The sequence below is a fragment of the Sebastes fasciatus genome, chromosome 3, assembly GCF_043250625.1.
Source record: "Sebastes fasciatus isolate fSebFas1 chromosome 3, fSebFas1.pri, whole genome shotgun sequence".
Classification (NCBI taxonomy): domain Eukaryota; kingdom Metazoa; phylum Chordata; class Actinopteri; order Perciformes; family Sebastidae; genus Sebastes; species Sebastes fasciatus.
Window position 1 is genome coordinate 8,320,456 of NC_133797.1, and position 144,179 is coordinate 8,464,634.

The window sequence follows — 144,179 nt, forward strand, 5'->3', positions numbered from 1 at the left end:
AGCAATAAAACAATATAAAGATACTGTATTACTCTATTATTAAATTAAAGTCCTGCATTCATAGTCTTACTTAAGTAGAAGTAAAACAAAAAGTATTAATATCTAAATGTATGAATGCATTAATAATTTTGATCCTCAAAGTAACTACCGCTTTTAAATGCATAGAGTGGAGTAAAAAGCACAGTATTTATTTCCTGAAATGTAATAGAGAAGATGTATGAAGTAGTACAAAAGGAAAAAAGAATTTACTTAAGTACAGTCCTCAAGTAAATGTAGTTAGTTACTTTCCATCACTTGAACATGTTCACAATAACAATGCAAACATGCTGATACTTAACAGGTAAAATCTATGCTTTCTTCCTCATCCTAGTTTAGCATGTTAGCATGCTAATGTTTGCCATTTGCCTTTGTTTTCCAGATCATAAAACAAATTGGACAAATTTGACCTGATGATGGCGCTTTATGAAAAGGTAAGGCATCACAATTTATTCTAAATATTTTATTTCAAGACAATCCATCTAACAGTTGTCGAGACATTTCACCAAAAAACAAAAGTGTCAACGTCATGTTTGGGATAGGAAAAGTCTGGGAATCATCATTAGAATTCATCCTCTGGGGACCATGAATGTCTGTACAACATTTTCTGGCAATTCATCCAATGGTTGTTGAGATATTTTAGTATGGACCAAAATGGTGAATCAACTGACCGACATTGCCTTCCACTGAGTCGTGTCATGATATTCCTTAAAACATGGAAGAACGTAGACTGCAGTAAGTAAGTAAGTAAGTAAAAGCCAATCAATGAAGCATAATCATACTTAATCTCTTCAGACACCCGCTGTGTATGATTTTGAGGAGCATGAGATGTAGTCGCATGCAAACCATGCACCGACCATAAATATAATTTCCCCCTGATTTTACCCAAACTGGACTAGACCAATAGGGAATTCTGCAGCAACGCTTGAGGCAGTCACCATCAACTCCATCATTAATGTAACACCATGATGGAATTTATAATGCGAGAAATGGTATTTAAATAGACTCGCTGAAAAGAGTTTTGGTGGTTAGTGTGGTGACTGTAGATACAGTACGTTATAATGCCTGTGATTTGGTCTGGAAATGACAGACATTTGCCTCCATGTTTCTTGCTTCTAGCTGTTCCTCAGCATGAACTTACTTTGCTGCTCACAGCTTGTCATTCTACTTAAACACAGGGTCAAGCACATGCACAGGGATGAATTAAGTCAAGTGCTTTCTTGATGGATAACAGTTAATAGCTATTTGGTAGCCTATAATAATGGCGGCTCACAGTCTCTTTTACACAGTGAAACATGATGTGACAGGAGGCTGAAATGGCCACTGCATAAAACCTCCATTACTTTACCACCGAGCTCTTTCAGTCTATTCAATCAGGGCTGGTTTAAGGCATAAGTCATATAGGCTAGAGCCGGTCCTGATGAAGTCCATTCGTTGATTGATGCAGTACACTGCATTTTATACCGTTAAATCAACCCTGTCCAAAAATGATGTTCCCATACGACAAAAGTGCATTGTGAATTACGTTTTGAGGAAACATATTTTGTCGCGGATCACGTATGTTTTTGCACCACAGTCTCATGGTAGTTCATGAAATAGTCACAAAATGTTAGCTATTTGATAGACACAAATTTCCCTTTTTTTGTGATGCTCAGCAAGACTTATCAACAACATATTTTTCTTGTGCTTTTTCCTACGAATGTCCAGCAATACGTGACACACATGTCAATTTCCGCTCCAGTCTTGTCAAAATAAAACTACTTAGTTAGGTTTAGGAAAAGATTGCGGTTTGGGTTAAAATAACACCGGAAGTTCCGTAACTTAAGTACAGAAGTTACGTGACAAAAACTACTTAGATAGTTTTAGAAAACAAATGTGGCTTGGCTTAACTGTAGCTTAAAGCTTCAGTGGGCAAAACTTTTTGGCATCATTGGGCAAAAATTACATAATAACCTTTCAGCATATTGTATTTCAAGGGTTCTGAGAGATTGTATGGGAACGTCATTTTGTAGGAGACAGGGTTGCATTTAATACAATTATGAAATACATTTTCGCATATGCTTTTAGCCATCTGTCAATCTTTGTAGCCGACAGAAGTTCCATGTTTTGTGTGTATGTGTGTGCTTGTGTCGATGTGCAGAATGAAAGTGAAAATGTCTTCACCCTGGCCCAAGTACATACATACATTAAGTATTAGCCTCCTACTCAAACATGTGGGTGGAAGCTTTTTTTCAATGTGTGTGTGTGACAAAATGAAAATACGGTAGCAGAGAGTCAAAGGTGGTAGACTGGTCTTAAAAGACTTTTTTTTTCTTTAGCAACATGTACTGTTACTATTAATGTCTACAGTGTGCCTTAGAGAAAAGGTACTTATGTTAAAGCATCTTCAGACTTCTTAGACCCAGAGACTTCTGTGACTGCATATGAATTGTGAGTCTTCAGTCAAAGTTGTTGAGTTCAATATTTTTTTTCAAAAAAGTGTTCAGTTCAATTTCCTCATAACTCTTTACAGACGAAATGTAATAAAAAATAATAAAAACAAGAATAATATTCCTCTTCTCTGTCCTCTTTTTCTTCTGTACCTGACACGCTGCAAGATCCAAGAGAGTTGTGGAACGATTACAAATCTGGACTATTACTCATGAAACAAAAATGACACACATCATTCACATTGGGGTGATATAGCACCTAACATTTTAGCCAAATATCTCCTGAAATATGGGGTCTACACCCACTTTCCTTCCTTTTTTTTTGATAGGTATGACTTTTGCTTTCTTTCTTTTTTTTCACAATTTCTCCCACATGGTTCATCCAACAATTGCAACCAAGTGAGCAGCTAGCTATTATTTGTGGGAGCCATCTCTGATGCTAACAAAAGAGGGAAGGTTTTTAGTCAAGGTGGGACAAAAGGCCCTTTCTGGGTAAAGCTTAGGTCTTCCAAGAATGTAATTTTTGTTTAAATCAAGTTCTAAAGTTACATTTCGGGCTAACACTGCCTTATTCCTTTGAACTGAGTGTAATCAACATCACCCCTCTCGGTAACACTTTATAATAACCATCATTTATAAAAGCTAAATTGATAGTTGATTAAACTCAGTTAATAGTTATTTTACTGTTAACAAACTAATAATAATTAATTAATAATATTTACAAATTATTACCAATGCTATAATTTGTTATTTTAACAGTTTATTGTTGCACACATTATAACATTTTATATATTATATAACAGGTATTTGTTAATTATGCACGCCAAGGGTAGAGTACGAGCAGGAAGGCATCTGATTGGTTCTTTCCAAGCAGACCGCGAGGTTGTGATTGGTAGACGATTTTACAGGATTACAGCAGCTACTGATGGCGGCTTTTTTCCAGTCCTTTTTCAGAGCTCATAAGTAATGGATCGCTGTCGGGGTGTAAAGACCATTTCAACCAATATAACAAATAGTGTATACTGGTTAACATGACGTGAACCCATCCTTTAACTATCAATTTATCATTTATAAATGCTGGTTATTATAAAGTGTTACCAAACTCTCAAATTAACAATGAAAAACAGGAGCCAGACAAACTTAGCTAAAGTGAATGGTTTCATCAGGACAAATTTCAAAACATACAGGCTTGCCAGCATTTTCAAAGTGTGACTTATCATTAACACATGCATGTAATTGTATTATTAACGTAAACCTAACTGCGGACGTTTGCATGGCAAACAAATGACACACGAAAATGCTAAAATGCGTACTCATGACATGCAGAATGTCTGTGTTATGTTATTTATACGCCTTTCCCATGAGATCGGGTCGATATTGTAGAAATAACTACATATCGGTAGTTAACACTGTTCAGATGTACCATACACTTTGTCTGATACACTGATAAGGCCTATATGATAGTATTACATATTTCTACTTAAATGTGTTGTGCCAATATAAAATTGTTGCTTAATGTAATTTATAAAGCCACCACACATAGCTTTGTATGTGTGCTAGTTTGGAACAGGATTGGGGGAGCTGATGCTTGTCCCGGTATTAAAGCACATCTGGCACGATGCCAGCTGATGCAGATTGGAACTGTATCTGTGAGATCAACTCTAGTATCCAGAGAGAAACACTGTCTGTGGTACATATTGCTTTTGTAATAGCCTATCGTCAGTTATCTGGGAACTGATTATGATCTCACAGAAATAGGATATATTCACTACAACTGCAGATTTTTTTGTAGTCCAAGCACACTACATGGAAAAATGAAAATCATGATAAAGTAAATTTTTCTTTTCAATTGAGCCTTAAGTGACCCCATTGCCATCTCTCTCTCTCTCTCTCTCCCTCTCTCACACACTTTCTCTTACACACACACACACACACACACACACACAGCTATTCTTTTTTGATTTATATTACATGAGATCAAAAAGACATAAATATAGGAGAACCAAGAGTCTTAAAAGTTCTCTAGACAGCCAAATGATAAATGTGTGTTACTGTGACTTTCTTTCTGCTGTATCTCAGGTAAAGAAAGGCACCTTAACTCAGGGGCTAGAGTCATTACTCTCAAACTGTACTGTGGTATGTCAAACTGCGTTGTATTACACTTCTGTTCATTTACTCGCTGTCAGTAACGTAATCAATTGGATTATCCAGCTCTGACAGAAATAGATCGCATGGGTTTCTTGGATTTTGTTTCTCAAAAGTCAGCGTGATAACCACTACCAGAACATTACCTCACGCAGTTTAGCGAGCTGTAGGTTATACAGTAAGACTGTGACTTCTAAAAACTTTCATTTAACAATACAATGATTTAACATAACATGTGATAAAAAACAAATCCAAATCTAGGCATATCATATTATGCCTTCAATGTTGGAACTGCAAGACTCCTCAAAGTTCCTAAATTTATACTTCGTTTGACAAAAAAAAAACTAATTCTACACAGGTTGAGGCTTGTTTACCAATTGTCACCATTGCACAGGGTTTGTGAAGTAAGGCAAAGCGAATTGACAGCATTGGCATTACATTATGGAGAAGACTTACATTTTCTTGACGACAAACACCTGATGATGTACCCAAATACAAAAAAACAAAAACAAACAGTTGAAACAATACATGTAAGGCCAGTAGTAAGGCAAATATCTAGATTGCGTCAGTGCCACAAGGAGAAAGGAAAACAAAGTTCGAGACATTATCTAATGAGTCTTAAGCCATCTAAACTTTCAGGTAGCAAATGACCATTCCTGTGCCTTCCGCCCAAAATGTCCTATTAGCCTGTTGTTACATGGTCTGCACAAAGAAACCTCATACTCAGTGAATATCTCCATTTGTCCTGCTATCTGAAGTTTGGTTCCCACTTCTAACCAGGCTTGTGAGACAATAGTATAACAGCATTTGTATCATTGTGTATCTCTGTGTCATCAGCGATCAAGTTGCCAATTAGTGTGGAAAAAAAAATTCTGTGTTTGATGGTAAGTACCTGGCAACCACTTGTTGTGAAGTGAATGCAATGGAGCGGGGGAGAGAGAATGCAACATTTAGTGGCTGAATGGTATCAATGTTATCAATAGCACTTTTAAGTCAATAGAGACATGAAAAAAATACTAAATCAGGGCTGTCAAAGTTAACACGATAATAACACGTTAACGCAAATCCGTTTTAACGCCACTAATTTCTTTAACGCATTAACAACTTGAGATTCTTTGGTTGTAGTGGGCTCAGTTTTAAAGCTAGAGTGAAGATACTGGCATCATATGAACCTAGAAAACCTGAGAAATCCATTGGTTCCAACCATGTCATACTAGCTTGTCGCAAAGGAGGCTAAGTAACGCTCCAAACTTGCGCTAAATTTTAGCGATGAAGAACTGGCAGGGGTCCCATGACCTCTGACCTGAAGATATGTGAATGTAAATGGGTTCTATGGGTACCCACGAGTCTCCCCTTTACAGACATGCCCACTTTATGATAATCACATGCAGTTTGGGGCAAGTCATAGTCAAGTCAGCACACTGACACACAGACAGCTGTTGTTGCCTGTTGGGCTGCAGTTTGCCATGTTATGATTTGAGCATATTTTTTATGCTAAATGCAGTACCTGTGAGGGTTTCTGGGCAATATTTGTTATTGTTTTGTGTTGTTAATTGATTGATTGAATTGACATAGATTTACATAAAGCAATTATATGTGTTTTGATAGAGTATGAAACACTTGACAAATCTCCCTTTAAGGTACATTTTGAACAGATAAAAAATGTGTAATTGATCGCGATTACCTATGGACAATCATGCCATTAATCAAATATTAAATATTTTAATTGATTGACAGCCCTATACAAAATTACTACTGGCATGATTATTGTATTGGGCTTTATATTGAAATGATGTTTCTAATATTTTGTCAAACTCATTCAAACACATGGAAGGACAAAAAAAATGGAAGATCACACTTATAATTTAATGCACCATAAAGTACAAGCTCAAAGTTTCACAGATATAGTATTAGTACATGGCTGTTTTGGATTACATAAGACCATATTTCTGGCCATTTAGTGTAAAAATCATCATTATTCAGTAGGAACTGCAGCCATGGCCGCTGTCCATGGTGCTGTTTACTGCTGCTGTTTACGCCTGCTCTGTTACTCAGTGGGTGGTTGAGTTGCTGTCGATGGTGCTGATTTTGACTGAGTCCACCATCATTGTTGGGTGTAACAATGTGGTTCACATGAGAAAAGAACCTGCTAATTATTCAATCACAGTCTGCACGCTGAGCAGTATCTGAATATTGATACAACTCTCTGCATGACACTTTGTGATTGGTATTCGTGGTGCGTTTTCACCCTTCACTGGAGCTTATATCTATAGTATAGTATGAATATTTCACAGTTTTCTCTGCTTGTTAGTAGCCAACTGTTGAGTCTTGTAAGTCAGTCACTCAGCCTACTGTCTTTTGCGGTAACACTTGTTTTGTTGTCTGCTCTATCTGCTATATGATAAATAATAATAAACCCTGGAAAAATCCTTATCTGCTTCATTGAGTCTCTGCACCTGGGACCAATTCTATTTTCTCTGACAAATACAATAAGTGCATGGAAGGTAAAACATTGTTATGTACAATTTTGAGCCATGCTAGAAACAATTTTGTACAGACACTCATGATTCCCAGAGGACTTTGGTGATTTCTTAACTTTTCCTCTAACGCCATCAGCAGGTTACATTTTTATTTATGTTTTGTGTATGGTGCTAATCAGCAAATATTAGAATGCCAACACATTAAACTAAGATAGTCAACATTATACCTGCTAAACATAACGCATTCTCACTTCCAACTTGTCAAATACCGCCGCTTGGTCAGTGGCCCTACGCTTCAAACTACAACGCTCTATGTTCCCCTCTAGTGTCAGTTTTGGATATGTCAGGGACGGCATGTCAGTTTTCGATCGTCACATGCATAAACTGTCTTTTCAAAATAAACTTCCAACATAGGTTTACTTAGTTTGTAGGTTTACTAAACTAAATCAAACTACTACGCTTCATAAAAGATCATGGTTTGGTGTAAAATAAATGTTTGTTACTTAAAAAAAATACGTTTGTTTTTGTCCCATGTGAAACCAAAAGTCAGAGTTGATGTGTCACGTAACTTCCGTACTTAAGTTGCTGCACTTTCCGAGTTATTTAAACTCAGACCACAATCTTTTCCTAAACCTAACTAGTTTTGTTACCTGAGCCTAACCAAGTTGATCTATTCCCAAGCCTTATAGAGTAGTTTTAGTTTGAAAAGAATGGCGTGGAAAATGACACGTGCGTTACGTGTTGCTGCACATTCTTAGAAAAACACACTAAAAATGCGTTGTTGAAGGTCGTGCTGAGCAACATGAAAAAAAAGGAAATTAGTGTCTATGTTCACAAATCAAAATAGATTAAATTCCCTCACTCACGAACTGCCATGAGACTCTGTTGAACAAGCGTACTTATTTTAATACTTATAAACGTCAGGTAAAATAAGTGCACGTTTACTTGAGTTCACATGGGACACAAAAGTTTGAGTTTGTTTGACCAAACCAACCACCCCGACCTCCCCCTGAACAGACTTTCTTGACTTTATACTACATCAGTTGCTCTAACCGTCTCATAATGATGCAGATGAGTTCACATTTGAGTTAGTTGAAAGCCTGGTGACATGGTAATATTGTGATATGGACCTAAATATTTGTTGATGGCTTCCGAATTCAAAATATTAAAGTTTGAAAATGTGAGAGCAAAACTATTCAGTACTTAGTTTGACTTAGTTTATGTACTATTCAGTACGTAAAGGGAGGCAGCAGGGACATTATATTCCATTAAAAAATTAAATTGATCCAACCTTATATATTTCAACTTTCATTTTAATTCATGTGTGATTTATTCTGCTCTGTCCCTAAAGTCTGGAGGTCCTAATCATATTCCAGAGGTAAAACGGAGTTTGATACAGTATGACGAATTTTCTTAATGTTCATTTGCTCTCCAGCCCACTTTTATGACATTGCTTTCCGTCTCTTATGCTGATAAACCAGATGCAGGGGCATACATACTGGCATGAATCCGTGCTCACAGTCACTCTAACACTAAAGAATGGACATACAGAAACACACACTCCCACACACTGATCAGATTCTCTTTTTTTAATTAGAGGCAGAGCTGCCTCTCTCCCACTCCCTCTCTTTGTTTTGTCTCACGCGGCCTCCACTTGCGACTCATGGCAATCTGTTCATTGTGCCATGATATTAGGTGATTAAAAATCACCATATTGGAAGATGAGGAGAGGAGAATGAAAAGGCAAAAAAAAAAAGAGAAATAAATGATGTGGTTGCTTCACCGGCAGAATACAGAATTTGCCAGATGCATCTGGCCTGCTATTGATATTCTAAACATCTTCCATGTGGTGAAAAACCCTCCATAAAATAAAGAAAAACAAATAGATCAACAAAAATCATAATAGCAACCCCCAGGACAAACAAACCCCATGCTACTTGTTCTAATTTACATCGGCGGTAGCTACTTAGAAGGCTGGTGAATGAGCGTTTCTCCGGTGTGAAGTAGCGATAACAAAACCCTTTCCCATTCACAATGCCCAGATAACAATGGCGATTCAAAGGATATCAAGAGTTTGATTTTCACGCTAAAAGTAAGGGAGGTGATGTGTGTAAATTGATAGACTGCAGCAGGTGTTACTTCAAAATTGTCAAAGGATGAAATAATGTATTTCATGTAGTCGAAGGATAATGAATTCGCTACCATTCATGGCAGCAACACGTGGGCAAATGGACAGAATGGAAGCAAGTCACAGCAATGGGCCTGCATCTGTGCAAGACATCAGATTCACCAGGCAGCCTAATGCTTCCTGATTTCCAACCCCGCCAGATACCATACATACCATTTCCCAATGCTTTCAAAACAACAGACGCTATTCATCACAGATTATCAGATTGAGAAATTCTTGATTCATCACATACCAACAGAGCCATTATGTTTAGATGGTAGAGGAAAACAGTGAAAGCAGGTGACTGAAACACAAATAATACACCAGGTTCCAATTTGTCACAACCAGTCACACTCAATACCTCTATTGTGAATTAAATATAAATTGTATATTTAATAATTTCAGAAATCAGCACCTACAGGATGTGTCAAGTCAATTTTATGTATGTAAGATAAGATTTCCAGACACTGAGCAACAGTAGCATTTATTCAGAGTGTCTGGCTACCTGGATTTTTTATAAAGTTGGAGTGTTGCTCAAGTGTCTGGTACCGCTAACACCATGATTTCGAAGCATGCCCGAGGGAGCCCGACCCAGAATGTATCTGTGTATTGCGCACAGTGGGTTCGTAGGATTGTTTAAGACTCGTATGATCCAAACATTTCCAATGACTCCAGAGCTTTGTAAAGTCCAAAAGTCAACAGTTATTTAAAAAAACATAGATGTAACAATTTCCAGAATTCACAACATGTTTTTATCGAACGAGTTAGTTCGGAGTTAGTTCGGATTCACCAAAGTCACACAATAACACAAACAAACTAACTGATTGAGGCCGTAGTAGACCAGTAACCACCGTGTTCTGAGAGGTACAATTTTCAATGGAGTCTGGTGGCTTTGACGAGAGCATAGATGAATACAACGGCTTCAGTTCCCCATCGGATAGGGCTGTCTGAAGGCAAGGTAAAGCAGTGAAAATATTCTAATTATAGCGTACTCTTAAACTGATATTGATTTTTAGCCTTTATTTTAGGTAGTTGCCGGCCCAGTACACAGCAGTACATTGCTTTGGTTCTGTATGGTAATTCCTGTCTGCTTCTCCAAGCTGGGGGCATGCCGACCGTCACAATACAATAGATTGTAGTTAATACACTGACTATGGATAAGTACCTCACAAAACCCAACTTCAAAACAACCAAACTATATATAAAGTTGATTGAATTAAAAAAAAAAATACTGGCTCATTTTATCCAATGAATAACTTTATTCAAATCGATGATGTTTTTTTCACAGGTTGATGTTGTCATAAAATATGACAGACATTCAAAGCTTCATCCGAAAGCTTCGAATGTAAATTTTTTTTTTATTCGGTACAGCCCTAATTAATATACAGTGAGTGAGCGATGAGTAATTTCATCACGTTCTCATCCCAACACGTTACTTTGTCAGCACCCTTTGGCATCACTTTCGAACGCACTGGGTAGCCCAGCATGTCAAACTATGACGCTCTACTACGGTCACAGTTTTAAACACCTGGTTTATGCTGTGAGTTCAAACAAAAAAACTTAGTTAGCTTTAGGAAAAAACATCATGGTACGTTTGTGAAGTGAAAATTAAATTTAACATTGTGAACACAAAGACAAAAAACACAGGACACGAACAGCGGCCTCCCGGATGAAAGCCCTGTGTTTGTTGGACCCGTCCACCAGCCCTCCCGCCCGCCCTATGTGTTTTTTTTCACTCTTAAAACTATGTCACCATACTCCCCGACCACTTTCTGAAGGCTTTTCTCGATGGGAAATCACTCTTCTTCAGACTGGCTTTGGTAAGATTTTGATTGACAGATGGTTCATCCAATCGCCTGCCAAGTATTTTTTTGATAGTGCCTGCCCTTTTCCGAACAGCTTCTAATGAAAGCTTATCAGATGGTTCTCTGTAACAAACCACAAGGAAGTGCTTGACATTTTACACATTAAAAGAAGAGAAGAAGAAGAAGAAGAAGAAGAAAAAAAAGAAGAAGAAGAAGAAGAAGAGGCGAAACAAGAGAGGACAACAGAAAAAAACAACTATCAAAATAGAAACAAAAGTAAACTTGTTTGTTCATGTAGTGGGGGGTGGTATTGTATTACATTAACAAAAAGAACAAAGACTGTGTGATGGAAATATGCCTGTTCCTCTGACAGCCATGTTCCCATGACAACTGTTGTTCTGGGTGACATAGGCGGAGACTTACTCTCAATCCTGGAGTCGCAGGGATACTTATAAACACACGCACATGCACACACGTACAATCCCTCCTCCTCAGCTTGATTCTCCACTTTTCACACCAAAAAGTATTTCAGTCCTCCCCTGCAGCCCGTCTCACCCCCTCCTCCCGTGTTTGTTCCTTCTCTTTCAACTTGGGGGGTTGTCATTTCTAAAATTCCCGCAAGTCAAATGACAACTAACATCTAGGCCTTTGTGTTGTTTCAAAAAGCTTTTGTCTCATAGGCGGCCTCCTTCTGTCTCCCAGTTCGCTCTTTCATGCCCTTTTTTTTGTGAGTTGTTCACTTTCTTTCTTTCCCTCTTTCTTTTGTCTTCTCTTTCTTGCTTTTCAGCACAGCAAACATTGAAAGGGATTTAATCGACAAGCGGTGCTCAATCAGCCAACAAATCAGCTCATTTGTCTGTTTGTGACTTTGCCCCGAGTCCTTTTCCGCGGCTGCTTCGAGCTCAACGTGGTGCTTTTCTGAAGCCCATCTCTGAGACCTCCTCGCACACAAACACACACACACCTTCCATAAACACCTCGCAGGCAGATGACAGAGACAGTTTATAAAGTCAGTGATCTGCTACTTTTTTTCAAAAGGATTATGATAGCTTTCAAATCTGTGCCCATTAGCACTGTAAGCATATGAACTACCACCGTGGGATTCACAAAAGACTGGAGAAGGTTTTCTTTTCAAAGAAGTCATCAGGTAGAAAAGAGGGCTGTCGGCACATCTGATACTGGCTTATTGCGGGTGCAAAAGTGAGTAATATGTATCTTGGGGAAAAAAATAATATATATCTCCAAACTGCTTAGTAAATAAATCACAGTGTATTCTCTGGCATCTTTGCCTCAGAATCTCATCAAAGTACAGTACTTTTTCCTATTAAGTTTTTGCAATGAGCATCGCTGCGGTGAGACTCTCCCTTTAGGTACTGTAAAAAATTTGAAAGACTTGTTTGTCTGGCATTGGTGGCTGCGAGGATTATTGCTGTATTAACTGCAACATAATACAGTAGTCGTGCAAAAGGAAATGTCAGAAATGTAGCAGTTTTCGTAATGTTTACTCATCAGTTTAGTGTGTTACCATGCTAACATTTGCTGAAATCCAAATTAGCTCTAATCCAGGTGGCAACCTCCAGGTCTGAACAGTGAAGCCAATGCAGAAGTGCCTTAAATTTGTAGTAAACAACACATTGTGGAAAATAAATCGGAGGACTAGCCACTTAGTCGCTTAAAAACTACTTGAGTCTAAGTGGGTCCTTTCAAAATAAAATTCTGTTTTCACAGGAAGTTAGGTTTAGGCAACACAACCACTTACGTAGGGTTAGGAAACGGTCGTGATTGACGTTAACTTCACTGACTAGCAACTCACGGGACTGAAGTGACAAAATTCGACATTAACCCTTTCACGATGTGTTTTCATGGAAATGTGAAAGTTAATTATAACATTTTGGTTGCCCAAAAATGTCTTGTTCAGCGTTCGGTTGTACTTCGTGTCCCTTCTGGTTGCAAATAACCAGGAAGGCGATGGCGTAAATGACGAACTTGAGGCTTCAAAACCGTAGTCCACAAACCAATGGGTGAATTCACTGTAGATCTTACACACTGGACCTTTAACGGCATTCGATAGAAAAATTTTCTGGGCTCTAAGCGAGCCTTGGGAGGTGAGTACTGTATAAAATGCATATTGTTTTTGAGTGAACTATTCCTTTAAGGTGAATGTGAGCATCTGTTACCTTTCCTCTTGTGACTGTGCTCTCTGTGCTGACACTGAGACAAACAAATGTGGTTGAAGATCCACTTTGTTTTGGAGAGCTGTGTGCAAACCCTACCCAGGACCAGGAAGTCATTCTAACAGATAATCCAATAAGCCGGTGCCATCCTGTTCCTGGCAGGGCTGCGTGGCAGTGCAGCCTGGTGAGTGAGAATAGTAGCTGGGAGGTGACAGGAAGAGTGTCTCCTCACCTCTCCGAGCCCTACTGGCACCCCCACCGCCACAGCTACCGTCTCCTGCCAAGTCATTCATTAACCCCAGCGGAGGGACTGCGGGAGGAGAGAGGAAGAAGGGGAGCGGAAGATGAGGAGAGCGGGGTCTCTGTGGGAGAGAATGAATAAACAGATAGAAGAGATAAAGAGAGAGGGAGAGAGAGAGAGAGAGGTAGCTTGTGAAGATGTGTAAGCAATTCTGTCCGAGCACAGTAATCCAAATACTATTCTTATTCATACATCTTGTTGCCACTGTCATCAATCACCTTTCCGGTGTTCTTTCTTAAACCGGCTAAAATTTGAATCACGTCCACATCCAACAGACTGGTGTGCAACGTTATGCCTGGAAAGCACTGACAGCCCTGCAGTGTATAGAATTAAAATGATTGGTGAAGAACTTTCTCCATGGTAGAACTGTATTTATGTTGGCGAGTCTGGGAGGAAACTGCATCTTATAATTCAAGCGAACAGTGCAGATAAGATAAGAGCTGGAGCAAAGTGAGAGCACGATTCTGAGAGAGAGAGAGAGTGGAGAGGAGTGGAGAGGAGAGGAGGAGTGTCATTCTTAAGTAGAAAAGCTGAGAATGATGTTAAAGTATGAGAGGAGAACAAAACTTCCGGACCGGCGGTGAGTTTGGAAGCAAAAGTAGTAGAGAAGGGAGGAGGAGAAGGGGGGAAAAAAAGGCTCGAAGGGAAAAGAAAAAGGCCATATCTGTGAGACTGGAGTTGTGTGGTATTTCAGTTGTCAGCCAGAGAAGTGAAAAGCCACACGAACACACATACACGGCCAAACACAAGGCTATTTCCTCCCCCTGCATCCTCTCACCTTTATGCTTTGTCCCTTGTGCTCGCTGCAGCACCTGCATACACACACTGATACACACACACACACACACACACCGCTCAGAGGAAACACTCTCTGATCCCATGGTGAGAGCGAATGGAAGGCCACTGCTCGCGTTTGGCCACCGGCTCTGTGCTTCCCGAGCCAGAGCCGGCTGTAGATGGCACTGTAGCACTGCAGAAAAACACGGCGCTCTCATAACACACACACACACACATACAGTATATATTGTGCATGCATGTGCACACATGATGATGCATACATGTGAAATCAGCAGCTTCAGATACAGATATTCCAGTATACTCAAGAGACGGCACATATGCGATGAAAATTAGCATCTCTTTGTATGTTTCATGTAACATGTCTGCACTATTCCAAGAAACACTACTTGCTCCTTGACAGTTCTGTAATGTCACTGGATAACAACGTGGGGATGATTTGCTTTGTTTCTCTCTGTGTGTCCTGGCGGCAGCGGATGGTAGACTCTGAGATGTATGTATGCACACACACACACACACACACACACACACACACACACACACACACACACACACACAACACGAGCACGATAAGCACATGCTAGAATTACAAGATTAAGTTTCAGTTTGTTATCGCAACTCTTGTGTCAAATGACACCTTATCTGTCTACAGTGTTATCGTCGGCGAAATGTCACTGGATGCAGACACCACAGTCAGCGTCTCTCTCTTTCTCTCTCGCCTTATGTCTCGTGAAAAAGGCACGCTCGACACTCGCATTGATACAATATTGAGATTAACAAAAAAAAAAAAACAGAAGGAAAAACAGACAGATTGCGAGAATGAGTTAAAGAGAGTGTGAAATGCAGATAATGAGAGAGAGAGAAACCGAGAAATGCTGAACTACAGGGCCTGTCCCTCTCAAGGCTGGAGAGTTGTGTTCAGAGGCGCCGAGTGTTCCGTTGCGTTGACTAGAGGAGAGAGGAAGGTTGCTGAAATAGATGACTCGCTCAGGGCTGTACACACACTCAGAACAGATGCAAACACAGCACTTCCTTAATAGTGTTCCTCGCACAGTAATAGTGGGAATACATCTGCAGGGTGAGTGTGTGTGTGTGTGTGTGTGTGTGTGTGTGTGTGTGTGTGTGTGTGTTTGGGTGTGTGACTGCATATGTGGATTTCAATCTCTTTGAACTCTTAACTTCTAAGCACAAAATGAAGTTCTCTGATGTGTGGGTTAAAGGAGTGAGGAAATTTGGGCAAAATGAACGCACTGTGTGCATGACTGTGTATGTGTGTGCGCACACCAGTCATATTAAAAGAACGTCTGGCATTCTGGAGGGATAATTGAAAATCTCTTCTGTGTGATGACGGATAAAGTACCGCAAAGCCTGTTGGGTAGTCCCTCTGTACCTCTGATACTTTAATACCTGCTTGAGCATAGAACATTTATACTTCTATAGGAATATGCACACACACGTTTTTGAGAAAAATTAGGGTTTCATTGACTTTCATAGACTGCGGTCTGAAAACCATTATTTCCAATGGTTAGCGCCACACCTTGACAGCTTTGCTGTGATGCTGTGATGTACAGCGAGCGCTGCTCAAACCGTGCAACGGTGTCGCGAGCAGTTCTTCTCCGCCGGGAAAAGACATTTGGTGTAGCTGTGTTGCCGTCCGGGTGGTAACAGTAGGGCTTATATACGCTGTACAGTCAGCAGCGGAACATAATCATGATTGGCCCCGGTGAACATTTTTTTCTCTGGCCCTCGCCCCAAATGTAAGTGCGCACGCTCATGCGCACACACGCACACACACACACACGCACATACACAAAACCACTCCAGACAATTGCAAAGCAGACAATTGCTATGCCACCATGGAGAAGCTCACCATGCAACTCTTATCCTGCAAACCAGCCTTAGATCAGCACCACGGACAGCAGCCAGATCGCAAATTTATCAACACTAACTTAACATCATGCCCTGGACTCAGCAGCCAAATGTTATCACAGACACAGATTTCAGTAGGCGCACATTTTCCAACATATGAATCAACAATTAAATCTCTGATCCCACTCCATAATGACAAAAAGAAACCAGGACTCACCCATTACAAATTTATCCAACACAGTCTCAAAAAGTCACAAATTAACATGTTTTACCTCTTCTGTTTAATCTCGTACCTAAAGAATAAAGTATAAAAAAGACAATTTGTGATCTTGGCAGGAGTTATGTCGTGGAATTGTGGCAAAGTAATTGTGCACAGCTACCCGAAGTTATCACAGTGAGGTTGCCAGGTGTCATACTTTCATGCCTGTACAGAGACCAAAACCAGCCTCTCACAGAAATACGTAAAATGACCACGATCTCTTAACAGCGCATTATGTGGGGGTGGCATGTAATGTGTTAAAATTACGAGTCGGCAACCACGGAAACAATGCCAATGGAAAGTCAATCAGGATCCTTTGTCATGGTGGACACACAAATTCCCATTTCCAACAGAAATAGGTTTGGATCAAACTCTGCATAGGGAAGAGGTCAGGGTAGACGGATTGGTCAAACACAGGACTTTCACCCAGGAGACTGTTTTTCTGTCCAGTGGAAAACCAAAAGTCAACGTTAAGTTGTTTTAAAATGACATAGGCTATACAAGTTACGTAATAAATATAGTTCTTTTAACTCAAACCATGATTTTTTTCTTTCGTAAACCTAAGCACGTTTAATTGTTTCTGCAGTGGTGGCACATGATTTTTGAATTTTTCAATAAATACTTGCAATACACAACCCTAAAATGACAAACTGTAATTTTTTACATCACTGTTCATAAACAAACAAACCAGCGCCACACCACTAGCTAGCTAAAAAGACTACAGCCACTCTAGCAACTCAACTCTGTACATAGTAGGCATAGCAGTTCTCTGAGATTACAGGTTAATGCCCTCCACCACCATCTTGGTTTAGAGATGATGATTCATTTTGCAGTATATCCCAAAGTCAAAGTATTAGACAAACGTGATGCTGGTGATGGCGCTAGATGAAAAGTACAAAATGTCATGACAATCCATCCAATAAATGTTGAGATATTTTATTTTGGACCAGAGTGGAGGACCAACTGACTATCCTGCTGCCAATGTGATTAAAAAGACACAGGAAAAACCTACATTCCCTGACTACAGCTTGACGCATATGTTTTACATAATATGTGTGAGAAAGAAAGCAAATAAGCACATTTCCCAAAATGTTGAACTATTCCTTTAAGTGCAGCACGTTTAAATTCCATAAAATGCATAGATTACCTGTAGAGGTTGGCCCTTTTAGAATTCTGTTTTCCTGTGTTAAGGCCACCACATGCTTTTGAAATAATCATAATCTATAGCGCAGTGCCAAATGAGGGTCCTTTCTTCACAATGACCCATTAGTTAAAGTCTGTGACTTGAAAAAGGATGCATGATTCATGAGCACACTGGAGAGCCAATCCTATTTTTAAGTCCACACTGGACCAGTCATTTCCATAAATTTCCCTGGTTTGCATATGAGTGCAGACTGTTGTGAGCCTCAGCCAGAGGGCCAGGGGTGGAAGTGGTGCACTTGTGGTGAAAGACCCTTAATGCGAAATGGCTCTTCTTTTCTTTTTTTTACCCCCCATTTTTCCATCACTTCCATTCCAAACGTTGGCCCCGGCTTACCCTTTCACCTACACATTCTCTACTCGGCCCTCTTACCCACCTCATGCTGTTACACCTCTATCAAACACCACTCTCCGATTTAACCTCCCTTCACCCTTCAGTCTGTCCATCCTCATTCCGCTGCATTTTTCTCTCACTGTCCGCACCATCTCCCTCTCTATCCTAATAATTCTCTGTCTTCCTCCATCTCTCTCTTCCTCTTCCTCACTCGATCCTTCCATCTATCCCTCATTCCCCTCCATCCCATTTTTCTCTCTAATCCATATTCATGTAATTTCTATATGGCAGCCTGGGGCTGCTGTTAGGGACTGTTACTTTGTGTTAAAGGTCTTGAAAGCCCGCCTGATTTACAGTAATAACTTGGGATATATCCAGAAATACCATTATCGAAGCATGCACGCTCTCACACGCAGACACAAACACACACACGCAGCGAGCTATTTCCTACCTCCTATAGCTACCTTCTGTCCTCTATCTTGCTTGCAATTTTCGGTGTACTTCTTAGGCTGAGCTGCTGTAACAATCAGGCATACAATCCAACACAAATATGACTTTTAATGGAATCCCAAGGGAGCGTGTGTGGTCTGTCTGCTTGTGGCTTTGTGTATTTTCCTGTGTGCATCTGTTTTCCTTTACTTGCATGTTTGAAGCTGTGAGGTAAATGGGAAATGTGGATATTAAAGAGCCATCAATTCACGCAGCAACGAGGGAGAATTGATTGAATTTGCTTGGAGTTACAATAACTACACAGGTACTGAGAAAAATCAAAGCTCGCTTGATGCACGAGGTGTCATTGCCTAAGTCGTGTAGTAAGCCAGTGGGATTTGATACAAATGATTTGTTCTGAACAGCACAATTAGCTGTTTTCATCGGGGATCTGATGATTTAAGCTGTCATCAACTGTGGCAATCTTGGTGTGATAATGCCGGCGGGGTCACACAGCTGTCACACAAGAACAAGTGACCTATAATGTAAGTATGCACACATACTTCACATGCAGTGCAGCATGCCTAAGACTGAAATAGATAGAATCTGACAGAGAGAAAGACAGAAATAAGCTTTTCACATATAATATAACCTGTGAATGTTCTGGCAATTTGACAATTCATAACCTATTAATAAATAATAGCCAATCAGTAATTAATTATCATCCAAAGGCAAACAGTATTGCCTCTACAACATTTGTGTTCTGTGTGAACCTGCTTCCGATTCAGCCCTCTACTTCATGGCACCATCAGTGATGTTCTGTCTTTGATGAATAATGAACATCCAGCACCAACCAGGAACACAGAGAAGACCGGGATCATCAGCCAACTGAAAAGACCATTGTGTATCTGCCCCTAAACTAGTCACTATTTTACTTTCTGCATGTGTTAAATAAAGATGTAATGTTTAAATAATACCCCATTTACACTAAGCCACTTCTTGTGTCATGGGCAAATGTGATAGCTATGTGATAGCTATGGGATGTAAGCAAAAATGTGTAACAGCGTCCAAGAATTATTAGAGACTTATTAGAGAATTAGAGAATTGCTCAAGCCTTTGTTTGGCTTGTGGACTATCCATGTGAGTTCTCCACAAGTTTGTGTATGTTTATGCATAAGCATTATTTTCAACCTAGTTAAACTGAACTGTTTTAAATAAACTGCTACAATGCAAAAGTTATTATTCGTTTGACGTTTGTCATGAGTTGCCTGTGTTAACGTATCCTCATAAGAGTTTGTATTACGAAAAATAATTTAATAATTTTTATGTGCGTTTTCCTGCAAATGTCCAACAACACGAGCGATCAGTGCACCTGTGCAAGCCCCTGTGGTGTTTAGGCAACAAAACTACTTGGTTGGGTTGAGGAAAAGATTGTGGTAGATCGAGGTTTGGGTTAAAATAACTACGGAAGTGGCGTTACTGAAGTACGGAAATTACGTAACAAAAAAGTCAACGTTTGGGTTAAAATAACTACGGAAGGGGCGTTGCTTAAGCACGGAAGTTATGTAAAAAATAAGTCAACTTTTAGGTTCAAATAACTAAAAAAGGGGCGTTACTTAAGCACGGAAGTTATGTAACAAATAAGTCAATGTTTGGGTAAAATAACTACGGAAAGGGTGTTATCTAAGTACGGAGGTTACGTAACAAATAAGTTAACGTTTGGGTAAAACAACTATGGAAGTGGCGTTACCTAAGTACGGAGGTTACGTAACAAATAAGTCAACGTTTGGGTTAAAATAACTAAGAAAGGGGCGTTACTTAAGCACGGAAGTTATGTAACAAATAAGTCAATGTTTAGGTAAAATAACTACGGAAAGGGCGTTACCTAAGTACGGAGGTTACGTAACAAATAAGTCAACGTTTGGGTGAAATAACTATGGAAGTGGCATTACTTGAGTATGGAAGTTATGTGACATATAAATCGACGTTGACTACGTGGACTTTGTTCCTGGCTCATGATTACGTGGATTACGTACAAATTGATTAACCGGGTTAATATAAAAATTTATTAAGTGGGTTGTATACAAATCATAGTGTAATACTTTTACATTGTATGAGAATAGTCTGCCTGAGTAACTTCAGGTGCATTACCACCAACCACTGGACTGGAGTCAGGCCCTGATTTGCACGTAGCCCGGGAAAACAAAGATTGATTTTAATTAAGGTGTATACAATTGTACCTAGATTTTAGACTCTTGAAATGTGTGAAGTGTATTACAATGGAAAATGACAGCTTTGTAATTGTTGGAAGGCATATTTTTTTTAACTTTTGATGGAGCTATACTAACAATGTCCTGCTGTTTTAGTCTTCATGCTAAGCTAGGCTTAGACACATTCTATACTTATCCCATGTCACTGTGCTTTTGAGGGAAAACAACAGCCCTCAAGCCCCCAAATTTCCCAAAATGTTTGATTGTTCATTTACGTTTTCAGGGTGGTGGGAAAGAATCACGCTGTGCCTGATCACTCAAACTGATATCCCAGCAGGATCTCACCAATGGCAGGTGTTGTGCTTTGCCTCCTCATCGGCCACCAGGGACCAAGTCCAAAAAACGTCCTCCATGCTCCAGCAAATATCTGAGGACCTGACGAAGCTTTTTGCTGACATGGACAGAGACTTTTACTGCAGAGAGGGCCTTCAAAATCCGCCAGCAGAGAAAGGCAACGAACGCAATGGTAAAGTGAAGTACACGCTGGAGTCTCAAAATGACTGTCTACATCTACAGTATAACACTACAATCATTAGTATCAAAGACCAAATGTTACTTGCAGCAGTGTGGCAGGCCACAGATGGAGGCAGCAGGTTACCATCTTCCTCTTTCATGGACATCTGTGAGGTGAGAGATTATCCCAGTGTTTAGTGGCATTTTTCTCAGAAGAAAACAAGTGAAACCTTTGAATACACCTCCTGTGCTCTGAGCCACCTCAATTTTCATTGCTTTTTCTCTTCCCTTTTACCTGCTCGCTTTTAGTATCATGCAGCACTTTGTGCCTACTTATCAAATCTTTCAAACCTGTTATGAGTTTTTATATAGCAGAAGGTGCATCAGCGGAGATCCATAATGTATGTTGTTTTCATTCCTCATATGTTTTCTTTCACTTCAGTATTTGTGTTTATACACTAACATCATCGGCTGCTCGGTTTGTTTTGGATACATCACATAAACAGCAGCTACATAATTGGTCTTTTGGTTATTATACTTTTAATGGACCAAATGAAAATTATAACAATACATGTCACAATACAACAAAATAATGACATGCATTTTATGAGACTGTGAGTGAAAAGTTATCTTGCACGGCAGCAAGTAATGAGTTTGTGTCCGGCAAGCCAGATCACGCACCAATCAGCGTCCTGTGAGGAGCTACTGGCAGCTACAGGCGTGGCTTACATGTGTGTCTGAGGTGACACGGAGAGGCGACTGTTAGTTCTAAACAACAATGGTGGTTCCTGAAGAGAACAGCGTAGATGCTGCAATAGAATCAGTTACATCAGAACTTGTTTCTTCACTGAAAGAAGGGCAAAGAACGGCACTGAAGGCTTTTCTCGATGGCAAAGATGATTTTGCTCTTTTCCCGAGCGAGAGAGTTTGATTGACAGATTGACTTTCCATGTATTTTGTGAAAGTGCCTGCCCTTTTCCAAACAGTTTCCAATGATGGCTTCTCAGATGGTTCTGTGTAACAAACCATCTGGCAGGTCAAGTTACGTGAAACAACCCAGTCTCACAGGAAGGCGTAGAAATAACAGTACATATTTCAGCCTTTTTGTTTGTACGCCACGCAAAAGTCCGTAGTTAGGTTTAGGTAAGAAAACCATTTAGTTAGGGTAAGGAAAAACGTCATGGTGGGGCTTAAAATATGTACGGAAACTAAATAAAATATGTACGGAAACAACATAACCCAATTACGGAAAAACATCACAAACGTCAATAAAAAAACACAAGGATTATATATATATATATATATATATATAATAGCGTATATATAATAACGTAACTTACAAAACAAAACACCGATCCACAATGGTCTCGAACACAGGTCTGCTTTTTAAAAGTCCGGGGTTTGTTGGAACCCATCCGCCTTCCAAACAACCCACTCCCCCGCCCACCATAAGTGGTCTTTCTCACTTTTTATAGTACATCACTAACTCTTACCGTAGCATTTATACGCGGATGCGTTTACATTGCAGTCAGTACAGGATGCATGGCGTACAAATGACATGCAGAAATCAAGAAAGGCGTACTTATTGCACGCTAAACACTTTGCACATTATCGTGGCATTTATACGTCCTTTTGTGCGACCGGGCTGCGTTAAAAGGCCCTCTTTCACAAAACTGGTCGTGTCTAGAAGGTAACCCCCACATTGCGAAAGCTTGCAAAAACTCTTTGCGAGACTTGCTGCCAGACGAACTATCCTAACCTTAAACATTTAAGGTCAATGCCTAGCGTTAACCATTCCAGATCAATGCCTAACCGTAAGTAATGGAGTTCAATGTCTATAACCTTTACCATCTTGCGAGAGTTTCACAATTTGCACTTTATCTTCTAGACACGACCCACAAAATCGTCTACAGGGCATTTCCCCATAATGCTTTAGGACTACACTACAACATAACACCAAACACACATCAACACACAACCAGGATGGCAAGATGACAAACTAACAAAGTTAATTATGATCTAAATTTTAGGTTAACTAGATGTATGTTACAAAGGCCTAGTTCTGCCTATAGCACCCTCGGCCAACTGGCACTTAAAACAGAAACATGATCAATTGCAGCTGCTTTCATTGATGTATCAGGTGGGCTCATGTTTAAGACTTACTTATGTCCAGACCAAACAAAGGGAAACTTAAAAGGAAATGTCAAATTAGAGGCTAATTTCAGCTCTTGTTTTTAGCCGTTAACTAGTACTTAATAATTTCTTACAGAGCATAATAAGTGAGCACGATAAATGATTCATGTTCTTTCACATATATGTGACATTTCCATGCAAACATTGCCTTTTTCCCACATTTCCCACTAGGTATACTTCTAGCTGCTGCTCATGATTGCGACTGACAATAAATTACTTCCGCTCAGCTGGCTTTAAACAGTAAATGTTTTATGCCATTCTCAACCCACACTCAACCCCCCGGAGCAGCCACCACACCATGTGCATTTTTAATGACTGTTGCTTAATTAAAATTTTGTTGAATATACATAAATGCGGTGCACTGACCTTTTTGTGAATCTCTGCAATTCACCTTGAGATCTGGCTTTAATGGTGAAATTAATTGGAGAGGTCAAAACAGGACAAGCAGCCGGAGATTCTCAACTCTGAAAACAAGTGTGCACGCATGGATTCACATTTGGGCATAACGAACACACACACACACACGCACGCACGCACGTGCACAACCACGGAGGGATAATCAAATATGAAGAAAAACAAAGGTTATTCTTTTATACCAAAACAAAAGCAAAGCAAACAAAAACACACCAAATGAGATGAGGAAGGAGTTGTCATCTGCTCCCAAACAGTTGAGACTCAATTAAAAGTTTCTTCGTCCCGCTAATGACAAATTACATTAGTGATGGAGGGAGTGATTGAGAGACAGGGAGGAAGCCACAGTGTCCCTGATTGCTTCTGGAATGAGGGGAGCTATCAGGGCCAGTTTGGGAAGATGGCTCCCCCTGCACACGTGTGATATTGTAAGATCGCGCACATTTTTGTTCTCTTTGCCTAACGTGCATACACCCGCGCGCATATGCGTCGACTTGTCACTGGAATACAAAGCCTGTCCTGCTAACAAGAAGGGGGGAGGCTGGACGAGGGCAAACGCGAGGGATTTAAAAATCAAGGGATAGAGAGAGACAGATAGAAAGACAGCAATCCCCTAAACTGTAATGAGCCCCCCCATCCATTTTTTTCCCTTTGCTTTCCTCGTCTCCCTTGGTTCCTTCCTTCTGATGAAAAGGGGAAAGGTAGACAATGGAAGCTATCAAGGAAACACAATGGGAACTCGTTATTGTGGTGTCGTATAACTCCTGTTGGCTGAGTTGACGTTTGAGTGGCAGCGGAGAAAAGGTACAACTTTAATCGTTGACTGCTTAAAGGAAAATTACACTTTACAACACTTAGACTTCTCAGAAGAGAGGGAGGGAAATGGCTGTTGGCAATGATTGCACAAAGAAAGAGGAACATTTAGTATTATTTCTCAACTACCGTAACTATTACAGGCGTTGACAAGAAATAGATACTGAGCTGACATGATTATTTGCTACATCTGCATTTCTATCTCCTAGCCTCAACCATCACATCATTTTGCATTAATGTAAAGCATTATAATAGCTCTCCAATAACAATAGCCTTTGTACACCAGAAAACAATGGTAAGGATTAGGCAACAAAACTACTTTGTTAGGTTTAGGAAAAAATCAACTTGGTTAGGATTAGGCAACAAAACTACTTGGGTAGGTTTATGAAAAGATCAACTTGGTTCAGATTACGCAACAAAACTTCTTAGTTAGGTTTAGGCAAGAAAACTACTCAGGTAGGCATAGGAAAATATCGTGGTTTGACCTAAAACAACTCTGGAATTGGTGTTTCTTAAGTACGTGACAAATAAATCAACGTTGACATCTGGTTTCACATGGGACACGAACACCGGTCTCCTGGGCAAAATTTGGTGATTTTTGATTACACACAAATTGATTTTGTGGGATATACAGAAATTACAGTGCATTACTTGTCGTAGGTATAGTTACGAATAGCGTATGAGACCTGCTTGGACACGTATAAGTATGTGCAACTCTCACATATTGACTTTGTTCTTATTACTGTATATTATTCATGTTAGATAAAGTGGGGAGGAGTGGGTCTTACAAAAACATCATAAAGACAGTCGACAAAATCAGAAAATATTTTTTGAAACTTCTCATGTGCAGAAATCAGAAAAGCGCACAAAGCAAAAGACGATCTAAAGTGGCTGTAAAATTACAACAAATTTTCAGCTCAGTGCTCGCTACTTTTTTTGTAATACTTAGTCTTGTCATTGTTGCCTCTACCCACTGTACTAGTATTAAATGCCACAATCTCAGGCATGTTCTAATATGGTCGTTGCAAGGTATTTGGGAAAGTGTGATTAGCAACTGTAGCTTTATCTGTTTGAGGGAAAGAGTAAATCATAAAACTCATGGAATGTGCTGAACGACGAAGCTTGCGAATCACAATTTACACAATTTCAAGACTGGAACTTCTCCATTTAAGTGACCTGTATGTGCTTTTGCTCATATATTTATGTCTGTGTATGCCTTCTGTAAAGGAGAGTTCCATAGGTATTCACACAACTGTACAGACAGACACACACACACATACAGTTACAAATACACAAGGATGACCCTCTCAGTGTCAATCCGCCTGATTTCAGCATGAAATGACGGTGGGAGGGCTGGAGTTATCCTGGCTTCCAATCAGAACCTCAGCATGCTGCAAAGAGAAAACCCTCAGGTCAAACTCCAACCACGAGGGAGAGAGATATATACAGAGGGAGGGAGAGAGAGGGAGAGACAGATAGAGAGGATGAAGAAGCATTACTGTGTATCAGCAGTTATACAACCTCCAGAGTAAAAGGAACAAATACTTTTGTTCTCAGCACCTAAAGTTCAGACTCTCACCGAGCAGGAAGCAGTACTACAGCGAAAGCAACAAGATAAGAAAGCAGGCCTCTGCGCTTATATTGGCTTTAACCAGGGTTCACTCCTGTGTCAGATTTTAAGGATATTTATATCATCTGAATATTGCAAGGTTGTTGTTCTCTGCGGCTAACACAGAAATATAGATAATGCCAGTAGACCTTGCCTAAAAGACAGTAAGGCCTAACAGCTTACAAAACGCTTAGGATACAGTTTTAAATAGAGCCGAGGGTAACAAAATCTAACTCGCCAGATGGTTTGTTACATAGAACAATCTGTGAAGCCGTCATTGGAAACTGTTTGGAAAAGGGCAGGCACCTTCTTTATTTTTCTGTATTATTTTTATTGACAAATTTTAATGAGAACATATAAACCAAACAAAAATCAAAACCCGTAACCCAACCTGAAAATTCACACACCTACACTCACACACCCACACACATTTACACCCGGTGAGGAGTGGTACAAATAACTGAGAGACAATTATCTAAACCGCATGTCAAGGACAAAAGAAAAGCTACATTTCATTGCATACAGTATCATCCACATGTGATTGTTTAATGCAAGCTGTCCATAATGGGAGTATTCACAAAACAGAACAGAGAAAAGGAAACACATAACAATCAATATATGAATACAAATGCAGTCAAACTGAGTTCAAATGTTGTAGAAAGAGGCCCCGAGATTCTTCCCATTTATGTTGACATTTTAAAATGTTAGCTCGCAATTTCTCCAAGTGGATAACTGAGACCAATTCATGCAACCGGTTTCTGAAACACGGTGGAGTTGGTGACTTCCAGTCTTTGAGAATACGTTTTTTTTTGCTAATACCATGCCCATCAATAGAGCTGTTTGAATATGTGAAGGGAGAGTTGAGGAGTCCTCTGAGGATTCAAAAAGAGCCAAGTCTCTGTCAGGAGAGAGTCCTTTGAAAAACCCCAGGAAAAAAGAAAAAAAAGTTCTTCACCAAAACTGATAAATTAATGGACAGTCCCCAAATAAATGCAGCAATGTACCATCATTTGATTTATATTTATCAAAAATTGGAGACACAGAGGGTTACAATTTATGAACATGACTTTAGAATAATGAAAACGGTGAGTCACTTTGAACTGAATTAACCTATGTCTGCTGTTTATTGAAAAACTATGAATACGTGCAGTCTTCCATAGTTGATCAGGCAACACAGCATTGATTTCCCTTTCCAAAGCCTTCTTAATACAGATACAGAATCTTTAGAGAAATAATTCACAAATTTGGAGATAAACTTCTTACTCTCTGGTGAAAGAGAAAGCAATTCTAAAAAAGTGTGCCTCTCACAAGTGGACTCAACATCGGGAATGTTTTCCCTCATGAAGTGCCTAAATTGCATATAACGAAAAAAAATTGGAGTGTGGTAGATTATACTTTGAGCTTAATTGACAGAAAGATACAAAGTTGTTGTCTAAATAGAAGTCCATTATGCATTTCAGGCCTTTTACACACCATACAGCAAATGTATGGTCCAGCAATGCTGGCGTAAAGGCATGGTTGTGGCAAAATGGTGTATATATCAAAATACTAGGGACTTTATAGATGTTTAATTTGACTAAGAATTTTCAGTGAATTTCTGACAACAAAACTATGACTTGCTGATTTAATAGCAGATGCAAGATTAGTGTAGAGTAAGGAGGATTATGAGGCATATGGTTTTATTAAAGACATAAGCTCCATTAATAGCCAGAGGGAGGGCAGAATTGAGCGATTCATGGTCTGGAGAACCCCATTGCCAGTATGCCAATGCCCTAGCATTAGCTGCCCAGTAGTAATCTTTAAATACTGGAAGACCCAGACCACCATCCAAATTGGGCCTGAATAAATGTCTTTTAGATAGTTTGTGTTTTTTATAACCCCAAATAAATCAAAAAAATTGTCTCTATCTTCTTAAAAAAATAAGCTGAGGCAAATTTTGAAATAGAAATACAGATTTTGGAGAGAGAGATACCATCTTAATGGCATTTTCTCTGCCAATCATATATAGGGGAAGAGTCCTCCAGTATTCTATGCTGCATTTTAATTGTTGTTCATGGTTGGACTTAAAATAAGTATGTAAACAAGGTAAAACACGTACAGAAACAACGTGACACAACTACAGAAAACGTCAATAAAAAACATGTAACAATCGTCACATGACAAACGCCGCTATCGTAACTTACAAAAAAAAACATTGGTCAACAATGCGGATGGGTTCCCATAGCAGTCAGTACTGGATAAACCTTATACAAAAGACACGCAGATATCAAGACATAGTTATTGCACGCTAAATGCTTTGTGCATTGTTGTGGCATTTGTACACCTTTTTCGTGAAAACAGATTGTATCTGCAGGTCAACCCAGAACAGGTTGTCTAAAGACTTACTTTTGTCCTACTTTTTATTTCTTATATAAATACATCTTAATCTCTCTCAACAGTACCTGCTGTGCCTTCATTTCTACTGAGGAGAAAAGAACAGTGAATTGTCTGAGACACCTCAGGGACACCTACCTTTATGACAGACCAAACACTAGCCTCCATTCGAAATAAGAGCAGGTAACCGAAGAGGCCAATGTATTCTAGAGAGGTGAAGAGACCAAAATGATACCTGAAGAATTCAAAGGGAGCTTTTCAGAGACGTCCAGGTGGTTGATCAATTTCCTCTTTCTCCTTTTGCCTGTCTGTCACTTGGAAGTGTTCTCTCTATGTAGAGATGGCCAGTGTATCTGAGGTCCCAAGATACAATTTCGACTGACTATAGCTAAAGTTTGGACAGAAATGACCAAAGAAGAAAGCTGCGGTGATCTCTAACCCCTGAGTGTGTAAAAAACAGCAGCAAGCTTTGAAACTCATGGAAAGCTAGTCCTTTTCGCTGAGTTCAAAGAAGTGGTTACTGTCATGAAAAAAGGACGTGGGAGTATTGACCCCCTCAAAAAGTGCTATTTTTAATTATTGAACATTTCAGCAATTTTACAGCACTCTTTCCTAAATATAAATTTCTACATCAATGCTGCAAAACTCAAAAGTGTAATTAAACACAATCTGGGAAGTAGATAAATATTAGGGCTGTCAAAGTTAACGCAATAACACGTTAATGCAACTTGCGATTTTAAGGTTGTAGCGGGCTCAGCTTTAACGCTAGAATGAATCCTCATTGCATCATATCAAAATAAAAAAACGAAGGAATCTATTGGTACCAACCATGTCATACTAGCTTGTCATGAAGGAGGCTAAATAACACTGCAAACTTTTGCTAAAAAACTGGCCATTTTCAAAGGGGTACCTTGACCTGAAAATGGGTTCTATGGGTACCCACGAGTCTCCCCTTTACAAACATGCCCACTTTATGCTAGTCCCATGCACTTTGGGTCAAGTCAGCACACTGACAACTGTTGTTGCTGTTGGGCTTGAGTTTGCCATGTTGTGTTTTGAGCATATTTTTATGTTAAATGCAATATCCGTGACGGTTTCTGGTAATTCTTTTGTGTTGTTAATTGATTTCCAATAATAAATCAAGCATATTTGCCCACTGCCATGTTGATACGAGTATTAATTACTTGACAAATCTCCCTCTAAGGTACACTTTGAACAGATAAAAAATTTGCAATTAATCAGGATTAACTATGGATAATCATGTGATTAGATATTTGAATCGATTGACAACCCTAATAGATATATGCAATGTAGAGCTCCAATAATCCACCAGCACAAGCTTTAGTTTATTGCACCATAAAAACTACAGATGTCATCTCAGCTTAAAAAGCACACAAACATTTTTATCTAGGTTTACTCTCTGTCAGTACTGTGGAAATAGTTTGCCAAACAGTTCTTTTTAGCCACTTTAGAGGTGCTTATGGAGGCAGTTTGCAGCTTCAAAGGTTGACTTCTATCTCAAGGGCAACCATAATTCCAAGCACACAAGCTTGCCCACATGCAGAGACCCACAAACACACACATTTTTCAGATGAAGACATGTGCAAACACACACACACACACACACACACACAGTCCAGAGTACTGTAATGGAACTCTGATAGGGCTCCCTTTGCCGGATTCATCCTGGTGCTGTTGTTTCTCTGCACCTCACTTGCTCATCTCACTTTTTCCAAAGCCTGGGTTGCGGGGCATCAAACCAAGGACATTACAAGTGAGAAAAAAGAGTAAAAAGGAAAAAGTTGTAGCAAAGAGAAAAAGGGAAAAGAAAATATCAAAACCCTGTCGGGTGTGAAGGTAAGGCTGTGATAGAGCCGAGACGAAAAAAGAGCAGAGAGGTGAGAAGTGGAATAAAGGACCAATGACAGGAAACGCGGGGAGGAAGAGAGGAGTTGAAAAGTGTAAAGTATCATGAGTGAAGGCGAAGTTTCATACCGCAGGTGACAGATTATAGACACAGGGACAGGAAGTTGTGAGAGGAAGGAAAGAGGTTCCTCTGAGGGCAGCGTATTTGGAACAGAAGAATGTGTGGGAATTGGAAAACAGCAGGGGCGAGTAATCAAAATAAGCTGGGAGATGGGTATTTGACTGTACGCTATGCCCCGTTCCCCTTAGTTACAGCTGCTGACAACCTTTGTATTGTAGGACGGCTCACATGCACACGTTTATAAAAATAGTGGTAATTTTACTTATCCCATTTCTTAATATTTTTTTTTTAAATAATGGGATGCAGCATGCTTACATGAGGCAGCAGATGAAGCTGGAGAAACACATCTCAGACTCCCGGACCATGAGCACCAGGCTCCCCACAAGTCAACACATTCTCACTCCCAACGCATCGGATACCAGCACGTTCTAATTCCCAGGGCATTAAATACCCAGGCTTTGTCACGTGCTTCGGCATTCGGTACCGCCACACAAAGCACCCTTTTGTGCCGGTATGAAACGCACCAGGCGTTCCATTAACTACAATGTAAACCCATCAGGGGCAATAGTAAATGCTCCGATAAAGTGCGCCGGGAGTGTGGTGACGTAGTTTAAAGAGTGAAAAGACACGCACAGGGTGGGTGGGAAGTGAGGTGGATAGGTCCGACAAACACAAGGCTTTCATCCAGGAGACCGCTGTTCGTGTCCCGTGTGTCACATTACAATCAGCTGTTCGTTCGTGTCTCGTGTTCACAATGTTCAGTGTCATTTTCACTGTAAAAATGTAGCAGTTTTAAGCTCAACCATGTAGTTCTTTCCGAAACCTAACTATAGTGGTTTGGTTGCCTAATCCTAAAGTGACGCCAAAGGGCGTGACAAAGTTGACGAGTTGTGATAAGAACGTTTTGCAAACACCGACGCTTGGTCAGTGGCTCTACGCTTCAAACTCTCTACCGTTGCGTAGAGGTACCCCTCTAGCATCAGTTTTGGATGTGTCCGGGGATGGCGTGTCAGTTTCCTCTCCGTACATGCCTTTTCAAAATAAACTTCCAACGTACGTTTACTTAGTTTTTAGGCTTACTTGGGTAACAAAAGTACTTTATTAGGTGTAGGCAACAACAGTACTTGGTTAGGTTTAGGAAAAGATCGTGGTATGGGTTATGTAAAATGAGTAGGCTACGTTTATTACGTAACTGGCATTAAACAGGCTACGTCAAATTTGAAATGGGAATTGGAAATTGGCATCATAGATGGTGAGGTGGTGAATTAAACCCAGATTGCATCATTACATGTATAATGATGCCTCTCACACATTTAATTTCACTTCATATCACACGTTACTCATAGATCCACTTTATCATAAACATTAAACTAGCAGTGTTGTTTGTGCTTGTGCTAATGAGCCATAACTATTCCATGACCGCCTGTAAAAGATATAAGCAATTGGAAAAGATACAAGCCAAAGATACAAGAGGACAGGGCCAGACTATTGACACTTGTGGTCAGCTGAGGAGCGCAATGCAGCTGTTAAAATGATCATCATCTGTTGTAGAAATCGAAGATCACATAAAATAGCATTAAAGAATTGCAGAACAGAGGGGCAATAGTTTACAATAATATATGTTAATACCGAGCATATATCACCATGTACGATTTTTGTTTTAATTTGTTGTGTTTAAAATCTCTGCAGTGAACACAACTTTGTTTATGATTTATTTGATAGGGACAGAAAGTATACATAGACAAAGTGAAAACAACTACCCGATGCAACAATCACACTGTCTCCAGTGTGCTCTGTGCGCCACACAAACTCAGCCTTCATGGCGCAAATCTTCCCCACCTGTACATACGGATTATGTTGATTAACAAAGTGTGGAAATAAAGCCAGTGACAGCTCTGCACAATTGTTACACTCCATATCGTCACTATGAGTCCAAATGCAGACCAAGGTCACCATGACAACACTTAATGGTCCAGTGTGTAACAATAAGCGGGACGTACTGGCAGAAATGGAATATAATATTAATAACTATGTTTATAATCACCTGATAATAGCAATCGTTATGTTTTCTTTTCCGTATAATGAGCCGCTTATATCTACATAGGGAGGGCGTCCCCTCTCAACGGAGTCTGCCATGTTGCACCATGTTTCTACAGTAGCCCGGAACGGACAAACCAAACACTGTTAACTTTTCCTATTGGGCCGGAGTCGATAACGTTACTCGCTCCCATCACCACCACTCTCTCTCTCGCTTCACAAGTCACTTCCCACATACACTCTATGCACTGGCTCTGCTTCAAACATTTTAAACACTCCAACTCGCTTGGCATACAGGAGAGGCTTCATTTGGTTGCAATTTCCTCACCTCTCCAGATACCACCAGATCCTACACTAGACCTTTAAATAGATACATTTTGTTTACCTATCAAACTTCCATTTTCAAATGATATCCAGGTTGGGGGTTAATACGATCATTTTGGCAAGGTGTGAAGCAATCAGTCTGATTGCTGTAAACATATAAATAACGCGGGGAAACTTGCTGCATGATGGATGAACTGGAACTGCCAGAGGACTATGTGAACGTGGAGGATTAGGAAGAAATAAGTGTTTAGGGACCATGAAGATTTCCTGGCCCATGATGATGACTGACTTAATAAGCCGATTTAGATTCCCTAGAGCCATGCTCTTGGATCTATGTGCTGAACTCGGTCCAGCTTTTTGACAGACCAACCAGATGGAACTGGGCCATCCCGGTACACATACAGGTACTGACCACTCTGGGGTTTCTGGCAACTGGCTTCTACCAGCGGGAATTAGTCGACAGGTTGATATGATTTTGATTACCCTTCTGCCTAAAATCCCCTTTGGGAATAATACAATTATGTTAAATATCCTTAGGTCTGGGATATCGCATCCATACCTGAGTGCAATAATGCTTGCCATCTTGGATGGCATTATTAATATGACTAGTCAGGTTTCCTTACACTGTGGGAGAACAGGCCAACATTAAAAGGCAGTTTGCAGCAATGTTCCGGTTTCCCAAATGTAACTGGCGCAATTGATTGCACTCATATTGCTATAAGGACTCCAAATGAAAATCATATGTCAATCAAAAGCATGTGCATTCAAATAATGTCCAAGTCATATGTGACTCAAACATGGTCCGGACAAATGTGGGTGCACAATGGCCTGGCTCAACACATGACTCATAGCAGTTTAGGGAAAAGAATACAGGCAGGCGCTGTACTTGATGGCTTGCTTCTTGGTAAGTTAATAAACAACGTATTGTAGAAGTTCTAACCATTCAACCCTGACGTATAATTACTCTTGGTTATAACCTGCAGGTGACGGTGGCTACTGTGGCAAACCAGGGGAAAGCAGCCAATCCAACACAAGGGGCAGATCCCCAGACTTAGGATGTGGGAGGTGATAGAGGGAGTGTTCTATCCAGTTGATGTGTTGCAGCCACTTGGCTCATGGCACCTGGAGCCCATCAGGTATTCAGGGGAGGCATTTGTTCACCCAGCTTCCCAGCAGCAGCAGCAGTAGCAGACAGTTTGAGCAGAGGACCAAGCAGGTAACACCTCTCTGGCTTCCACCAAAAGGCTGGCAAGAAGTTCACTGGTGCAGGCAAACTAAACGGATCTCCCTCACCATTGGAGAAAAGAGTGTTGGTCCCACAGAGGTGACCACAAACTCATCCTTCTCTCTGCTCTACTCCACAAGACATGTTTTTTGTTTTGTTTGTTTTGATTGTGAATCTCGCCTCCAAGTACCCTGGGTTGTCACTCTACGTACACCCTCGCTGGCTCCTCATCCTGTTTCCAAACCTGCAGAACGCAGAGGAAATGCGCTACAATGATGGCCACGCTCGTTCGCGGGCAGTTGTAGATTGTGCCATCGTCCATTAGATGCCTCAGGTGGCAAATCTTTATACCAACCAAAATAAGGTCTGCAAAATAATCAGGGTGTGTGGCGTTCTGCATAATATGGCACAGATGATTGGCCTTCCTCTCCCTCCTGCGCATGCCATGCGCATGGAACGCACTGGTGCTGGGGATGGCTGATTGCTCTGCGGCTACAACCCCTCGCCGGGAACCTCCTCATTTGCCAGGAATCTCCTTGCTACCTACCTCTTCAGACTCTGAAAGACAAACTAAAAGGCACAACACATTAGCCCACTCTGCCTTTTCACATGTCGAAATTGTTTACAAATCCATGTAATAAAAGATAAAACAGTGCTTTACCGGTTTTGTCTGTGGTCTCAGCCATGTTGGTATTTCCCTCCTTCTCTGACTCTACGCCACACACACTTGTTTCCCCAAGTAAAGAGGCATTTGAGGTTCCAGCGGTGTGAGCTTGGGTGTGCCCCTTACCCCCATTGGTAGCATTGGTTTGCCTCCAACTTCAGATCTGACAATTTTTGTCTTTATTTCAGGCACTGTCCTGTCTGTTGCACTCCCTGCATTAACAGCAGCAGCAACATGTTCCCACTCAATGCATTTTCTTTTATTTGTGACCCCGCTGCAGTGGCCACCAAACAATATGTCCCTTCTGGCCTCCATCTTACTCACAAGCAACTCAATTTCTGCATCAGAGAAGTTCCTTTTCTTCGTCTTCCTCTCGGTAGTTGCCATTATTCACCGTAAAGAAAGAACCATTGATCAGCAGGCTCATATATATGCATTAATATGTATGAGGTGCTTTGCATTGACTATTTATGGCTCAATGTGGGCATGTAGAGGTCAGGTAGGCTGTTCCATGTGCACACATTTTCAGGTGGACTGTACGTTTTTTTTAAGACCATTTTTTTTTGGCACGTCCTGTTTTGCCTTTTGTGCACACATACACTTTTAGTAAGGATCCTACGCACTGTTTTATAAATGAGACCCATGGTGGGTCAACAACTTGGAGCTCTAAAGACAGTGGAGATGGTTGTGGATTTCAGAAAAATCCCAGCCCCGCACACCCCCATCAACCTGTGTGACTTCCCCAGTCAACACTGTGGAGTCCTTCCGCTTCTTGGGTTGAGCTTGAAGCTATTAGCTCCCTCACCAAGAAAGCACAGCAGAGGATGTACTTCCTGCGGCAGCCGAAGAAGTTCAACCTGCCAAAGCCTGTGATGGTGCACTTTTACACCTCCATCGTTGAGTCCATCCTCACCTTCTGGTACGCTGCTGCCACTGCCAAGGACAAGGGCAGACTGCAGCGTATAATGCGCTCTGCTGAGAAGGTGATTGGCTGCAATCTGCCATCCCTCCAGGACCTGAACACCTCCAGCACCTTGAGATGAGCAGGGGAAGATTATGACTGACCCCTCCCTCCCCAGACAGAAACTCTTTAAAATACTCCACTCAGGCAAGAGGCCTCACGCCACAAGAACAGTTTCTTCCCAACTGCTGCTGGCCTCATCAACAAGCCGGGACCACCACCGACACTAACTGGTATCTTACTTGACCCGTGGACACTATACATTACATTAACGCTTAACTTGATGCATTACATTAATGCAAATCTTTGGATTATAATTTTTCACCCTCCACTATCTCGTTTTTAAACACTATACAACTGTTTTCATTTTAAAAAGAAATATATTTACTATTACAAATTTCTATTTTATGTTCAAGATTCTTGACTTTTGTACGTAGTTTTTGTTATGCACCAAAATACCAATGGAAATTCCTTGTAGCCTATGTGAAAACCCACTTGGCAATAAACCTGTTTCTTATTCTGTTTGGCTGAAATTTTCACTTTTAACGTTACGAGAGCAAGGCTTTTCAGGATGAGGACCAACTGGTGTGTTGCTAGCTTGGGTAACGTTGGTTGGGGTTGCCTAAGTGTAACCTTCTCCAAATCCAATAAAGAGCAGAACAGAGCTGCTGTTACCTTAAACTCTGATATTACCCAGGATCGGCATCCTCACATTGGAGAAATACTATACAGTGGGTGTGGTAGTCATTTTGGCTGGGTCTTTTAATTACAAAAGTTAATACAGTTTTGCCTTCCTTTGACGGTTCCCAACTGGTAGTCTCGCTAAAACAGAAATAACTGATATCATTCTGTGGAAGGCGACTAGCGTGTTTGGTTGAATTTTACGCTCTCTAAATCTTTTCTTAAACATTTAAATGCCTAAATAAGACATTATTGACCTACAGCAGTTTGTATTTACAGTATTACAAGGTGTAATGCGAAACAAATGAAACAAAGTATCCTATGTTTATTTTTTGCTGTAGATTGTGTAGAACAATACATTCATCCATTTAAAACACTGACATTTTTATTTTATTTAATTCTATTCTGGGCGAAAAAAATCATGTCAATGTCAACCTGTTGTGGTCCAGACTTCACACATGATATTAACATAAAAAAATGTTTTCTTTGACTTTTTTTAGAAAGGGAACCTTTTTTTTAGTCTGTATTGTGTATGTAAATGTTAATTTTAATAATTCAAAATAAAAGTTAAGAAAAATACATGTTCTCCCAGTCATTTAGGATGGGCTAGTTGTACGAGTGGATGGGACAAGGCCCGTTAGGCCCACCCACAATGCCGCACCTGTATGGAAGTAATGATGGTTACTACTGTACTGAAAGCTAGTTAGCCGGACACGCTAACGATTGCAATTTATGTTAGACCAAACACCCAATCTTAAACTTGGCAGACGTAACGTGCCACATTACGGTTATGGCTAAGCTATGAATGGATAACTGCTGGAGGTTGAGGTGCTTGCAAGTTGTCTTTATACAAAAAACATGGACTGAAAGTTCAATGCCGTCCAGTCAAAGCTAAAATGCAATTACAGCTTCAACCTAAGACATTATGGTACCCGACCTGAGCAGCATTGTGTGTAATTGTCGAAAAAAAAATTGCTCTTGAAATGTAATCTTTCATTTCACAGGACGGGGTGCAGATCATCAGAACATAATCTCTATCACCTCTGTTTTCCCCAGGCAGTGCACCCTACATTATTCAGCCATGTCAAGCTGTGGATGGAATAAATCTCAGATGGCTGCTTCATGGGGATATGTTGTACCTGACCTTTGAATCTGGAGGGCAAGTTTGCTCCGGTTGGCCCTCCGTGTGGTGCATGAAAGGGTGGGGTCAGAGGTCGCAGCCGAGCTCTCAGGCTGGCAGAGTGAATGAGGCTGTGATTGATGTGGGAATGCGGAGGGGTCGAGCCCTACCCTCTCCATCATGAGGTTCGACTGTGATGCAGTATAATGTACGTCCGCACAATGCATCCACACATGCAACACCTCCGCGCACATTTTCTTCCCTCCGAGGTGAGTACATGTGTGCTAACGGAGAGGCCTTTCCACCACCTTTCAACTCACACACCTTCTCCTCAAAGTGTCCATCAATCTTCCCCGTGTGCCGCTGACGCTAATCAACCCTGACAGCCAAAACTCACCGCTCTCTCTTCCCTTTCTGTCTCTTCATCCTTCCATCTTACTTAACCTCCACACTCACTTTCTCTCTATTTATCTGCCTCTCTTCCTCCTGTCCTTGTTGCTCCTCGACAGTCATGCCACGTCAACGGGTGACATTGAGGAGATTATTGTACTTCTGTCTCACTGTTTCTAGACGGCGGGGAGCGGCTTTCTCAACGACTCAATTAAAACGGAATTACGAGCTGGCTAACAATCACAGATCTGACACAATAGCTCTCGTGTGGAGATTTTATGTAAACTAGCGCGTTAGCTCCTCTCTCCATTTCCCTCTCCTCATCCTCTCGCCTCGTTCTTTGCTGTGGGTGAGGGAGCCAGTGGGAAGCGACGATTCAAAACGAAGTAAAATTGCTGCAAACTGCCAGGGAAATGAATGCACGCAGTCGTGGGCTGCCATTTCAGTGTGATAAGCTACAGTGCTGCTTAATGCAAATAGTTCAGAGCAGCAGCTGAAGAGCAAATTACTGTAAATGCTTTAATATAATAACGTATTAGTGTATTTGATTCAATATTCAAGGCCTTGTCAAGTCTTTTGAAGTCTCTAGTGGCTCTATTTTTTGCACTGCTTAACCTATTTTTCTCTTTTATGTCTCTTTCATCCACTTTTCCTCCTTTCTTTACCTCTTTGAAGCTCAATGCTTTTTTTTTGTTCGATTGCATTCGATAACTGCTCATTAGGAATTACAGCGCCGGTGGCATTGCCGTAAGGGGTTAATAGCCACATAGACCTTGACCACAGAGGCCTTAATGGAATCAGGATCAGGTTGAGCGGAGGTGATGGGACTCTGAAGAAGCCATGACACCACTTATGGAAGCTCACACAGCAGGAGAAGTGCATGTACAATTAAAGCCCATTTTCATTTGCGACCCCCTACGTTCACTCAGCCAGTAATACTTGATTGAAAAAACGAATTTGTATGAAGCCTCCTGCAAATGAAGACCAGGAAAGAAATTAATGAATTTAAATCTTTTTTTTCTTCTTATTTATCTTTTCCCTTCCTTCCATTGCTCTTCCCGTTTCTCACCTCGCTCCATCGAGCTTCAGAACTCTCCGCTAACTCAATCCGTAATGACAAATTTATTTTTCTCATGCCAGTCAATGTAAATGTGTGCAAAAGCTAATTTGCATATATGTGTGTGTGTGCGTGTGCCACACATGCAAAAAACAACAAGATGGGACTTCGATCCCCTTTTTCTCCTCCTTCACTTCCGTCTGTGTAATAAAAATGTTAATTGAAACAAAGTCTGCCAAGAGATATGTGATTATGTGTGCGTATGAGTGTGAATGAGAGTTGTGCATTAACTGTGTGGATTTAAGAGCATTTCTCCCACACATACTTGCGTCTTCTATCTACAGATGATTCAGGTTGTCTGTGTATATGTGTGTGTGTGTGTGTGAGACTGTCACAGCTCATGGCGATTCACTGTGATGCTGAGGTAAAGAGCTCGGGCTCAGCAAGGAAAGTCATTAATTTTTATCTGCTCTGACGATTCAACTGTAACAGAGCCCACGCCAAACTACACACACACACATATCAATATATATATATAAACACACACACAGAGAGATACCACACACACACACATGCACAGACGTCCTTCCAAAGAAAAGGTCACGATTCAGCACCATCTCATGAGAGTAAGTGACATTTGGTACAGTAGGTTTGATTGTGACTCCTATACTGTACATTTCAACTAGCTCAGCATTGCGATTATATATATAATAGTAATGATTCATAATCAGGGCTCATTCTGTTTTTATTTTTCAAAAATAAATGTTATTCTTTTTATTGTGAAAGTAGAAAAAAATGGATAAAAACCTGATTTAAAAAAAAAAAATGTGTATGAAAAGCAAATGACAAAATTACCATTTTGCCGTGCAATTAGGGTTAGGTTCTGGCTCCATTTTGGATCCGTTTCCCGGTCGGCAAAATACACGATTGTTAAGCTCTATTGCTAACAAATCTTTTCTCGAAGCTTTTATCTCTCCCTTAAAGAGCAATGGAATACATACAGGCAGCAGGCTTCTCATTAAGCAGACAGTCGCTGTCTGAAATGACAGACGTCAACGGCAGCAGATTAGATCAGCTGTAGTAGCTGAATAACATTAATTCTATGATAACGTCTAAAATAAAAAGTGTCTTTTTCTCTGGTTAATGTGCTCCCTGCAGCTGGTACTCTGAAAAAGGCATGTCACTCAGTGCAACACAGTCTCACGGCAAATAGTGAAAAAGCGACAAAATTTAATCTATGTGTTACGTGTACTGTACATAGACACAAATTTCCCTTTTTCTTCATGACGCTCAGCACGACTTTCAACAGCTGGACATTCACTGGAAAACTTTACAGGAAACATATCTTCTCTCGGATTACGTTTGTTTTGACATATCGCAAATATGTTTCTAATCAAAGTCAACTGGAGGTTGGGGTGGATGGATGGGTCATGTTCACTTTTCAAAACACAGGACTTGAACACAGGAGACCACTGTCTGTGGCCCATGTGATACGAAGTCAATATTGACTTATTTCAACGTTAGTGATTCACGTAACAAACATACTTATTTTAAACATCCGATTCAACTGTTATCAGATCATTAAATATGCATTATTAGTCGCTATGAGCACCATAGATGTGGGTCAGTAAGAGCATACTATGCCTACTACGTTGTAAAAGTTAAAAGCAAAATGTTGTAAAACTGAATTAAACAAAAAGGCTTCTTTAGATTTAGGCAACAAAACGTCATCTTCTTTGGGTTTAGGCAAAAAAAAAAACGGGTTAAGTTTAGGGAAAATCATTGTGTTTTGGCTTAAAATAACTATGAACAAAAGACAACTACACGTTGTTGGTTTCACACGATATGTGAGCTCCAGTCTCCTGGGTGAAAACCCTATGTTTTGTGTCCCATCCATCATTCCCGACCTACACCCCTTATGGAGTTTCACACTGTTAATACTACAGCACCTGACTGCCGCTTCTGCTCCTTTCATAATTACTGCGGTCGCTAGAAGTCGCTGTCATGTTCTTTTATACCTTCTTTTGGTGATCTACCATAAGGATAGATTATTAAACCTACTACTGGATGTAGTAGGCCCGTATTGACCCACATCTGAGGCTCATAGCGACTGATATAGCAGCTTATTTAATAGCCTGACAACATTCTAATCGGCTGTTTGAAGTCAAACCATGATCTTTTACTAAACGTAACCAAGTAATTTTGTTGCCTAAACAAGTTTTGTTGTGTTTTTGTTGTGGTTTGTTTCAATTTACAATGTTAACTATGTGTTTAAAACTGATAAAATATGTTTCCCTCAAAACATAATTGAGAATACAGCTTAGTTGTATGGGAACGTAAGTTTTAGGAGACATGGTTGTATAAAGATATTCATGTTACACATATCTAATGTACATACAGGAAAGGAAAGAAAAGGGCCTGGCAGAAACTTTGGTGAATGAGAGTCAGAGTTGTGGGTAAGTTCTAAAGACACGTGATTATTATTGATCAAAGTCTGAACTGTAAACACGCACATAGACAGGCACATGAGCCACACCAGCACATGATGGTCAGCACAAGATCAATTTGTATATAGGGAGGAGGTCTGGGTGGGTGGATGGATGGATGGATGGGTAAAAATCAAGACTTTCGCCCAGGAGACAGGTGTTCATGTCCCGTGTGAAACCACAAGTCAAAGTTTTTTATTTGTCATGTAACTTCTGTACTTAAATTATGGCACTTCTGGTGTTATTTAAACCCAAACAACGACCTTTTCCTAAACCTAACTAAGTAGTTTTGTCGCCTAAGCCTAACAAAGTTAATCTTTTCCAAAGCTTAACTAAGTAGTATTATTCTGAATAGACTGGAGCAGAAATTGACATGTGCGTCTCGAGTTGCTGGACATTCGTCGGAAAAAGCATAAAAAATACTTTTTTAAAAGTCGTGCTGTGGGTCACGAAAAAAAAGTAAATCTGTGTCTATGTACACGAATCAAATAGATTAAATTTCATTACTATTTCACTAACTGCTGTGAGACTGTGTTGCCCATACAAATGGAGCGTGTGCATGTCGATACACAGTGCGTCTGCATTGTGAGTGGGACACCACGTCCTGTCGGCAGCTGATAATCACAGCTGGCAAAATCACTCCAGCAGTCAAATGTGAGCGAATAAAGAGACTGTTTTGTAACTGAAGACATCATTACATTTTTCTGTTTCTTTAGGGATCCTTGTTACAGCAGCTGAAAACACAGTAATCACTTACTTCGTCTTCCTGGGGTCTGCATTCGGCATAACGACAGCAAGACAGAAACAACATGAGGGAAAACATGTCCCTCCAAAAAAAAAAAAACTAAACATGACAGATTTTATTCCCTGGATGATTGACAAGTCTTGCAATCGTAGGCAGATACAATAATGATATACTCTGAGATATAGCAACTATTTTCCACTTTCAGGAAATAAGCCCAAACATTGGTTGTGGATGGATGGATGGACAACATTTTGAAGAATAAAATAGGCTGACTTTGCTTAGCTTTACCTTCTACCTTCTAACGGCAGGCGAGGTTACTGCCTCACATCTCTCCATCCTAAATAACCAGGAAGAAAAATCTGTCCACCTTTTTAGATGGAGATTTTTTAAAGTTCAGATTCAGGGAAATCTCAGACTTTCTCTTTTATTTTTCAGATGCAGAGTCGGGACATGTTTTACGTGTTCAGTGCTGATAAAAATGAGTGATGGGATGATTTCAAAGGCAAAGGGAGGCTCGCAGCCCTTTAAAACTCGTTTTAAAAATCCCACCCCCCATCCCTCTGATCTAAGGGGAGATGAAAGCGGTAGCCTAATGCTTGCTAAGTGACATTTCTCCATCTCTGATCTCTGTCGCTCATGCAGACAGACAAGGGAATGAAAAACACGGAGTTAGCATCAAGGCTTCTCGCTCCCTCCCTCCCTCCTTCTCCCTTGTATGTGTTTTCGTCTCCTCTTCTCGCTCTGTCTATCGCCCCGGCGCTCTATCTCCTCACTTTTTGACATTTGACTGCATTGCACAGGGTCCTATTTCAAATCTGTTACTTCCCCCAAATCAGTTTTTTTTTTTTTTTTTTTGGGATGGTAAACATTAGAAAAGTGCTTGGTAATTAGTAAAGCTTTTGTTTTCACTGCCTGCTGATCTCCTTTGGTTCATCACTCTGTAACCTTGAGATAAAGATGTGAATGACACTGGATGCTGTTGCTGTGCAATTAATCACATGAGTGCACACGCATACAAAGACGCAACGGCGTACAAGCATTAATGTGTGTGTCCGTGCGCGTCTACACACACACACACACACACTATCCTGACACAAAATCTCAAAGGGACGTTTTGTTTGGCGTCAACAGATTATGACACGCCATCGGCGCATATCTCACAATCTCGTGATGAATGTTTATTCATGAATTTGACCATATAGCACATTCACACACACACACACACCCTACACACTTTGTACCCCTCATCACCATCTGCATCACATATCACAGCGCTGCCACCTAATCACCAGGAGTCAGCTCCCACAGGGGAAATAATTATATTGTCAGCTCTCTGTCACTGTTACAGATCTACCAACAACAAAACACTGGAATACTAACCAGGACACATCAGATTCCCTCCTCAGCCCCATAACAAGACTGCTGTAACATCTCCAATGTCACAGCTCCCGCCATTTATATGAGCCAGGGAGTGACGGATCCAGGAAGGAGGTGTCTATTTGTGTGTGTCGCTCGTGCGTGTCCATTAATTTATTTCAGGGGGAAGGCGCGGATCCAGTTTTAAGGATGCAACTTGTGATGAGCATCAGTGTAATTTAATGATGTATTTTAATGACAGCTGGTGTAATTTGTATTCATGTTAACAGTGCTCTGCACCGACGCTCCGGCTGATTTAATGATGTTGCATAGGTTCCAGTGATAGTTTTTTTTTCGAGGGAAATAGTTGGCTGTAGCGGTGAAGTAAATGCGTTTTGGGTAATTGCTAGGAGAGAGCAGAGTCAGTATGTGTTGATTGAGCTAGCCATGGCATGCAGCCTCTCTGCCTCTCCACTTCCGCCCACTGCCCCATTAAAACAGCACTCAATCACTTTCGCTCAACAACTGAACTCAACCTGAAGCTAATTTGGCATCTCGTGCCTCTTTCTTATTACGCAGTAGGATTTCCTCTCTCCTTTTACCCCCATCTACTTTTTTCCCCGTATTCTGTAGCCTGCTTTTTTAATCGGTGCCAATTACAGTGTGTGCATGTATGTATATGTGTGTGTGTGTGTGTGTTTGCATGTGGGAGGTGACACCGACTAGGAGATGTACAAATTTAAACCATAGACAATTTAGTTTGTGAGTGATTTGGATAGATAGTGTTGCGGTGCTCCCACACAGGTGAACCTGGCCCCATTTTTTAACACGGTTTGTTAAAAAAAAATTGTTCATTGACATATTTGGCATCTGGCTGACGCTGCTGGCTAGATCTGGTACACAGCAAAGATGTCAGTATTTAAAGGTATCCTGCTGCGTTTAAATATTCCCAAAACCTGTTTTTAATGGTTTAAAATCTGTATTGTTAGCTGGAGGTCAGCTGAAGATCTTCATTTTCTCTTCTTCTATTGATGCATTACGGTGCATTATCCCCGTTTAGAGTGAGGAGAACTGTGTACCATGACATCACTGTGCGAGTGGCATGTATGCGTGTTATCATACGCTGACAAAACACGACTAATAAGGCTCATCAAAACCCCTGAAGCATGATAACAGCTTTATGTGGTTATGTTTAGGCTAGGGCCGTCAAAGTTAACGCGATAATGTGTTAACGCAAATTCGTTTTACTGCCACTAATTTCTTTAATGCATTAAAGCAATCAATCTTTCAGAGGTTGTAGTGGGCTCAGTTTTAAAGCTAGGTGAAGATACTGGCATCATATGAAACTAGAAAAACCTAATGAATTCATTGGTACCAACCATGCCATACTAGTCTGTCGTGAAGGAGGCTAAATAACGCTCCAAACTTACGTACCATTTTTGCGAGCAAAAACTGGCATGGCCATTTTCAAAAGGATCCCTTGACCTCTGACCTCAATATATGTGAATGAAAATGGGTTCTATGGGTACCAACGAGTCTCCCCTTTACAGACATGCCCACTTTATGATAATCACATGCAGTTTGAGGTAAGTCATAGTCAAGTCAGCACGCTGACACACTGACAGCTGTTGTTGCCTGTTGGGCTTGAGAATCATCCCTGCTACTTGCTTCTTATGTGTTGAACTCCTTAATATTTACTTTGCATTAATCATTGTGTAGATGACAATCTTAATTTTCCACATGTTGTTCTGCACTTGTGTCAAACAAGAAAGTGAACTGAGTCGTTTTAAAGTTTTTCAGAGCGCTGTCAAAGCCTTTTTGCTTTGTACCTGAAGGCATATTGGACAAATGTCTGTGCCCTCTGAAAAATTGGGATTTTTATTGTGTGAAATAAGTGTAGATGTGTTTTATAGAGGTCAACGTGCTAGCAAGCACAATCATAGTCATCTAAACATGAGTGTACCAATATTATGAGGACATTTCATTGATTTAAGTATATGGAAGCATCCTCTATTTCTTTCCTTGGACTTTATTAAAAAGTAACCATTCACATATTTTTTTTTATCAAATACAACCACTTTAGATGACACAATAGCGTTTTTATAATGTTTGTAAATTTATATAAAACGTTTATTGAATTATTTAGCAGTTTTTGCAGTCCCTCTCATATTTTCTTTCCCCTTTTTACTCCGTCTTTTTTATATTCTCCTTTCCTTTATTATCCCTCTGTCTTTCTTTCTCTGCCCCCACCTCCTCTGAAATAGTTAATCAGGGGTCTCATAACCGAGAATATTACTACCATGTTCAATATGCTTCGGCTCACATAACTTTATGTCCAACAAGGACCAAATGAGCGAACAAAATGAATCTAGCGAACAATTTGTCCTTTTGGCGCAGCACGTATAATCTTTATTAGATAGAGCCGTAACATGGTACTGGCAGCAATTAGACCCTGGAAGGAGGCTCTACTGCAGAGGTTAATAACTGCAGTGTGTCTGCGTGAAGCTCTGTTATGATAGAAAGGTTAGCTGTATTAGTGACGGTGGCAGTGGGCCAAGCTACAGAGAGAGTCAGGGCTGCAAGGCCAAGCTGAGAGCTGGGACAAAAGTATTCACACTGGAGACTCCTGGTGTGAAAATGTTCTCTTTCCACTGAGACAAATCACTCTAGATGTCTGACCTATGTACTGTCCATAACAGGTTGGTCTGCAACACCCATAGAGCAGGTTAAGTGGCGGGAGGTTTAGAGAGAAACTTTAAGTGGAGGTAATAGAACAAAAGTTGTTTTTAAAAACCTGTTTTTTCATGTTGAATGACATACCTCTAAAGATGGAGAGCTACATTTTGTGTTAACTGTTCTCTGGAAGGACGTTGGAGCGTGGCTGCTTTGAGTGACAGGTGGGTGCTGTACCAGGTCACTAGCTGCTAGCTGTCTGCTCTGCTTCGTCAGTGCCACTGACGATCCATCTCTTTGTCCATTTTTGGATTGGCCAGGAGTTAGGTTGTGTCGACACTGCCAAGGTGGTGACGGCCGGAGCCGCCCACTTTGAGCTTCAAACTTCAAAGTGTTGCAGTAGTCAAACTATAAGAAGTAAAAGCAGAAATAATAAAAATTGGGAATTTTAAAAGCTCCAAGTAATATAAAAAAAACAAAAAAAAAACATTATAACAAATGTATCTACACCAAGGCAATCATACATGAAAATCACACATACTTCTGAAATCTGTCAATAGAGAAAAAATCATAGACTTGAAGTTATGGAAAAAAATGCAATTTGGTTAATATTATGATAAACAATAGTTATTAAGGTGTGTAATCTGTTTGTGACAGTTAGAATGGATAGTGAGTTTAAAAACAATAAATCTGGGGTTAGCAAATAAATTTGAAATAAAATTGTCCCTAACCCTGATATACGCCACACAGGACTTTTTTTTTTTTTTTGCCAAAAAGGACCTTGATGTACTGACCACAACACTTACAGACCTGTCTCACATTTGCGATTAAAATCAGTTAAAACACATGTGGTAATGTAGCACAAAGTAATTAACCAAATGCTGAGACTATTGCACAGCAGGCCATTCTCATACGCTGTTCATAGGTATACAAAAAGTAATGCATCGTAATTTGTACATATCCCACTGTGATGATTCTATTAGGTTTTGTTTTTTGGTTGTTGTATTTTTGTATTTTTTTGCTTGCTTCTCTTCCCCTTTGCATTTTCCTCCTGGCAGGGCATGTGTGTGGCAGGGGGCGTGGCTTGCTCCGCCTTCGGCAGCAGACACGGTACACCAGGTTCCACTCAAATCATCAACCTCCCCATAAAAGCCTGGTCATCTCTCCACTGCGTTGCCAGAATATTCCGTCTCGTTCGGTAGTGCATCACGTTCCTTGCTCTGAGTGTTTTTCCAAGATTGAGATTTTTCTAGTGTTCGCTCGTGACTTTTTGACCTACCTGTTTTTTGTCCTCTCGTCCGATCTCCCGGTTTGCCTCGCTGCTGCTGCTTTCGCGACTCCAGTGACTGAGATTTCCGAAGTGCTCATACCTTGTGTTCCATTCTCTACTAGCCACAAGCCGGCCAGCTCCCTGCCCTCCTGCTTGCGTTCTTTCCTCATTGAATAAACAATGAGAGAAATTTTATAAAAAAATAAACTCTGTAAGGGAAAAAATCATGGTTGGGCTTAAAATAAGTAAGTAAACTAAGTAAAACACGTTTGTAAACATGTCACAAACATCAATAGAAAGCATGGGACAAACGTCACTAACGTAACTTGCAAAACAAAACACCGGTCAACAACAGTCTCGAACATGTCTCCTGGTTAAAAGTCCGATGTTTGTTGGACCCGCCCACCATAAGTGGTCTCTCTCGCTTTTTATACTATGTCATTAACTCTTACCTTAGCATTTATACGCCGATACGTTTACATCGCAGTCAGTACAGGATACATGGCATACAAATGACATGCGGAATTCAAGAAAGGCGTACATATTGCATGCTAAATACCTTGCACATTTATACCTTTTCATGCAATTGTATTGATCAGTTGTTTTAGAAAATGCCTTAATATATTAGTGCAGGTATTCCGGCAGACAAAATTAAATTGTATGTGTGACATGATCTCAATATTTCTGCTAACCCTACAGTTCTAGGATTGAACTCTAGAATAGAATATGAATTGGTAGTCCCGAGTCTAATGTGTTCTCTGAACTGTTTGACTTTTTGAAATCAATATCATATTTATTAGAAAATTCTCTCAGATAAATCATGATATTGATTAGAATTTATCATTAGGTCATTTCTAGTTTATGCATCATTATGGACATTAATTACATCTTTTTTGTGAATGTGTATATGTATGTATGTGTTTATGTGTATACTTGTGTTCGTGCGACTGTGATGTAGTCCTTTTAACGCATAACGCTAGCTTTTTACTTCTGCATGTGATTATCATAAAGTGGTCATGTCTGTAAAGGGGAAACTCGTGGGTACCCATAGAACCCATTTTCATTCACATATCTTGAGGTCAGAGATCAAGGGACCCCTTTGAAAATGAAAATGGCCATGCCATTTTTTCCTCGCCAAAATGTAGCGTAAGTTTGGAGCATTATTTAGCTTCCTTCACGACAAGCTAGTATGACATGGTTGGTACCAATGGATTCCTTAGGTATTTTCTCTCTAGCTTTAAAACTGATTTGTGAATTTGTATTAATACATAATTATTGAGTTAACCAATTACTGTGTTTTTTAATATTCTCATCTCCCCCAACGTCCTCTGCCTCTATGGACCAGCCTCCTCTGATTTATACAGATATCAATAATGAAGACCTTGGATGGAGTCGAACACACTTTCACTAAGTCAATTAACAGTCGGTGTGTTACATCCCCTCCAGATGTTTTAGCTCGCATTGGTGTGTAAATCAACAGAGCTTGTGAGTGCAAGAAACAAACATGACGCAAACTCAATAAACATCTCTATCAACGCTAATGCTGCGACAAAAAGCAGACAGGCAGCCCCATACAGTGAACACACACACACACACACACACACACACATGAGCAAGCACACACTCTGCTTTAGTTCATAAACCCCTTTGCCAGAGTCACGGTGAGACGAGACTTAAGTTCTGAGAGATACGGAGACATGCGCTGTGACTGTCAGTCTCGGATGCAAATAGACACTTGGTAACAGTGCCAGAGACATCTACCTGCCACTGCTGAGGCCATTTGAAGTTGGAGCATTATTGCCAAAGATGAGATCAAAGGCAAGCTGCCAGGATGGCTCTATCTCTCTGTCTGTCTCTCAAAGTCTGTCTCTCTCTCTCTCTCTCTCTCTCTCACTCTCTCTCTCTTTCTCTCTCTCTCTCACACACACACAGACCACAGATGCATCGACTGAAAAAGAATTTAAAAAAGGGAAGAGTGGCGATAGAGTGAGAGACAGAGCGATAGAAAGAGAGAAGCTGATGCCTCTAGTAATTCTGTTGACATTGTCTTTCTTCGTCTGCGCTTGGCTGTTTGCATATTCACTTAGTCTGACTTGAATAAACATCTTCTTTAGCCTGCCACAAAAAGTGAAAGGAAGTGGGTGATGGGATCTTTAATCCCTCCCCCCCCCCCCATCTACTCTGTCTATCATTTCTCTCTTTCACCTCTAACTCTCTTTTAATTAGGAGTCTGTTGTAAATAAAACCCCATTTAAATCTACCCATTTCTTTTTAATTCCCTCACCCTCTCTCCTTGCCACCCATGCGTCATTCAAACCATAGACTGTATGTAAGATGTGGACGTAGTCAACGTGACGTCACCCATTGGTTTGTGGACTGCCGTTTTGAAGCCTTGAGTTCAGCCTTTTGGCCGTTGCCATCTTTGTTTTAGCCAAGTACAACCAAACACTGAGTGAGACATTTTTAGGTGACCAAAGGCTTTCATTAACTGAAAACAGACTGTGCATTCGTCTTAGAACTTTAACCCTTTCACAGACAACTCCCAGACCGGACAACGCCATGGCAGCAACCTGTCAAACATAAGATAGCCACGCTCTAAAGCATCCCCTGCTTTATGGTCTATTTGACTCTAAATGGGACCATAATTTACTAAATTAACATCATGCTGTATTGAAGAAGACTTGCAACTAGCAATTGAGACCATAAACTCATGTTTACAATGTTTACTGAGCTAATAAATAATAAATCATACTACTATACTATACTTATATACAATCATACTTATATACATGTTTTTGCAACCAGAGGAGTCGCCCCCGGCTGGCTGTTAGAAATAATGCAGGTTTAGGGCACTTCCGCATTGGCTTCATTTTTCAGACCCCAGAGTTGCCCACTGATTTCAACCAATTCTTGTTCCCAACTCATCGCATACAGATGCTTGGTCAGGACCTCTTGGCATCAACGAAACTACTGGGTGAAAGTCCTGTGTTTGTTTGACTCATCCATCCAAACCAACCTCCTTGTTAATTAGCTTACAGCTATCGTCATTAGTTGTTTAGGGCAAATAAACACCATCTAGCAGTCAAATTTGCGCGAATGACGTGAGGCAAAAATTATATTTTAGTTTAGAAATACACTTTTAAAAATGCATAATAACTGCACTAATGTAGACCACCCAATTTGATTGTTATCGGGCCATTAATTAGGCATTATCGCTTGCTATAAGCACTATAGATGTGGGTCAATAGGTGCCTACTATGCCTAATACATTGTAAAAGTTAAACTTAAAAGCAACATGTTCTAACATGTAAAACTGAATGATACATTTTGAACACAAACAAAAAGGCTTCTTTAGGTTTAGGCAAAAAAAAAGAAGTTAGATTCAGGCAACAAAACTACAACTTATTTAGGATTAGGCAACAAACGTTGTCTTTTTTACCTTCTACTGGTGATCTACCATTTGAATAGATGATAAAACCTACTATTGGGTGTAGTAGGCTCCAAATGACCTACATCCATGGTGCTTATTGTGACTGATAATGCCTATTTAATAGCTTGACAACGGTCTAATCGGCTGTGTAGATTGTGAAATGAGGTTGAAAGCTACTGAAAATGATGGTAATTGGACCTTAAGTTAAAATTATGTTGTCAAACTAAAAGTAAGCAACACTAATTTCTTCTTATAAATATTTCAGCGCTCCTCCACCTCTGGGATTGTTCGTGTCTTGTGACGCATTTTTAAGAAGACACATCTGCCTTGTTGAGTTACTGCGCCACCCCTGTTGCCGCCAGTAAAACCCCCCCTCTCCTCCTATACACTTTGTCTCTGGGGTACTCTTGTCCGTTCTGATCGGCCTGATGAGAGACTAGGTCGGTGTCTCAGGTATCTGAAACACACACACACAAACACACACACACACACTGGCCAGGAGGTCAAGTGATGTGAAAAGTGTTATGTTCAACGGATGTAAGGAGGTCAGAAGTTACACAGCTTTTTTTTGAAGGAGAAATATAGGAAGATGCTCAGTGATAGGAAATGGATGAGAGATATTGTAGAATGAAAAGAGTGGAGATGCGAGCGTGGTTCAGTGTTTATGCTGCACCCATCCATCTCTCACCCCCTGTCTCTCTCTCACCTCTCTGCCTTCCAACTCCAGACTGTCCCCAATGTGGACGTCGACCATAATGAAAAAGGATGTCTTGTGTATGTGTGTGCATGCGCGCGTGCGTATGTGTGTTTGCTTGTCTGCGCGCGCACACGCATGTGTGTGACGTGTGTGGTAATGAATAAGGATGCGCTGTGTGTGGAGCTGGTCGTTAATCACTGGCAGTGCTGGCAGCTAACAGATAAGCAGATTGATCCAAGGCCACCGAGGGAACGCAGCCTGGCACTGGCCCATTCATCACACATGCGCACACACACACACACACACACACACACACACACACACACACACACACACACACATATCTATGCATATACTGTACACATACACACACAAAGACCATGAGAAGGCTGGCCAAAGTGTTTGAGCTCAGAATCATCTCTGACCATTCATGTTAACATCTGTGAGAGTTACTCAAGTACACAGTGAGCTAAGAAGAAAGAACAGAGAGGAGAAAGAGAGAGACAGACTGTGGGGGCTTCACACTCCTGACAACATCTGCAACTGCTCCGTGACTGCTCACCTGTAAATCCCAAACTGGCATTTGTTATTCTCTCAAAACACGCACACACAAATACATACAAACACACACTGACAGACACACATGGAGAGAGATAAGGGTCTATGCTTTGGCCATCCGGAAATCCCACGGGGGGACTTGGAGACTTGGGAGCTAAGGGGGGAGAGCGGATGGATGGATGGATGGATGGTGGAAGAGAAGACAGGATGACAGGATGACAAAACAGAGTTAAGGACACGCTCCAGTACTATGTGACAGCTCGGCGGGCCCACCGGGGAGCGAGGGAGCCAAGAGGAAGATAGCAAGGAAAACAGGGAGAGGAAAGCCGGAGAGGAAGCGAGAGGTCAAACATCTTTGTGGTTTCTCTTTTTCTATGTGGCAACCATCACATGCTCAGTGGCGGGAGGAGAGACAGAGCAGAACTCACCCTACACGTCATTTTATGTACAAGATAAAGGGTCTGGTTGAAATCGCATACTAACATACTATTCATAATAAGTATGAATTGAGTATGTAGTGCGTTCACACTGCATAATATGTTTATGTTTATTTCTTTGCACTCACTTAAAACTTCATAAAATGAAATGTGACTGGAGAGATCAAGAAGCCACAGGCTTTTATAACGGACCTCCCCTCAACGTAAGGAGAAAAACAAAATAAACACACAAAAAGAAAACAAAAGCACACAAATTAAGCAGAAAAACGTATCAATACCAATCAAGAGACAACAATTCAATAAACAATAAATGACTACATGAAAAATTAAACAGAACTAAAATCAAATAAAAAAAATTCTAAGGATACACAATCTTGATTATGTGTATTTTAGCGTTCCATTTCTGTACACCACGATATCTAAGGGAGTATAGCGTACACTTAAACGGATATCGATTTCTTTTAGGTGCGCCTTTCTTTTAGGAGGCTAAAATACGTTTTTCTGCCGTCCCCGTCCACAGCACTGTATTGCCTTGCTCCGGTGTCGGTACTCCTGTTTCTCCAAGCTGGGGGCATGCAGACCGTCATCTACTGTAAGTAATACACCTACTATAGATAAGTACCTCATATACTGTAACCCCACTTCAGAACACCAAAACTATCCCTTTAACTAACAAGCTAACAAATGGTAAGCCTATACACATTTCTGAGCCTCAGCCTTCATTTTGAGCTGGGCCCAACAAACGGGCTGACAACAGAAAGAGGTTGTGGGTCAAGCTTGTGATTGCTTGCTTGCTAAATATGGAAAATATAGCGTCATTGGGCAACAACGTATAGAGAAATCATTGGCAGTTAGTATATGATCCGAGGTCTAGTGGTAAGACACGGCTGATGTGAGACTGGTTGTAGTGGGAGTGCTTTCAGATGTTTTTTCAGAATGTCACAGGGTGAACAATGCAAAGCTGCACACCAGTTGTTAAAGACATTCATGTCTGGAACATTAACTGTTGAACTTCAGTTGGGTTTCTCCACAGTATGAAAATAAAGCCGATGTCCTCTTCACCTCTTAGGGGCTTGAGGTAAGCAGCCACTGCTGTGTGCTGTAAATACACATCAAGCTTGGACTATTTGATGTGAGCACTGGAATATGCTGTAGAGAAATACTTTCTGTCTCACAACATTTGGATTCATTCTTTGTCCTTTCAAAGATATATATTTGACTGACTGGTAACAATAAGATACACAAAAATGTGAGTAGTTACTGGGGAACAAATGAGGAACTAACTGCAAGTGAACCTTGTACATCTGGACTTGCATATCAGGCCCTGGTGTCCATCATATACCAATTATGACTGCTCCACGCAGCAGGAAATTGAAGACTTGAAGATATTACCACTAGGGTAATAAGGTGTCCCGCTTCATGAGGGACTGCACGGCATTTTTATCCTTTGTCCAACATATTGAGACGATGTCCCACATTTTGATTGGCTCTAGTTTTCAAAAGTCAACCCACTGCAGGACAGATGCTACAATCTGGCTTTTATCCAATGACTGTGAAGACAGCCGAGAAGCCCCGCAGGCGTGCTCACTGATGCTCGGAAACCCGTCTATAGTCCTCTTTGTTTGAGGTGCAATGTGTCTGATTTGGAATTTTAGGGTTTTGTTCAACGCAACCAACAAGAAGAGCTTTTAATAATAAGAGTAAAAGTAATAATAATCGGTGATGGGATGAAAATTAAACATAATTGAGACAATATTGCCTTTTCGGTCTCAGTACAATTGTTTGGCAACAAACCACTTGGATTATGCTACAGTTTAGAGAAATGTAATGCTCATTTTATGGTCTGTCTACTATAAACAGAGTCCCTGTACACTTAAATTGTTTTTGGAAAGGGCAGAGATGGACTTACATGGTGGAATACTTACTGTCTGCTTGTTGGTCTTATGAGTTAACTTAAAAACTGTGTAGATCGAGACTTTTTTTAAAAAGCCTCTTCACATTGCTAAATTGTCCAACAAAGTTTTGATAAAATATGGTCGTAAAATACTTTTCACTGACTCGTGGGAAATGCTAAACTTTAAGACCCACTTCTCTCAAATCCACAGTATAACATATTTACTGTTTTTCTATTTACTTTTGCTCCCTGAGGGTTTGCACTCCTGCTTTAGAGACAGAGGCGGTATGGTGGTGAGGTGGCATAAGAGCAACATGCTAATGTAACCTATTGGTATAGTCTGCTTGGCTTCTTTGTGTATAGTTTTACATTCTTTCCCAATGGATGTCTATGTTTGCTAAATGTCAGTGTTAAGATTCTAGTGGATAAGACGGTTTAATATCTACATCATGTATCAGTGCTGCTTATTTGACCAAGGAGAGATAATAATATAGTATATTATGATGGGTTTTAGCTTATACATTTCAACAAAGAGGCTGTTCTATTGATGCGGCCTGATCCACTGTCAGTGTAGTTTAGCGATGTTATTTTATACTGTATTTTGTATGTTAATCTTATTTCTCAGTTTCTCAGGTGGATGGGCGCAACAAACATAAGGGTTTCATCCAGGAGACCGCTGTTCGTGTTCCGTGCGTCAAGCCATGTCTTTTTCCATTGTAATTTGTCGTATTTTGTATTAACAAGTATTTTTTCATCTGAAAATGGCATGAAAAATATAAGTTGAAGTTGCTCAACTCTACTGAAAAGCCCTAATGCTGTACCTTTAGGTTGCAAGACAACAACAAAGACAAACTGTTTGAATATTGAATAAGTGCCACACGCTCTACAAATAGACTCTGGTCTTCCAAACATATGATAATGGGCTCAAGGTAGATAAACTCTCTAAAGCCTTACATATACAAAGCCTGCATCGATCTCCCCTCAGTTACTTTTCAGATTTCTGTTTCTCTTTTTTCTCTGTGTCCCTGATTATTCCATCTCCCCTTCATCAACATTTACCAGTCTATTTGTTGGTATTGTGTCAATTGGAGTATTTATGAAGAAATGGAAAGAGGAGGGTTATGAAAAATGAAAAAAAAAAACACAACACGTTTTCTATGCATAATACATCAGAATCCCTGCTGAAAACTGCTGCTTTTGAAACTGCACCCTGTACATCTGTTATTTGCCTCTGTTATGAATATGTTGTACTTTTAAACGTGTCAAAATCTAAATCCTAAACCCAATCAAATGCAGCTGATTTTGATCATCTTTAAGTGTTGTGTTTTAGCAACCCGACTTCCTTACTGGAAATGGGGTTTTCCTCTCTTTCTCTCTCTCTCTCTCTCTACTGCTGTTTTGCAGTATTTTTCTGCAACCCTATAGGGTGCAATTTGATGTGGAGATTGGGTACTGCTGTATCAGCGAGACACAAAACTGACATTATCAAAAACTCATCATGTCCCTGATATTGGTCTCTTAACACTGGCCACCCTCATAAAAATTAACAACCAAAAGCACTGCACACTTATCGATCAAGGCCCCTTTTCTCAAAAGGCACCGCAGAGCCATGTTCACCTTGGACCATTGCCTTGGAGTACAATGAAACTGAGATCATATTATGGGTTGAAACGCTTTGGGGAATATCAGGCTAGTCCACTGCAGACTCTCAGTCCTCCTTTTTTTCTCCAATGGTGATTACTCATCTGACACCAAAGCTACAAAGTAGATTCTGCGTTAAGGTGAAAGGGTCGCACGGTCTCATTGACTGCTTTTCAGGAGGCTGGTGAGTGAAAAGAACTTAATTGTTCATCAGTGTTGTAATTGTAGGCCTACCTCCGACTTCTTACAGTCAAATGCTGTACATTTCAAAATTGCAGTTATGTACTGTGTACTGTGTACATCAGCTGTAGTGCTATTGCAATTAACAAGACTTTCATTTTCTGCTCAGAGGGCATACAAGCCTAACGCTGTGTATTTGTGATATTGAGGAGTTACATGAAGTTGCTAGCATGTTAACTTTAAAGGAGACATATGCCCACTTTCAGGTTCACACTTTTTTTTATTTTGGGTTTCTACTAGAACATGTTCACATGCTTTAATGATAAAAAAAACGTGATTTTTCTCATACTGTCGGTCTGAATATACCTGTATTGACCTTCTGTCTGAAATGCACCATTTTAGTGCCTGTCTCTTTAAGTCCCCTCCCGAAAAATTCCCAGTTTGCTCTGACTAGTCAGCGTTTTCCGGTCTTCTGCATCTGCACTTTCGCCATCTTCATTGTGTCACTGTCTCACTGGGTGGGTCAACTATGCAGAGTTTAGCGGCACATCTACCGGTGACTGCATAGCTGTGACATCAAACCTTAGAGGAAGTCATGATGGCTCGTTTAACCTCTGCCCCTCCTCGAGGGTGCCGGCGCCTTCGGCCGACTTAACTTTTTTCAGAGGCTGTAGCAGGCTCAGTTTTAGAGCTGGAGTGATCGTATGAAACTAGAAAACCTTAGGAATCCGTAGCATGTCGGGAAGAACGCTAAATAATGCTACAAAGCTACGCTATATTTAAGGGAAAAACTGGCATGGCGATTTTCAAAGGGATCCCTTGACATCTGACCTACAGATATGTGAATGCAAATGGCTTCTATGGGTACCCACAAGTCTGTCCTTTATAGACATACCCACTTTATGATAATCACAAGCAGTTTGGGGCAAAAATCATGCAGTTTTCGCATGCAGTACAAATGTGTTATTTTTACTCTATTATAAAATAAATATGAATGAATATTTCTGCATACTGGGGTCCCTAACAGTCTTGGAATTACATAAATTGGCTATGACTGGAAAACTGAGACTCTTGTGGATCCAGTGAGCCCAATTGCTTTAATGTGATGATGTTAGTCCCCATAGTGGCCATTTCATTTCAAGTGCTCGCCGTCCAAGCCCCGAAAAATACAAGCCTTGCAGAAAGTCCAAATGTCAAAAGTTTTTGAAACCAAATCACAGCATGGCTTTTTCTATGGTGTTCCTCAAGGTCTTGATGTGTTAATGTGGTATTTTGGAGGGAATATTGATCATTTCTATCAATTCTCGAGTGGTAAAATTTTTTTAGAGCATGTGAATGGCCATCATATACTTCCATCATAATGTTCTTAGCCCTCATACACTTTCACAATTTTTTTTCAAATTAATTAATAATTAATTACTTTTTAATTTTTTTAATTTCTGATTTATAACTAGAGTGACATGTTTTCCCCTTGTTAGCGTGGGTTTTCTCCGGATTCTCTTTCTTTCTCCCACAGTCCAAATACATGCAGTTTAGGTTAATTGTTGACTCTAAATAGCCCGTAGGTGTGAATGTGAGCGTGGATGGTTGTTTGTCTCTATGTGTCATCCCTGTGATAGTCTGGCATACCCCACCTTTGCCCAATGTCAGTTGGGAGCCCTAAATAGGATAAGCGGTTACAGATAATGAATGGATGGATGACTTGACACACAGTGCTGAGCTGCATCTCAAATTGATCTTCAGGTTCCCAGCTTTCAGATGATGTACACCACTTCTATGTGACACCTACTGTTGACCAGCAGGTGGTTAGCTGAGCTTGGCATAAATACTAGAAACAGGGCAAAACAAGGGACGAAAAGAATCCAGGAAGCAAATTGTTTTTTCCAAGAATGGCGAAAGCATGACCTGACCTGATCTGACCTACCATGATATTACCCTAACCTTGACCAATCTCACTCCTCATGCCTAAAACTAACCAATCCAACCATTGAAGACAATGTGTACTAGCCAATCAGAGGCAGAGTAGGGCGAGTCATGCTTTTGCCATCCTAGGAAAAACGTATTCACCTCCAGGAATGCACTGCGCCCTGCCAAGAAGAAGTCCGGGCACATAACCCCTGGAAAACGGAAACGTGTTAGTGTTTGTATGGATTAACATAGAACATAATGTAAGGTGTTGATTTGTGAGCATTACAGGTACTGGTAGGTGGATTTTGTTATCTGTCGACAGAGCCAAGCCAGGTGTTTCCCTTCTTTTTCCTGTCTTTATACTAAGCTAAACTAACTGGTTGTTGGTTTTAGCTTAATGATAACCATAAAGACATGAGAGTGGTATTGATTTTATTGTGTTACTCTAAGCAAGAAAACCGAGTAAATGTTTTTCCCAAAATGTTAAACCATTACTTATATAACACTATTGAAAATCTAGTTTACCTACTTACAGATGGGTGTATAAGTGAACGTAAAGGAAGTATGAATGATCGGAGGGATAATATTAGATAAATGACTGAACGAAGGGCTCGACTGAATGTGGGATGTACACAAAAAGACAGTACATTGCGTAGCTTGGCAGTCAATGTGATTACCGTACACGATTGGCTGTTAGAGTGGATGTACAAATAGACTGAGCGATAGATGGTGGGAGGTGAGCAGATGAGGAGGGATGAGAAAACCCCATGCGAGCAAACCATGAGCTGTAATCATTCAGCAGGAACGCCGGGGTTCTCTTCCATTATTCATTCCTCCCTGCTCTCATCCACTTCTCTATCTCTCTCTCATCACACATTGCTATCTTCCCATATAGCTTTCTGTCATCGGTGTGTTAGAGAGAACACGGGAAATGGAGAAGTGTGTGTGTGTCTGTGAGACAGTTTCACACTTAACTTTTGTTCGAGTCAAAGTCAGGCAGCACTCAAGGTATATACTACTGTATCTATCTATCTATCCATCTATCTATTAGGGCTGTCAATTGATTCAAATAGTTAATCAGGATTAATCGCATGATTGTCCATAGTTAATCACGATTAATCTCAAATTAATCACACATTTTTTATCTGGTCAAAATGTACCTTAAAGGGAGATTTGTCAAGTGTTTAATACTATTATCAACATGGGAGTGGACAAATATGTTTACTTTATGCAAATGTATGTATATAACACAAAACAATGACAAATATTGTCCAGAAACTGCATGTGATTATCATAAAGTGGGCATGTCTGTAAAGGGGAGGCTGGTGGGAACCCATTTTCATTCACATATCTTGAGGTCAGAGGTCCAGGAACCGCTTTGAAAATAGTCATGCCAGTTTTTCCCTGACAAAATTTAGCGCAAGTTTGGAGCGTTATTTAACCTCCTGCGCAACAAGCTAGTATGACCTAGTTGGTAAAAATGGATTCCTTAGGTTTATGATACATCTTCGATCTAGCTTTAAAACTGAGCCGAAGATCGATTGCGTTAATGCGTTAAATAAATTAGTGGTGTTAAGATAAATTTGCATTAACACGTTATCATGTTAACTTTGACAGCCTACTATCTATCTATCTATCTATCTATCTATCTATCTATCTATCTATCTATCTATCTATCTATCTATCTATCTATCTATCATTTTTGCAAGCCCGCCCACAGTGTACTTGATTATTCTCCTGCTGTTACGAGTGGGCAGCTGGCATTGTACAGCCCGCCCACAGTGGGAGAACTGCTTTTGATGTTAACCATTGGCCAGATGAAGTGCAGCAAAGCTACAGGCCAAAATGAATTAGTTACCAAATTATTTTGCCTGACTAACAAAATCAGCACCGCCTTGTTTTCTGAATTTTTTGTCAGCCAGCGAGAGGAAACAAGCCTCCCAGTGCTGTTTACCTCTGTAACGGCTCGCATGGATGAAATATATCTTGATGCACTTCTGGCCTTTTTTTTTTTTCACTACAAGTCCGTGTCAAGTAAAGCCGTAGTGTGCTCGTGCACTTTACAGCCGAGCCCCCATGGGGTCAAGTTCCTCATGCATTAAATGATCCACATTAGAATTGGAAAAAAAAAACTAATTTAGGTGAATCATACAACAAAGCTGTCAAGCACCCTCTACAAAGCATCCTCTGGCTACCATGAGCATTGAGAGAAAGCTGAAAAAGGTAATGAAATAGAACATGTAATTAAAGCGTGGCTTAGTATCACCTGGATTACTGTGAATAAAACATTAGATCAAGATCAAACATGTGCTGAGACCATTGTGGATGTGTCTTCACATGTATGTAAGGCCAGAAAATCTCATTCACTTGTATGTGACCTCATGTTAATTCTCAAGGGTTGGGGGTAGGAAGCTTCTTCTTCTGTCGGTAACCCCCACAGAGACCTCTGAGAGCCAAAATTAGAGGCACAGGAGCACAGAGAGAGCCTGGGTCAGAGAAGAAAGCCCCTGACGATCACAGGAGGGTGGTGTTGTGGATTACAACCAATACAGAGGCCTCTTAATAATAGAGGGAATGTAGGAGGTACAGACTGAGAGTAGAGATGGACTTTGAAAGGAGGCACAAAGGTATACGTACGCTTTCAACGGAAATAAGGAAAATTAGAGAGCTGAATCTCGTAGTGTACAATCTAAAATCCAAGCAATTACTTATTCATGCATTGGTAATCCCAAAAGGCTTACCTTCCCTGGCTATAACCACTGCTTTGTACTTAGTGAGGGGTGCCAATTCCCTTAAGTTTCAATATTCGCAACTTATTCCACACCAAGCAAGAGATCACTGAGGATTTCTCAGCCATCTATACTTCAGCTTTAAGCACAGTCAGCAGAGAGGAATCCTCAGGCCTCAGAGTCGGTATTTCTGTGAAATCAGCACATGAAGAGAAGCTGAGTCTCTCCTGAAAAATGACCTTAAATCAGTCAAACATTATGAAATGCTGGGCTTAAAGGTAAGTGACAAATTGTTGTCAATCAGAACAACAACATGAAGTATCTTTGTAAGGTTGGGTCACCACGAGCCTCAAGAACGAGAAACCTTCCAAGAAAAATGATGGGTCAACAAATTGTTCGGGGCGTCACGCAAGAAGCCTCTTTTCATTTCCTGTTTCTTCCCGGCAATGTTGCATTCATGACCATGTCATTCCCCAACTGGTTACCAGAGAGTTATTATTATAACCATGATGACGAAGGTCCCCTAACCTTAACGAACGTGTGTAGCGTGTATATTTAACTTTTACCCAAGGTCTTTCCCTAAACCCATCCAAGTTGTTTTTGTGCCTGAGCCTAACCAAACCTTAAAGTTAGCGATGTCAGATCAGGAAACAGTTTCATTTTTGAAACGATGACGGCGTCCCGTTGATGGTGCAGTCAGATAATAGGCTCAAATAAGTCATTCTGTAGGGCATGGACCAAGACCTATTTTGACGTTGTAATTCGGAAGACTTGTTGTCAGAACAGTTTCATTACTCACTGGTATGGATACCTCAAGTCTCTGAAATCTACTAGAAGGATGAACACCATTCTCCTAAGAGCTATAACCTTATTCTGTGTTCTGTTGATGATGGTGGAGGGTCTGTCTAAGACTTCAGTCCAAAATCTTCTGTCTGGATCTCACAGGATCTCAATCTGGTGAAGGACCGATATCCGGTGAAGGATTTTAAAAATGATCCCATCAAAAAACCCAGTGTTGCTAACTCGTTTCCTATGAAAGTAGCTAGCAGCACCAGCTCCAAAAGTCACAAAATGTTGCAAGAAAGTCATCAAGTCGTACTACAAAGATAATTATTTTGGATCTTCAAATTAAAGTTCTGCACTTCCTCTTGGCTCTCTTTTCAGTCTTTAAAAAATCTAGCCCATGATGGGAGACTTTGGCCAATCACAGGTCATTTCAGAGAGAGATTGGCTGTTCATTCAACGGCAGCAGCTGTCAATCACTTGCAAACTCTGATCAAACGGTCAAACTAGGCAGCGCTGATCAAATATGAATCAATAGTCTGTTACTGTAATGCCTATTTCTCGCCTCAGATGTTTTCAGAAACATCTTGTAGTGTACTGTTTAGCTGCAAATTGAGAAAGTTTGTGACCCTAAAATCCCTTTACACTCCCTAGTTTCTCTCTCCTCTTTGCAGGTAACCAACTTCAGTGGAGCATCGGAACCTATACTGAGGAATCATCTGTATTGTAAAATTCTATTATAATGTGAATATTTTTCAATGTAAATATTTTTCGATATGAATGTTTGAATATCCAATGTTACTGATTATTTGCTAATCTTTTATATAATTTATATATGCATTGTTAGAATTGATCTAATTAGGTACATAGCTACCTGATTGACTGCACCTGTGTCAATTATCCAGTGCTACCCTGATTGCAATTGCCTGGCAGCTGACACCGACCTTGGTATGTCTGTGAGCTGTCACTTGTTTTTACATGCCCTGGAAAAGATTGTGAGTTAAAAGGTGTAGGTGCTTTTGCAAAACAGTGTGCCTTGATATGTCTTTGGTTATGACTGATTGATCGCAAAGCAACGTACAGGTCTAACTTTTCTCTTTTTGGTCTCTAATTTAAATATATTTTTATAGTTTATACATTTACTGTGTGTGACACAAACTCCTCAACCTCTGCCATGTTTATTAAGGAAATTGAGCAGTCAAATTTTTTTTTTTTTTTATTTTCTCAAGAATTGACTGACAACAAACAAGAAAGCATGCTCACGCCTTCAAGTTATACAAAATGCTTCAGCCAGACTGTAAATGGATCAAACAAACAAGATCACGAAACCTACATTTTATTCCCCTTGCATTGGCTTCCAGTTAACTTCAGGATTGATTTTAAGGTTTTACTCATTACTTTTTCAGCACTACATGGTCTTACTCCAGCATACATCTGCCCCCTATCTTCCTGTTGAAATTTGACTCGCAACCACGCTAGTTTCTTTTAAATAGCTACAAAAAAAAATCATTTTTAGAAACTTACTTTTTTGTAACATTGTTTGATGTGTTTTTTTTTGTTATGGGGGGAGGTATATTATCTGTGAAGCACTTTGTAAACCTGTTTTGAAAGGTGCTATATAAATCAAGTTATTATTATTGTATATTGGCATTATTAAATCCTTGAATCCTTGAATACCTTTTTTAAAGTGCTCGCGCCCTAAAGCCCTTTGGATCATTATGTTTCTTCACTCTTTTGTTCAAGGTTTTGCCAGCAGTCTGCAGTCAGTTAAAGGCTCAAGGAACTTTCCAAGGTCAAGAATGAACTTTCAATTTCAATTGTTTAAGGGGCACTCCACAAATTTTACACATCAAAGTCTGTTTACAGTTGTTGGGGTAGTACTACTCCATATGTGAAAAAACAACAACTTATAAAGCCTTTTGTGGCTCTAGAGGGAGCTATGGAAAGTCTGATAAATGTTCTCAAGTGATGGCATATATCACCAGAATGACATATTTGAGCCTATTCTTATCTGACACAACTATCAACGGGACGACATCATCGGTGCTAAATGCGAGATTGGGAACATTTCTAATGCCTCCACACAGCTCTCAACATGGCGACGGCTGAGCCAGCGGCTCGCAGCCAACGGTGCGACCAGCACTAACAGTGGAAACAATGGCAAAAGTGCTGACAGTTCTAACAGTATTAACCTGGGAGGCAACCAGAGGGTGGGTGATATGCTTCCGTGACAACGCCATCAGTCGGGATGATGTTATCAGCTGTAACCGCCGTATGAGAGCAGTGCAGAGCGGCGACCGTGAGCTAGCCAGTGGGGCACGCTCACATGCACAAAAAGCACACATGGCCGGCCCGGCTATGTCAAAACAGCAAGGAGAGGCTCGGATTACATCACACAGAGGGAGAGTGACTTCATTCTCTGCTCAGGTAGACATCACTCCACTATATCTTTACATGGCAAATAGTTGTTTGTTGCTTTATTAATGCTCTGGATATCATAAAGAGCACATTTAAGAAGACATGTAGTAACCATACTAGTATCAGTTAAGATACTCACTTGACATGCAGGGCCGTAGCTAGGGTTTAGAAATTAGTGAAGTCCAGAATTTTTCTCTTTTACTGCATTTCTGGATGAGCAAAATTCATACCAAAATACTTACAAACACAACTCAAGCTATTCAGTAAACTCCAACTCATTGTCTATAATGAAATACATACAGAGGGACCTGTTGGCAAAAAATACTTGCTGCCAGGCAGACAATTAAAGCATAGACCTGGGGCCAGATGTATAAACAACATGTACGCACAAAAAAATGTGTAGGCCTACGCCGTTTCCCACTGATGAACTGGTAGGCTATTCATAAAACAGGAATTTATGGTGAGAATATGCACACCTCACGTGCACAAACAGTTTTAGCTGATATCGCTGCGGGTGAACTGATAAGGTCGACGTAAAATATAAAGTGAGAGATGTAAACTTATTTTAAAACAGTTTTAGTTTGTTTGCCAATTTCACAGATTTTGCAGTCTACACTGCAGTCTGTAAAATGTTGCTAAAAGACGTAACTAAATGTGAATTATTTATGAGTCATGTATGTCAGCTTCTTATTTACATTCGAGCCACTATTTACCTGCTAATGATCTTTTCGTTTGTAAAGCTGTTTGTAAAGTGTGTTTCAATATGAGTGCTATGAATTAATCACTGATCATCCTTCTGATGTGTAATAGTGATGACTGAGAGAGCAGCATGATGATGGATTACAGGTACTATGATCAATTTGTGGTATGGCCACAGCTGTGTATAATGGTCGCGCGTAATGACAGCTATTGTTTTTGCACTTCTTTGCTGTTCTTCTCATTGACAGGTCTAATATGTGTCTGTGGGCACAAGTATCCATATGCAAACAGATTTTTAAGGGCTTTTTTAAAGTCCATTAATGGCGAACTGTGGGGGTGAAAATGAGGCTCGTGCACATGCGCCCGGTTTCCGCGATTGAGATTTAAAAAACAGAACCATGCATATGTATGGCTTTATAAATCTGGCTGAAAGAACACGTCTGCACATTTCTGTCTTTGTGCATACACAGTTTTTGTCGTGAATCTACAGAGTTTTCATCTCTTGATTATGCAGTTTTATAGGAAACAATTACAGAGATCCTCTGTGACCTCATAGCTGGCTACGGCCACGTTGACATGCATTTTAATTTAAGAATTTAAGTACTCAAAGCAGCAGTGGGTAGAATTGGAGCAAATTTGATTAAAAAAAAGTTATTTTTATAAAACAATCACGATATCCTGACAGTAGTTCATGAGACAGGTAATCTGAAAAAGATCTGTGTCCTCTGTGTCCTTCGGTGCTCCTAATGGCATCTGCAAGATTTCACAGACCGAAAGAAAACAACCAATCAGAGCCGAGCTGGAGCCTTGCCGTCTCTGAGCAGCTGTCAATCACTCATGAACTTCGACAACACGGTCAAACTAGGCAGCACTGAACAAATATGAATCAATATTCTTTTACTGTAATGCTTATTCCTCGCCTCAAATGTTTTCAGAAACTTCTTGTAGTGTACTGTTTAGCTCTAAAATGAGAAAGTTTGTGACCTGGCAGTCATGTTGAGATCAGTTGAGGAAATACCAAGCACCACCCACCAGCCGGAGCACACTTTCTCATTTTACAGCTAAACAGTACACTACAAGATGTTTCTGAAAACATTACAGTAACAGAATATTTATTCATATTTGATCAGCGCTGCCTAGTTTGACCGTTTGATCGGAGTTTGTGAGTGACTGACAGCTGCCTCCGTTGAATGAACAGCCAATAGGAGCTCTCTCTCTTTGAAATTACCTTTGATTGGCCGAAGTCTCCAATCAGGGGCTAGATTTTCTGAGCCTGAAAACAGAGCCATGAGGAGGTGCAGAAGTCAAGATATATCTCAGAACACTTGAATTACAATATGCTGAAAGGTTATTATGGAATTGTTGCGCAATGGTGCCAAAAACATTCTGCCTGCTGCCACTTTAATAGCTGCTAGAACTACAGTTCTGGTTTTCTGTTTTATTTGTAAGAAATGTTGAGCATATCATGGGAGATCAACATGAATCCCTGAACAACTTCATAAATGAGACCCCTGGTGTTACTGCACCCTCCGTAACACGTCCAGATCCACGCTTCCATACCTCCTGTGGAGATGATCAGAGAAACGTTTGGCAGAATTTATGAGCAAAGTGTAATTCCAGTGCGCCCCAAATCTACGTACACGCCTGGGTATACATAAACCGAAAGAAAATTTCATGAGCAAACACAAAGAAATAGGCAGCAGGCAGCGAGGAGTGTAACACAACAGTGAAAAATGGATTGCGAGAGTACTCTGACAATGGGGACAAAGCAAGGTATTACTGTAGATTCTAAAGCACTAAAATATGAGACTGATTGGAGGTGACTTACATGGCATCTGCAGTGAGAAATAGAGAAATTGGATTTAAATCTGAATTGTAAATATAATCTTTCTACATCTGGTCTCAATATGAGGAGAATGCTAATAGCAGGTGCAAAGGGGGCTCCTAATTTGTATGGTCTCCTCTACCTCATACCTCATACAAATCCACCGTCTGTCTCTTTCTACCTTTTTCGCCCACTTCCATCTCATTGGCCCGGGCTTTTGAGTCGCCCTAATCTTTATTAGCAAATCTCTTTGGAAATCCACATTAACACCACATCTGTCCCCATCCCTCTTCCCCTGTCCGCCCTGACTCAACTTGCCCTCCAAGGGGTCAAGTCTTCTAACAAGGCACACTGGAGTGTGTTATGTATGTGCACTCTTTAATCACATCCTTCTGGTTTTCCATCACAGATCCCTCCCCGACTCCATCACCACCACCACCTACACACATGGGGAGGTGTGTTAATATATAATTCATTATCCGTGTCTTTGCTCCGAAGCTGCTATAGATGCACTGACTTGGGGAGACAGCGCTGTTGGAAGCAGTCTTGGTGGAATAGAAGGCACTCTACACTAATTTAGTTGAAATATGATGCTCCATAAACCAGTTGTCACTTGAATTCTCATTATATATTTATACATTATCTTTCATTCTGCAAGAACATATAGATATATACATACATACTGTACATACTTATGACATGGGAGTGGGTATGCTTGCTTTATGCATGTAATGTAAGTATATATTTGTTCTTGGAAATCAATTAGTAACACAAAACAATGACAAATTTTGTCCAGAAACCCTCACAGGTACTGCATTTAGCATAAAAAATATGTTTAAATCATAACATGGCAAACTCAGCTGTCAGTTTGTCAGTGTGCTGACTTAAGAATGAGTAGCTCCACCTGCATTTGATTGTCATAAAGTGGGCATGTCTGTAAAGGGGAGACTCGTGGGTACCCATACAACCCATTTTCATTAATATATCTTGAGGTCAAAGGTCAAGGGGAACCTTCGAAAATGGCTATGCCAGCTTTTCCTCGCCAAAATTTTGCGCACGCTTGGAGCGTTATTTAACCTCCTTCACGACAAGCTAGTATGACATGGTTGGATTCCTTAGACTTTTGGAATTTCACATTATACCACTATCTTCACTCTAGCTTTAAAACTGAGCCCGGTACAACCTCCGAAAGATCCATAGCGTTAATGCGTTAAAGAAATTAGTGGCCTTAAAACAAATTTGCATTAACGCGTTATTATCGTGTAAACTTTTACAGCCCTAATAATAATATAATAATGCAGATGAAAATGTGTCACATATTGTTTCCTTGTTATTGTACTTTACATATTTACACATTATTCAAATATCACAGGCCTTGAAGCAAAGTAAAATGACATTAGATGGAAGTACGTGATGGAGTGAAGATAGCAGAGAAAATAACACGGCTAGATTATGAGGAGAATAATAAAATTCCAAGCATATCTGCAAGCTCTGGGTTTTCAACTCTGTAAATAGCTGATATATGGAGAAAAACAGGAAATAGAGATGAGAGCGATGGGAGGAAGAGATAGGCCGTGTTCAGAATGAGAGAATTACAGTAGGTGCTCACACACACACACACACACACACAGATTGGTAATGATTTAGGGCCATGGCCTGGCATCTCTATGACTTTCAAAGCAGGCAAGAGGCGGAAATGAAAAGATGATAACACATAAAATAATATGCGCGCACAACAATGCACACATACACACACTTGTGTTAAATGTCACTCAGCCCTGGTTATATTGAAGTCTGCTTGTGTGTCTTTTCCCAGGCAGACGGCAATGATTGACAGAGTCTGACTTCCGCTGTGATTTACATGACAGCCTGAGACAACCCCCCACTGCACACACACACACACACACACACACACACACACACACACACACATACACACACACACACGTAAAAGGGCAATCTCAAATGATTGATGATTATTATTAAATGTTGGCATATTTAGCTATTATGGTCACCTGAGTATGCATGTCTTTTGTGTGTGTGTGTGTGTGTGTTTAATATGTGCATATGCGATGACATGTGATGTCTCATCATCATAAATTATCTGTGATTAACATAAGATTTGCCATACAGTAGCAACAATGAACACTGGCAAGTTATTACTATCTCAGTTTGATTACAGGCTATTGGAAGGATTGGTTTGGTGTCAGACTGGGACATTACAGCCCGATTGTGTGTGTGTGTGTGTGTGTGTGTGTGTGTGCTCCGCCGGTACCAGACTGGAAGGCACAGCAGGTGGGCCAGCAGCATTTCAGGGAGGCATGAACACTGCTAATTACTGTCTGGATCAGTAGTATTGCTGGTTGGCATCTGTGTGCGCGCGTGTGTGTCACCCTGGTGAGAGGAAACAAAGACAAAAACTGGATGCTGATCTCTCTCTTCATTAACACTGTCAGCGATAGCAGGATGGCGGTTAACAGTTAAGTCAGAGTTTCTAAACTTTGGGGTCGGGACTCCATGCGAGGCTGCTTTGATATGCAGAAAAATTAAATAGTAGAATTATAATAATAATAGAATACATCATCAGTTCTATATTACTTGTAATGTGGTGCTGTGGAATTTTTTGGTTCAGCTCCACTAACAAAAACGACTCTCCAGCATGTGATAATGAGTGATGGCCTCTTTCCTGGTGTTGGCATCGCAGCAGGTGCATGGTTGACACCGCAATAGCTAATAGACTGTGTGACAAAGCTAGGATTTACTAGAATGATGTTGCAAAGCTGTATTTTGAAACAGTTCAGTCTATAGTAAATGGCCCATATTTGGTAGAGGTCTGGATGGAGCTATTTTTCAATCCCACATTTATCTGTTCTGCTGGAATTGGGATCATTAGGCTACTACTGGCTAGGGGTGAAAAAAAAAAAAAGATTTCACCTATGTATCGTGATTTTTTTTCTTTACGATTCTGAAAAAGATTCTATAATACCAGAATCAATATATTTGCTTCATTTGAGTCCGTGCAAAGGTAGAAGGAAGTTACCGCTTTTATTGTCGTAGTCAGAGTAACGTGACGTCATATCCATTCCGTATCCGTCATATCCATTCCGTATCCGTCACCAAACAAACCCCAACGAGCCGAAACGTCAAAGCAGAAAACGGCGGAGGGTCTGCATGGATACGAGCTGCACCCTCAAATCCAAAGTGGTAAACACTACACATACAGTAAAATATGGAAACACTTTTGGTTTCACACATTGCCATGAAAAGCAGAGCTAGACATGATGGCTAAAGCTGCATGTTAATGCTTTCATAGACAGGAAACGTTATCGTATTGCGGTAACGTGCCATCAAGCCAGCCGTCACTGTCGTCTCCGTAGTCAAGTCGGCCGACGCTACAACTGTAGAGCACCCATATACTGACATTTATGATAAATGCATTCAAACGGCCCCGATGGAGCTGACCATGGATGTATAAAGACAACGGAGCAGATGGGAAAGCTAGTGATGGACTTGGCGAAGTTAGTGGAAGTATACACGTGTGACTACGTCCGGTTTTCAAAATAAGGTGTTAACAAAGGGAACTGCATATACAAAATACATATATGGAAATAAGATTGATTGGATTATATTCACCAGAGGTATAAAACATTACATGTCCCTTATAAATTAAAATGATAATACCACTAATTTGTAAAGGAAATGTCTTTATTCTTTGATTTTTGGGTTGCTTGATATAAATAAATATTTATAAATAATGCCTGACAAAGACTGATATATTTGACTTCAGGACATCTCTGACTACATACATGCTGAAAATCAAGCATTTTTACTCTATTCATTTAGATATTTTTCAAAGTAAAAGTCCCTAGAAGTGTATGATTCAACTTTTTCCCATGGTCTAGTGTTAAAAAGTTAACAAAAATCGCATTAAATGTTAATATCACAATACTTGTAGAATCACAATACTTAAAAATCGCAATACATATAGAATTGGCACCCAAGTATCATGATAATATCGAATCAGTAAATAGGTGTATCGTCCCTGCCCTACTACCAGCTAGGGCTGGGACTTTTAATTCAAAGTTTAAACCATAGTTTGAACGTGGGGGAAAAAAAAAAAATGTGCAACATGTTGAAATTGAAAATCCACATTGTTTAAGAAGTCATTAGTATGTAGTTTGTTGTGTCTCGAATACAGCCTATTAGTTTCCCTCAGACTTTTTCACCGGACTTCCTCATTCACCTGCTCACCTGTTCTCACTTGCCTCATCAGTCACTCACTACTTATACCGGTCCAAGTCCTTTGTCGGTTCATCATTGTTGCTGTGTGGACTATTTGTTGCTTGTCACCTGTTTGCCGGTCACCAGCCTATGAAATCACCCATTTGAGTTTTAGCACTTGGATTTGGGAGAGTTGTTCATGTTTAATAATATTTTTGGACTGTCTTAAACCATAGGAATAACATGTATGAATTTTGAGAATGAGCGTAGTTCCCCTTTCACTCATGTCTAGTGACGAAGTCTACTTTCCCGCATCTGCCAAGCTGTGATAGTTTGTGTGATGTAAATTCCATCACGTGTAGAATATGACCTTATACGCAGAAACCCAATTCAATATGTACAGAACCACATGCTCATCTGCTGTCCACTGTCTGAACTGTGGTTGGCGATCACTTTGGTTTTGGAGTTTATTGGGGGTCTCAGAAGATATAACCCTTAACAAAAGTTCAATTTAAAAAGTGAAGAAAATGTAACTAAAACCTGCCTCTGTCTTTCATGTTTCACCCACTTTGTTACTCCTATGAGACACATACGGGAGAGGGCATCTGACATGGATAAATACCTTTGTTTGGGTCAACTTCACCGCCCTGTCTCTTCCATTTAATGGAGAAAAAGTGGAAAGTTGTTGTATTGGGTCGCCAGAAAGAGGATCAGATGACCGACACAGGGAGAAAAGGAGAGTAGGTGAGGAGAAAAAAAAAGAATGGCAAAGGAGAGAGAGTAACCTCAAATAGTGGCTTTCACTCTGTCTCTCAAACGTTAGCGCACCGAGATATTTACACTCCGACTGTATGTATTTGCCAAAGAAAGAAGTGATATTCACCCAGACTTCACCCATAACTGCAGAGAAGATGTGAAGAAGTCTGTCATTGTAAAATATTTTTCTTGAAATATTTTAAGAACCCTTATCAATTTCTAAAGACTATGTAGCGTGAAGTATGACTAGTCACTTGCACAAATGAGCCCACACTTAGCTATTAAAGCTGAATAGTGTCACAAAATATGAGAAGGTTTATATCCTTTATGCTCTTTATTGCAATATATTAGTTATTGGCATGGAAGTCTCCCACATTTCATCTCCCACACTTCATCTGGCCTGCAAAAGCACCCGATTTGACTGTTATCAGCTCATTAAATGGGTGTTATCAGTCGTTATAAGCCTCATAAATGTGGGTTAGCAGGGTCCTGCTATGCCTACTATGTTGTAAAAGTGCAAACAAAACTTAAAAACAACACGTTTTAAGATAGATTTTGCATTCTCCCTCCTCCGTTCCATTGCATTCACTTCACAACAAGTCATTGCCAGGCACTTACCGCCAATCTCAGCCATTTATCTGTTTTTTGCACACTAACTTACGACCCAGAGATAGCACGTGACACCAACTATGTTTTACTATCGGCTCACAAGCCTTGTTGGAAGTTGGAACCAAACATCAGATATTTTGCACAGAGATAAACAAAACAATAATTTTGGACCCGGCATTTTTTATTTTTTTAAATGATTAATTAACAATCATAATATTTTTTTTAGGAAAAGCCATGCTTTTATTCGGCACCTTTCTAAAAGCTCTGTGGATGTAATATTTTAAAAACAAATATTTATCTACACAAAAATGTTATCAATAAGCCCTTTAAAATAATTATGTTTGTAAAGTGAAAGTGAAACTTAACGCTTGGTAACACAAAGACAACTACACATTGTTGGTTTCACACAGGATGCAAACCCTCCAGGGTACAAGTCCTGTGTTTTGTGTGTGTTGTCTTCTTTTATTCCTTCTTTTGGTGATAGACCATGTGAATCTATGATAAAACCTACTAGTGGTTGTAGCAGGCGTCTTCTGACCAACATCTATGAGGCTTGTCACCACTGATAATGCACATTCACTGACCTGATAACAGTTTAATCGGCTGGCAAAAGACAGAGAAAGAGTCTGAAATGATATGTCTGGACCTGCAACCACTACTTTTAAAAGGTAAATACTCTGCTGTTTATTATGTTTATGTCCTTTGTGCTTAAAAAAATCTCTGTGCTGATATTTTTTTATTTTATATAACACTATGTTGTGAATTCCTTTGAAATTGGGCACAAACATCCAATTTTCTGGCCAGAGGTGTTTACTTCTAATCGTACAAAAGGCTCCATAAATGTAGTTCCACAAAGCCAAACCAAAGGAACACAGCACTACACAAGGGAGAAAAAAAAAAATCAAAACCTTTTTACGGAGGTGGTGCCAAGACATATTTTGTACAAAAACACTGTGTTTTTCCCAGTTTAAAAATAAAACCTTGCATTTTGTTCAATGCCATCGTGAAGTTTGAGGTCGCCTTGCCCTCACTACTCTCAGAGAAAGTGAACACACACACCCCTGCAGTGAAATTATGTTACCATGGTAACAGGACTATCTAGTAAGAAAACATCCTGGTCTTTATAATGTATTCCACCATTTCAATCAGGACGACGAGTGTGTTTGTTTTAAACATTTTTTTTTTATTGAAATGACATGGAAGTCAACTTTTGGTTTTGACCTTTTTTATTTTCTTCTTTATGCAAACTGAGCAACCAATCAGGAAGCAGAAAAAATAAATATCCCTTCTTTGCAACCAATCAGGTTTATACTTCATCATTTTGGGAAATACTCTTTTATTTCCATTTTCAGGCTAGCTGTGTCCCCCTGTTTACAGTCATTGTGCTAAGCTAAGCTAACCAGCTGCTGGCTGTAGCCTTATATATAATGCCTTACTGACGTGAGGGTGGTATTATTAATCTTCTCTAATCGACTAGGGGCAAGAAGGTCAATAAGCATATTTAAAATGTAAAAATATTCCTGTAAAGATTTTAATTAAAATATTTTAAATAATATTCAAATTATTTTTAACATGCATTTTAAAAAATATTGTAGATACTGTGCACATATTTGAAAATCTACTATATAAAAAAGGTGTTCATGTGGTAGTATATTTCATATTCCCCAAACGGAAAGACGTGGACGTGCGCTGCTGAAGTGACTCAACCTGCCTTTGAAACTTAGTTTTGTTATCATTTTTTATCACCGCGTCACCCAACAGCAACGCTTTATTTCCATTACAATACCTCATCTGAAAAACAACTTGACATTTAGCATGACCTTCCTTTCATTGGAAGAGGTCTCATTTTTCAAGGACAACAAACTTGATTGGTTCCTGATAAATCAAATGACACGATGACACTGTATTAGTTTAAAATTGTCACCGAGCTGTAAGTATGTGGAGGAAAAAGTATTTTTTTACTATTTTACATTTTCTTTCATTGAAACTTCATCTTTTTTTTTAACTTCCCTTTTTCTGGCTCTTTTTCAGTGGACTGGTGGGTTCTTTGAATGTGCCCCTTTGATGGTCTTCTTCTGAGGTTACTATTTTATTTTATAACATTTCTTCTTACTCTGCTGGATTCTGCACACTTGGTTGTGGAATTTCTGGTGGCCCTGCAATGAAAGAGCGAGAGAAGGGCAGCGAGTGTTAATTAGGGTTAACACAGAGTATGTAGTTAGATGTTTTGTAGCTGTACTTCTTTCCTCTTCGATTTTGACTACTGTGATACTTTAAGTGTCCTTTTTTTCTCACGCATGAAGACGGGTTTTTGTGAATAGATTTATTTCCATTTATTGGTTTGTGTGCTATGGTTGTGAACATGAGTGAGCACGCTATTAGCATAATTATGACTACAACCCTGCTTCATCTTATTTTAACCTTCCCGTTTTCCTACTTCCTGGCAACCGTTTCCATTCAGGGAACAATTGTTAGCGTGACCTTTTTAAATTGATAAAACAGGCTGACATGCTCTGCCAGATCATCAGGCTTGTACTGATGGCCACCTCTAAATCTTGCTGCCATGAAGGATTTACCACCACCAGATGCTACCTAACTGGCTGTGGGTGTGTGTACTGTACAGTATTAACAGGCCAGGGTGTAAACCAAGTTTTCTTCATGCATACAAAAATAGCCATCGATGCATCCAAGACTGAATGTGCCAGGAGGTGTTAATATATCACACTCAGCTTTAGTCTTACTAAATTTACCCCATAAGACATTTATATCTCTGAACTAAAATGTCGCTGTTACACAAGCACTGAGCTCACCCCAGCGTCTTTAATGGAGGTCAACGTATCCCTCTAGGACTCGGTTTACATGATATTTTAAAAAATGTTTTAATGTGGTTTGTCTTGCCTGGATTTCCATTTCCCTACAACACATTCTCTCTCCCAACTCGTCAAAAACCGCCGCTTGGTCAGTGCCACTCAGCATCAGAGACCGACACACAGGGTACCCATCTTGCCTCACTTTCGAACGGACCGCAGATGGTGTGTTAGTATATGCTAATGTACATGCATAGTGTCCTTTCAAAATAAACTTCCGTTTTCACAGGAAGTCAGGTTTACGCAACACAACCAGTTAGTTAGGGTTAGGAAACAGTCGCGGTTGACGTTGACTTCACTGACTAGCGACTCACGTGACTGACAATACTAATGACTCACGTTACTCATGGGACTGACGATACTGACTTATCACGTGACTAACGAATGACGTGACAAAATAAGTCAACGCCCTTGGTGGACCAGTGTTAATTTTGTTAACGAAATCTATGTCGAAATCTATTCATCAACAACCTTTTTTTCTATGACTAAGACAAGACGCTGACGCGCTGCGGTGGTGGCGGCGCGCAGTTCGTCTCTGTCCTTCTTGTCTCACACCTCAATCCTGACAATTGTGCCACTATAATGTATAAAGTTGGCAGTTTGCAGGTCGGGTAGGGTATCGCATATTCGCGGATTGGCTCTCATAACGGACCGGTGGGTGCAACTGAACCATTAATGAGCGCAGTCGGGAGGACTCGGAGTAACTGTCTGAAAGCTGCATTCTTAATCATGCAAACTTCATCAGATAATTATAATCTGATGATTTAAAAAGGACTACGATTAAATAAATACTGACAATATTAAGAGGGAAAACATTTTGACTAAAATCAAATTACTTTTCGGTGACAAAAACTGGACTAAAACGTTTTGAGTTGTCGTCAACTAAAACTTGACTAAAACTTTGAGGGTTAGAAATGACTAAAACTTTGACTAAAATGAATAAGCATTTTCTTTTTCTAAAATAGTTTCCAAAATTAACACTGTAGCGGACTCTCACATACTGTTGCTAAAGAGTGCCTCGGTTTCCGATACGGGCACTTACCATTTGGCGGTATTTGAGTCGGGAGTGAGAACAGGTTATACCCTAAAACCTGACTGAATCTGTTTGTTCCGTGTGTTTTTGTTTTATCATTTGTGGTAAGAAGTTGTTTCCATATATTCCAGGGCAGCTGTGGCTCAGGAGGTAGGACCCCAGCCTAAGCTCCTCCAGTCCGCTTGTCAAAGTGTCCTTGGGCAAGGTACTGAACCCGAAATTGCTCCCTAAGGCTGTGCCATCGGTGCATGAGTGTGTGTGTGTGAATGGGGCAATGTTGACATGTAGTGTAAAACGCTTTGAGTGGTTGGAAGACTAGAAAGGCGTTTTATAAACGCAAGTCCATTTACCATTTTAGCACATCCCAAGGACTCTTTCATCAAAACATTCGCTGGCCCACACAAACAATCAAATTCTCCTTGTCTGTTTACAAAAATTGTACCGAAGCTCTTTCTCAGAGCAGAATTTTCCTCTGGATGTCCTTGAAGGATGTTTTGAAATCCAGCTGGCTCTGAACGGGTCTCTTTTTGCCGGGAGTTTTCCACATTCAAAACATGTTGATCTGAACATTCAATTTCTTGTGGCATACCAACAAAAGAAATAAAGTAACAGAAATTTATAAATGCTTTTTGTCAAGTTGTAGTGCTAGTAGATACAATAGAAGAGCAACTGGTGTTTGCAGTGCTGCCAAACAGACTCACATTGATATTATAAAGAACACAGTCAAAAATAATTGCAACTGTGATCTGATGTCATGCTGCACAATAGCGTTAGCGGTGGACGCAATAAAGTTGGTTACCTGAGGAGTTGAAGGTGCACATTCTTGTTCTGTTACTCCCTTGCAAAACATCTGCTGATGAAATTATGCTGAAAGTGACTGTTCTCTTGTGTAGACAGGCATTTTTTGATTAACGATTGCTCTAACCGCAGTGAGAAACACATTGCGCTACCTTTTGCTGCTTCCTCGTGTTCTGCCAAATAAAAGCTATTAATGTGAAGCAACAGCAGTGGGAGATGTTTCCCATTAGCAGTAATGATACAGCTCTGATATGGTGAAAAGTGAGCAAACAGCAGACAGTAAGGCTAATACCTATGATATTAAATTTAGATAGGCAATCTGAATCCAGCACGGGAATAGTGGACCCCGTCTCTGCCAATAAAAATTACTACTGTATATGGAGAGATAATTAGTCAATATTAAGAGAATGAATGGCTTTCGCTCAAACAAAACAGACCATAAATACAATCAGAAATGGGGTTTGATCTCATGAAAATCTTAATATTATGACTTTAATGCTGTAAATCATTGCAGAGAGAGCCAGAGGCAAAAGCCTGGGGGGTAAAACACAACACAGACACCGGTATCAGGTTCTCTTTTTATGTCTTTTTCGTTTCCTCTATGCTTGTTTTTTTACCCCAATAGAACAATTTGTGTCCCATCATTTTCAAAAACATTACTGCTCCTTTTTTCTTTTTAGAGGAACAAATGATAAATCCTCAAACTTGTTTTCTTTGTCTGAGCAGCTAAACTAACAACGCATAACAAAAGTGTTCGTCTGCACCAATTGGAGCCCTGCAAAGAAAAATAACACTTTTATGCTTTTATGAAAAAAAACAAGAAGAGACTAAACAAAAAAACAAAATGTTATTATTACTCACAGATACACATTTTTTTCATTTTTATACTTTTCATTAGCCAGGTAATTTCGTTCAATCCAGCTGTCCTTAAAATGGTTTTGAGAATCATTGCGTTTTATTTAAGGGACGCTGGATGTTTGTTGTTTTTTCTCCTTCATAAATGATTAATAACATTCACCCTTTCAAAAACACTCCTTAATATTGTGTATTTTTTTTTTTTTTTTTATAAATAATAAAGACATGAAGTTAAATCACCCCCACAACACACCACATTTTACATCTTCATCAACCCAAGCTGTTGAGGAAACAAATGGAAACATGCTTGGCCCCTGGAAATGCTGCTTGCAGCGTTGTCGAGAACCGCTCATCGCTTGTTTACTCCAGGGAAGTGAAGAAGAGTTTGGTTGTAATGTTAGTATATTCAGCATGCAGCAGCAAAAGTCAACAAACAATGAGCTGTGGCTTGTAAAGGTCCATTGTGGACGACATGCTCGCACAGAGCGCTGTTCGCATGTTTATTCAATTAATATTGAATGTGTCGCATTTCCAAATTGCACCAACCTAGACACAGCACGTCCTTGGGTCCCCAGCAATACACCCGCCAAGTGTGAAATAGATTGGATGAACGTTTTTTTGTGATATGCGAAGGACACTACCACAAACAGAGAGAGATTCCTTGTATTAAAGTTAGACTAGTGCACTGCCCGTTGGAAACATGCCTGTTCTGAACGGGATGAATGCTTGGCCTGTGGTATTGCTGCTTTCTGCTTTCTTGAGACCCAATCATACAAACAACTTCACACTTAACACTAATCTTCCTCAGCAATACACGATCGTGTCTATAGAGGGCAACCCGCAAATTACAAAGACTTGCAAAACACCTGCCATGACAAAGTTGCATCACGCACCCAAGTCGTGGCTACTCACGGTCAGAAACACTGATGAAATACACTTAGCGGAGGTAATTTCCAAATAAGCGTATTAGTCTCTTTCACATAACCACTGCGGTTATAAAGTAGAACATGGATTTAATTAGCTGAGGTATTTAGCTGGCGTTAACGTAATCAGTGTTATAAGTTAGTATCAAGTCTGACACCGGGGAAATACAGTCTTAATCATGGGGGAAGAACACACCCAGATCGCAGCTAACTAGCGCTCAGAAACACCGGTGAAATACACTTAGCAGAGGTAATTTCCAAATAGTCGTTTTAGTCACTTTGACAAAACCACTGTGGTTATAAAGTACAGCATGGGTTTAATTAGTGGAGGTATTTTACTGGCGGTAACGTTATCAGTGTTATAAGTTAATATCAAGTCTGCCACCGGGGAAATACAGTCTTATACACGGGGAAAAATTCACCCTACTTGCATCCATTTCACACAGGCTATAACATTAGTATAAATGCAGTCGATGAGCCGCGGTCTGCCCGCTGCAGACAAAATGCTAGATTTAGTCTGCAGAGCTCTGAAGTCCCGCCCCCACTGCTGTACTGGTCTCTTGTTTATTTAAAAGTTTAATATTGAATGTGACGCATGTCTAAATTGCACCAAATTCAACAAAGCACTTCATTGGGTCCTCACCAATACACCTGCCAAGTGTGAAGTTGATGGGATGAGCGGTTCTCAAGATATACAAAGGACACACCCACATACACACAGACAGAGATTCTTCACTTTATAGTTAGATATTAAAGTAATTATGGTGGTAGTCCATGAAGGGAATGAGACAATAATAATTATTGTAGAAGTAATAGTAATTCCAAATCAAAAGGATTTTGAGGTTTTGTATAATTCATAGTTTACACTTTAAGCCTGCTTTCATCAGTTTGAGTTTTTGTATAATTCATAGTGTACACCTTAAACCTACTTTGATCAGTTTATCATCCACCTGGAAGTTTTCTTTGTGCTCTTGTCTTTCCAACTCCCCCTCTCTCTCTCTCTCTCTCTCTGTCTCTCTCACTCTCACACACACACACACACACAAACACACTTTCTTTTCTTTTGCCCGAAGCTTCACATTTATCTGCCTGTCAATCAAACACCTACTAAAAAAAACAAAATAAATTAAAATATTTGTGTACCTTTACTCCCAGGCAAATTCAAACGGTATGTATCAAGCTCAGTGTTTAGAGAACCCACCGAAATGAAAGTTCCTTTGCAAATAACCCTGTCAGCTACAGAACTAAACAAAACAACAACAAAAAAAACTACCTACTTAGCAACGTGTAGAAGTAGGCTGGGATGGAAGAGAAGAGCTGCAGGCAATGTGAGAAAGTAAACAAATCTCATACAAGTGCACCCATAGAACTCAAAGTGTGTATAAACTGTATGTGTGTGTGTGTGTGTGGGGGAGGGAGGGGCAATCAAAGACAGAATAAATGGATGGAAATGAAACTTTAGATGAATAAGGGAAACAAATAACTTATTTTTTTCATTTTTGTTTACTTTGAGCCATACTGCTAATAAATCCAGGCCATAAATCACTTTTGTATTCCACATTGCACTGCTGTGTGATGGGATGATGGGGATTTAGATGAACACTCAATATTTAAAAAGAATACGGTATCAGCTACTTGCCTTTGCTTTGTTTATGTCTCCGAAATTAAGGAAGCAAAACGCGGATAAAATTAATCCGTTCACAAATCCTGCCTTGCTAATTCTCTCTCATTCTTTGTCTTCACAGAAAAAAAAATCTTGTAGACTTGTGTTTTATTAAAAACCATCATATTATGTCCAACTTTACGCAAACTCTGGTGGTGAATTATGGCTGACAAAAGACGAGCACTGTTCCCTTTCAAAACCATAATGACCCCCGTCATCTGCGGTAACATGCTGGAGAACTGCCGGCAAATTAAGTGAGCGCATTAATCACAATTACTCAAGTTGTCGCTAATGTTGTGAAGTGTGCTATCCGACAAGCTCGGGATCTCCACATGCATTGAGAGCATATTGTCATCGCCGCCTTTCTCAAGTGTGAAATTACTATCAAATTGAGGATGAGTTGTAAAAAGGGCCGTATGTGTGTGCCGCTTGGCAGTGGTTCCAATCACTTCACATGTGTCATTTTCTCCCACGGAAATACAAGGCAAGCTTAAAGGGTAACTTCGGTATTTTTCAACCTGGTATTTCTGTCTAAGTGACTAATGGGGACAACAATTTTTGAAATTGGTCCAGTTTTGAGGGTGAGCGCTGTAACTGGCAGCCGCAAAATGAGCTGCGAGGGCAAGTGAGCAGCGTCAATTTAACATTATGTAAACTAAAAGTTGTTTTTTCCACTGACAGGCTCAGATTGTTATTATAAGTGTCTGACAATATTATGGAGAGGACCCTACAGAGAAAGGAAACATTTTGTTACCTGTCTCTTGATCCAGTCTGTTTGTTATTGTGTCCAAGTCCTGCTCAAGGAAAAGTCTTGTTGTGGAATCTGAATATCCATATTCTCTGGCTCCAATGCATACTGGTGGCCATTGAATTCAAAGACCTCATCCAAGTTGTGGAAATCATCTAAATATTCAGCCATAACATTGATCATTTTTAACACTAAGCTACACATTCTGTACTCCAACACAACAAACTCTGCCCAGCTGCCACTCGCATTTCCAGCATGGATGTATTCCACTATTCCATCGTTGTCTTCCGACAACACGTCACCTCGCCAGATTTCAGTACGAGACTTCTCCTTGACCGGGACTCTTTCCGTATTGTTAGACACTTATAATAAAAATCAGAGCATGTCATAACAAAAACAAGCACTTTTAGTGGACGTAAATGACAGTACCAGCTTGCCCCAATAGCACCATATTGTAGCCCGTGAGCAGCTGCCACTCGCGTTTCCAGCATGGATGTATTCCACTATTCCATCGTTGTCTTCCGACAACACGTCACCTCGCCAGATTTCAGTACGAGACTTCTCCTTGACCGGGACTCTTTCCATAATGTTAGACACTTATATAACAATCAGAGCGTGTCATGGCAAAAACAAGCACTTCTGGTGGACATAAATGACGGTACCAGCTTGCCCCAATAGCACCGTATTGCAGCCAGTGAGCACCTGCCATCTACAGAACTCTTCCTCAATACTGGAACAATTTCAGAAATTGTTTCCCTATTTGTAAAAAAGAAGATTTTTTTTTCCAATTTTTTGTTAATTTGTGACTATATCTCGGAGAATTTCAGATTTTTTTCTCGCACATTTCTAACTTTATAATCTCAGAGAATATCCAAATTTTTATTTTTCTCGTAAATTTACAACTTTACATCATTTTTTTCTCGGAATATTAGCCTCCGTGATTTTTTAACTACAATGACCCTAATACGTATAATCTCAACACACCAGAAGAAATCTGTTTGTTAGTACTTGTTGCATTGTTGGACAAATTGTCAGCAACATGAACCAAAGGAACACTAAACAATACCATGAGCAAGACCTCCCACTCTGATTCACAAACCACTAGTTTCCATGGGGACCTATCAGCCAACCAACTTTCTCCTGTAGCCTCACTGAATAAAACTAACTAAACTGAATGACTAACTGAAGACACACAGTACACTACTCTGTTATTATGTGTTGTAGGTGTGGGCACTGTGTGTGTGTGTGTGTGTGTGTGCATGCATGCATGTGTGCGTGTGTGTGTGTGTGTGTGTGTGAGTGTGTGTATAAATGTGTGTTCATACCTAAGAGGGCTGAGCCTGTAATGAAAAGCCTTTGTATGAGTTAATGAGGACCAACGTACTTAAACAGATTTAACAGACATTTGCTTTAATTAATAATTAGCTCATGCTTTAGCAGTTGGGCAGGGAATTTTTAACTGTGATGTGTGTGTGTGTGTGTGTGTGCAGTTCATGTGTATGTCTTGAGCTTTGATCAGTCCATCCACAGCGCAGATTGTGACTGTGATGTGCTCGTATTTCATGCTGTGAGGATTGCAGTGAGGAGTGTTTCAGGCTCCATCAGTTTCTTTCTTCCTCTGGAAGTTCTGCTGTCTTTCTCAGGTCACATGCTTTACTGGTTGTGACAGGGACAAACCATACATATCAATAGACAAACACACAGGCTGTAGATGTGTTTTTATGGTTTTCACCACTTGTTCTTACTAAATGTCCTTACCACAACATTACAATAATTTTCATTTTATACCTTTTGCTTTTTTAATTTCTATAATATTCTGAAGATATTTAAATTAATTTCCATCAAGCTTTGTGCATCATTGTAAATATTGATGTAAAAACTTTTTTTTTTAAATAGGGGATTTCATGATTTTCTTTACAACCTGAACAATTTCGACAGTAACCATAGATGTCACACTTCATGGACAAAAAAATATAAAATATGTTGTGTTTTATGAAAGATACTGCAGTTTTAATGTCTATCGCAACAGTTGTAGGTGTTTAGGTAAGGACATGTTGCGGAATGATATTTTTGCTATTATTGCAGATAAATGGCAGCTAGCAAAGTCTGCTATATGAGCTTTGACTCTTAGCATCAAATATACATGAATTAAACAGTTATATAAAGTTATTGTTTAAATTAAGTTCAAAATACACAATTAATGAGCTGTTTGGTAAATACTTAAGAGAAAATGGTGACCTTAACCTTGTTTTTCTTGATCTCGAGAGTCACCTATGTGGGCGGCCCAACCTGTCATCCATGTGCTCACTTGCTAACTTCTGTTTCCCTAGAAACTAGATTTGTGTTTCTTTGAATAAAACTTTTTAAATGGTATTTGTTCAGTGTTGCGGTAAGGACTCAGAAGTATGTGGGGCGGGTACATTTAGATGAAAAAATCATATAAATGATTTGTCGTCTAATTAGCTCATTAGCTCATTTTACAGTATGTAATAACTAGGGCTTTATAGGTTAACACGATAATAACGCGTTAACCCAAATTTGTTTTAACGCCACTAATTTCTTGTGTCGCGTGAAACAATTGATTTTTCGGAGGTTGTAGCGGGCTCAGTTTTAGAGCTAAGGTGAGGCTACTGGTATCATATGAAACTAGAAAACCTAAGGAATACAACAATGGTTGTGGCAAAGGAGGTTATATACGTAACGCTCAAAACGTGCGCTAAATTAGTATGGCCATTTTTAAAGGGGTCCCTTGACCTCTGACCTCAAGATATATGACGGAAAATGGGTTCTATGGGTACCCACGAGTCTCCCCTTTACAGACATGTCCACTTTATGATAATCACTTGCAGTTTTCATAGTCGAGTCAGCACACTGACACACTGACAGCTGTTGTCGCCTGTTGGGCTGCAGTTTGCCATGTTGACATTTGAGCATATGTTTTATGCTAAATGCAGTACTTGTGAGGGTTTCTGGACAATATTTGTATTGTTTTGTGTTGTTAATTGATTTCTAATAATAAATATATACATATATTTGCATAAAGCGAGCATATTTGCCCTCTCGCATGTTAATAAGAGCATTAAATACTTGACAATTCTCCCTTTAAGGTACATTTTGAACAGATAAAAAATGTGCGATTAATCACAGACAATCATGCGATTAATCACGATTATTTTGATTTATATTTTATATTTTAATCGATTGACAGCCCTAGTAATAACACTGTGTAAATATTTATCAAGCATTGCACTGCCAATTTTAATATGAATCCCAAATTTCATTGCTGGGACTTAAAAATGCCCGTAGTTGCAGAAAAACCCGTGAATGTAAGCCCACATACAAACACGCTCGTGCACACAAATACACACAGTTTACCATATTTAATTGCATTAAAAAGGCCAAGGGGCAGTTCCGTCTGTACGGAATAGAACAAGGCAGAGGAGGGGAACGAGTTTTGTGCAAACAATCTGTGCTGCTCTTTCCATACATTTATTAATGTACTGAATGGGGCTTGATTTCACTCCTACATCATTTGCTTTTCTAAGCGTGCATTTGCATACAGCCCCGAGCAAAGCAGGGACGTGAATTTAAACAAAGAGTGCAGTGAATGAGATTGCGAGCGTCGCCCCGAACACACCCACATGCAACACTCCAATATGTCGGCCTTTTTCTTCTTTAGAACATTCGCACAGACACATTCATTCACAATTTCACACACCAGCGCATGCACCGGCACTTCCTGCCCTCGATGTGGGCCATAGGGACAATTGCCTATAGAGTGGCAAACAGTGAAATATTGATGAATATGAAAAAGTGATAGCTAAAAAAAAAATTCTCTCTTTTCACTGTCGCTCTTTACCCGCTGTAGCACTTGTCAGATACAGGGAGTCGCTACATGTTTTATCACAGGGCTGTGGCTCCGACCTTGGCTCTCCTCGCTTCACTTCTTTGTTTAAGTGTGCTACAAAGTTGCAGTTGGCTTTAGTATATTACTGTAAGAGAGAAATGTACACACCCTCAGTTTTATTAACACTAATTTTCTCATTTCATAAAAGAGAACTTGACACCTGACGCTAACTTTAGATGTAGATGAAATCAGATGTTACGTAGGCTGCAAAGTATGAAAAAAGTAATACTTGATAAGCGATGTTTTATTTGCTAATTAGACTAACATGCTGCCAAATCCCCACGTATGATCTAGATGATCTTTTTCCCACAGCCCACATACTGACACTACTTTGAGACCTCAGGTTGTAAATAGAGATGTGGACAGTTACTTAAAGCAGCAGTGGGTGGAATAGGAGCAAATATGATTAAAGAAAGTTATTTTTATAAAACACTATACGGTCATTACATGAGACATCTGTGCCACAACCATGTGCCTCTGTGTCCTCCGGTGTCCTCAAGTGTCCTCCGGTGCTCCTAATGGCATCTGCAAGATTTCACATACCCGAGGAAAACAACCAATCAGATCCGAGCTGAAGCCTTTCCGTCTCTGAGCAGCTGTCAGTCACACGTTAACACCGATCAAACGATCAAATTACGCAGTGCTGATCAAATACAAATCATTATTTTGTTACTGTAATGCCTATTTTTCACCTTAAATGTTTTCAGAAACATCTTTTAGTGTACTGTTTAGCTGTAAAATGCTAAAGTTTGTGACCCAGGAGCCATGTTGAGATCAGTTGAGGAAATACCAAGCACTGCCCACCAGCCGGAGCAAAATTTCTTATTTTACAGCGTGAGTGAGAGTTGGAGAGAGCAGTGCCGGTAACACCAGCCGGGCAGAAAGTACAGAAACCGTAGCTCAGTGTTATCTAAAAGATTTTCGATGTCATGGCTGAATATTAAGGTGATTTGACAATGTGGATGAGGTTAGACACAATAAAAAACAGACCAGATCAAGCAAAAGGTAAAGAAAAACATTGTATTTTTCCATTGGATCCTTTCCATAATGTAGTCAGACACTTATAATAACAATATGAGCCTGTCAGTGGCAAAAACAAGCACTTTAAGTGAATATGTAAGCTCTGTTGAAAAACAATTTTTTATGATACTTACAAGTTTTGTTCAGCAAGACAATCTTCACATATGAACATCACTTCTAAGATTTTTGAAGTGTGAATGTAATCGCCAAAAGTAAAAAGCTAATGTTAGGCTATAAACGAACAAAACCACAGTCGTATGGGCGCGAGTATAAATTGTAAATGGACTTACATTTATATAGCGCTTTAGTTTATATAGCGCTTTAGTCTTCCGACCACTCAAAGAGCTATACACTACATGTCAGCATTCACACATTCATACACTGATGGCAGAGGCTGTCATGCATGGTGCCCATCAGGATTTAATCTAAATACTCATTCACACACCGATGGCTAAGCCTTCAGGAGCAATAATGGGGTTAAGTGTCTTGCTCAAGGACACATCGACATGTGACCGCAGCAGCCGGGGATCGAACCACCGATCATCCAATTGGTGGACGACCTGCTCTACCCTCTGATCCACAGCCGCCCCCCACAGCCGTTGGATACACAACGAGGCTGTAAAGGCAGACGAGTCGGCGTGAGTTGAGTAGTCTCATTTAGCCTCTTGTTAGCAACCGGCTTTTTTAAGACACATAACGGCTTCAGAATTCACGAGTGGGATATTTACTGATGTATTTCATGTCATAGAACAAAACGTTAAAATCTCTTCAGCTTGTCTTAACCACAGACCTTATTTCAGGCATCTACCTAAGAACCCATTAAAAAAAAAACATTAACTTCCGGGCGAGGGAACCGGAAGTGCTAAAATGCTAACTCATTTCGGGGTTTTAAGACTCATTCCTGTAGCACTCCATTGAGGGTGAGGAATTGCCCTGAGCAATTACATTGCAGCCCGCTTTGCGGCTGCTGTCTGCAGCGTTCTCGTCCAATACTGAACAAATTACACAAATTGTTGTCCCCATTAGTCACTTAGAAACAAATACATGGGAAAATAGAGTCCAAGTTGAAAAATAGGGACTTAACCTTTGAAGTTTTAACTTTTAAACCATCTAGTCTTCGTCTGCTCACTGTGACCCAAAACGTGCTGAAAGGTGCTAGCCTTGTACATGCACATGCACGTGCACGTACAGAGACACACACAGACACACACGCACACACACACCAAGATGATGAGATAAGGCCCTGGTCCTAGACTACAATTGTGAGGCCTTGTAGAGACAGGAGAGTTCCATTAGCTAAAGCAGCCGAGCATGGCCACTGCTGGCTCATCACTATCTGCCACCCCATCTAGTCAGAAGTCTGGAGAGAGAGGGTGAGAGGAAAAGAGAGAGAGAGAGAGAGAGAGGGGGGACGAGGTGCAAAGAGAATGAAAGTGAGGGAAGAAAACAGCACCAAGAGAAGTTCTGAGGAGGGAAAGGAAAAAGGAGGGAAGGGGGGAGGAAAGCAAGGGAGTCGGAAATAAATCAGTGAATATCACTTCACACATCACAGCCTATTTGGTCAGCACATGATTAGTCAGCATACATGGTACAAAAGAGCTGAGGGACCAATATATTTACCATTAAAGCAGTGGTTTCATGTTTCACTGTGATTTACGGAGGTTTAAATAGCATATCATTCCCCAGTTACTCACCATATTGTTAACAATATATCAATGCTATTGCGCTCTTATTGGAATCTAACTAGACATATAGAACAATTACTCATGACGCTACGGGGCTTATTCTCGGGATGCTCATCATGCTGGAGTTGATTAAGTTAGAGAATGTGTTTGCCTGACTGTTTGTCCATCTGCTTGCAAAACAATTAAGCACGTGCCTTGGTTTCCTCTCCTCTCCTCTCTTCTCCTCTTTTCTCCCTCCTTGTGTTTGGTATCCTCCCGGGAGCCAACTTCTCTACCTCCCTCCTCATTTCTCCCCCTCTCCTCCTCTCCTTTAATTCCCTGCCTGCGGAACACTGAGAAAAGTGCTGATGAACAATTAAACATGGTCCTTCCCCAGGGAGGCAAGGTCACTGGTGTGTGTGTGTGTGTGTGTGTGTGTGTGAGAGAGAGAAAGAGAGAGAGAAAGAGAGCGAGAGAGACTTGGCAGAGGTACAGATATATGCCAGACAGAGGGTAAAAAGCTGAATAATGTTATACAGTTTGTGTAGGCGTTAGAGCACTGGTAATAAGAATATTTTTTGTCCATAACTCTGACCGGGCAGTGAAAGATGCAGAAGCAATAATTCATAATAATAAGAAGTGTCATTGTGTGAGCATTGAAGGTTAATCACTGATCATTCATGTTGGCATGAGAATGATGCAAATGTAACCCATGTAAACTCAGTAAACACTTGCATATTTGCTGGGTGTACAGTGCAAGCTACCAGTAGCACTACTCGATCACACACAAGTGTTTCTTCTGCACTCACCGGCCATTTTATTAGGTGCACCTTGCTATTAACGTGCCGAACCCCTTTTTGCCTCCAGAACTGCCTTACACATGCTGCGTTTTTTGTGCCCTCAAATCCATTTTTGTTAATGTACGCGCTCAGTGCGAGAGTGATGCCGTCGAGGTGCGCATGCGTTCCCAAGTGTCTATTTTTCGGGGTGCGACGGCTGCACCCTGGGATAAAAACACAGTTCAACTTTTGGAACACAGCAGCGCCGCCCACGTCATTTGATGAGGAACAACTAATCACAGCCGACAGTAAATATGGAGGAGAAATTAATCATTTTAGTGCAGGACTACCCAGAGCTTTACGAGCTGTCCTTAGGACTATTTTACCTGCTTCACCCTTTCCGTCCGAGGACGTCTCTACATCCGGTTGAAAGGTCAGCCAGAATGACTGTGTTTAGTGTAGTCAGTGAGGCTTTCTGCTAAATTACAGTAACTTCATCATCGTCGCAGCACGCAGGTTTTGGTCGCTTACTAACGGCAGGTGCGTCAGGAGCGCAGCCTCCCAAGCACACTGGGGAGAAAAAATAAAAAAAGCGTCACGGCTGGCGTTCCACGTGTTTAGACGCGGCATGTGTACGACCCTTTATTTCTTCGTGGCATAGATTCAACCAGGTGCTGGAAAATTTCGCAGAGATTTTGGTCCATGTTGACATTATAGCATCATGCAGTCGCTGCAGATTTGTATGGCTGTACATCCATGATGCAAATCTTCTATTCCATCACATCCATCACAGTTGACTTTACCATCCCGTTAACTTCACTGACTAGCGTCTCACGTGACTCACAGGACTAACGATACTAACGACTCACTTGACTAACGACTCACAGGACCGACGATACCGATGAGTCACGTGACTAAAGACTGACATGACAAAATAAGTCAACATTACAACATTAACACCTGTCTCCTGATTGAAAGTTTTGTGTTTGTTTGCTCAAAGCACCGCTGTGACGGCCCGTCCACACAGGCATCGTTTTTTTTTTATTTCGGCATCCATGTTAACAGGTTAGAGCAGCCACGCGGCCGGAGTGAGCAGCGCGTTCTTTAAGGGTGTTTGCATCCATATTGGGGCATCATAGTAGGAATCATAGCTCTTTTTAAATATAGCTGCAGACTAAGCAGCAGCAGCAAGCAGCATAATGGTCCCGAGAAGGCCACCGAGGAGTGTCGTAGTGGACTGTTCAGTCACTTGACCTCACACTATGAGCATGTGTTTCACTTGCTGAAGACCAGACTGAAGGGGAAAAAAAAACTGAAATAAGCAAGTAGTGAAGATGACTGTAGTACAGCCTGGCAGATGGAGAGACAAGTGTCCCGATATCTGTGGGTTGCAGACTTTAGAGAGTCACTGACTGCAAAGGATCTCTATCCAGATATCAAGCTTAATGTATTTACAGTCCCAATACATAAGAGGTTTTGAGCACCACTTTCACTCCACCATCACATCACGGTTGATATTTCTTCATCAGCTAAAAGGACAAAGGGTCACTGTACAGTAGAACAAGCTGGGATTGAGCAGTCTAGTACCTGCAAGGATTACATCTATTTCGTACAACGATGCACCTCACGATTTACGTCAAATGCCAACATTCATTGGCAATGCAGAACACAGTGTGACCTTTATGTAGCAAAGGGGATAGTAACCGCAATCCTATCCAGAGAATGTGTTTGCCTGACGGTTTGTGCGGGCTTATACATTCTCATACCATAACCTTAAGCAAGTGTTTTAGTTGCCTAACTCTCGACATACCTTACACTATACTAGTACTTGATTGTAGATTCCTTTCCTCATCTTACAATGATAATCACAAAGACATCACTTCACGGCCAGTATGGACTGAGGAGTGATTACAGCTACCAATAACTCTTTTAATGTATATAGGGGCATGTGATTTTTGTATTAAGACGTGGACTCGTAAAAATCCGAACCTCTCGTTTAAATCTGCAATCATTTTGTTCATTTGGGGACAGAAACTAACTGTGAACACAACATTGACGTCCATTTGACGGATATAAGTCCAATATTCACTATCTTTTAGCTCTGTTTTGGGTCTGCACCAGTCGCAAAGTATTCTATAAGAGCGGTGAGAGTGCACCAAAACAGTAAAGTTATCGGCCGGACAGCTAAACAATGAGCTGAAACTTACTGTAAAGCTCTGTAAAGCCGAGGGGAGCCGCTGATTCAGGTGATAATTCTCTTTAGGTTCATCCCAACCAGGCGGCAAACTCCGGTTCTGAAAAGTTAACTTCTCACTGGATGTATTACCTCGGTAAACATTGTGAACATGAATTTATGTTCTCAAGTCTTCTTCAATACGGCATAATGTTCATTGAGTAAATTATGTCCTAGGTCCTATTTAGAGTAAAATAGACGATAAAGCAGGGTACATTTTAGGGCGTGGCTTTCACAGTTTGTTTTCAGTTCATGAAAGTTAATTATAACCTTTTTGGTCCCCTTAAAATGCCTTCAGCATTTGGTTGTACTTAACTCCATCCTCTCGTGTCAATTCTGGTTGCAAAAAACAAATATGGTGACGGCCAAAATGCTGAACTTGAGGCTTCAAAACGGCAGTCCACAAACCAATGGGTGACGTCACGGTGACTATGTCCACTTCTTATAGACCATTTTACAATCGTAAACATAAACATTCCAAATGTGTCCCAGTTTAATTCATGTCGTAGTGTATGTGAATGACATAAGCTGACAGGAAGTAAACCTGGAACCAAGCAGTTGCCATATAATTCCATTCAAACCAGTCTGCATACAGTCTATGATTACTACACTTTCCCTGCTTTCACATTGTTTTCACGTAACACATAATCATTAACTAATCATTGACTAATCATTATCTACTCTATACAATTTGATAGGGAGTTACTCATTAATTAATAGCAGTTAGTTCCTCATTTGTTTCCCAGTACTCACATTGTTGTGTACCTTATTGTTTAGACCATTAAAATAGAACCTGATTGATTTATATTAATACTAAATAATTTCAAACCTCATATGCAAAACAGTCATTGATATACATGTGCAAACACACACACACAAACACACACAAATGCTCACTTTAAAAATAAACAACGCTTATGACATCACAATAAGCGAAGAGACAATCATGACCATCTTGCAACGCCGCTCGCCGTCTCTCTCGGGATTCGTCAGCAGCGGGGGAGTGGGTGGAGTTCAAAGCCGAGTAAAAATAAAGAAACGAAATGTAAACTGCAGAACAGGGCATTCTGGCAGTTTCCTCTCAATCACCGTCTGGCGAACCATTATTAGCTGTCTCTGTGTGTGGGAAATCATTAATTTTAGAAAAACAAAATATGTCAAGTTTATCCCTGGGGCCAGCCACTATTTCTGTGTGTTCAAGAAAGGAAGTGTTCAATGTGATGATATCCTGAAGGCAATTTGTTATTTATTAATTTCCTCTCATGCATTTTATTTGAGCTGTGGGTTGAAGGGGGAGCTCCAATTTGTACATAAATACATGGTCTATTTACAGCCCGGGCAAGGTAATACAAAAATAAATGCTCGGGGGGAAGGAAAGGCATTTAATATCACCGCTTTTTAAGTATATTAATTATCTGTGCTTTAGTGTGTCGCCTCACATTCAGGATAACTTCACTAAATTTGATATCTGCAGCTCTATTTGTATGCCTCTCATGGAGCCATGTTTGCTTCCCTGCCATCGCCTGTTGAATGCCAGCCCCACCACCTCCAATTTAGCCTCAACGATATCCATGTTTTCTGTCACCTTTGGAAATCTTGCCCTCTACCAGATCCCCTTCATCACTGCTGACAAGACAATGGCGACTGCCGTCCAGAATGCCAAAGATTTAGCACGACTCTAAACCCACAATACAGCCTGGTAAAACAAATTCAACATCAGTCTTTTTCCCCGCCAGAGACTGTGTCCAGCTCCTCGCTCAAGTTTAGTCATCTCCTGTCTGGACTAGTGCGACTCCCTCTGCGGCTGCACTCCTTCCAGCCCCTACAACTCATCCAGAACGCCTCAGCACGCCTCGTCTTCAACCTCCCCAGACCCTCCCATGTTATCCCCCTCACACAGTCCCTCCACTGGCTGCTTGTATTGAATACAAAATCCTGCTGCTGGCAAACAAGGCTGCAAAGGGATCCACACATGCACACGGCCAGGCCAACACACACCAGCATGCTCCGCTTTTCAGCCACTGCTGGCCATTTAGCGCGCCACTTTTGATTCATTCCCAGTCTGGCTGTGGTTCCAGTGGTTCCCACTGGCTGTCTCCTTGCCTCTCCCATTTCCCTCCCCCCATTCTGCAATTTATCCTCAAGTATCCTGTCAATCCATGTTTCATAACTATTTATTGTAATTCTAGCCTCTTGGTAGGATTTTGCAAATTCTACTGTTGCACTCCAATTAAGATGCTCAGAATGAGAGCGTCAGTCAAATTAATGAAATGCAAATGTCAGTCTTTCTGCCTGCCGCTGTTTTTCATTCCGTCTCCTCTTTTTCACGAGCGTATGAGCGTGTTGTGGCAGCACTGAAAGTACATCTGAATATCAAACCTGGAGCTCGCTAAGCCTTCATGTTGGTAATTGTATGCTTCCTACCCAGAATGTGGCATACATGTGTGTCCACGGGTGCATGTACAGTTTTAAGTCGCTCGCATTAACCCGGCGAACCACAGGCGTGGGGAGCCTACCTAAAGGCTTGTTAGGCGTCTGAATTGTTGTGCGTGTGCATGGATTAGACACACACATCACGGCATGGATCGAAGCACTATAAGGTGACCATAAAACTTGGGCTTGATTGCTCACTGCCTGCACAATAACCTTTAGATAGAGTTGGCAAAGAATCACTGGCTTCATAGAGCCATCTGCCCCATTTGCAATTTCTTCCACAAGGCGTGAGATTCTTTGTGTTCACAGGTTTTTCCTGTAAATCTATATTATGTGACAACTTTCACTTGGTGTTCTCCTTATTTATAAGATATGTGATAACCCTTATGAGAATTTAAAAGTATTGACATCTCACATTTTTTAGCCATTCTAGCAGCACGGTTTGACGGATGGCGATGTCGGTCTGTCTGTAGGTCGGTCAGTTTGGTCCACACTGAAATATCTCAACAACTAGAAGATGGATTTCTGTAACATTTTGTACAGACATCCATGGTCCCACAGTATATATATATCTTAGAAACCTTATCTCATGGGAAGGTGTATAAAGACCACGACATTACAAAGACATTTTGCGTGTCATGAGTACACATTTTAGCGTTATCACGTGTCATTTGTCCTCCATGCAAACATGTTTTAGGCAAGAAAACCACTTAGTTAGGGTAAGGGACATGTCATGGTTGGGCTTAAAATAAGTAAGTAAACTAAGTAAAACATTTGCGGAAACAACTACGGAAAACACCTGACAAACGTCAACAATAATACGTGACAAACATCACTAATGTAACTTAAAACGTATAACAAAACACTGGTTAACAACAGTCTCGACATGGGTCTCCTGGTTAAAAGTCCAGTGTTTGTTGGGTCCATCCACCTCCCTATCCGCCCACCATAAGTGGTCTGTCTTGCTTTTTATACTATGTCATTAACTCTGTAGCATTAAAACATGGATATGTTTACGTTGCAGTAAGTACAGGATACATGGTGCACAAAAGACATGCAGAGATCAAAAAAGCAGTAAACGCTAAATGCCTTGCACATTATCGTGGTATTTATGCCCCTTTTCGTGCAAACGGGGTGATCTTAAGTTTATCTTTCACACCTGTAGTCCGGTTAATTTGTTCCGGACCAAGGGTAAACATTATACATTGTTGCATTTTAGTTCTGGTCCAGTTCCTGTTCACACTGACTTTTTTGTACAAACAAACTAGAGGAGTAAACATGAAGTTATACAGACTGACAGGTAACTCGTTGATTTGACTGTTTTGGTGATTGCCATCCAGCATCATCAGGACCCACGTGGGGAAATCAAATTCCAGTGAGTGACAGAAGTTTATGCAGCACTTTAACGCTCCCAGATGACTGGTGCGAACGTCGGGGAGTCGCATGATCAGCGTACTGTGGGATCACTGTCACACACTTTTTTTTATGGAGCTAATGAACTGACAGAGTACAAAGCGTCGGATACAAGCACAGCAGTTTTAACAGGTCTTGATCTACTAATTAGGGAAAATTCAGCAGATGGATTTATTAGTTCAGCTTTAGAAATCATGGTAAAATCACATATCTGCTATCATAAAATCCAGTGGTTGGTTTGTTTGTTTTCACACCACAAACTGACCACACCAGAGTCTGCTTGAAAGTGGACCGTTCATTTCTTTGGTCCGCAGGAGGGTTCGATTGACGGCTTTTACAACAATCCAAACAAACCGCACTAACCAGGCAAACGGATGTAAGTTTGTTTTAACCAAAAGAAAGCTTTGTCATTCTGGTGAAAGTTTCCTTAAGGACATTGGTGATCTCCTAACTTTTCCTCTAGCGCCACCATGAGGTTGACATTTGGTTTTCTTTAGTGAATTGTCTTGACTACGATTGAAAGGATTGCCATGGAATTTGGTACATGCCCCCCTTAGAATAAATCACTTTGGGGATTACCTTGCAAGGCAGCTGGATTCTCGTGATATCACAACATCACGTGAGAATCGCAGAATCACAAATCACACCATCTTGTCAGGATTCAAGTCATGTGTTTGTGTCCGGCAAGCCAGATCACGGACCAATCAGCGCCCTGTGAGGAGCTACTGGCAGCAACGGGCGTGGCTTATTTGTGTGTGAAGCGACCATTCATTCAAAACAAAAATGGCATCTCCATCAGTTATATCAGAAATGGAGGCGATGTTTTCGCTCTTGTCCCGATTGGCTTCGGCAAGAGTTCGATTGACAGATGGTTCATCCAATCACCTGCCTAGTATTTTTAGCAAGTGCCAACCCTTTTCCTAACAGTCTCCAATGATGACTTCTCAGATGGTTCTGTGTAACAAATCATCTGGCGTGTCAGGTTAGGGATTCCTTAACTTTTGCTCTAAGTGCCATCATCAGATCAAAATTTAAATTTAATCCAGTTGTTTGGTTTATGGCCAAATACCTGCAAAACTACTGCCATTCCTATCAGCCTGTACTGTTTGTGCTAATTGGTGAAAATGGTAAAAGATTAAATTATAGCATTGTCATTTTGAGATCATGTCTGCCTAAACACAACATTACAGAGGAAGCAAGAGGTAATATGAGAGAAAGACTGTGAGCTATTCTTTGTCCTTGAGTTTGAAAAAAAATTAACTCTCCTCCCTACATCTGCCTTACCCCGTTGCTGAGCAGCAAAACAGCTCCACATCTCTCACTTTTTTCCCCCCACTATTTTCCTTCTGGGCCCGCCGCGTTCTCCGAAAGCGAGCGAAAATACGATATGGACAAATGAGGAAAGAAATAAAGACAGAGACAGGTGTAGACGGGAGAGATGGAGAGATGGATAGAAGATGGGGAGCGAGGTGAAAGGGGAAATGGAAAGATGGATGGAAAGATGGATGCATGATTAGGTGGGAGGGTGGGGAGTTAGTGGCATCTATAAATAGGTGAATGAATGGATGCATGGCTGGGTGCTGGGCTGAATGAGTGGATGGATGGATGAATGGATGGATGGTTCGAGAGATGAAAAGCCTTGAGGTAAGGAGAGATAGCTGAAGATGAATGAATACAGAGCAGCTACCTCTTCTCACTTCACTCCATTTTCTTTCCTTTACTCCTGCTCTCCCTCTTTTCTCTCTCTTGTTCTCTCTCGCTCTCTCATTGTTTCGGTTATGCACTCTTTCTCTCTACCTCTTTCTCCCTCTCTTATTCTGACCAGATGAGTAATAGCTGTGGCGCTGTGGCTTGACTGATTAATGCACTCGGAGCCCAGGGAGGTGGAGCACAACAAACAGACGGAGGAGGGAGAAAAAAAAGAGCGAGAGGAAAGATTGGAGGGAGAAGAATGAGCGAGAGTCAGAGAGGATGAGTGTGTGTGCGTGAATGTGTGTGTGTGTCCATGTGGTAGAAACCCCAGTGCTGCCATCCGGAAGCCGCCGCACCAAGTGGTTTGATTCTCAGAGGGAGGTACCCTTCCCCTCATCAGTGGAAGTGTTCTCTCTTTTCCAGTTTACAACAATCATGCTCACTCATACTGTATGACCAATCAGCCGGCACTGGGATCCCTGTGAGGAAACGGATGGAGAGAGACAAAGTGACAAAAGAGAATAAAGTCAGAGGAAGGTATAAGACAAAGTGAGAGGGAAGTTACTGTCGTTTTTCCACTCTCGGGTTGATGAGGTCCAAACTAACGTTGTTTGCAGGACACACAATCTCTGTCACCTCTTCCTCTCCCTATCACTTTCCCTTCATCTCCATCTCCATCTCCATCTCCATCCCATCTCTGTTAGGTCTAATGGCTTTCTTTCGGTCTTTCTGCACTCGTGGTAATGATGCAGTAATGATGCATCACGCAGCGAATCAGACTCCCCCTATTTGTTGATTGTTTTTGCTTTCAGACTATTGAAGCAAGGCACTTCAACCTGAGCTTTGACATGACATCTTGGAATCAACCCATCACAGCCCAAAAGGTTAAACCAAGGATTAATGAACTGTGACCGAGATGTAAACGTCACCGTCAGTAAGCCTGTCGCAAACTCGATTTAGCTTACAAATCCAGACCTTCTTTGTGTTTAAAGGTAAATGCCACTCGGAATCACTTTACAAGAGAAATGCATCATAAACTCATGGCTGCTGGCTGCAGTTATTATTTTTTTACATTTTTGAACTTTTGTTGTCTGTAATATGGATATAACAGTGATACTCACTAAGACACAACAGACACATTTTCTGTAATTGGTCTTTCATTCATCCAGAAGTATAACAAAATGTTTAAACATGAGACGATATATCTCCAACCAGGCTGAGGGTATACACCATAGACTATGTATAGATGGACAAAAGTGAAGACAACATATTCTGGACACGGGAGCTGCCATTTTTGACGTCATTACCAGCACGATCTCATTCGAACTTATAAACTGCCGCTTTGTCACGCCCCTTGGCCTGAATTTCTTTATCGCATCAAAACCACTACAGTTAGGTTTAGGAAAGAACTTCATGGTTGGACTTAAAACTACTACGTTTGTACAGTGAAAATGAAACTGAAAGTTGAGAACACGGTAGACGAACAAACAGCTGGTTGAAATGTGAAAGTGGAACTTAACGGTGGTCAGCAGACAGCTCTGGTTTTGTCATGGGTGCATTTTCACACGTAGGTGCCAATGGTTCATGGGAATTACAGTAGCCATTGTTATTGTGACTCCACGGTTGGAGTTAAAGAGTCAAGGATGCTGGGATAACGTTTGTTTTTGATATATCACCAATCCATTAGTAGGCTAATGACAGTCCACGGAAGTCTGTGTTCGGAGGAGGCTGTGGTGTTGGATGGATCAAACAAACATAATCTCCATCAAATAGAGTTTGAGGGAGGAAGTTTTTGTGTCCCCTATGAAACCACAAATTAATCACACATTTTTTATCTGTTCAAAATGTACCTTAAAGGGAGTATTTCATACTCGTATCACATGGGAGTGGGCAATTATGCTTGCTTTATACAAATGTATGCAATATTTATTATTGAAAATCAATTAACAACACAAAACAATGACAAATATTGTACAAAAACCCTCACAGGTACAGCATTTAGTATAAAAGATATGCTCAAATCATAACATGACAAACTGCAGTCCAACAGGCAACTACAGCTGTCAGTGTGTCAGTGTGCTAACTTGACTATTACTTGCCCCAAACTGCATGAGATTATCATAAAGTGGGCATGTCTTCAAAGGGGAGACTCGTGGGTACCCATAGAACCCATTTTCATTCACATATATTGAGATCAGAGGACAAGGTTTCATTAATGTGTTAAAGAAATTAGTGGTGTTAAAACGAAAACGAACGTGTTATTATGGTGTTAACAGCCCTAATAATAATATAATAAGTAAAAAGTCAACAAACAGCACATGATAAGCTTTGCAGCACAGTAGCTTGGAGGCATTTTGTACAGCTACTTGAGATGAGTGAGGAGGTAAGAGTTTGCTTAAGGCCACACTGACACGATAACTGTTGATGTGCATGTTGGAAATTTAAGAGAATGACTAGGGAGACGAGACAAAAAAGGTAAAGCACTCTTCCATCCCCAATGTGCCGAAACAATGTTCTTCCTCCAAAAGATACCTGCACCTGCACCTCATTAACACACTTTGTGCGCATTTCCCGTACCTTCCTTTCTGAGTTAAATTTAGGATGAGAAGTGGTTCTTTGATTAGGGGATTGTCATTGCTTCCACACATGGCTTAAATGCAGTGTATCCTTACTCCTTTATTCTGTTGCTTCATTGTTGGACTTCATGTAGAGAATCCAGTAAGTATAATTTCTGAGGTTTCAATTTTAATTCAATTCAATTAAAAGCTTTTGTAGTTAAAAGAAGAACAAAGACACGGTACGGTTTAGAAAGAAATTATTTAAAGGCAATGGTTGTCTGACATGAGCAGCGCCTTTCATTTCTTGATTCTGATCCAAAATAGAAAAATTGTCTTTGAGGGTAGCAACTTTGAAAGTTACTGTTGCTTTCACAGTGATATCTCATTTTGAAACAGCGAGTGATGGAGCCGGATAAAAAAGAGTGAGGAAATGTCAAAACTGTAATGTTGCGCTGCGTGATAAAGAATCAGTGAAGTCCACCAAATAATCTAAAAAGAACTGTTGTATAATATGTGTCTTGTTTTTTAGCCTGGCCTTGTGGTCCTGTGGTGGCCGAGGCAGCTGTGCATGCATCTGCTGTTAAGCGGGGGCACGGTTACCCTTCCGCCGAAACACACCATCACAGAAGAAAAAAAAAAACAGATGGAAAGTTGAGTGAGAATTTCTTTGTCGTTCTTTCTTAGTCTTCTTTTGTTGCCTTCATTTTTCTTTATTCCACCATCTCATCGATCCAACCCTGCCCCACCTCTCTGTCTTTCATCCTCTTTCATCACAGGAGTCTGTTTCACATGCGCTGGTTTCACTCAGAAGCACCCTTTTAACTGTTAACCTTCATTTTCTAACTCCACAGATCCATCATCACTCTGGCTATGTGTGAGCATATAGAATGAGTGTATACAGTACACTGTTTCAAAAGGCTGTCATGACATTATGGACCACTTGGTGGCACTGTGGTATTTGGAGTCAGACAATAAGCAATTTTCACTGTATTCTTTTTTCTTTTTTTTGTAGTTTTAATGAAGGGGCACAAAATTAGTGGAGGTGTGAGAGGGACGGGAAAAGCAAAAGGAGTGAAGTAGACAGGAAAATTGAGGTTGGGTGAGGAGGGATGGAAAAATAGAAGAATGGTTGGGAGCTCTGACATATCCAGAGACACACAAAGAGAGAAAGAATGGGAAGAGTTCAGACATATTTGCAACATAGCCCAACCCTCATTTCCATGCCTAAGCCTCACTGCCTATTTTACAGTACGAGGGATGCTGAAACCTGGAGTAATAGAACATAACAGCAGCACATAACCACGACTACCCGCTGCTCTCAAAATGCCAAGTCTCTAATAAGAGCTTGTGCTAAAGCTCCCTTTTATGGCAGATATTGCAGAATAAGAGCATGTACTAAAGCTTCCTTTTATTGCAGATAGTCAGATGCGGTGCTCTGCAATTAGCTTTCCTTCTGTGTCTCAATTCCAAAGAGATTGAAAATAGCGATAATGATCCTCCATTAATACTTATCACATTCGTGATCAGTGAGCAAGATTTCATGAAAAAAAAAAAAAAAGAGTTTGAATTCAACTTTTGCCTTTTTTTTAGTCTGCATTTATCTGCGGGAAGTTCAGAGAAGTTACGCATACTCATACTCAAACCCGTTCACATCCATCAACACTTACAGTATTCTTAAATAGTCACAGAGTAGTTGAGAGAAGCAGCTAACGTCACTCGCTTAAGTAGGCAGCAGTTTAGGTTGTTAGATGGTTGGTATTCCATTCCTTTAATCACTAGCAGAAACCAACCAATTGAGCAAATTATTAGACTCTCTGTGAATTGCTCACAATGGCAGGACACTAAAAGTGTGAAGAGGATTTGAAATTAGGTATTTTGTGGGCCACTACATATGTATATATGCAGCTGTGTTTGTTTTATAACATGTAAAGTTAAAACTGTAAGGCAAAAAACCAAAACACTAACTCAGGTTCGGGCAAGAAAACCACTTAGTTAGGGTAAGGGAAAACGTCATGGTTGGGCTTAAAGGTCCCATATTGTGCTAATTTTCAGGTTCATACGTGTATTTTTTGTTTCTACTAGAACATATTTACATGCTGTAATGTTCAAAAAAAACTTTATTTTCCTCGTACTGTCTGCCTGAATATATTTGTATTCACTCTCTGTCTGAAACGCTCCGTTTTAGTGCATTTCAACAGAATTGCAATGGAATTGCGTTGCTAGGCAACAGTTTGGGTCCATGTTTACTTCCTGTCAGCTGATGTTATTTAAATACACTGCAACAGGAATAAAAACTTGGAAACATTTAGAATGTTCATGTTTAAAACTGTGTAATGTTCTACATTGTATAATTGTGACATCACAAATGGACAGAAATCGGCTTGTTTCAAAGACACAGTTTCTGAATACGGGCTGTGTGTATGTCTCCGTATATAGAGCGTTTTGATAGTTTAACAGTATGTATGTAGTACTTAAACCTGATTTATAATAAAAAGACATGAACATCTCACTTTTTACAATACGGGACCTTTAAAATAAATAAGCAAACTAAGTAAAACATATATGGAAACACAACTACAGAAAATACGTCACAAACGTCAATACAAAACACGTGACAAATGTCACTAACGTAACCTGGTCAACAATTTTCAAATGAATTTCAAGAAAGTTGTATTATTGATATCTACATAGGATTGCTGCTAGTTACAGGAATGCCAACAAGCAGGTCGAGAAAAAAATAAAGGACAGAAATTGTTTATAACTATCTCTGCCTGCATTGTTGTGGTGAAACATAAAGGATCAGTAAAATCCTTAACCAATACAATTTCTTTAAAAAACTTTACTGCAAAAAACTGTAGAAAACCATATTGTCTTTTTTTCTCTTTCAGAAAAGCTGCTGCATTCAATCACTTTAGGCTCAACAAGGTCCGATGATCGGGGGACACGCTAGCCCTGCGGATGATCCTCTTGTTTCCTGACACTGGCTCTTCTGTACGTCAAAGGCTAACAACAATAAAACAGATGTCATAGCGCAGCAAAATAGACAGCAGACCAAACTCAAACACACATACTGGTTTAGCCTCTGGCTAAATGCTGTCTCAAGAAAGACACCACATCAAAATAAAAATAAAAATACAAGTGTTGGGGCATGACCAGCTGCGAGGGAGCAGGGCGGTGCTTACTCAGCACAAAAAGTTATGTACTGTAGCCTGTGAGATTAATGATTGAAGATCCACATTGGCCAAACCCGCTAACTTTCGGGAGGACAGCTTGAGCTTTACTGTGCTCTTTATCTTCTATTGACAGATGATAGATAAAACTGTCAAATTTGTCTTTAATATGTGGAGAACCATTGTCTGGTATATTTTGGATATTATTTGGTATTTGGTGTAAGGTTGTATATCATATAGGCTTCTTTGGCACAATATATTTTGCCTATAAACTGCATAAACTGGTTGTTCAAACGATTGCATGTCTAATCAAGTTGAAATCAACAGACCTTTTAACAGCAGATAAATGACTAGGGCTGTCAATCAATTGAAATAAAATTGATTAATCGCATGATTGTCCATGATTAGTCGTGATTAATAGCAAATTAATCACGCAACATGGCAAACTCAACTACAACAGGCAAGTGGTAAAAGTGGACATGCCTGTAAAGGGGAGACTCATGGGTACCCATAGAACTCATTTTCATTCACATATCTTGAGATCAGAGGTCAAGGGACCCCTTTGAAAATGGCCATGACAGTTTTCCTTCATCAAAATTTAGTGGAAGTTTGAAGCGTCATTAAGGCTCCTTTGTGACAAGGTAGTATGGCATTGTTTGTAACAATGGATTCCTTAGGTTTTCTAGTTTCATATGATGCCAGCATCTTCACTCTAGCTTTAAAACTGAGCCCGCTACAACCTCCAAAATGTAAATTGCATTAATGCATTAAAGAAATTAGTGAGGTTACAATTATTTTTATTGTGTAAGCGTTGACAGCCTAATAAATGACACATACAGTAAAACACAATGGCATATCTGTGTTATACAGCATCGCAGCATGAAGGTACACATTTATAGCAGCATTTGCCTTCTTTGTCCACAGTGTTGATAGAAATTGATTTGCAGTAAAATCTTTGTTATTCATGTATTGAACAGCCATGTGCAATTGTAAGGTGGGAGCTGGTTGGAACTGATGGAAAACATTTCTCTGACAACAATGCAGGCATGGAATGTTGTTTTTACCGAACTAACAATAATCCCCATTACATGGTAATTGCGGGAGTATCAGCAATTATCATCTTAAATTTGAAACCTTAAAGCTTCAGTAGGCAGAATACTTTTAGCATCATTGGGCAAAAATTCCATAATAATCTTTCAGCATATTGTAATTCAAGTGTTCTGAGAGATAACTAGACTTCTGCATTTCCTCATGGCACTGTTTTCAGGCTTTAAAAAAGCCAGTGATGGAAGCACCAGAACATGTGATATTAATAATAACGTGGACATAAACTGCTCAAATGACACCTCGGAAGTGTTTATGACCTGCACAGCTCACTCGCAAAGATGTGATTATTACTGTTAAATATACAGTCTTCAAACAATAACTCAACACACACAACCACACCGAGGGTGTTTCATTATGAGCACCCATCTAGTTTATCCCCCTCGATATACATCAATTACATATAAAACACTGATGAATCACATTAGAGCAATGTACACTGGAACATTAATCATGTGTTAGGCAATCAGAGATAATTTATGGCTTCTCTTGTTTCTAAATGATCTCTCTCCTGTCCCTGATTGATCCATTATTTGGTTGTAAGCAGAAACATGTTTGCCACATCAATCAAATGATTAATCGCAAATAATTGCCTTGACAACTGAACATAATATACTGCGTGTGGGGTTATGTGGGGTGCAACAGAGAGAAGAACGGGGTTGGTGCTTCTGTAGTTTGCTTTTGACCCTTCACCCACATACACCTTTGTGTATCCACAACTATTGCTTATACTTTGTACTTCCTACTTTGTTATTTAATATTAAGAGTGGATTAAATGACCACATTTAATGTAAAAAATAAATCACTTATTTAGGACACAGATTTAGGGTTATGATGATACATGATGCTTGTAAATTAAAGATTGTTAGGCTACAAAATGAATTGCATTAAAAGTCCACCTATACACAATTGGAACAACATCAAGAGCCCTTACGTCCAAACCAACGGTTACATTACATTTCTATAGACGGGCATTTTGCAGCCTAGAAAGATCCACTGTATGGACAACATTAAGCCACATACATTAAATAGCATGATGCTTCCTATGGAACCAAGAGTAGAATTAAACATCACCAAGCATAGGTGTCATTTAAACTTGGGACCCTGGCGACATGTCCCCACTACTTTTTGATTCCGCCGATTTTGTCCCCATCACTTTTTTAAAATAATTTGTTCAAAATGTTCTGAGTAATAGCTTGCACCAAGAAATGTCAACTAACAAATGGAAACACTTTGAGAAAGGTTAATTTAGCCCAAACAGGAAACATACAAAGCAATGTAAATATAAAAGAAACAAATGTGCATTGTGCTTTGCTGCTTGTATGTCCCTCAAAATCTTCCACAGCTTGTTTCCAATTCCTAAAGCCTGTTGAAATAATTGTTGGCTCTGTATTTTTGGCTAGTGAAGGCTTTGGTGTAATAAAGAGCACAAAAGTCCTTTCAGTCTAGGACAGTAGTGTAACCAAGGGAAATCCTCGAACCGGCTCTTCTGAAATTGGAGTGTCTTATTGGCCAACTTCTGCACCTCAATGAACTCTTCTACAGTGCCTGTCTGATCTGATTCCTCATCCTCATTGTTTTCTGATTTGGCCCCTCTTCCCTGACCTCAGACCTAGCACCAACCACAACCTGCTGCAGATTCTATTGAAATAAATGCACAACATCAGCGCCTTGTACTTTTAAAGTGTAAGATCCACTTTTAAATTGTTACAATATAAGTATTTATTACTCTTTCTTAAGTAAGTAGCTTTCCTCTCAACTCTTACTCAATTGGTCTGAAATTATGACAACACTTTAACTCGGAACCTAATAGGCTACACTCCAACAACAAAGGCTAAGCAACAGCCTACATGCAGAAAAACTGTTATTGTTCATAAGATAATAGATGGGATCAGCATATACTGTAGAATCTGTATGTAATAGGCTACATTGGATTGATGCATATCTACAACACTGTTACTTGTGCGGTCGACGTTGTTGCGTTTTATGCTGAGTATTTTCGTATTGTTGACTCAGTAGTAACCTAGGCTATACCCTTTCGATGTACCATTATAGAACGTTTTTCATTTACTATCTATTCTGACATCGTACTGATCCCCCTATTACATTGCCTAAAATCGAATATGTTGGTTGAAGAGCGTTTCAAAAATGTATTTTTTTTTCATTTTGCAATGCTACGTTGCTATGCAAAGTAATTGTTGTTGATGTCCTCATCAGTTTAAAGTGTTTTGTTGTACTCACTTGTCTGAACTGCATTCAGTGAACTGTGTGCACCACAAAATCCTCCACAGTCTGCTCTAGATTTAACTTCTCTGTTTGTTCTCAAAGCAACAAGTCTACTAAGCCTCTCTGTCCCAGTATAATGAGTCCGCTGAGCACCTCTGTCCCAGTATAATCAGTCCACTGAGCCTCTCCGTTCTACTATGCTCCTCAAAGTTTTCCAACATTTTGAGCTGAATGCGACTCTGTAGTCATATCATTGTCGAAAACAGTAGAAAGGCCTCACACACCTCACTGAAGGTCAACATTCCTCAGTGAAAGCATGTCATCGCAAGTCATTTTAGCATACCCAAATGCCAGTGTGCCAGACCCAGTGTGCACCTACTGTACAGTTCACGAACATCGTGGGTATGTTTGAATCGGGTCACTGGGTGTTGCATTAAATGAGAAATTAATGAAGGTAGATGCAACATTTTTAAACTATACTGAAGTACAATAATACTAAGCATAACCATAAGAACATGATCCTTAATTCGATTGCATTGTTTTTCATTTTTTTGTACCATCGCACCTCCTTCAAATCAGTCAGTGAATGTACACATTTAGAACATATAATTTCCAAAGTGTCAGCTGAGTGCAGAGTGTCACCAGAGTGACACAGCAGCTGCTTCTTCCCTGCTGCAGCTGCTAATTGATCACCTCTGTTCCATTCTCTCAGTTTATCAGGACTGATTCACGTGAATTTTGTTTTTTTCTCTTTAATGGATGTGTCTTGAAATGTAGCGAAGTATGATACTTGAGATAAAAAGACCAGGAGTCGCTGGATAAAACGCATCAGGTAAGATAGTTACATTTTCTGTGTGGAACATAGCTAAGTGACGTATACTGTGCGAGACGAGAGATGTAGTCCACTGAGCGGTTTCACACAAATCTAAATGATACTATGACAAACAAATCATCTGTGTAATTCACGCCAAGATTCAAACAGCATCAAAACATAATTTGTCTCTTGTCTTTGACTACCATACATATTTTTTTCACAAATAAGTTCCCATTGGGGACACTGAAAGGGGAGGGACTTGCCTCTCTATAAAACTGAAATGAAAGCTCCACACAGCTAGTTAGCCTCTTTTAGCTCATTGAATTAACCTAACTGCACAGCATGAAATAGCAGTTAACAAGTGGATGGCTATAGCATTTAGCAACTAAGCCCTTATAGCCAAGAGTATAGAAGCAAAGACACGGAACTCTGGTGTTTTTTGACAACAGCTGCCAGTCGCCATTTTGGAAGCTTATCATATTTATAATATTTTATTGTTCAACACAGGCCATTTCGGTAGAATATGAAAATAGAATAGAAATCATTTTCTTTTACTTTTGTACGGCACTTTTTAGGCGGACGTTAGTCGCTTTCAGTCCAAAATGATGCGTAGCTTTGCTACTGGGCACAGATGTTGCAATCAATTGACTTTCACTTCTTGGCAATATACGTTTTTCGCTTATCGTTTTGGCAGTGTGAACTTGCTGGAGACCAAAACAGAGTTAAAATGCGAGTGAATACTGAACTGGCCAGAAACACGACTCCAGAGGAATGATTGCTCCATATTTGCTCAATGTTAAATAAACACAGATTTTCTAACAGGTTAGCTCTAACAGCTTCATTACACGGAAATAATTCGGTATCCATACATCTTGTTTTTGTTTTATTCTGCCCCCTAAAGGCCAAAAATGAACAAAAGCAACTTGAAGATTTTCCGTTCTTACTTCTTATTGTCCTCGCGGCTGACAGCATTTCTCACATTATTCCTCCCCCTTCTCCTGCCTCCCTTTTCTCCACTGTCTTTGCATTTAACTGTCTAAGAATCCCACAGCAAACATGAACTATCTTCATCCCTCTTCTCTGCTGTGTTTTCTCTGCTGTCTCTCCTCCCTCCCTGCTTCCTTTCTGCACCTGCATTCTCGCCCTCTTCCCTCCTTCTTCTATCCATTCATGTCTGTCAGGCAATTACCACCTCCATTCCTCCTCTCCATTGATTTTCTCCTCTCTCCTTCTGTTCATTTCTCCCCTCTTCCATCCCCTATCGCCCTCACATCCATCCTCTCTTCCCCCCTTTATGCCTCACTTTCTCGGGGCTTCCCCCTTCCTTCATCTGTCCACGTCTTCTAGTGCGGTTTGTTCCTTCCTTTTTCCATCTCTTCCTCTTTTCCGGCTTTCATTTTTCACCTCCCGCTAGCCCTCCCAGCTGTGAACCCGCTGAGCCCCACCACCCTACCCCGTGTCTGCTGCGAGGTCTCCGTAGACATTAGCTGTCTCCATTCTGCCTGACTGAGCTAAATTATTCCACAATAAGTCACTGGGCTAATTCACTGGCATAATCACCTCATGCATTTGAAATTTAAATGATTTCATGAGCGCCTGCACCGCTCCCTCATTAAAGAATCCCTCTCAAGACTCAAACAAGCAGGTAGGGGCACACAGGAAGGCACAGTACAACTTTCACCTGTGGGTACACGTGTGTGATGGCATTGTGTGTTAAGTCTGAGCTGTGTGTGTGTGTGTGTGTGTGTGTGTCCTCATTTGCGTTTGAGTCAGAAGAGGGTATTTGAAACTGACATGCATGTGTATTCCCAGCATCACCGCCCCCCGCCCACCGATCGATGAATATACTTCCTGATTAACTGGTATTGGCTTAAGCACGGTTGACTTTTGACCTTCAAGGTCAAAGTACGGCTGCATTATGAAGATGTCCTTCAGTAGTCGACACCCCACGGGCCTCCTGGTGACAGCTTGGCTGGATGCGGACCCATGGGAGGTGTAGCATTGATTGGCGTGTCGATGTGGCGACAGGCACCCAGCAAGCAGGAGACTGCCGCACACACACACACACACACACAGACACACGAGTTAGCCGTGTTTGTACAGCAGAGATGCACACATTTGGATCCAAAAGATGAATGCTAGATAGAAGCAGAAATCACAGAGAACTGGAAGTTGAACCGGCAATCAATTAACTGTGTCACCATGTACATTTGAGCAAAGGGGGAACCGGGCAGCCAACCAAGAAAACATCCAAAAATATAAAAAGAATCAGGTTCTACAGGCACACGACACATGCACATTTACACACACACTGTCTGCACCAGCTAAACCATTAGCCTGAACAGAAATCTATTTTTGGGAGATATCAAATTTCTGAACAGCAACCAGAGTCAGAGAGCATGAAGCCGTCAGAGATGGGTTGATGGGTTGAATAGAGGTTGGGACATACTGCCTCTGGCTCCATACTGATGCTGCATTTAACCCCTTTATAGCTGTATTTGAAACAGAATACAGCTATAAAGAACATTTTACCCAGATAAATAAATAAACACAGTTCAGTGTTAAAACGTTCAACTGCAATAATTTTTTTGTACGCACCAAATTATGACAGATGAAAACCCACTTAAAGAAGGCATTAAATCAACAAAATCAATATACGGCATTTCCCTTAAAGCAGCAGTAGGCAAAATTGGAGCAAATATGCTGAAAAAGTATTTTTATAAAAAGGTCAATATATCCTGACAGTAGTGCATGAGAAAGGTAATCTGAAATAACTCATGTTCCTCTGTGTCCTCCAGTGCTCCTAATGGCATCTGCAAGATTTCACAGACCGGAGGAAAACAACCAATCAGAGCCGAGCTGGAGCCTCGCTGTCTCTGAGCAGCTGTCAATCACTTGTGAACGCTGATCAAATGGACAAACTAGGCAGCGCTGCTCAAATATGAATCAATATTCTGTTACTGTAATTGTGTTTAGCTGTAAATTGAGAACGTTTGTGACCCAGCAGCCATGTTCAGATCAGTTGAGGAAATACTAAGCACCGCCCACCAGCCCGAGCAAACTTTCTCATTTTACAGCTAAACAGTACACTACAAGATCATTCTGAAAACATTTGAGGCAGATATAGTCATTACAGTAACAGAATATTAATTCATATTAGATCAGCGCTGCCTAGTTTGACCGTTTGATCAGAGTTCGCGAGTGATTGACAGCTGTCTCCTCTCTGAAATTACCTTTTATTGGCCAATGTCTCCCGTCATTGGTTATGGATTTTTTAAAGCCTGAAAACTGAGCCATGAGGGGTTGCAGAAGTTTAGTTTTCTCTCAGGACACTTGAATTACAAAATGCTTAAAAGTTATTATGGAATTTTGCCCAATTATGCCAAAAAATATTCTGCCTACTACCAGTTTAAATAGCTGTTTCGAAAAGAAATGTTATTGGATTTGGACAAATCCAATAACATTTTCATTCTGAAAAGGTGAAGGTGGATTCAAATGTTAAAGATTGCCTCCGCTCAAAAGTAGGTTTTTACTTGTGTGTTTATGTCCCCTAATATGTCTGACCTTGACTGTACTGACATGTATTAGTGCAAAGTTTAGAGATGTCTTTGAGAGATGTTTTTGCACATTTAGTAGTCCCTCATTCTCTGGTACTTGCTGTCATTTCCCTTTTCCCAATTCATTTTTAGCTGAATGTCCCAATGCCCTTGAGTTGATTGGAGGGTCATTCAGATCACCTGTTGCACATGGTGTTGGGATTGGCTACTAATTACGAATTGAGAGCAGCTGGGTGCAGTTCCTCTTGGCCAATCAGGGTGTGACAACGCCCTTTCTTTAGGGCTTAAGATAGATGGGGAGTTGCTCACCCAGGGCAGTGTGACCATTCCTTCACTTAATGCATTTTAGCATGTTCAGACAGAAACGTTAGGCATTTTTAAATCTAGTGAATATGAAAGAACACCTTTCCACTAGGTTACTTATCAGGGCAGATCTTAGGGCTATTCATGCATGAGTTTGTACTTTGCGATAACCAAACACTTGCAGGTTTTGTTTGGTTTCTTTTCAAACCCCCAAGAGACAAGTTTTACAATGTTTATTCACTACATTTAACATTTTTTAATACTTTCTAGTTTTGGTTTCGGAGCACATTTTCTGCTTTTGTTTTCATCAAACCGGCTCTGAAAAACCCATTGTACGCTACCTGCTCAGCAGCAAACGGCACACAGACTCAATTACAGGCTAGCGGGTGAACACAGTGAAGTATTTAGCAGCTAAAGAGCCAGATATTTCCCTCAGGAGTTGGTAGAGACCAAAAAAAGAAGATTGTGAATATTGGACTTCATCAGGTGGACACAAACACGACTCCTAATAAATCATCATAGTGATGATGATCTGTAACCTCTGGATGTGCAAGCAGACAGCTCCTTGCTAACATGCTAGCATTAACTTCTTTATGAACTGATACAATGTCAGATGTCATGTTGTGAGCCACAGTGTTGCTTTAACCAGATCAGAATGAATCATTCCACAGTGTTTCTGTTTATTCTTTCTTTCCCTTCATATGCGTGTATATCATTTCATCTCTTTAATCTCTCCTTGTTTATGCCTGCACACCTTTTTTTTTTTTCATTGCTCTGTTTTTCTTCTTTTTTTTTGTGTCTCTTGTGCCTCAGTTACCTCCAAAAACCTCCAAACTGTGTGTGTTGATGCAGTCCATCTGCGGGATGATATCCAGGATAATAATTAGGGCACCCTGTTTACACCAACACACACACACACTCGTGTGTGTGTGTGTGTGTGTGTGTGTGTAAAATGTTTCACATGTAGAATAAACAAACACCACTTATGAGATTACACACATTTGAATGGGTGTGGACTTGTACACACACACACACACACTTGGGCACTTGCAAACACTCTTAAGCCCGGGTCAGGCAGAACCTGTTGTTTCTTAAATCGGCTTACATGTTAACCTTTTAGAGCAGCCACACTGCTAGCGTGAGCAGCACGGCTCAGGTGTGGCTCTAGGGCGTGTCAGCTGCGCTTCTTTTTTATTTTAACCGCGTGCTGCGCAGTCCACAGTAACAACAGACAGTGACATTTTTTTGACAGCATATTGACATCATACCAGCAACATTACTACAGTTTCAATGTCTATGTCTTTAGAATATGTCACAGACTGAAAATATTGTACGCTTCTTGTCTTCTTTTCAAAGTAAAACCTTTTGTAGCGTTTTTTTGGTGGAAAGAATCCATTAATTTGTTAACACGATGCTTTTATTCTAAAATATTCACAGGAAAGGGTTGTGGAAAAAGCAGTTACTAGCAGGTCTCCCTAAATTAATAGAGTACTAGAGTAGTAGTCATAGCAGGAACCCAAAAAAGGCTATGTTAATGAGTTCAATGGCAGTATTTTTCCAATGTTTTTTTTTTTTTTAAAAACAGTACTCACCCTTTAAAGTTTATCCGACAGGTCTTGTGCTCCACAAAGTCTTCAACACTGCTTAAGAATCATGCCCTTTTTCATTGAAATTTTCTGACCGTGAGCGACGCAGCGCAATGTGGCACGCCGTTTTGAGCTGAACTTTTATCAGACGCCCAACTATTTCTATTTATTCCTGTCTCTCTCCTAGAAATCGCCGAAATGGACCAGGAGTGGCTGATTAGTGAAGTTGAATTGAGGAGTTACGATACCTCCTCATTTCACAACGAAAAACCTAAATAAGGTGGCAGCTGGCTGGAGGGAGATCGCCAGAGAGTTGAAAGTTTCCTACTGTTGTTGGCTATATTGTATGTCAATGTCATTTCCAGTAAATATCACAATATTAAACGTGTTTTCTGTCTAAAAAGAACAAACGTAGGAAGATAAGTGATTATGTCTCCAGTCTGATCTCAAGCACACAGCTGATAGTTATCCTACGTGGTTTGTTTATAGGACGTAACAGAAGTGCATATAACAGATTTAGTGTGGACACGGTGTAGGAAGGGGATTTTTGGGCCCCTGACAGCTTCTGGGCCTCGTTGCACCGCAACAGTTGCACCATCGATATTTACGCCACTAGTGTGGATCCTACTCACTGTTTTATGAGCATGAGGTGATTTCAAGGACAGTAAGGCTTTACATTACATCCATTAGTCTTTAACATAGATCAAAACTTGGCACAATAGACACAGGAGAATACATTTGTTCCCGGTAGAGACTTAAACCCCACAGTGTTTGTGCAGTAGTTTAAGTCTGTGCTGAAGGGGGATCTCTCTTTGAATTGCCTCTGCTGAGGTTCTTTCCATTTTCCTTCAGTGAGTGGAGGTCTGAGGGAGGTTTTCCTCGTCTTCTCAGAGAGCGAGGGCTGGTTCAGGAGCCGCCGATGCCGCCGGCAAAATGATGATGATAATATTTAATAGATAAATAAATTAAATAAAAAAATCCAACACGGTCAGTTGAAATGTTTTGAATTTGTTTCTCCATTGCTGTTTACACTATACATAAATCAGAAAATTAGTCCTAATCAATACATCAATGTTCATAAATATTAATCACTGTATTTATACATATATATTTCTGGTTGTGAGCTGTTCTGAGTTCAGATCACAGAGCTGCTGATAGAGATCACAGGGAGAGAAAAATCCGGTGTTGCAAGCTTCCTTACTGCCGCACAGAGTTCTGGGTATTATTGGCTCATTAGCAGCAGCTTCGATACCAGCTGAATTCTGGGTAACGATACACCTGCATCCTGTTGCAGTCGCTCAAACCTCAAACAGGAATTTAGGAAGTGGCTGGCTGGTTCTGTTTCTCCCGGTCCAATTTACCATTCATCCCATCAGGGCAGCAGGCTTTGTTTGATATCCATTCAATTCCATTCACTGAGCCTCCCATAAAACTATTTGGACCCCCTACTATTTGTATTTTATGACGGCTTCTCAGATGGTTCTGTGAAACCAACCATCTGACTGATCAGATTAGAAAAAAAACATCACTAAAAGAGATTAAGATTAGAAGAGAACCAATCTGTAGGGACAAACAAGAGGGCCCTTTATTGTGCTACTTAAATAAAATCAGACAGCCCTAGCATGAGGAAAAAAGAAATCACAGCCATCCCACTTTTCTACCACACCCCCAACTTCCTCCAATGCACACACAATACTTTTCCCACAATCCCTAAGTGAGTTTGGCCGCAAGTGTGCAAGAAGAAAGTTGAAGGCTTAATGCTTTTCTTCTGGAACTGTCACTAGATCTCTGGTCATCTGAGTGACAGCCTGCGTCAGAGGTATTGTCATTCCAACCTATTAGTCCGTCAAGACTGGAAGGCAGCCATTTCATCCTTCACACCATTACCGTTTGCCATGAAAAACGGTGGCAGCTTTGGAAATAATCCATTTTGAACTTGCGGTGTGGGGACAAACAACCGTGAATATATATACCGCTGTATATGTACATTAAAGCATATAAAAAGGTGGGAAGTGGAAATCTCTGTCATACATTGTGCAGAAGGGGTATTTATTGTGCATTAGAAAGACGTTACACCCTTGCATTACTATTTCCGAGGTTGTCTAGAGCTTATTCAAGTACAGTCTGTAACAGTGCATCAGGGGAAATGACTGCAATTCAGATGTAATGGTTATATCCACGCAAGCACATTGGCACATATATAAAAGCAGCGGAATTACGAAATCACACAGAGGCATGCTCACAAAGGGAGACAGCCGAGGGAGACACAAAACGAGAGGCAACAAGAGGAAACAAACAAACATGTCGACTCACTGGCATGCACCAGTCGCCACTGAAGCTTGCTGAAACTGAGTGACATGTGTTTACCTTTTTTCCCGTTCTTTCCTCGATACTCAAATTGCTCCACGGATGGAAACAGCAAGAGCCCCCTCCCAAAGCATAGAGGCTGAATATGTGCATTTTTATTTTCCATAACCATCCCTCCTGACAGGCAGGAACACACCTATTTGGGAGGTTTTTTTTTAGGAGATGTGTTTTATATAGCAGGTTGTGTCAAGCCTTGCCCACCTTGTTGTATTTGATAGGCAAAAGGCAGCATACAAAACAGTAACAGTGAAAACAGGCTCTTTTGATGCACTTGTTGCTGGTTGTGTTTTGTTCTCCTCTATTAACAGAGTTTAAAGGTTCCCTTTTTTAAGTCTCCTTGTTGGAATATTTATTGAAACTATAGGGCTGTCAATGTTAAAGCAAATTTGTTTTAACGCCACTAATGTCTAATTAACGCAACTTTTTGTGGTTGTAGCGGACTGAGTTTGAATGCTAGAGTGAAGATAATGAAGCATATGAAACTAGAAAACCTAACAGCCAGGACACACTGGGAGCAGACATACGTAAGATTCAAGGTTTTGCCTATTTTTATTGCGAGCTGCTCGCGGTTCACAGCAATAACAGACAGTGAAAGTCATCTTTTGACAGGATATTGACATCATACCAGCAACATTACTATCGTTTCAATGTCTGTATCTGTAGAATATGTCACAGACAACTAAAAAAGTAAAGATTTATTTTTAAAACAACACTTCCTGCTTCTGTTTAAAAATGAAAGCCCTCAAGCATTTTTTTCTGTGGACAGAATTCCCTCATTTGTCAACATGAGGCTTTTATTCTGAAATATTTACAGGACAATGGTGTAGAAAAAACACTGTGACTTGCAGGGCTCCATGAATGAATAAAGTTTGAATTTTTGATTATTAATATTATTTACAAAGGCAACCTGACCTCAAGATAAGTCAATGCAAATGGGTTCTATGGGTACCCACAAGTCTTCCCTTCAGACATGCCCACTTTATGATAATCACATGCAGTTTGGGGCAAGTCATAGTCAAGTCAGCACACTGACACACTGACAGCTGTTGTTGCCTGTTGGGCTGCAGTTTGCCATGTTATGATTTGAGCATATTTTGCTAAATGCAGTACCTGTGAGGGTTTCTGGACAATATTTGTCATTGATTTGTGTTGTTAATTGGTTTCCAATAATAAATATATACACAAGTTTGCATAAAGCAAGCATATTTGCCCACTCCCATTTTGATAAGAGTATTAACTACTTGACAAATCGCCCTATAATGTACATTTTAAATAGATAAAATATGTGCGATTCATTTGCAATTAATCGCTATTAAATATTTTAATCAGTTGACAGCCCGAATTGAAACACATTTTGAACTAAATCCCCCCTTTCTCCATTTCATATCATGGCTTTCTTAGTCAAAAATAAATCAAATTTACCAGTGGTTACATCAACAGTACCCGGGGCTTCGGAGAGAAACTTTCCACGGTGTCAACTTTTCTCGCCCAATCACACGCAACCTTGATGAACTTTTACAGGCAAACAGTGACTGAGGGGCATCAGAAGTTATCAAAAGCATTCGCCGGCATGGTTAAAGGGGAGTTCTGATTTGGAAAAAAAAAAAAAAAAAAGTGAGTGAAGTCCCTGAGAGAAGAGGAGAAGGGGATGAGAGGAGGAGGAGAAGAGGAGGATGAGAGGAACAGACTGATTTGTGGAACCCTACAGCAGCCCTCAAGCTAAAATCCATAACTGTGCTGCCGTGTGCTTGGCTGTCATAGCTCTGCACTCAGTCACTCATCCAGTCGCAGACATGCACACGCATATGCATGGGTGCCCACTTCATACACTGCGCCCACAGCCATAGACAGACCTGTCACATTTATCTAGATACAATTATGTAGACAGATGCTCTGCCAAATCACATTCACAAAAAAATGTTAAGAAGTAATAAAGAGATTATTAAAAAGCTAAATGTGCAACTCATTTAACAGAGTAAAGGTCATGACAAAAATAAGATATTACTAAACACACATTTGGCCTAATTTGCATGAACACACATAATGGAACTAAATGCACATATTATAAACAGACATGCAAATGCTCCCACATTAGGGCTGTCAAAGGTAACGTGATAACGCGTTAATGCTAATTTGTTTTAACACCTTTAATGCATTAAAGCAGTGTGCAATTTTTTTTCTTTTAGCGGGTTCAGTTTTAAAGCTAGAGTGAAGATACTGCAGCATATGAAAACAGAAAACCTAAGGAATCTATTAGTACCAACCATGTCATAGCTTAGCTTTATGCAAAGGAGGCTAAATAATGCTCCAAACTTGCGCGGAATTTTGGCGAGCTGTTGTTGCCTGTTGTGCTTGAGTTTGCAATGTTATGATTTGAGTATATTTCTTTATGATAAATGCAGTACCTGTGAGGTTTTCTGGACAATACAGTATTTGTCATTGTTTTGTGTTAATTGATTTCCAATAATAAATATATATATACGTTTGCATAGAGCAAACACATTTGTCCACTCCAATGTTGATAAGAGTATTTTCACTGGCAAAGACCACGGCAATAATGGTATGAGTTTAGAATAGTTTATTACGTATTGAAGATGGAATGGAGCAATGGTGATATGGGAGACTGAGGGATGAAGGGAAGGGGGGTCGAGGGATGAAGAGTTGAAGGAATGAGGATCGAGGGGTGAAGGGATGAGCGGATGAGGGATGAGGGGACGAGGATCGAGGGCTGAGGGGATGAAGGGTGAGGGTCGAAGGATGAAGTGGTGAGAGGATGAGGGTCAAGGGATGAAGAGATGAGTGGATGACGGTTGAGGGATGAGTGATGAGGGGTTAGGGGATGAGGGGTCGAAAGGTGTGGGGATTAGAGTCGAGGGATGAAGAGATGAAGGGAATGAGGGTCGAGAGATGACGGGGTGAGGGGATGAGGGTCCATGGATGAAGAAATGAGGGGATGAGAGTTGTGGGATGAGGGGATGAGGGTCCATGGATGAAGGGATGAGGGTCGAGGGATGAAGGGATGAGAATCGAAGGGATGAGGGGATGATGGCCAAAGGATGAAGGGATGAGGGTCGAGGGATGAAGGGACGAGAGTCGAGGGATGAGGGGATGATGATCAAAGTATGAGGGGATGAGAGTCGATGGATGAGGGGATGAGGGTTCGAGGGATGAAGATATGAGAGTAGAGGGATGAGGGGATGAGGGTCAAGGGATGAAGAGATGAGTGGACGAGGGTTGAGGGATGAGGGTCGAGGGGTGAGTGGATGAGGGTCGAAAGGTGAGGGGATTAGAGTCGAGGGATGAAGAGATGAAGGGGATGAGGGTCGAGGAATGAAGAGATGAGGGGGTGAGGGGATGAAGGGATGAGGGTTGAGGGTCGAGGGGTGAAGGGATGAGAGTCAAGGGATGAGGGGATGATGGTCAAAGGATGAGGTGATGAGAGTCGAGGGATGAGGGTCAAAGGCTAAAGGGTGAAGGGTTGCAGGTGGGGGATGAGGGGATGAGATGTTGTAGAAGGATGGATGGAGGAGAGCGATGATGGACCGGTGTCGGCTGGAGGCGGAGGGAACCGGGGGAGTCGAGACTCTGAGTGGTGAACCGTCTCTTCATGAGCTCAGAAGTTTACAGAGCCCCCAATGGTTCCTGTAATCAAACCAGAGGGAAAGGAGGGTGAGGGAAAAGAAAAAAAGGTTTGGAGAGGAGGGATGCGACAACTGAGTGAAGGGGAAGTGAACGGATCAGGTGTGCTTAAATGCTTTAGTTGTGGAAATGGGATGTGTATGCGGGGTGGTCTTTGTTCCCAAACTTAGTTATAAAACTTCATAAATACTTGACAAATCTCCCTTTAAGGTACAATGTGTGGTTTATTTGCAATTAATCACCATTAACTATGAACAATCATGCGATTAATTGCGATTAAATATTTTAATCAATTGACAGCCCAAATCCAAACATAATTAAACACTTTTGCGAAACATCAACATATTTGAACCGATGCATAAATTGGAAAGCTATATTTATTTTTGTGTTCACTTTACATTTGACAGCAGGGAGTGTATGACGAGTGTGTTTGTGTTGTTGGTCAGCTTCCTGTCACTCTCTGTGCCAAGGTCCAGCAAAGGCCTTCCAAACGCCTCAGGCCATGCCTCCAGCCAATCAAAGTTAAAAGTCCTCACCATGACAACCGCTGCAGTAGCCCACTCTTCTGTCTTATCACCCTGGCGACCACCCTGGATTTTGATTTCTTTCACATAAGAAAGTCTTCATCAGCACCTGTCGGACGCGGGACGGTGGCTATGAAAGCTACTTATGTATGTTTGGGAATTACGTTCATCTCTTAGTGTGTCTCGAGGAGACATGGTGAAAGAAAATGGGAGTGTGTGCCTACATGTACAGAGTGAATCAGATGACAGGTAAACTACTTACCGCATACCAAATCAGAGAGAAGTTTTGAAGAGAGAAACCGAGGACGAGCGCAGCATGCGAATGACTGTTCGTCGTCCAAATAGCAGAGAAATTTGGGAGATGGAGTGATTACAGAATGAAGGAAGACGGGATGAAAGGAAGGAAGAGAGCTTGTCAGATCAAGGGGGATGCTACGATTGGATAATGAAGCATTAGAAGTCAACATGAGTGCGATTTTAGTGCATACAAGTGCGTACGCAACACATTCAATTTTCACACTCCCAGTTAGAGACAGAATTATGGAAACAAAGATGGAATTCACACCTAAATAGGACACCACATGACGTGACTTGCAAGTGTAGTACATATTTCATTTCACACTAATGACAAACACTGGGAGCCACTGGAGCTGCTGAAGACGCCTGATAATTAGGGCTGCAAATAATGATCTTCCCTTACTGGATAAGTTTTTGATTAATTGATTAGAGACATTTTCCAGAGGCCAAAGTGACATTTCCAAATTGCTTGTTTTGTCTGACCAACACTCCAAAACTCAAGATATTTAATTAACTATGATAATAAGCAGAGAAAAGCAACAATTGATCATATTAGAGAGACAAGAACCAGTAAATGTTGGGCATCTTTATTTGATAAACGACTTAAGAGATCAAATGATTAACAAAATTGCAGATGATTTTTTTTCGTCGATAGACAAATGCTGGGTTCAGACTACAGCAGCCCAATAATGACCAGACCTGATGGACACTGGCAGTTTTATCTCATACATTTGTATCTAATAATTGCCACTTGAGGCTGGCTCCAATAGAAAATCAATCGCCATAGACCCCCATGTTAAAATGCCCAACTTTACTGCAGAAATAAACATGTTTACAGCTTGGTACGGGAAAAAAACAACATTTCGGTATATATAGCTATTTTTATATAACTCATCCATTTTAATGATATTAAAACAGCAGTAGGCAGGATATTTTTGGCATCATTGGGCAACAAATTCCATAATAACCTTTCAGCATATTGTAATTCAAGTGTTCTGAGAGAAAACTAGACTCCTGCACCTCCTCATGGCTCTGTTTTAAGGCTTTAGAAAATCTAGCCCGTGACGGGAGACTTTGGCCAATCACAGGTCATTTCAGAGAGAGAGCGTTCCTATTGGCTGATCATTCAACGGAGGCAGCTGTCAATCACTGGCAAACTCCAATCAAATGGTCAAATATGAAAAATAAATGTTTTCAGAAACATCTTGTAGTGTACTGTTTAGCTGTAAAATGAGAAAGTTTGCTCCAGCTGGTGGGCGGTGCTTGGTATTTCTTCAACTGATCTCAACATGGCTGCCGGGTCACAAACTTTCTCATTTTACAGCTAAACAGTACACTACAAGATGTTTCTGAAAACATTTTATTTGAGGAATAGGCATTGAAGTAACAGAATATTCATATTTGATCAGCGCTGCCTAGTTTAATCGGAGTTCACGAGTGATTGACAGCTGCTCAGAGACGGCAAGGCTCCAGCTCGGCCCTGATTGGTTGTTTTCCTCCGGTTTGTGAAATCTTGCAGATGTCATTAGGAGCAGAAGAGAACACAGAGGCACATGATTTTTTTCAGATTACCTGTCTCATGTACTACTGTCAGGATATAGTGACTGATTTTATAGAAATAACTTCTTTTTTTTATCATATTTGCTTCAACCTGTCTACTCCAGCTTTAAAGCTTAGAGTTATTCATAATTAAGAGTGTCTTTTAATACAACCAAATGCTCAACATTAAGGGGGTGCCACAATAGCTCAGTTGGTAGAGCAGGCGCCCATATACAGACGTAGGCAAAGTTGTTGGTACCCTTCCGCAATGGTCACTGAAATAACTTGAAACTGACAAAAGTAATAATAAATAAAAATTTACTGAAAATGAACTAATGAAAATCAGACATTGTTTTTGAATTGTGGTTCAACAGAATCATTTTAAAAAACAAACTAATGAAACTGACCTGGACAAAAAATGATGGTACCCCTAGAAAAGATGTAAAATAATGTGACCATAGGGACATATTAAACTAAGGTGTGTCCTGTAATTAGCATCACAGGTATCTTCAAACTTGTAATCAGTCAGTCTGCCTATTTAAAGGGTGAAAAGTAGTCACTGTGCTGTTTGGTATCATGGTGTGTACCACACTGAACATGGACCACAGAAAGCTAAGGAGAGAGTTGTCTCAGGAGATTAGAAAGAACATTATAGACCTTCATGTTAAAGGTAAAGGCTATAAGACCATCTCCAAGCAGCTTGATGTTCCTGTGACTACAGCTGCACATATTATTCAGAAGTTTAAAGTCCATGGGACTGTAGCCAACCTCCCTGGACGTGGCCGCAAGAGGAAAATTGATGACAAATCAAAGAGACGGATAATACGAATGGTAACCAAAGAGCCCAGAAAAACTTCCAAAGAGATTAGAGGTGAACTCCAAGGTCAAGGTACATCAGTGTCCGATCGCACCATCTGTCACTGTTTGAGCCAAAGTGGACTTAATGGAAGACGACCCAGGAGGACACCAAATCATAAAAAAGCGAGACTGGAATTTTCCAAAATGCATATTGACAAGCCACAAAGCTTCTGGGAGAATGTCCTTTGGACAGATGAGACAAAACTGGAGCTTTTTGGCAAGTCACATCAATGTTCACAGACGAAGAGATGAAGCATCCAAAGAAAAGAACACTGTACCTAATGTGAAACATGGAGGAGGCTCGGTTATTTTATGGGGCTGCTTTGTTGCATCTGGCACAGGGTGTCTTGAATCTGTGCAGGGTGCAATGAAATCTCAAGACTATCAAGGCATTCTGGAGCGAAATGTGCTGCCCAGTGTCAGAAAGCTTGGTCTCAGTTGCAGGTCATGGGTCCTCCAACAGGATAATGACCCAAAACACAGCTAAAAACACCCAAGAATGGCTAAGAACTAAACATTGGACTGTTCTGAAGTGGCCTTCTATGAGCCCGGATCTAAATCCTATTGAACATCTGTGGAAGGAGCTGAAACATGCAGTCTGGAGAAGGCACCCTTCAAACCTGAGACAGCTGGAGCAGTTTGCTCAAGAGGAGTGGGCCAACATACCTGTCGACAGGTGCAGAAGTCTCATTGAGAGTTACAGAAATCACTTGATTTGCAGTGATTGCCTCAAAAGGTTGTGCAACAAAATATTAAGTTAAGGGTACTATCATTTTTGTCCAGGCCAGTTTCATTAGTTTGTTTTTTAAAATGATTCTGCTGAACCACAATTCAAAAACAATATCTGATTTTCATTAGTTAATTTTCAGTAAATTTTTATTTATTATTACTTTTGTCAGTTTCAAGTTATTTCAGTGGCCATTGTGGGTTTTTCTCTCTTTAACGGAACGTTACCAACAACTTTGCCTACGTCTGTAACAAGGCTGAGTCCTAACCACGGCGGCACGGGTTCAAATCTGACCTGCTGCCATTTCAGCATGTAGCCCCCTTTCTCCCTCCCCATTTCTAGAATGTCCACTGTCCACTATAAGGAGTGGGCTGTTAATTTTTTTCCGGTGGGCACATTTTGTTTTAAGCCTGATTTTCTCTAGCCAAAATTAGCATGACAATTAATATTACAGTTAACGTGAATAACCTAGCTAGCGCTAGCGTTAGTTATGCTAACGGTACCGGGCCCTGCCGGCCTCGCTCTTCCCCAGCTCCACCCTCTCGTCCACATTCGGGTCACTTCTAGTTCCAAAAAAACAATATGGCGACGGCCAAAATGTTGAAGTTGAGGCTTCGAAACAGTAGTCCAAAAACCAATGGGTGATGTCACAGTGATTACATCCACTTTTACTGTACATACAGTACAGTCTGTGGTCCCAACAAAATATCTAGTGCTTTCTCGCACCATCGCAGCCCAAATTTAAAGTCAAAATAGGTCATTAGTAATTTCCCTCCAGGACCACACATACTTTATAAGTGTTGACTTTATAATATTTTACAACTACTTGGTAAGGTCATCATCATAAAAAAAAAAGTAATTTCAGTGTTTGATTCATGCTATTCACCTCCAGTTTCATCAGAACCAGCTGTCCAGTGGGTTCTTGCAGATGATATCCATCCAGATATTCAGCTTTTCTTCACTCTTTTACCACCCCACCAGTGTCAAGACTCCACTAGTGGGGAATGATAATTTTCAGTACCTGTTCCTGATTCATTTTATCAATTGTTTAGTCTATAAAATGCAAGAACATAAAGAAAATGTCCATCATTATTTCCAACAGCCCCAAGTGTCTGGTTAAATCCTTTTGCTCTTTTGCCTAATCCTTCGACATGTTCCGTGACGTTGACCTTCCACACACAACTGTAAACATGGCATTCAAATAAAAAGTCAGCTTCCAGCCAGTTATTAAGTGGTGTATTTTTTATATCTGTTGGGAGCTGATAAATGCGGTCAAACCAAGTCATCAAACTTGGTGTAGAAAGCTTGTGGCACTACAGCAAGAGGCTGTGACACTGTGGCTTCTCTGCTGGAAAGAAATCCTTTGAAATGTAAAAGTTGTTTACTTTTCAGCCGCTGGAAGGTGCAAGCAAATGTTTAGTGACCAGACATTGAAAGACACAAGTTTGGTGTTCCACTGCGAGCCCATTCAGTGCAACTGGACTACTACTATTAAGCTGCAGAGGCTCAATAATACTCGGTTAAAACCAAGTACATGGCTGGACCGTTTATGGTCAGTCTGTGAATTTGTGCCCTAAATTGTTACACAAATAGTCAGTGGTCGTGTCTATGACGAGCCTCCGTCCTTTCCAAGCTTCCCAATCATTGTCTATGTAAGCAGCAGTGCAATGCATTCTGGTAGCGTGGCGGCGCGATTTGAGAGACGGGGCGCCAAGTTGGCTGCTTCTCATCTGCATAAAGTTGTGGTCAAGGCTACTTTATGCAAATCAGGGGCATCTGGACTGGCACGACTCACCGCCTCTGGAAACTCCCTAGAAACCTTTATCCATTGTCGATCCAAAATAAAGACAGATTCAGCAACTGCATGGCTTCTTTGTCTCATTAAATCTTTTCAGAAAGACACTTCGGTGAACTATTTTCATGATATAAGAGAAATAAGATTCCAAAAAAAGCCGCCATGTTGGTTCCGGTTTGAATGCTGGGAGCAGCAGCTCACAAGCAAAAGAATGTACTGATACTGATAATGGGTGCGCTCCTTTTTTATACAGCCGGGCGCAATCCAGCGAGAAGTGATGATGATCGGCGAGGGAGGAGCGCACTTCTTAAATGGAGTGGAAAACATTTCCCAGCGGGAGGAGGCGGCGGCACTTTAAACAAAGCATGGATCTGTCAAAGCAATCAAGGTTTATTGTGTCATTAATTGTTGATGAGACAACGATACCACAGAGACAACATGATACCAACAATCACCTACTGGCTGCTCTGCTGTATGTTAAATATACAGTGTACGTACTTCATTCATCACTTTAAGATTGCATTGTTGCTTGGCATCAATATTTACCCCTGTTTGCATCAGCCATGTGATCGATCGAGGTAGGCGTACACGCTGCTTTCATCACTTGAATTGAGCGGGGCATCCGGCGTATGCACCGGCCGATACACCTTTGGTGTGTGGACTCCGCCTACTCGGCGAACTGCAGGCGTACGCCAGGTTGGTAATGGTGCGGACCCACTCTTTGCCAGAAGGGAAAGCTTTCCTCCAATCAGGTGCCTGGTGCCTCTAGTGGCAGCCCATCAAGCGTCCAATGTTGGGAAGCGTTGCGATCGCGAGCACTCGCTCTCGACTGTTCCTGCCTTTTCATGTTGAAAGCGCAATGGCCAAAGACGAAAATACAACACTCGGCCGACCAATCATGTAACTTAATCACTCACACAATCAGTCACTCAGAGTCAGACTTTTGCGTTTGTAGGGCTGGCCCTCTGCGGTCCAGCCAAAAAAGAGAGTGAGGAAGGACGGGGGGAGCTGAAGGATGGTAGTGACCACTGCAGCCAAATCACACCTCTGATGCTGATATAAACAGGAATAATGGATGAAGCTGTTTTGGGTGTAGAAACTGTGCAGGTCCATTCAGTCAGAAGACAATGTCTGAGCCAAAAAGCTGCACTGTAACTTGCAACTGCACCTGCAAAAAAACACAAGAAAACAAGTCATTTCTGGCTGCTGGTAAACAAGCCATCGCCCACAGGCCCTGATGTTCGAGGAGCAACATCTGAGACAGCCACTGTCTGCCACCATTTTCAAATTATTCACCACTACAAATGCAATCTCTGGCACTGATTGTCATTTCACCACTGCCCGACAAGAAATTAAATGGAAATGTCAAATGGTAAACAATCGCCGGACAACTTGAACACGCTCCCTTCTCACACACACACACACACACACATAACCTCATGCACGGCGCCCTCATGCAATTTGAATTTCCATTTGTTTAGCTCACTTGGCGCCGTGTCCCAGGAGAAGTTTTGAGCGGCTAATGTTTTATTGATGGAAGGTGCGTAGTCACCTGGACTCTGTTGGTGTATCCTTCCACACAGGCGTGCCTCCTGGACGGATATACAGCAGTGGGATGATTTTTTTTTTTTGTTCAAGAAGGTTTGCCTAATTCCTGTTGCTCGGGGTAAATGCATTTGTCTCCGCTTGAAAGGATGCAGTTATTGCTTATTTATTTCTCTATTTTCTCTATCTTTTTCCCGCCCCTCCCTCCTCTTTCGGGCCCTCGGGCACCTGCAGTCATTTACCTGCATTGTATTTCTCTATCTCCCCCCCCCCTTTTTTCCCCTCCCCTCTTCCACCACCAACACAATCTCTCTCCCTCTGTCTCCAGCAGCAGTGCATGCATCCCAGCGATGGGATATTGCTTTTCTAATCTTGCTGACAGGGGACAATATTTATGTATTGTTTTTCAATATCCATTTCGCATGCTTACATAGGCCTCGGTTTGGCCCGGACACAAAAAGCACGGCACAAAACACAGAAGCTCCCCCCTCCCCTCCCCGAGAGTGTCGCCTGTGTGTTTTTAATGTGCTCACATTCCACCCCCCACATCCCCCCTCCCCTCTGTCACATATTATTCTTTTTTTCTTTCTTGGAGGGCAAATAAGGGACAGGGAGGTATACAGACTCTGTGAAATGAAAGTTTGGGCAAAAAAGAAAGCATTTTTGTGGAAGTTGAGCGCTAGTGGTCAGGGCAGTTCACATGGAGGAGCAAGGCTTTAACAACAACATGATTGGAGCTCAGAGACTAGTCTTTGGGGGGGCCCCTGTATCCAGACAGCGCTGTACTGTGGGGAAGGAACTTCTCCTTGGTATTCAACAGCTCTCCGCTTCCAGGGTTTGGGTTTCTTTAAAGCTTCTCCTTCGCTCCCTCTCTCCCCCCTTCTCTCTGTCTGTCTTCCCTCGCGCTGCCGAAGGCCATTGTGAGTCCTCTCACAGTGTATGTCTGTACAGTTCACCGGCGTCCCTCCAGACCTCTCGCCCCTCTCTTCCTCTCTCCTCCCTCCACAGCACCCCACTCCCTCCACCCCACCCCTCCTCTCAGTCCCTTGGGCTCTGACCCTGGCCAAATGTCTGACAGCTCACTAAACAGAACGGCCTCGTGATCCGCATGGAGATAAACACACACACACAAACACACGAACACACACACACACGGAGAATAAGACTACCAAACAGTATGTGTATTGCTTAGCAATCTTGAGTTGCGAGCTCTCCGGTTTTGCTGCAGTGTATTTTCTGTGATTAGGTGCTTCAGAGTACAGAGTATAGTTCTCCAAAGCTTGCAACACTTATTGATCCTAAAAAGACACATATTGTTTCTGAAAGACTGATTGTTATGAATGATATCACCGGGCGTGTGTGTGTGTGTTTGTCCTTGATCAGCGTTGCATTCTTGCGAGACTTCTGCGTATCTCATGGCGTTGTGTAAACAACCTCGACAAAATGCTTTTTTGTCTCTCTTTCTCTCTCTCTCTCTCTCGCACACATACATACTCAGGCGCTCAGAGCAAGCAGACACAAACTAAATAATCCATAAACAATGATTTATGAGATGAAGAGGGGATGTGGGGGGGATGTCAGAAGTAGGATGTGAAATATTCAGAAGCCATTCCATATTCAAGGCAGACTTAGAGGTGCATGGATCCGCTACACAGCGGCAGGTTATACACACACCGATGCACTCTATCACCCAGGAGATCGAAGCGTGCATGTTAGCTTGTCAAACACTGGCTGGGGGGGGGGGGGAGGCTCATATGTTACTGCTGCATTATAAGGCAGCATCATCACTTTTTACACAAGTCTAATAACTCTTGTCCGGCCCCCCCGTGTAGGTTATGCAGGTTTTGAGGCGAAATAGGGAGAAGCACACATGAATACACAAAATACACAAAAACAAACATCCCAACACACAAAAAAAAGTGGTGCATGTGCTGCACATATGCGACAGTCACACTCATGCTCAGCGACTTCATCTGATGGAATTGAAGTGAAGGCTGGTAACCATGTTTTTAAGTTGTATTAAGTATTGAAGAGTTGGGTTTCCTCTCTGGGATTAGAGGCCTTTCCATGATCTTTTACTTTTATCTGCTCGACTGCCAAGTCTGATTTTCATTACAGCTCTACTGCACTGACTTGACAGAGATACACCAGCACACACACACACACACACACACACACACACACACACACACACACACACACACACATTTCCCTATCCTTGTTCCTTTTCATCTGCCCTTCTCTCATGTTACGCTCAGTTTAGTTTAGAGTTCACTCCTTATTTGTTGCATTCGTCAACAGACTAGATTATGCGGTTACAGCCCGTAGTAGTGGTTGTTGAAATGAACTTGCAAAAACAAGTTAAAACTGTTTCCATTCAGATATTTTTTTATGCACATTTTGCAATGTATCGCATTGGAGAAGCTGTATGAAAATGGCAAAATTCAATAAAACGTCCTCAATTGCAGAAAACAGTTTTTACGCTCGCTTGAGGTAGTTTTTGCATTTGTCAACAAAAAGAATTGATGCGCTAAATAGATAATGGAAATGCCTTTGACGAATAAATTCTGACATAGTGGACATTTAACTTGCATGACTGATCAACTGTCTTTTACTGTCGGCATCTTCTCGGATATTCCCCTAATGTGTGTATGCTTGTCATCAGCTTCAGAAAAATTAAACATGGCCGATACTAGCTGACATGAAAGAACAATTAAAACTTGCCTGATTGAAACACATTCCCAAAGACCTCTCTCCATTTTCTCTCATAGATGGGTTAGACGGCCAATCCAATTTGTTTTGTTTCTTACTTCTTCTACTCTGTTTACATGTATGCATGTGTACATGTGGATTACAGCCATGCATAGCCTATAGCGCCAACGTCTGACTGAACTACGCTGTAGCCCAATTTATTTGCTCCAAACCAGTTGATGGAAATGCGCCAAATTTGCATTTCTTTTTTCTTCAAACATGGCTAATGTCGATTCGCCCAACTCAACAACTGTTAGATGCATTGCCTTAAAATTTTAAACAGATATTCATGTTCCCATACGGATGAACCCTACAGACTTTGGTAATCCCGACTTTTGGCGCCACCATGATGATTCTGGATGGATTGCCATTAAATTTGGTACGGACATTGATGGTGCCTAGAGGATAAATCCTAATGAGTTTGGTGATTCCCCTGACTATTAATGTGGAGCCATTAGCAGGTCATAAATGTGAACTATCCAGTAAAATATCTCAAAAGGTAGTCAATGGATTGGCAAAAACATTAGTAGAGACATCTGTGGTTCCCAGATAATGTATCCGAATGATTTTGGTGATCCCATGACTTTTCCTATAGCGCCAGCCATTGACTGTATATAGGAAGAGGACGTTGTCACCGTGACATCACCCATTGGTTTGTGGACTACCGTTTTGAAGCCTCGAGTTTGGCATTTTGGCCGTCATCATCTTGTTTTTTTCAACCAGAAGTGAAACGAGAGCGTGGAGCTAAGCACAACTGAACACTGAATAAGACGTTTTCATGTGACCAAAAAGGTTATAATTAACTTTCACAAACTGAAAACACATGCAAAAAGTTCTACGACAAAAACAAGGACAACTCCCACGACGTGGTAGCGACCTGTCAATCACAAGTTAGCCACACCCTAAAGCATAGCCTGCTTTATCATCTATTTGACTCTACATGGGACCACCATGAAGTTGATATTCGTGGTTTATATTGTCTCAAAAACTTTTTGCTGGACAGCTGTGAAATTTGGTGCACACATCCATGTTCCCTGCTAGATGAATTGTAACAATTTTGGTGACCTTTACTTCTCTTATATCTTCAAAATCGTTGTTATTTATGACACAATACTTGCAGTACTAATGACATTCCCATCAACCTCAGATATATTTTGTGTTTAGTGGTAATTAGCAAATATCAATATGCTAACATGCTAAACTAAGATGGTGAACATGATACACATTATATCTGCTAAACATCAGCATGTTAGCATACCAAAGTTAGCATTTATGTCAAAGCACCACTGTACAAATGTATAGCCTCACAGAGCCTTTCTTTGGGAGGAAAGCCACACCCACTACTTTGATTTGGAAAATATCTGCTATCAAGGCTCAACACAGTCTCACAGCAGTTTGTGAAATAGTCACAAAATGTAATCTATTTGATCCATGTACATAGACACAAATTTCCCCTTTTTTTTCGTGACGCTCAGCACGTCTTTCAACAACGTATTTTTTGTGTGTTTTTCCTACCAATGTCCAGCATCATGTGATGTACGTGTCTGTACAAAATAAAACTAAGGTTAGGTTTAGGAATAAATTGACTTGGATAGGCTTTGGCAACAAACTACTTAGTTAGGTTTAGGAAAAGATCACAGTTTGGATTAACAGAACTCTGGAAGTGCTGTAACTTAAGTATGGAAGTTACGTGACAAAAACTACTTAGATAAACAGGATAGAACCTGTGCCCTTGGTCAGTATGAATACAGATTCAGTCTCCACTATGGTGTGTGGGAGTCATTTATCATCCTCTGTAATGCCACTGTTGTTGTATCTTATTGCCACAGTTTCAATGCCTTATGTCCGTCTTTGACTGGCTGTTGAAAACAACTGGCATTCTTTCTTGTTCCTCTCCCTCTTATAATAATTGGTATGGTAACAATTAATTTATCATTTGCAACAATTTCCCCTAATTTGGCATTAATACATTAAATAAGTATCAGTGTGAAAATGTTTATTTCCTCAATAAAGCCAAAGTGCACCCTGTTTGTCTAAATTAATGGTCTATCTTAACTTAAAAACATTCACACAAAACACACTTAAAGTCCATTGTCAAGTGTTTTGGTAGAGCCATGAGTGAAAGTGATGTGTTGACTGTGGATGTAGCAGGTAATCTGATTTCATGGCCAGTAAGAGTAGCTCCCTCACAAAGCCTGAGAGTGAAAAGCACTTGTGTGACTTTGCTTTTCTGTAGAGCATGTCAGTGCTCCATTATGTCAAACGGTAGAAATGTACCCGTACACATAATGCAGGAAAGTGCCATGAAGTAACCAGTGTAAACAGAGTTTTGTTGGAGTGGCTGGTGCAACAACTTCCAGCTTGCATGTGTAAGGCATGTTTACTAGCACCTAACTGTGTCAACAGATGTTCTCTGTGATAAAAAAGAAAGCCAACAAATCCTCCCACAGTTTCCACTTCACCAGCCGCCTTCTGTCTATTCTGAAAGTGACCGCTGCTAAATGGAAAACTGCAATTGAAGGGTTCAGCTGTCTGAGTGCTCAATCTGATCTCATAGGAAGGCATATAAACACGACATTTTAAGGACGTTCAGCATGTCATGATTACGCATTTTAGGGTTTTCGCATGTCATTTGTACGCCACAGGCTTAACGTTGTGAAACGGCTTTTTGCATGTTATTTAACGCTGCGTGCTTAACAATGTTAAACAGCTTTTTGCATGTCATTTCACGGCATGTTGTTATTGTGAAATGGTCGCGGTTATGTTTAGGCAACAAAGCCACTTAGTTAGGTTTAGGAAAAACATCATGACTGGCTTTGAGTCAAGTCAAGTCAACGTATTCTCATACAACGGTTCGTATAATATCTTACGAATAGTTACAGTATTCCTCCTTTTTCGTTTGTTTGCCTATGAATGTCCAGCAACACATGTCAATTTCCGCTCGTTGCATGCATACGGTCTTATCAAAATAAACTACGTACTGGCGTTTGCTGCGTTTTTATATTTTCTGTTTCGCGATTACGTTAATCACACACAAATTGATTTTGTGGGATATACACAAATTACACTGCATTACTTTTCGTAGCTATAGCTACCAAAATTGTATGAGACTGGCCTGAATATGGATGTTAAATTAGTAAAATATTTATGTGAACAATGTAGCATAAGTACGTAAAACATGTCACAAACGTCATTAACTAAGAAATTACTCAACAACACTTTGGGACAAGAATACCGGTCTCCTTGTTTAAAGTCCTGTTTTTGCTTGACCAGCCCGTCACTAGCTCTGAGCGTAGCATATTCACACGGACGCATTTACATTGCAGTCGGTACAGACTACATGGCGTGAAATATCACCCCAAAAGAAAGAACAGTGTTGTTCTTGAAGGCAAAATTTTGGTGAGACCGGGCTGGATCGCTACGAATGGGTCAGGGAATTATCTTAGCATTCTATGAGTCTATGAGGCTGGCTAAAATTAAATACGAAATGTTTGAGATATTCATTATGTTGGTTCAGTACAACCATGTCAATTAATTTTTATTAGGGCCGTCAAAGTCAACGCGATAATAAAGTGTTCATGCAAATTTGTTTTAATGCCACAAATTTCTTTAACGCATTAAATCAACTTGTGATTTTTAGGTTGAACCGGGGTCAGTTTGAAAGCTAGAGTGGAGATACTGGCATCATATGAAACTAAAAAACCTAAGAACTATGTCATACTATCTTGTCACAGAGGAGGATAAATGATACCTGTGAAGGTATATATATGTATATACAATGTTATGATTTGAGCATTTATTTAATGCTAAATGCAGTACCTGTGAGGGACTATATATATATATATATATATATATATATATGTATATATATATATACATATAAATATATGTATATATATATATACACATTTGCATAAAGCAGCATATTTGTCCACTCCGATACTTGACAAAATCACCCTTTAGAGTACAATTTTTACATATTATAAACTAATAAAGATTATTTGTCATGCATAATCAGAATACATTAGACGTTCACCCCCCCAAAATGCATTATATATCAACACTCACTTATTTGTAAGGATTATGGCTTTATATTTTCATTTTCTTTAGTAGGTATGACACATTGAAGATCATTATTAAATAAAAAAGACATAATGCAAATAAATATGCAGCCCCACATCTCCCGACTCTAATTTCTCAATGTCCTTAAATCCTCACTGGTTTGCTGTTCACCCTTTGATTAATTACAGAAATTATTAGTAAAAGGACGGCACTGCTTTAGGGAGCCAGGTTCATATTTTCTACCAATGCCACTTACAAAGTTTGCTAAGTTCGCTAATTGGTCACCGGGGACATCTCCAGCGCTGAAGGTGTCTGAAGCTCTCTGCTGTGTTTCTCTGCCAAACTGAATAACTCCACGTTTGTTAGTAAATATTGTAATTATGATGTTGACACAATTAGCAGAAATTCTGACATTTCCATGTGCGCCGTGCCTTGGGTGGTAGTCGTATAAATAGAAATCCACCAGTAATCAGTCAGCTATTTACAGATACCATAGCGCTTTGGACACATGCAGCTGAGCGTGATATGACTGCTTGGCATTCGAGACATTCTTTAGAGTCAGAGTGGGTCACAAGTGTCCAACATAAAGGCTCAAGCTTATCTGTAGATTTTCTGTTGAAACCTTGACCTGATATGTGCCCCTCCGTCTCTTCATTAAATGAAGGCTGGTCCAGGGAAGCTCCTGGTTTTGTTGGTGTCGGTCCTGACCTCTACAAGCACCATCTCTCAAGTAGTGCTTTGGGCAAGGACAGACAGGGGCTGGGCCGAGCTGCTACAGGGGTGCTCAGACAATGGCTACCGAGCTAGTATCCACCAAGATGGTTCAAACAGGTCACGGTGCCTGAAACTATCAATTTACGTCTCTCTGATTCAGAATCGGCTGTAGTGTGTGGCGGTTCAAAACAATTTGTTGGATCCTATATATGGAATGAAACGAACTTCACAGTAGTGTTGGGCTGGTTACTTGGAAATTTTGAATCATTTACCAATGACTCATTGAATGAGTAATTACCTTACTTTACTAAGGAACAGCTCACTTACATACTGAACAGCAGAAGTAGCTACATCAATTTCTGTTTCTCAGTGGAACGCTATCAAAAGTTGCCTTCCCACAATCCCAAAGCTGCCACATCCATGTGCCACATCTTCTTTATTCAGCACATGCAGTGCTCGAAGTGGGCCGCTATGCAGTACCGGCACTTCTTTATTTTACTCTTTGGCATACTGTGGCTTTTTCTTGCGCACCGGTATTTCCCTGAAGCTGCCGGCACTCTTCTCTGCCCTCTCCATATCAGGTTCTTCGGGAGATTCATTGTGGAGATTTATAACAGCGCAGTGCCAGCGTATTTACGCCGCACCTAATATGCCGTATGAACATAAAAACTATGTGGGAAGCATCTGGACGAGCCGGCGCACGGCACGGGGAAGAGGGGGTGAGAATGAGGGTGCTGTAATTTATCGCTACACTTTTCATGTCCTTTTTGTAAAATAACTAATGAATTGTTCGCCAGAACGTTTTCTTTATTATTATTTGTGAACAAATATTAAACATTATTTAAATTTTCTGAATCTTCTCTTTAAGGGCAAACATTTCCGGAAGAATTAAATGTTCAGACGAAGGCTGTGATATGTGTAAATAATAAAATAATCATTTAACTTGTAATAATAATGGTCCAAAATGATGTAAAATTGTGTAGTTTTATGTAAAAAACCTTCAAATTTTGTTGGGGGAGGATGATATCTTTGTTGTGTGGTACCGCCATGCGAGTTGAGCCAAGTTGAGTTTCTTGAATACAGGTTCTGAACATAGACTTTATATAAGAAGTGAACATAGTAACGGTAACGTCACCCATTGGTTTGTGGACTGCGGTTTCGAAGCCTCGAGTTCAGCATTTTGTCCGTCACCATCTTGGATTTTGTCCATCGCCATCTTGGTTATTTGGAACCAGACCTGACACAAGACGCTGGAGCACAAGTACAACAGAACGTTGAATAAGACATTTATAAGTGACATGTTAGAAATTAACTTTCATGAACTAAAAACACACTGTGAAAGGGGTTAAAGTTCTAAGATGAAAACACGGACAACTCCCAGACCGGACAACGCCATGGTAGCGACCTGTCAATCACAAGGTAGCCACGCCCTAAAGCATACCCAAATGAACATCATGTTGAGCGATTGAGATAATGTTGACTGAGGTAATAAATCAAGTGAGAAATAGGCTCATTTTTTCATAGACTTCTATACAATCAGACTTCTTTTTGCAACCAGAGGAGTCGCCCCCCTGTTTGGTATTAGAAATAATGCAAGTTTAAGGCACTTCCACATTGGCTTCACTTTACAAAACCGGAGGTAGCCGCTTTTTCTTGAATGATCCCTCAAACTATTTGTAGGGGAAGCCCAGAGGGGGAACGCTGAGCTACACTCATAACACTCACTGATATACGCAGCAACTTATGAAGTATGGAGTGAGTTTGCAAGACTGAATTAGGGTCATATTGCTTTTGCAACCACTGGCAGTGTGTATTTATCTCAGTAATGTAGAGCACTCATGAGTGGGCGGGGGAAGGCAACTAGCTGGGAAGAGCAGCAGTTTGGGCGAGAGGCTGTAAGCAGTACAACACTACAGATTTCTATCAAACCCAAGAATGAATTAGTGCGGATGATTGTGTTGTAGTATTTTGCTCGGCACTGAATGTTGGAAGGGATTTGAATTCATGTAAAGGGAAACATTTCAGCATTTCATTAATTTTAGGAGTTGGAAAGCAGAGAGAGGAGAGAGGCAAAGGAAATACAGCTGCAGCGAGACTTGATGTGAAGCCAGTAGAGGAACACATGTGGCTCCAGAGACGGAGGCCTTTACCACGTTACTGCTGTTGGGCACTGAACTGGCTTTTCTAAAATCCCTCGCACAGTTTTTTATTGAAACATGCATAGCATTGAAATAAACACGATGGCACATTTCCCTCTGGAAATGGAAACGAAATGGAAATTTTCCACAGACAAGTATGTTCTTTTCTTTCAAGGGAAGCTGTGATAGCATGACGGAGACCAAACAACACATGTGCACTGCCCTCCGTCTTCCATCCCTCTATTCATTCACTCATCCTCCATCCAACCATCTGTCATATTCCTTCAATACCACCGAGAGCAGACATTCTCAATTAATCCTCCACCTGCATGAATTATTGAGACGTTTAGCGTCAACCCCTGTGTTGCCTCAGCATGTCATGATTCTGTCATGAGCTCAGCTTTACTAACCTGAATTAAAAATGTCAGCAGTTGACCTTAATAAAACAAGGTGGGACATTAACTTCTAACCCCTCAGGTACATATTGTGAGTGTGCTGCACGAGGTCATATCTGATTTATGACAGGGAGGAGTCACAGTGCTTTGAAATAGCTCGGAAGTTTGTCAATCATGATTTAGAAATGCATTTTGTATTTGCAATAATTGCTGTGATATGGCATAAGCTTGTACTTAAGCTAATTTCAGCTGAACCCTCTGAGATCCACAATAGATCCGTTTTTGTCTTTTTTAGCAGGGTACGGGGGGTCTTTAGGGGGAGATAGCAGATTACAATGAAATGGCTACTATGGGAACTAACATCACCACACATGAACACAACTGGACTCATTGGATCCACAAGTCCCAGCTTTCCAGTCAATATATGCAATTCCAAGACTGTTTAGGGACCCCAGTATGCAGAAATATTCAAGTATACCATTTTTAGAAAATAACACATTAACACAATATCACTGGATGTGATTATCATAAAGTGGGCATGTCTGTAAAGGGGAGACTCGTGGGTACCCATAGAACCCATTTACATTGACATATCTTGAGGTCAGAGGTCAAGGGACTCCTTTGAAAATGACCATGACAGTTTTTCCTGACCCAAAAATCTAGCCTAACTTTGGAGCATTATTTAACCTCTTTCCTGACAAGCTAGCATGACAGGGTTGGTACCAAATGGATTCCTTATTCCTTTTCTAGTTTCTTTGATTTCTGGACCTTCACTGTAGCTCTATAACTGAACCTGCTACAGCCTCTGAAAGACAGTAAAGTTAATCGGGATCGCAGGTCTCATGGGGTTAATGGCCAAGGAGGAGGCCATATAGACACAGTAAAAGGCTCATCATGACCTTAACAACCCCCATTATATTAGAATTATAGTCAGAAAGTAGTCATATGACTGTTGGTACAACTAACAGAATAAGATCCAAGAGGATGAAAGCGTTTCCATTTTGCAGAGTTACAGTCAAGCAGATAAAGAAAGATGAGAGGGAACACAAAAATAAAATGATGATAAAACCCGGAGTGGTGGTAGTAATGATAAACAGCATTCTCTGGTTCAAAGCCAGTATGTACTCCTCCTTGTTTACATTCCAGTTAGTTGACTTACTGCTGTGAGCTTCTGCCAGACTCATAAAAAGAAAGATGTTGATGTCGAGAAATATTTCTTTAGAAAAGCAATAGATTTGTTGTATACAATTCTATCGCATGGCTTATTTTACAGCCTGTAATAAATTTGAAATCAGAATATTCTTTTAGCCCGAGCCTGGATATGCTGGGTTGTAAGAAAGGTTGGCTATACAGCATATTTAAAACACATTCTCACAGATATCTAGTGGTATCTATGCAGATAGTTTGGGTTTTAGCTGCTGAGGTTTTAAGATATCTGACTCTGAGATTTTTGCATCCACACCAATACAATGGAGCCGAATGGATTTCTGTTTGCAACGCTCGCGGCATTGAAAAATGTGACTTCAATGTGGCATCTCTTTACAGAGAGTGTCACAGTGTCCCTGCTACTGAACACACTGTCACCCTTTTTTATAGGGACTTTCTTTTGGAGAATGTGGTTCCAAATAAGAGCAGATGGGGGATGGGGACACCACATTTTGACAGCCAGGTTTTTGTTGATTTTGTCTGTATTTCTATGTAATATTTCAAAGCTTTGACAAGCACAGACAAACGTTCCTTCACCTACAGTGTAATGGGTGGATAGAAGTGGAGATCTCAAAACCTGAACTCATCCAAACAAAGCTATCCAGAGATAATGAGAAAATATTAATATTGTGTAATTTGGGGAACTGACCCTTTAAAGGAATAGCTTGATTTTTTTTTTCTTTTTTGAAATACCAGTAACTTCCTCGAGTCCTGGCCAAGAAATGGTGAATGGTTCTTGGAGATGTGACAGCCAGAGGGAAGTCAGTGGGCAATCGGCGATCGCTGCAGCCGATTAGACTATTGTCAGGCTATTGAATAGGTGTTATCAGTCGCTATAAGCCTCATAGATGTGGGTCAATAGGGGCCTACTACACCCACTATTAGGTTTTATCATCTATTCACATGGTAGATCACCTAAAGAAAGTATAAAACAACACAACAGTGATCTCTGTCGACAGTAGTAATTATGACAAGAGCAGGAGCAGAAGCAGAAGTCAGGTGCTGTAGTATAGACATTGTGACACTCCATAAGGGGTGGAGGTCAGGGATGATGGACACAAAACACAGGGTTTTCACACAGTAGATTGGAGTTTGCTTCACGTATGAAACCAACAATGTGTAGTTGTTATTTTATTATCATTAGTACGTTTTTTTTTGTTTTGCCTAAACCTAAAGAAGTTATCATTTTCTTGCGTAAACCTAAAGAATCCTTTTTGTTTGTGTTCCAAAAGTGACGTTTCATTCAGTTTTACAACATGTTAGAATGGTTTGCTTTTAAGTTGCACTTTCACTTTTACAATGTAGTAGGCATAGTAGGCCCCTATATGGTCCTTATAGCTACTGATAATGCCTATTTACTGGCTACGTTTATGCAAATCTCAGTGGGCGAATGCATGCGTGTGATTGGAGGAAAGTATTACCCATGGTATCCAGTAGAGGGCGGAGCCTGTGTGAGTTTGAACCAATCTCATACGTGCACTAATAAGCCCTACACATTAATACATTCACATGCAATATGACACAAAAAGCTTATGTAAAGCACATCCATCCATTTTCTTCCGTCGGGTCACGGGGGCAGCAGGCTTAGCAGGGAATTCCCTATTGTCCCTCTCCCCAGCAACATTTTCCAGCTCTCCCTGGGGGACCCTGAGGCGTTCCAGACAAGATATGTAATCTCTCCAGCATGTTGTGGGTCTACCCCGGGGCCTCTTACCAGTTGGCCGTGCCCAGAAAACCTACAAAGGGGGGCATCCAGGAGGCATCTGATCAGATGCCCGAACCACCTCAGCTGGTCCCTCGGATGTCTGAGCTCCTCACCGTATCTCTAAGGCCGAGCCCAGCCACCCTACAAAGGAAACTCCTTTCGGTCCACTTGTATCCGCGATCTCATTCTTTCGGTCACTACCCAAAGCTCGTGTCCATAGGTGAGGGTTGGAACGTAGATGGATCGAACACTTTGCCTTCCGACTCAGCTCCCTCTTCACTACAATGGTCCCGGACAGCGGCCGCATAACTGATGATGCCGCACCGAACCACCGCCTTGTCCATCTTCCGCTCCATTTTACCCTCACTCATGAACAAGAACCCGAGATACATAAACACAGCTACTTAAAGCACAGCCAGATTGATATTTAACCTGCCCCTATTATGGTTAAAACGAAGAACCTGGTGGTAAATCATAAAAAAACACAACCTGAATATTGTACCATGTTGAATTGAAGTTCAGAATTCAAAAGAGGGCTGAAATTGGTGGAAGTGGAAAGTTAATCATGTCAATAATTAGAGATGCTGAAGGGTGGTCACTAACCATGTTGGTCACACAGTTTGAATCGTTTCAGCTCAATTATAGAGTTGTTTAGCAAACGGCTCTGGGAAGGAAGTCTTGTTTTTTTTGCCAGTTTGTCACCCATTTTTAAAAGAAAAAAAAAAGAAAAGCAGATTGAGGGTTTCATGCCAGACACTCTAATTAAGGATGAATACCTTCTGGCCGCTTTCGTCAGGTTTTTCTACGACGCTGTGCTGATGTCAGAGTTCAGTATCACAAATTGCTGTCGGCAGGTGAAGGAAACGATAACAAATGTAAGTGTTGTTCTCTCCTCCCTCAAACTTTCTTGACTTCCTTTCCCCTCTCCCTCCCAGCTTTGTCTCTCAGTGAGGGGTATATTGTTAAATATTGATCGCTGGAGACATTGGGGAGCTTAGAGAGCGAGAGAGAGAGAGAGAGAGAGAGAGAAAAAGGAAGAGAGAGACAGCTAGCCTGCAGCCAACATAGAAAGGAGCAGCCCTCTGTCTGGGCCTAGCCACAGATGTTTGCAACAGAGCACCGTTGCAAATACAGAAAGCTCTCTACAAGTCACACACACACACACATGCACACCCACGCACACACACACGGCTGCACCCTCCAAACAGTGTGAGAGCGATAGTGAATCAGTCTCTTTCACATTAGGCTGTAATTGGCAGGAGGCTGGACGAGGCTATCACTTATCTTGTCACTGAGCAATTGTTATGGGTAATGGAAGTGGTGTGCGTGTGCGTGTGTGTGTGTGTGTGTGAGCATGTTTACGCGTATATGTGACAGAGAGAATTTGTGTTTTTGTGTTGATGTCGGCGTGCGTGTGTGTTTGTGTGTCACTCCAGGCAGCAGATGGAACTCCATGCTAATTGGGTGGAGATCAGTGGGGGAGTTTGGAGCAGACTGACCCGGGTCTGGGCTGCCGCTCCTGGACTTGGCTCGCTCCCACCCCTGGCTCCGCGGCTGCTTCTCTGGCTGCTGGTACCAGGCTGCTTTCCATCACTTCATCTGCCCGTCCATCCGTGGATAACCCCTTCCGACCGATAACCCAGGCGACCGGCTTGTTTGTTCATTTGTACTTTTCCTTTCCTCGTTTATTTCCTTTAGCCCTCCATCTTCCCATCTCCCCACCCCCTTGTGCTTCTTTATAGTTTTATTTTACTATACCTTCATCATTAGTAATCCCTCCATCCCTGGTTTTGTAAAGCAGCAACACAAAAAAATCCAGAGCTTGTTGTGGTACTCTGCTATCCACTTGATACATCCCAGAATGCAGCTCATTTTTCACATCCAGAAAATAATAATAATGGTATACATATTGCCTAAGATGCTAAATTATATGTAATTACTGACTTAACAGTACAAATCCTGAAAATGTTGGATGGATTGATTGGATGGATTGATTGACAGCCCTAAAATATATATATATATATATTTTAGGGCTGTCAATCAATTAAAATATTTAATCACGATTAATTGCATGATTGTCCATAGTTAATCATGATTAATCGCAAATTAATTGCACATTGTTATCTGTTCAAAATGTACCTTAAAGGGAGATTTGTCAAGTATTTAATACTCTTATCAACATTGGTGTAGACAAATACAGTATGCTTGCTTTATGCGAATGTTCTGTGTATATTTATTATTAGAAATCAGTTAACAACCCAAAACTATGACAATTATTGTCCAGAAACCCTCACAGGTACTGCATTTAGCATACAAAATATGTTCAAATCATAACATGGCAAACTGCAGCCCAACAGGCAACAACAGCTGTCAGTGTGTCAGTGTGCTGACTTGACTATGACTTGCCCCAAACAGCATGTGATTATCATAAAGTGGGCATGTCTGTAAAGTGGAGACTCGTGGGTACCCATAGAACCCATTTACATTCACATATCTCGAGGTCAGAGGTCAAGTGACCCCTTTGAAAATGGCCATGCCAGTTTTTCCTCGACAAAAGTCGGCGCAAGTTTGGAGCGTTATTTAACCTCCTTCGCAACAAACTAGTCTGACATCGTTACTATATATCATATTAGCTATACTACATACACTATAGCTATCCAAACTTCAGTATGACTCTTAACAAGTCCCAATGCTACCTCAATAAGGCCTGCAGAGCAGAGTTGCTCTACTAGAATCATTACCCCTGCACATACAGTATGTGCAATCATCAAGTATTATCATCCATAAAATGTATGTTACTTTTTTTATGTAATTTCCTTAATTTCAAATTGTCTTGTATTCATTCATTTTAAATTGTTCTTTCTGTTTCTTACCGTAACATGTCAAGAAAGCCTCATCTTATCTTGAACCAGCATGACTCATTCAACATTTGACTTGAAGACAGAACTTATGATTCCAGATTTGCAACTAGAATGAACTGAATTAAAACAGTAGTGCTGAAACGATTCGACCGATTTCAAACGGTTAACATATTATCATTAATGGCTATAGATTAATTTTTAGTCAGTTACATATTAGGCAACAATGACAAAACATCCCCACCTTCTCAAATCATCAATATAAATTGAATCATTTGGCTTTATGGACTCATGGTTGACCTCACCTTGGGCTCGGGTAATTGCAATGGGCATTTTTCCCCCACTATCTTTCTGAAAAAATATGGAAAGATTGATAACGAAAGCCTATAAGGGAGTTTTCTCAGGCTCCACTTGACAGCATGACATCATCACACATGAACGAACATAGCTGTAAATAATGAAATATTAACTCAACATCAAGAAATCAGGGAGCGAGCTTGCAACTCTTGTGAGCCTATGGCTATCAAACCATGTTGCCCTTCTATGCACAACATGCACAGACAGGGGAAATTGCATCATGCATAATATACAGCGTATGCATGATATTTGCCAGAAGCAGTGAACATGATGGCACTAGTGGGAACTAGCACTCATTACATACAGGACGTTGAAATATTGATTGGTAATGCTAAAGTACCAGCTACATGTTTTTTTTTATATAAGAAAGAATAATTTATTGTAAAAACTAAATTCATCTCATACAGTGTCCGACATTAAGACGTCTCTTTCCTTAAGTTTGATTGCTTTTTATCCCATTGTTTGCCCTTTCCATCCTTATTTAGTTATACTTCTTATTTGGTCTGTGAGCTGTTTTCGTTGACAGACCTTCATATGGTTCCCCGCATGGCCACACCCACCCACTTCGCAATTTAGCAATCCTACAGAAACAGAATTATTCAACTCTGGCATTTTGCACTCATGGCAGGAGTTCACGGCTGGGGGCTCTTATATGTGTATGCGTGGGCGGGGGGTGGGTGGGTGCTTGTGTGCCTGGGTACGTCTGAGTACTCTGTTATTATTTGATGGCACCCAGTGCGCATTTATCCATTATTCATGCAATGCCGAAGGGGCAACTTTGGGCCAAGGCTTTGGCAAAAGCATGCGTGAACCCTTCATTATGTCTACAGGCTGGTGTGTGTGTGCACGTGTGCGGAAGTGTGCGCGCGTGTGTGTGTTTCACTCCAGAAGAGACTCATTTCCTGATACTGCCAGTGCCAAGCTAGTCACAGTGACACTAGCAGAAAATCACAGAGTGCAAGGGAGCAGCTGGGAAAATAGTATGTGTGTGCATGAGACAGTGTGAGTGTGTATGACTGGAGGCCAGAGCTGGATCTTTTTCAGTCAATGAAGGGGGATTTGAACGTGCGCTGACTGCCTTGGTCCCTCGCAGGCCTCTCTTCTCAGCTGTCTCCCCACAGCACCATGAAGACATTGGCATGATATGCACAGAGTGTATTTCATGTGTCGGTTCCTGGTGACACCGGGATACAGACATCATCTGAGAGACAAACACGGCTTCACCTTCTTATAAGATTAGCTCAGCATGGCGCGCAGTGCTACTGTAAAACCATATAACGGCTGACTTAAAACACACACGCAGTGCAACGCAAAACAATTTAATGAGCTATCTAATCTGGTAATCACTCCATCAAATATTTTCTTTTGACGACTTCCAACGCAATGGCTTCCAAAAATGCACATCCTCGCTGTTTTTTTCCAAATCAACATCTTCCAATTATACATTATGCATTCATGGGCTTCCAGCTAAAGCATGTGATGTGAATATAACTGGGTTACTTTGCGTAACCTCGAGGGAAATGTGGGTACAACTTAAATCTTAAGAATGTCATTTCTATTCCTCGGGAGAAAAAACGGTAAAGCCTTTCACTGTTACCTGTACTCGTGGGACAGAGTGAGCTCTGGGAGTCTTTTTTGGTAAACATCTGTTACTGAAAAGATAACCTGTTGCCTGCCTATGCTGATTTTCTCCCTCTGACTTGCATTAAGGGTACTCTCACTGAGGAGATGAAGACTCTGGAACAGGGATTCTTAAAGGTGCCATTGATAACATTGATAACATTCAGCCACTAGATGTGGCTGAATGTTCCATTTCATTCACTTCACAACTGGTGGTTGCCAGTTTGTTGCACGACCTGCATATCTTATAGTCAAATGGGTGATGAATCTTTCAACAATCAGCTGCTCTAGCAGCGGAGCATTGTAAAACACACTTCATTCAAACAAAAACTACTTGGTTAATCTTTTCAAACTCTGGTTTGATGAAAATAAACCCTTATTTCTCTTATTTTTTCAGTCAGCCACCCACTTCTAAATCCCCTCTGATGTGCTTTGTTATACATTATTTGAGGGAACTATAATGTTAGGTAACTTGACGCAACCGTCAATAATTCTAAGATGCTAACAAAGCAAATTTTTCTCATTTTGACAATCTAACCGGTGACAACACGTACGTTAAGGCCGTAAGGACTAGCTGTTGGAAGTTGTTGATTTTGTTTAAACATGTTGAATAATTTTCTGGGTTATTATTGTTCAGACAATATAGCTAATATGTGCTAACATCAGTTGTCACTTGTTGCCACGGTAAAGGCATTTCCAAACTAACTGGCACCACGTGTCAAGAGATACCACGTGATACTAACGGCGTTATACTATTGGCTCACAAACCTTGTTATATGGGGGAACCAAACGTCAGATATCTTCCACAGAGATAAAAAAAACATTAATTTAGGACCCGTCAACATTTTTTAAATGATTCATTCACAATCACAATCATTTTTTAGGAAAAGACATACTTTTATTTGGCATCTTTCTAAAATCTCTGTGGATTCATTTATTATTTTTTCTAATTATGTGTCAACATAAAAATGTTATCAATAAGACTTTTAAGATGAAATACACCATAACGGCATATCTTGACAGTAAGTCGTTACTCTTGTTCAGTATTATTCCTATTAGTTAGTGGTTATTTCTTCCCTGATATCAGTCATTCGGTACAGTCCATTTCCATCTTTGTCTGTCTGATCTCTATTGCCTCCACTCTAATTGATTTCCGTGGGGTAGAGGGATTTGATTTTCCCTAACCACTCACTAAAGACCAACATATCCACTCTAACGTCATTTTAAGTCACTACTGATGCAAACCAATACAAGCATATTGGTTTAAGTTTTAAGAGTGGAACAGAGTGAAGTAAATACAAACTACAATTTCGGGTGAAACTGAGAAGACATTCCATCGATGTAAAATAGAGCTTGACAATGCTTGACAACAGCTTGACAACAGTGTTTGTCTCACCCGTATCCCTGATTGGCTAATCGTTAATCCCCCC

General features: G+C 40.6%; 1 long non-coding RNA gene across 1 annotated transcript; it reads left to right on the forward strand.

The window, feature by feature from the left end:
• The first annotated feature begins 41,279 nt into the window (after positions 1-41,279).
• On the forward strand, positions 41,280-102,063 carry LOC141765265 (uncharacterized). The gene is made up of 3 exons (XR_012593429.1): positions 41,280-41,447; positions 53,164-53,235; positions 101,781-102,063. It is a non-coding gene; the product is annotated as an uncharacterized LOC141765265 (long non-coding RNA).
• The last annotated feature ends 42,116 nt before the right edge of the window (positions 102,064-144,179 follow it).